Source organism: Podarcis muralis, chromosome 15, assembly GCF_964188315.1.
Source record: "Podarcis muralis chromosome 15, rPodMur119.hap1.1, whole genome shotgun sequence".
Lineage (NCBI taxonomy): Eukaryota > Metazoa > Chordata > Lepidosauria > Squamata > Lacertidae > Podarcis > Podarcis muralis.
Window position 1 is genome coordinate 22,306,362 of NC_135669.1, and position 132,146 is coordinate 22,438,507.

The 132,146-nt window shown below is 42.8% G+C and overlaps 3 protein-coding genes across 7 annotated transcripts in view; all 3 read left to right on the top strand.

Moving 5' to 3' along the window:
- LOC114585920 (TLC domain-containing protein 5-like) overlaps window positions 1-8,265 on the top strand; it is a 9,316-nt gene extending 1,051 nt beyond the window's left edge. The window contains exon 2 of the mRNA XM_028708799.2: window positions 4,181-8,265. Within this exon, the coding sequence (XP_028564632.2) occupies window positions 4,181-4,719 (539 nt within the window). The 3' untranslated portion in view covers window positions 4,720-8,265. The remainder of the gene's footprint in view (window positions 1-4,180) is intronic.
- A 6,444-nt stretch (window positions 8,266-14,709) lies between these two features.
- Window positions 14,710-20,930, top strand: LOC114585641 (TLC domain-containing protein 5-like). Of its 2 annotated transcripts, none has more exons than XM_028708475.2 (3): window positions 14,710-14,823; window positions 17,193-17,392; window positions 19,115-20,930. In XM_028708475.2, the coding sequence occupies exons 2-3, from the start codon at window positions 17,194-17,196 to the stop codon at window positions 19,651-19,653; spliced, it is 738 nt and encodes a 245-aa protein (XP_028564308.2). In that variant the 5' UTR covers window positions 14,710-14,823; window position 17,193; the 3' UTR covers window positions 19,654-20,930. The 2 variants fall into 2 exon arrangements, with proteins under 2 accessions (XP_028564308.2, XP_028564306.2); XM_028708473.2 differs by lacking the exon at window positions 14,710-14,823 and adding an exon at window positions 14,833-15,300.
- A 14,557-nt stretch (window positions 20,931-35,487) lies between these two features.
- On the top strand, window positions 35,488-121,008 carry ARHGEF12 (Rho guanine nucleotide exchange factor 12). 4 transcript variants are annotated; one of them, XM_077919491.1, is made up of 41 exons: window positions 35,488-37,479; window positions 66,343-66,366; window positions 67,689-67,777; window positions 70,052-70,108; window positions 77,127-77,225; window positions 78,688-78,737; window positions 79,613-79,670; window positions 80,538-80,716; window positions 81,253-81,330; window positions 82,395-82,514; window positions 83,001-83,135; window positions 85,943-86,014; window positions 88,477-88,569; window positions 89,466-89,576; window positions 89,834-89,932; window positions 90,636-90,678; window positions 90,965-91,070; window positions 91,893-92,030; window positions 92,309-92,341; window positions 93,786-93,897; window positions 94,301-94,403; window positions 94,544-94,750; window positions 95,005-95,137; window positions 95,419-95,454; window positions 96,058-96,212; window positions 96,846-96,992; window positions 97,471-97,556; window positions 98,748-98,873; window positions 99,750-99,864; window positions 100,772-100,872; window positions 101,086-101,163; window positions 103,133-103,208; window positions 103,563-103,730; window positions 104,797-104,884; window positions 109,932-110,021; window positions 110,243-110,319; window positions 110,713-110,943; window positions 112,055-112,516; window positions 113,184-113,494; window positions 115,173-115,245; window positions 115,960-121,008. In XM_077919491.1, the coding sequence occupies exons 1-41, from the start codon at window positions 37,448-37,450 to the stop codon at window positions 115,968-115,970; spliced, it is 4,602 nt and encodes a 1,533-aa protein (XP_077775617.1). In that variant the 5' UTR covers window positions 35,488-37,447; the 3' UTR covers window positions 115,971-121,008. The 4 variants fall into 4 exon arrangements, with proteins under 4 accessions (XP_077775617.1, XP_077775616.1, XP_077775618.1 ...); XM_077919490.1 differs by having other exon boundaries at window positions 35,491-37,479; window positions 94,541-94,750; XM_077919493.1 differs by lacking the exon at window positions 35,488-37,479 and adding an exon at window positions 68,891-69,016 and having other exon boundaries at window positions 94,541-94,750.
- The last annotated feature ends 11,138 nt before the right edge of the window (window positions 121,009-132,146 follow it).

Consider the following 132,146-nt stretch of genomic DNA (forward strand, 5'->3'; position numbering starts at 1 on the left):
CCCTGGAGACAATACTGAGCCACATGGATGAACAGTCTGACTCGGAATAAGTCATTCTCTGTGTTGAGAGCAGTGGCTTGGCTAAGACATTCCAACTAGCATCTTCCTGATTTGTAGCTCCGACCCTTGACTCCCATTTGTCCTTGCTTCCCCTAACCCAGGTTCCCACCATTCTGATCTCCACCTGATGTCTTACTACTGCACTTTATGGTCTGATCCCGGCTCCATCCACTTCGCCGCTTCCATTCCCACCTCGCCTTCCATCCAGCTCACTTGAGTCTTCTTGCCTCGCTCCTCTACCGTGCCATCATTGTTCTTTCCTCTGGTACACATAAACTTCCCAGTTTCGCCCCTCTGTCCCGGATTAGCCGATTGAAGGAGAACAGGAGACCACATTCCTAGACACCAGCTTTCTGCAACCTGGTAGCCTCCTCCAACTCTTTTGGTCTAGAACTCCCATCAGCACCAGCCAGCGCGACTGTGCCAACTTGGACTGGTGAGAGTTGTAGTCCAAAACATCTGGAAGGCACCTGGTTGTGGAAAGCTGATGGCCTGGGAGGAAACTTCATTGAACTTGTTGGGCCTTACTTCTGAGTAGATGTGCCGAAGACTGGCCTGTAAATTCTGCAAAATTAACAAATGCATCATCCCATTTAAAGTTGCAGATTGCGGCAGTGCCCACCCACCCACCCCCTGAAGAATTTCTGCTTCCTACAACTCTCAGCTTTTGTTGCTGGGTTTTATCTACCTCTTCTTCTTTTTAACAGCAAGATTCTAGTCCTTTTGAAATGATGTTTGAAATTATATAAATAATATCTCCATAGAATGTGGGTTTGATCAGTGCAGATGTTTTCCCCTTATCCGTTTCAAGCAGAGAGTCCATGTTGCTGGATAGGGTCCATTATTTCATTCTCCGTGCCCACAATGATTTTCTACGCTCCATTACACAGCTAAAAATGTACACTGGATTTATTTTGAACTATGACTTGCTAGCGCTCATCTTCAGAACTTGTCACAAGTGCTAGAATATGGAAGCGAATGAAAAAAGGAAGTACCTCTGGCCATGTGCAGAGGGTCCCATCTTAGCACTGAGCCCCTCCACTTCTCTGAATATCTGGGGAAAGGGGGTCAGCGTTTCCAGGTTGGAAGCCTTGGTATACAGGTAAACTGTAACCTTCTAACATCTTCCTTTGAAAACAAAACATTATTATGCCCCTACTTTTACTTTTTCAGTCATTTGTTGTCCTTTATACATTAATTGCATGTCATTCCCATTCTCTCTGTTTTCCGCTCACAATAATCCTATGAGGTCAGACTGAGTGATAATGACTGACCCAAGATTCAGTTAAGCAGGGACCTGAACGCGGGTCTCTGCTAAAATCCAGCAAACTGCTTGCTACCCTGCATGGCCACTGGTTACGCAGATTGATTACCATAATGTCTGCATGGTCTGGGAACAAATCAGACTTGCCCTGTAATGACATCACAATCTCTGCAATTTCCGAAGCGTGGGTCCTGATGGCAGTTCCTAAGATGCTTCAGGAAAGGTCAACTGTTATCTGAGACCTCCAGTTTATTTTTGCTGGAGGTTCAGTGGCCAAAAAAAAGGGTGAATTGCTAGCGTCAGAAATTATTATTATTATTATTAAGACAGACATACAGACAGACAGACAGAAAGACAGACAGACAGACAGACAGACAGACAGACAGACAGACAGATAATAAGCCAGTACAACAATGCCCAAAAACCTTATGAGGTATTATACCTGAAGGAGCGTCTCCATCCCCATCATTCTGCCCAGACACTGAGGTCCAGCTCCGAGGGCCTTCTGGCGGTTCCCTCACTGAGAGAAGTAAGGCTACAGGGAACTATGCAGAGGGTCTTCTCGGTAGTGGCGCCCACCCTGTGGTACGCCCTCCTATCAGATGTTGAGGAAATAAACAACTATCTGACTTTTAGAAGACACCTGAAGGCAGCCCTGTTTAGGGAAGTTTTTAATGTCTGATGTTTTATCGTGTTATTAATGTTCTGTTGAGAACCGCCCAGAGTGGTTTGGGAAACCCAGCCAGATGGGTGGGGTATAAATATATTATTATTATTATTATTATTATTATTATTATTATTATTATTATTATTTAGATATCATATCCTTGGTGGTGGTTGCAATTGCTTACTAGTCCTGAGCATGTTAGTGCACACTGCCAACATGATTTCAAGCTTTCATCCATAACAATGAGGACTAGAACTTTAACAGTGACCCCCAAATGGTGGTGCTTCCGCTACCCTGCTGTCAGATGACCCACCATCTTTTGCCACTTTCCTTCTTTGCCCTTGCCTTTCGCTCCTCTGTTTCACTTGGAACAAATTCACGCCTGCCGCTCTGAATGTCATCTCCCCTTGCTGTGTCCTCGCAAGCCCTCGCTTGCATTTAGTTCAGCTCCTGATCGCCAGGATTAGGTCTTTATAACTGTTTCACGAGGCACCTGTCGTCCTTGTGGGAGTATCTAAAAACTCCTCAGAGCCTGCTCTTACTCTAAGCCATTTGGCCAAATGACATCTGAGCTACTGACACCAGCTGCAAATCCCCTTTTCTCCACTTGTGTAATTACTGCTAGGGTGATCAGGGGGCCCAGGGCACCATCTGGGCAAAGGCACAAAATGGGCATCAAATATACTACAGTGGTACCTCAGAAGTAAAACGGAATCCGTTCCGGAAGTCCGTTCAACTTCCAAGATGTTTGGAAACCAAGGTGCAGCTTCTGATTGGCTGCAGGAATTCCTGCAGCTAATCAGAAGCTGTGGAAGCCCCATTGGACGTTCGAGTTCCAAAGAACGTTCACAAACCGGAACACTCACTTCCGGGTTTGTGGCTTTCGGGAGCCAAAACGTTTGACACACAAGTCATTTGGGATCCAAGGTACGACTGTGTTGTATAATAATGCTAACTGTGTTGATTTTTCAGTGTAGCATAACCAGGCATGCTTTTGTAGCTGATGAAAAACCAGACATCAGCTTATTCCAAGGCTTAGTTTGAGCAGCAGGCCAAGCCAGAAGGGCAATGATGCAGCTTCTTATTAGTTCCCTGCCTACGGCGTAATGCTGAAAGCTGCCAAGGCTGTAGTGGAGAATTAAATGAAGGGTGCGCAGCATCAGGAGCTGCACCACCAGCAGACTTCCTGCAGAAGAGCTTCCATGCAGGAGCAGTCTATCTGAGTGATGGGAATTCTCAGTTTGAGTGGCCTTGAAAACCCACAGACATTTTTTATTTGCCCCAATGCCACTTCACAGGAACTTAGGAAACTGCTTCCCACATATCTTTTGGTCCATCCTGTATTATCTATTCTGATTGGCAGCAGCTCTCCAAGAATTCAGACTCAGGGGTCTCTCTCAGCCTGACCTGGAGATGCCACTGAATTATGACTTTTCCCCCAGAGCATATGGGAGAGATGCTATTAAAAACTTGGAAGTTGTTCTGGGAATACTTATGGAGCATCTCACAGAACCAAGGCCTGAGTTTTGCATGCATGCAACACACACACACACACACACACACACACACACACACACACTTCAAAACCATATTTCCTGTTTTAGAATCTGACCTTTGGATGCATAAACATGATATTTGATATCATTCCCAAATACTCTTTTCAGAGTAAGTTTCTCTTTTGAGAGCTTGCTCAAATTTTGGTGATGGAGAGGATTGAGTTCAAAAAAGCAGGGGAATAGGTCTGGGACATCAAATGGCAAAAGCACTGGATTTTCAGTGTGTAAAATGTGTTTTTTGTTACAGTCGTACCTCAGAAGTCGAACAGAATTTGTTCCAGAAATCTGTTCGACTTCCAAAACGTCGAGAAACCAAAGCTCGGCTTCTGATTGGCTGTAGGAAGCTCCTGCAGCGCATCAGAAGCCACGGAAGCCTGTTGGCCGTTCAGCTTCCAAAGAACGTTTGCAAACCAGAACACTCACTTCTGGGTTTGCGGCGTTCGGGAGCCAAAAAAACGTCGTTCGACAACCAAGGTACAACTGTATTTTAAAGAGCAGTTTGGAAACCTATAAAGTGCAAGGGTCCTCATTTCAAGCAATGTTAGATTTGCACTCTATGGTCCCTTCCAACTCTGCAATTCTGAGATTCTAGGATGGCAAACTCAGTCAACCCTTTTTTTCTCGTCTTTCCAGGCTACCCCAACACGGCTCTCCAGGTCTGCCTGATGTGCTTGTCGCTGGGATATTTCCTCTTCGACTTGAGCTGGTGCATTTATTTCAAGAGCGAGGGCAACCTGATGCTCTCCCACCACATGCTCAGTGTCAGTGGCCTGGCTTTCGTGCTGATGATTGGCAAGTCTGCCACCGAGATCAACGCCGTCGTCTTCGTGAGCGAGATCACCAACCCTCTGCTGCAGCTACGCTGGTTCCTGCGGGAGATGGGGCGCTATCACAACCTCCTGGGGGATGTGGTGGATTACCTTTTCGTATTTCTCTTCCTGGGGCTGCGCATTGCCGGCGGAGCATGGATTGTACAGTCGGTGATGACTTCGCCCAACACCATCTGGATGCTGAGGGGTGGCGTCCTGGCAATGTATGTGGTCTCCTGGGCATTTATGCTTGATATCCTCAGTTTTGCCAGGAGGAAAACAACGAAGAAATATTTTGCTTGGAAGAACGAAAAAACGAAAGGAAAGCTTCCCAGTGAAAATGGACATCTGCCAAAATGCTGACTTTGACTTCCCAGTGGGCTGTTGTGCAATAATCGAGCAATAAGCAAACGGAACCTGGATAGCTCAGTTGGTTAGAGCGTGGTGCCCATAACGCCAAGGTTGCAGGTTCGATCCCCATATGGGACAGCTGCATTGCAGGGGGTTGGACTAAATGACCCTTGGGTTCCCACTCAACTCTACAATTCTATGCTCTTATGAAGTAGGAAGCATCTTTTATGGACAGGAAACTGTCAAGGTGCTTCACATAAGAAAAACTGGATTGGGAGGAACCAAGGAACCGCTGACCTCCAGAGCTCGTTCCAAAGATGAGGGATCTTTAGGGCCAGACATGAATCATGTTTGGAAAGATGGGTGGATATTCACCTCGAAGGAAACTGGGCAGAAAATGCCAGTGCTGGAGGAAGGACTAAACCACAAAGCCTGCAGGCCAGTGGCCTGTAGGGGAAACAGGGCATTGCCCAGCCAACCTCAATCTGACCTCAGCCAGTCCTCACTTGTCCTGCCTTTTTTCTTACAACCAGTGCGGGAGCTGGCACTGGCTATGGGTTCTTCCTCCTGCGTCTCATTGGTGCCTTTGCAGAACTTATCAAAGAAGAAGATGGAGACAAAACCTGAATTACCTCTGCCTCTTACTGGCTTCAACTCTGCCTGTCACTGACCTCCACGCCAAGGATGGTTGCAGACTCTCTGAAGCAAGGATCTGGCTTCTTCCAGCTGCTCCACACTGCCAAAGCCCATCCAGCTGGATTTCACAGTCTACAACGTCCTTTAGATTGAGATACTGGAGGGTTCTCCCTGGCTCCACCAACAAGATCTCCATACATGCTCCAAGCCTATGGATCCTGACTGCCATGCAAGCCTCTGACAGTCTCTTGACTCGGCGGCCTAGGCTATCTCAAGAGGAAATGGCAGGCATCAAATCTTGGACCACCTTGCAGTGGTGTAACATGGGTTGCCAGCACCCGGGGCCGTGTGGAAGGGTGGGAGGGAGGGAAACAGATGGAGTACATATGTTCATTCAACTACTTAACAGTGTCCACGTCACCTAAGAGATTGCAGCCACAGACTTAAGAAAAGAAGAGTTGTTCCAATGTCTGGAGAGGTCGCTTCCTGGTTCAACAGAGCCCAGTGATGGAAGTATGCACCTGTATTGAGGCAGCACCAGGTGTTAAAATTTTGTGCTCCTAACAATTTTGCACCCGGGGCAACTGCCCCATGGTCCTCCCATGCTATGCCACTGCCATTGTGCTGCTCTTGGCAATCAGACTGGGTTTTTTAAAGCCTGCCAGCTTGATTACCAGAGATTTACCAGGAATCTTTAGCTGTGATCTATGCTAGAATGGACGAGGCCAGCATTGAAGCAGGAATAATTTGAAATTTGCCTGCATCTGAAAAAATGCCCATTTGCAGCTGAACTTATTTCCAAACCCAGAAGCAGCTCTTCCCTTCCCCTTGAAGCAGATATTCCCTTGTTGTAGTGCACTCAAAGTGGCCATGGCAGATGTTTTCTCTTGGCAATACAAACCTAAGAGCTGTGACAATTGTGCGGACTCCTTGCTCCCGTTCCTAAACAGGCATCAGCATGGGGTCGGAAGAGACTGCTCCAGCTGTCACAAGTGTTATTTTTTGCACCGCAGTTAAAAGCTGCTGCTGCTCCCTCCCTGCGATGTCAAGGCAAACGCTGGTGCTTCTCATCACGGAAGTCACTTGGGAATCTCCAAGCAACGATTTTCAGAAAGAACAGATAAAGAGGTTACAGGTTGCTCTGTCGGTTTCCACATGGTGCTTTTCACAGGAAGGGTTTTTATACCATGCCGTGTCCTGGTTCTGCCATCCAGAACTCTCTCCGGTGCTCAGGGGGATAATTTGTGCTAATCTTCCTGTGCTCCAGAAAACTGCCCTTGATCTCCCAGGGGCGGCGGCGTCTCTCTGGCTACACAGGAGACTTGCCTGCAGATCAGACTTCGGTGTGGCTATGAAGCCTACTCACTTCTCAAGAATGCCTGCTTTGGGTTTGTGAAATGGAGACACACACACACACCTGAAAAGCTGCTGGCATTTCCCCTTCACTCCGGCAGTCCAAGTGTGTATGCACACATATGCATTCATGTGTATATAGAGAGAAGGCAAAAAGTTGCAGTCTTATGGCGGCTTAGCTGTAAGTGGAGATGAGGGATAAGTCCAATTCTGTTTGCAACAACATGTCAAGCAAATCACAACCATTCTTCGAAATTTGGACTTGTCTGAACTTTGCAATGTAGCCTAGCTAAGTAAACTATATACCCCAAAAATGCATATACTGGGATAAAGTGTGCATCAGAACGCTTCTATTGGTGAAAATAGCATACAGCATTGAACTATGTCGGGGGAAATGGTATTGCAAAAATGTGTCAATTAGGCAAAATTGCATACAAAAGTTTGAATATTCGGAGAACTCTGCACTAAAAATGCTGCCAAATTTTTGTGATTACTCTTTTTTTTTTATGTAAGCTGATATGGAAATGTGGAGGACTGAACTTAGGAATGGAAAAATGAGAAACTGCAACTGACATATTTGCCCATCCCTACTAATAAGTAAGCTCTACTGAACTGAATATGGGACTTCCTTCTGCATAGACATTATAGAATTGCGTCGTAAGGAAATATCTACCTTGCCCTACAGGAGATTTACAGCACAAGGATATGCACGTCTACACAAAGTAAACAACACCTAGTTTAATGGGACTTACTCCTAAGTGAGCAGGAACAGGATTGCAGCCATAAACTGCATTAATCAACATATTTATGTGCTTATTTGATTACCTCCTATCCGCCCCGCCCCCCATTTGACACCTCTGGATTGACACCACCATCAATAAACCATTTGGGTACAGTGAAGAGATCTCATATACTGAAAAGTCTTCAAATTGTTGATTCAGACAGGCCATAAGGTTGAATCAACACTTGAATTCTTCAAAAAAAATAAAATCAGGAGAAACTATACCGCTAGTCAAACCCAACAAACACATATACCACCACCAAATCATCCCAAAGGAAATATATTTAGGTGTAATGCTGAAAGCTGCTTAGCTGCCTCATAGCTAACCTAAAAAATAAATGGCGGCTTATATAGAATGCCACAACTCCCAGTCATGAGAACAGAGGACAATCTCAGCTTTCTTGAGTCCTGTCTTCCACCTCTTAGCTCCAGCAGGGCTGGATCTGATTCCTGGCTGGTGTGTTAGTTACAAGCAACTATATAAGGAAACATTCCCCAGCCAGGGAGGGGTGGCCTCTAGGTGTTCTGGACTACAATTCCCATCAGCCCCAGGATCATCATACAGCCATGTTGGCTGGTAGGAATTGTCGTCTTGAAATCTGGACAGCACCAAGTTGGAGAAGGCTGATACAGTATCTCCATTTTTATCCAACAATCAAATTTTTCATCTTGTCCCAAATATCCCATTCAAGCGAATGAGTCTTCAGCTCAGTTTCACCACGTGGATGGCAGTAGTACTTGCCGACAATAGAAAATTATTTAGAGGGGGGTGGATCAGAACACTTTATATACTTGGACAATCCTGTAAAGTAGGCCAGTATTATAATTCCCAAATTGCAGGTGGAGACTGAGAGGGCAATGTGGAGACTGAGAGAGACCCAAAAATGACCATGGGGGTGGGGCTTTCCTAGTTCATAGCTCTCGAGCTGTGATTCTGAGCACACTTCCATGGGATAAAACAAGCCAAGGAGCTGACCGAAATGTGACCTTCTTCATTGAGAGCAGTGTCTCTCTCGCGATGTACAAATCAATGTTCTTTTTTTGTATTTATTTATTTATTTTCGGAAAAAAAATAAAATTTATTGGATTTTTACATGCAATAATAAATGAGCAGTGCAACGCCTCCACCCCCCAAGCCTAATACAGAGATCAAGTTGTACATTGACATGAGCAATTCTTATCGATTCATGTCAGTTATTCAAATGGCCGGTATCGTAATGTCTCAGGGACAGCACAAACATTGTTTTATCTGTTACAGGCAGTTGTTCCCCAGGAAAAATACTGCTTTGGAGAGTGTATCTTTAAGACCTAGTTTCATCTGTGTATTGAATAAACGGCCACGCTACTGCATAAAATTTGTCCGGTATGTATTACCGGGAGCATGGCGATAGAACTCCCTCCTAGCTGAAATTAGAGACGCCTTCTCTCTCCCGAGCTTCAGATCTTTCCTTTTCAGCAGACATTTTAGGATTTGTTTCCCTCATTTTTATTATTAGTTCTCTCTGATTTTAACCTTCATACGCTTTTCGTCATTTTTGTGTACTCCGCTGATAGAGATGTCAGCAATTAAGCACCAGGACTTGCTGATCAGAAGGTCGGCAGTTCGAATCCCCGCGACGGGGTGAGCTCCCGTTGCTCTGTCCCAGCTCCTGCCAACCTAGCAGTTCAAAAGCACGTCAAAGTGCAAGTAGATAAATAGGTACCGCTCTGGCGGGAAGGTAAACGGCGTTTACATGCGCTGCTCTGGTTTGCCAGAAGTGGCTTAGTCATGTTGACCATATGACCCAGAAGCTGCATGCCAGCTCCCTTGGCCAATAAAGCGAGATGAGCGCCCCAACCCGAGTTGGCCATGACTGGACCTAATGGTCAGGGGTCCCTTTACCTTTAACGACCTTCAATCAATGAATCAATCCCTTTTGAGTTATCAGTTATTTTCTCAGCAATAGCCCACAAATGGTGCTTCATAGAATTGTAGAGTTGGAAGGGACCACGAGAGTCATCTAGTCCAACCCCCTGCAATGCAGGAATCTTTTGCCCAATGTAGGACTTGAACCCACCACCCTGAAGTTACTAAAAGAATAGTCAATAAATCCTTAGTCCTCATATCAACATCTAGGCCTTTGAAAAGGGACAGTGAAAACAACTGGGGTGAGATATCTATGGTCCCTTGAATTGTTTTGGATACTTCAGGGGACACCAGTCCCCCAAATGCCTTTAGTAATGCTAAAAAATGCATTTATTGATCTTTTTCTGCTTAAAGCTATTTTACAAATGATGGCTGCTCACTTGAAGCAGTCTCCTCCTATACATGCCTACTCAGGTGTATGTTAGTCATGCAGAATTCCGTGGGAGTTGCTCCCAGTTAACATTTTATTTATCTGTTTCATTTGGGAGCATTTAATAAGCATTGCACAATGTAAAAACCAAAACAGTATCATTAAAATACCAGCAAAACTGTAGTATAAAAGCAGAGGGAAACAAGTAAAACAGGATTTCTAAAACATAAAACAGGGTCCTTGATCTCCCCATCCCCAATAATTCTTTACTGAAACTTTTCCATCATACAATACAATAAAACACAAACTAATCTAAATAAAAACAAAAAAGAGTGAAGTAAATGCAAAGCCCTCTCTCAAAGGTATATCTTAATCCTTGTCTCACCTGGAAGCTTCCCTTCCTTCTCCCAACCTCCCACCCTGGGAGATCTTTTCTTCCCAGCCTCTCATACAGGGTCCTTGATCTTATGGGTCAAGGAAAGCCTAGGCGAAAAGAGAAGTCTTCACAAGACCAGTTGCTGGAGACCGCAGGAGGGAAGAGTGCTCTTGTGTTCGAATCCTACCTGTGGGTTTCCTATAGGTATCTGGTTGGCCACTGTGAGAACAGGATGCCAGACTAGGTGGAGAAGCAGGGCTCTTCTTAAGACATCTGAAACCACTGATGGTTGCAGCCTCACCTGTACAGCCTCACAGTACAGGGGCAAGTGAATAATAATAATAATAATAATAATAATAATAATAATAATAATAATTTATTTATACCTTGCCCTCCCCAGCCAGAGCTGGGCTCAGTGTGGCTAACACCAGTTAAATAAATAAATAAATAAATAAATAAATAAATAAATAAATAAATAATAAACCAATTTAAAATACAGGTTAAAATATAATTTAAAATGCAGCTTCATTTTAATAGTAGCCCATAGATCAAAACCATAAGGGGAGGGAAACATAAGGGTCAGACTGAGTCCAAACCAAAGGCCAGGCAGAACAGCTCTGTCTTGCAGGCCCTGTGGAAAGATGTCAAGTCCCGCAGGGCCCTGGTCTCTTGTGACAGAGCGTTCCACCAAGTCGGGGCCAGTACTGAAAAGGCCCTGGCCCTAGTTGAGACCAATCTAACCACCTTGTGACTTGGGACCACCAAGGAGTTGTCATAGGTCCTCTGTGGGGCATACCAGGAGAGGCAGTCCCGTAGGTACGTGCACATTTTGAGGTCACGCAGCTATTAGATTTGACAGTGTGTGGTGTCATGAGCAGAATACAGTTGATTCTTCATGTCTATACTGACGGGCAGTGAATGTGCTTAGATGTGCAGCCTCAGGAGGTGCGTCACACTTTTTTAAAGAATGTTCCTTGCTGCTTCTGGAAAACACCTTTACCTGCTCACTTTCCTCGCACTGAGTTCCACATGGAGCTCTGTTGCCCACCAGAACTCGACAGAAAACAGGACTGAACTCCTTGCTGATGCATGGGAAGCTCAGTCCAAATTGCTCACTGCCTCCCGCCCCCGTGGGTTGGCTTTGACAGGTGGATGGGCTGCCCAGCTGTCAATCACCTGGCATTATTATTGTGTCATATGATTGGCATGCATGCGACAGTGTTCGAAACTCCCGTTGTTCTAGGCGCATTTTGAGACAGGGAATTTCATTAGCACGAGCAGTTTCTGAGCTCTGGGCGCAGTACTGCACCTATGATTTTCGATTAAAACTGCCAAGTGAAAGGAAAGGAGGACCTTTTTCTGCCTCCTCACTTCCAGCTACTCTCTGAAGACTGGAGAAGAGGCCCTCTTAAGAGTATTAGGGGGTGGGCAGGGGAAGGACAAGACCATGTGAAAAACGAACACAATATTTTAGCTGCAGTTCATTCATTTTCAGCTTTGTATTTTTGTTCTAAAAAAAGAGCGCCTAGACATTCTGTTGTTGCACCCATAACCTAGGGTCAAAGTTGGCGTGCGGGGTGGGGAGGAGATAAATATTTTGTGGGGAAATGCCATATCTGGAAATTAGTGAGGAAGAGGGAGAAAGGGGAGAAAGGCCCAAATCACTCCCCTACTCCAAATGGCAAAGAGTGATATTTCTTGCAGCAAGCAATTAGCCATTCACTAAGTATGTAAAGGAACACGGGTGGCACTGTAGGTTAAACCACAGAGCCTTGGGCTTGCCGATCAGAAGGTCGGCGGTTCAAATCCCCGCAATGGGGTGAGCTCCCGTTGCTCGGTCCCAGCTCCTGCCAACCTAGCAGTTCGAAAGCACGTCAAGGTGCAAGTAGGTAAATAGGTACCACTCTGGGGGGAAGGTAAACTGTGTTTCCGTGTGCTGCTCTGGTTCGCCAGAAGCGGCTTAGTCATGCTGGCCACATGACCTGGAAGCTGTACGCCAGCTCCCTCGGCCAATAAAGTGAGATGAGCGCCACAACCCCAGAGTCGGTCACAACTGGACCTAATGGTCAGGGGTCCCTTTACCTTTAAGTATGTAAATCTGCAAATACAGAGGCAGATCAAATTTTAGTGATTTGTCATGATTCATGGGTGGCTTAAACAACAGGAAGTCCTTGATGATATGCCTTAAGGGCATTAATTGACAGCAAAGTAAACAATAGAGGTACTCTTAAAATCAATGGCAATTAGGGGTTCACAAAACTGGAATGGCAAAGCTAGCAACAGCAACGACAATCCAAGGTTACCACTGTTGCAAAGGCTGTGAGTAAACACAGTGTTTATCGCTAGTTAAGCTACATGAGGGGACGTCACTTTTGTTGTAGGATATAATATGTATCTCCTAAGAGGAGTGCTGCTATTCAGGATTTCAGCCACACACACACACACATCCCACTTTCCCCGCAATCAACCAACACTTTCAGGAAAGGCTCAAGTGGAAGAAAGCGATGCTTGTTTGCTTTGTTGGATGTACAAAACAATCATGCACAAAATGGCTTAATTTATTTGTGTTCAGAAGGGCAATTGGTCATGTCAAAGTTATGCATGACTGGGCTGTCAGGACTGGAGAGATCATCATCCGACCTGACTCACGGTGTGATAATTACTAGACTAGGCAGAGCCATAAGCAAACATGTAATCAACACTGGCCTTTTAATGAAAGCATAGAATTCAGAGGTCCATGGAACCAAAATGTTGTGTTTGATCGAAGAGCCTTCTGGGGCCATCAGCCCAGAAAGGTCCTCCCCACCTCAATTACCCTGTAGCTTTGTTCCTAAATGACTTGCTATGGGCTGCTTCATACAGCATCAGAAGATTTTCTTAACTACCTACCCACCCACTTTTTTACCAGTATTTTCCACTCTGTAGGTGGAAAATGTGGCATGGCAGTGTGGGAGAGAGACGCTTGTAGGCTGCATAAACACTATAAGTATAACTTTAAATTTATTTACTTATTTATTTGATTTATATCCCACCTTTCCCCCAGAAAACATACATGGCTTTTCCTGTCTCCCCACTTTATCCTCACAACAACCCTGTGAGGTAGGTTAGGTGAAGAGACACAGCTGAGTGGGGATTTGAACCCTGGTCTCCCAGATCCTAGTCTGGCACTCTAACCACTACACCACACTGACGTATCTGTTGGTCCACCCCTTGTGGCTGGTGCTGATGGGAGTTGTAGACACCAGATTGAGGAAGGATGCCTGAGGTCCGAGCATGGGAACTTGTGACCCTCCTGATGTTTTGGACTCCAATTCCCATCAGCCTCAGCCAAAAAGGCAAATTGTCAGGGATTATGGGAGCTGCAGTCCAGCAACTTCAGAAAGTCCACAGATTCCCCACTCCTGTTCCCAGGTTCTATCTAGGCCAAGCATAGGCAAACTCTAGCCCTCCAGATGTTTCGGGCTACAATTCCCATCATTCGTAGCTAACAGGACCAGTGGTCAGGGATGATGGGAATTGTAGTCCCAAACATCTGGAGGGCCGGAGTTTGCCTATGCCTGATCTAGGCCAATACTCCAACCATGAAACCACTTAAGCACCTTCAACACACTTTCTCTCAAAGGATTCTGGGCACTGTAGTATGCAAAGCGTTCCTAGGAACTCTAAGCAGTAAAGCACAGTGCTCATAATTCTTTGAGGGGAACAATGTGCTTTAAAGGTGTGGTCTGTACCTAGCCTTGGTCATTGATCGCCTTCTCCTCCGTGAATTTCTCAGTGATTCTGAAACAACCCGCTGTCAAAATGACGTTTTCAGCACAAAACGAAGGCGCAGCCTGGACGGCGCTTCCGCCCCCTATCCCACCCCGACCTACTGGAAACCTTCCTTGACGTATGTGCAAAGTCCCTCCTTGCTTAGGGAGGATTGGATAAGTCTTTCGAAGGGGTCACGTCCAGCTCACCAGAGTGATCAGCTGCGCAACAGATTTTACTTGTTCCTCGCCGGGGCTCTCTCTTCCTGGAAGACCTGGCAAGAGGCACGGAAGCGTCTCTCTACACCTCCCGCCCACTGAAATTATTGATCAGACACCCGCTCATTTCCTTTCTTAACACACGCGCACCTGCCAATTCCGATCGCGCCAGGAAACGGGTGGGGTGGGTGTGTTCCCAGTTAAGATCTGCTAAGAGTAAACCGCTTGAAATGAATGAAGTGGCTCGTGTCCATTGACTTCAAGGGCCTACTCTGAGCAGAACTGACATTGGTTGACTGACAACTGATAACCCTGACAACCATGGGTTAGGCGCTCTTGTGGGGTTGACGCTCAGCTCGTCTGGAAACGACCTTTGGAGAGGGTTTGTCGCTCGCTACCTTCCATCCTTTTCCTTCCCTTTCTCTCTCCTCCTTCCCCCGAATACGCCGAGGGGGTGGGCTGCTTCAGGCTCTCCCCTCCTTCCCGGGCCGGCCCCTTGTCCCCACCCTGTCCTCGGCGCTGCGATCTCTCCTCCCCACCAGCAGGTGACCCTAAGCCGGCTCCTCTCCGCCTCCCTCCCTGCCTGCCTTTCTGCCGCCGCCGCCGCCGTTGTTGCCGCCTCCGGCTCGGCGATCATCTTAACGCGGAGACGCCTCGCCTGCCCTGGGGGCGGAGGAGCCGCGGGAGGGGGCGCGGCGCGGTGGCCCCGTCGGCGCTCCGAGCCAGGTAACCTCTCCAAGGAGCGCGCGGGGGTTCCCCTAAGCGGGCGCACGAGCCTGCTGAGCTCTGCAGGGCAGGAGAAGGTATTTGGGGCCGGAGGGAAGAGACGGGGGGCGGATTCCCAGGCTGGGGACCTCCTGTTGCGCTCCATCGAGGCGGCGGAAGCCTCTTTAAGGGAGGGTATGGAGAGAGCGCGCGGCGCTTCCCAGGCATGAAGACGGGATTCCCAACGGGGTTTTAACCCCGGATCTTCTTTCCAACGCCAGGGATGCCTCGGCCCTGAAGACGGACGAGGCATCCAATAAGAGAAGCTCGAAGCACGTGCAAAGGGTCTCGCGCCTCCTCCCCACCGATCTGGAGGAAAGGGGGAAAGGAAGGGACTTAACAGCTCAGCTGCAAGGAGCTCGGTTTTCCTTTAAGAAATTGCTGAAATGAAAAGCCCCCCCCCCCCCAACCTGTTGCACCTCCACTGAAATGGCTCAGGTAGGAGGTGGTGTGGGGGGAAATCTCAGTGCATCACCTTCCCGATTTTAGGCAGCATTTGCTGATCCAAAGGCTGTAAGTGGGGGGGGGGGTTGTTCCCAACCTCACATTTTTAACCCATGTACCTGTAATTTTTGTTTTTACCCATCACCTGTAATTTCTTCTCCCATTTTCATTTCACGCTTAACTTGTACTTTAACTGCCCTCCCCAAACTGCCAGTTTCTTTCATCCCTCCCTTTACATTTTATTCTTCCTCCCATAACCCTTCTTTCCCTCTTCCTTTCTATTTCGAATTTATCTGTTGTCATTCCAATAATAATAATAATAATATACAGTGGTACCTCGGTTTAAGAACAGCCCTGTTTATGAGCTATTCGGTATAAGAACTCCGCAAAACCAGAAGTAGTGTTCCAGTTAGCAAACTTTACCTTGGTCTATGAATGGAAGCCAAAAGGTGGAAGGGCACCGGTGGCAGGACTCATTAGGGAAAGCACACCTCAGTTTAAGAACAGCTTTGGTTTAAGAATGGACTTCCAGAATGGATTAAGTTCATAAACTGAGGTACCACTGTATGTATATTTTAAAATACTAACCTTTGATGTCACTTTGTAATTTCCTTCTACACTTCTTCTGGCCCTGCAACGGAGAGAGAGCTTTATTCTTTTCTCCCTTCTGAATTTCTCTGTCTCCCGGCCACCTTTATTCACCATGCAACAATTTAGTCCATTGCAAGAGGCTATGGTGAGGCTAGGGGTTGGGGCAGGCAAGTGAGGACAGTGGCGTAGCGTGGGTTGTCAGCACCCGGGGCAAGGCAAGTAATTTGCGCCCCCTAACCCGTGGATTTGCGCCCCCTAACCTGTGGATTTGCCCTAACCCCAGATGTTGCGCCCGGTGCGGCCAGCCCCCCCTGCACCCCCCACGCTACGCCACTGAGTGAGGAGGCACTGGGCAAGCTGTGGCATGTGAAAGTGCCCCCTCCCAAAGCTCACTGGTAGGTCTCAGTCCACTATCTAAGAAACACTGCTAGTGGAAACAGATGCAACTGGTTAACCCTCCATTTAAAAACCTAGTAAATTTCCAGTCCTCACAGAAGCTGCACAGTGTGCGATCAGAATAGACGACACCTTGCCTGCCTGCCTGCCTTTCTGCCGCCGCCGGGCTAATTTCTAACTAGCAGAGGGTTTAAAAAAAACAAAGGATACAGAGTACTGCTTAACACTTAGTGAAAAGTTATTGGAAATAAATAATTTGTGGAAATAAATAATTGGAAATAACTTGACCAGCATTTCAGGCTCTTTGTGCTTTGCTAACCTTGGGGTTTTCCCAGAGAATGCTGGCACCCCCCATTTCTCAAAAGCTTCCCTCGCCTCTTTTTGACAACACCCATCACCCAAGATTGCTATTAGAAGCAGTGTTATAGAAACTAAGATATGGCCCTCTCGAACCTAGGTTCAAATGAACCTGGGTTATGGTCGCCACAATGGAATGTCTATTCACCAGGTGGTTGGACTAGATGAGCACTGGAGTCTCTTCCAATGCTACAGCTTTATGATTCTGTGATCTTAACTACATTGCTTGACTGTAGCTTGCTCTTACAACAATTCACTTGCCCCAGTATGCAAGAAGGAAAAAAACACACAGTGGAAATGGAATTAACCATGGACTAAGGCAGAGGTTTTTGAACAGTGGTTGTCAACCTGGCGCCCAGAAATCGCAGTTGGCTCCAAACCAGTAGCAAAAAGCACCTGGCGCCTGGCTAATTTCTAACTAGCAGGAGTGATTGTTGGCAAGTGATCCCACATCTTGTGAGGGGCAGGGGGGTTTCTGGTTAGTTGCAAGAACTGAGGGATTTAACTTCATCCTCTTCTTTCTCCCCTCTATCCCACCACAGGATGGTGGCTACCATGGTCCTCCGGGTGGCCTTCAGCCTGATTGGCTGGTTCTCCCTCTACACGTGGTCTTGCCATTGGTTCAAAGGCCGCACCTACGAGTGGAGCTGCAGGCTGGTCACTCTGACTCACGGGGTCCTTGCCACTTGCCTCTCTGGCTACATCAGCTTCATCGATGGCCCGTGGCCTATGTCTTACCCAGGTACGCTGCAATCGCCTCACCTTAGATCGGATGTTGGCTCCATACTGCCTGAAAAGCAATGTGGGGACAGCAGCAAAGTAGACATAAGGGGCTATTGGAAAGGGAATTGAAAATAGTTCAGATGGTTCAGGGTTCAACGTGATGCGCACGTGTGCAGTTGTGTACATGTCGCACATGCCTAAAACGGTCACTGCCTGAGCAGGTATCCTCCCCCACTTAATGTGCAATCGACTTGTGTGCAACTATGTACACACGCAGCACAGGGAAATAAATAAATGAATGAATTCCTACTCAGAAATGGCAGGAGTTGGAGAGTCCTTATGGCTCATGTGGAGACCCTCCCTGGAGCCCAAAGAGGATGTCACTGAGGGTGGAGGAAGCCCTGCAGAGACTGGAGATGCAGCAGGTCTTTGTGTAGGCTGCTCAGCCTCCCTGCCTAACAGCTGATGTGCAGGGTAGCACAGCAGCAGCCAGTTTCCCGCACATCCTCCAGTCTTCTGCCAGCCCCAGAGCTTCAGTTCTAGTTGTGGATATTTTTGGATACAGCTTTTTTTTTTTTGCAAGGATTGAAAAGAGAGTGGAAGAGATGGTGTTTAAAGGGTGCTCCCCACCTTATGCAATTTCGCTTATGTGCATGGTGGGCTGGAACATAACCCCAGCATAAGTGGGGGTGGGTGGGACGCCTGTGTTGTATAAACTTAGAGAGCTGTATAATCTTAGAAGGCTGTGAGTATCATGAAGACTTTTGAATTTGTCACTACACTACTGGCTAGGTGGACCGATAGCCCGGCTTAATATAAAACAGCTTCTTACAAGCTGGATGCAGTCTGACCTAGGGGGTGGGTGATATCTGGTTTTCAACATTGTGATATACCAATACAGAACTACCTTGGTTCTCGAACTCAATCCGTTCTGGAAGTCTGTTCGACTTTAAAACGTTTGCAAAGCAAGGCATAACTTCTGATTGGCTGCTTGGCCCCAGAAACAATGCCGACATTCAGCTTCCAAAATAAATTTGCAAACCGGAACACTTCTGGGTTTGTGGCATTCGGGAACCGATTTGTTCGTCAACTAATCCATTTGGGAACCAAGGTACCACTGTATATCACAGCATCTGAAATAAGGATGGCCCTATTTAGAGGCACAGGGGACGCGGGTGGCGCTGTGAGTTAAACCACAGAGCCTAGGACTTGCCGATCAGAAGGTCGGCGGTTTGAATCCTCGTGACGGGGTGAGCTCCCGTTGCTTGGTCCCTGCTCCTGCCAACCTAGCAGTTCGAAAGCACGTCAAAGTGCAAGTAGATAGATAGGTACCGCTCCAGCGGGAAGGTAAACGGCGTTTCCTTGCGCTGCTCTGGTTCGCCAGAAGTGGCTTAGTCTTGCTGGCCACATGACCCGGAAGCTGTATGCCGGCTCCCTCAGCCAATAAAGTGAGATGAGCGCCACAACCCCAGAGTCGGTCACGACTGGACCTAATGGTCAGGGGTCCCTTTACCTTTTTATGTAGAGGCATTCGCTGGCTTCATGGTTTTCCCCACATTGTGATTTTTGCATAGCACACATACACACATACATCAATACATACATACACACATTTCACAATACGTTGCCAGGTCAAAAATTATGAAACTGATATAAGAGTGTGGACTTCAAACCGGTTTTGGATGATATATTGATATATCGCCCAGCCTTAGTGTGACCTTCTTTTTGCCTTTCCTTTCAGGGTCACCTAACACCACCCTACAGGTCCATGCGCTCTGCATGAGCTTGGGTTATTTCCTCTTCGACCTTGGTTGGTGCGTCTACTTCCAGGCAGAAGGAGCTCTGATGCTGGCCCATCACACCGTCAGCATCCTGGGCATCACCGTCTCCCTCGCCCTGGGCGAGTCGGCCGCGGAGGTCAACGGGGTCATCTTTGGCAGCGAGATCACCAACCCGCTGCTGCAGGCCCGTTGGTTCCTCCGGGAGAAGGGGCTCTACCACACTCTTACGGGGGACGTGGTGGACTTCTTCTTTGTGGTGCTCTTCACAGGGGTGAGGATCGGGGTCGGGGCGTGGCTGATGTACTGCGTGTTGATGTCGCCCAAGCCCAAATGGTTCATCAAGGTCGGCGGGGTGATCATGTACACCGTGTCTTGGGTCTTCATGGTCAGCATCTGCCGGTTCGCCCGGAGGAAGAGCATGAAGAAGTACCATGCCTGGAGGAGCCGGTGGAGCAAAGAGATGAACTTGAATACCAACGGGCACCTGAAGGACCATTGACACCCAATCTGGGTCTGTGTTCATGATCTGGTTAGCATGGGGCAGGGGGAAGTTTCCAAAGGTCTGGTGCACAAGGCCATGTGTGCAAGGCAGGTCATATTGGAAATGAATACCCCGGGCTGCCTAGTAGATATGTAGAGTGCTGGATTAAGACTGGGTGAACTTTGCCAGCAACTTTCCTCTAAGCCCAACATACCTCACAGGGATTTTATGAGGAAAATAGGATAACTCCTGCCCTGGGTGTTTTGGAGGAAGGGCGGGATACAATCATGATCAGTTGATAGACCTACGTCATGCTGGAGTAGGCTGGAATAGGTGTCAGCTCCAGGGAAATTTGCACTATGGAAACATTGGCGTATCGTGCTGCAGACGAGGTGCATTCAATGAGACAAAAACACTTGTGTACAACAGAAAACCTGTTTGCACTCCCAAGGCTGTGAGCACTTGGAATGCAATTAACCACAACCTCCTCCAGCAACGTCACCACTGTACATGAGAGCAGAGGGTGCTCCTTTTATCTTGAGTGGCCCATGTCTAGACTGTACACTAACTGGCAGCTGATCCCTAGTTTTTTCAGGCAAGCAATGTTCTAGTCCCAACCCTATCTATATGCCAGAGGACTTGCTAAGCAGCACCAGTTCGTTTTTATGACGCATTTTCCCAACATGCCATTCAGGGATCAGGCTAGCTTGTCGTTTATAGCATCCAAAGACTCAGAGAAGTGGCACAGGAAGAGAAAGATTCCTATTGCTGCCACTTTTTGAATGCGTAATACGATGCCGAATCGGAACAAAGATTCACCCAGCCAGTATTTGTTTCTGACAGGAAAGCCAGATGTCAAGCATGAAGGTGGCAGCAGCCCTTCCATTCTGCCACCACTATGAACTTTGGGGGTATTCTGCCTCTGAGCGTGGCAGTTTCACTTAGCAATCATACTTAAGGGGATGCTTCCACTTTCTCTGAAGACCAGGCTTGAAAATGGGAGGTTGGGATATATCAACCAATCTTGTGGTGGAAACCAGGTAGACAAAATCATCTACCACCTCCTGCCCCAGCTGCAACAAATCCTGTCTCTCCAGTATCATTCTCTACAGCCACAACAGGTGCTGTACCTCTCCAGTGGTTTGACTTCACTCTCAAAGGCACACCCCTCCATTGTCTCCCGAGACAGATGGATGCCAACCATCCACCCATCTTCTTAAACCACACACAAACGTGTCTTTCAGGAATCGTTGCTCCAGTACGCCTGGGACTTCCCTGAACAGTAAATCGACGTTACATTGTTACATTGCCCAGTGTTAATGAAACCATTGATTATTGTTGGTTTGAAGATAATGCCCGAAAGCACATTTTAGAATTCAGGGGGGAGAGGGGGCTAATCCTTAAAGTGGTTCTTCTTTTCTGATAGCTTGCTGTTTTCTCTTAGGCACACTCTTCTGTATTTTGAGTGCTAATAAGCAGAAGAACTAAAATCAGTGTTGTGGCACTGTTGGGGTGAGAGATGTTTGGGTTTGGCTCCCCTGAAGTCAGTGCTGAGGTTCTCTTGTTCAGCCAGAGCTGCAACAAAAGTCCTATTGGTATATTTGGGACGGTCTGAACAGTGTCACGCTCGCGCGGCTGGAGTGAAAGTTTGTATGTATAGTTTCTAGCTGTTTCCTGGGCTGTGTGGTCTGGATGTTGGTATAGTGAGTCAAGAGTCCCAGGTAGGCATTATATGCCAGGGTTGAAGTATAGAGGCACCTGACAGCTTCCATAATAGGAGCTACAATGTGGCTGGGATTTATTTTTATATGTACCTGGGATACTGGTTAAGCTGGCCCTAGGAGTTTGAACGAACTGATTCCCTCCCTACCCCTTGGGGTTGTGGAGGAAGAAGATGTCGTCTCTTGCTCTTATGCCTCAGGAACATAGGAAACTGCCTTGTAATGGGTCAGAACTTGGGTTCCTGTAACTCAATACTGTCTACACTGATTGTGGATCTCCAGTGTTCAGGCACAGGTCACTCCCAGACCTGCAAAAGCCAGAGATTGAACCTGGAACTTTCTGCATGCAAGGCTAATGTACTACTGAGCAATGGTCCTCTCCATTGTGTGTGTGTTTTATCAAAAATACATACCACTGTTCATAAAATCAGAGTGGTTTGCAGGCAGCCATTTTGCATGGGGGGGTTTCCCAGCCCCCGTGTCCATTGGCTGAGTGTGCATAAATATGCCCCACCCCCGTTCTGCCCTCTTCCGGGTCCAAAAGGGCCTGCGTGTTGCCAATCGCACATCAATTGGACATGCCTAAAATGATTGCTGCCTGTACAACAATCCATACAATAAAAACCATATAGAAAATTTTGAACTCAGAAATCAGCTCACTGTTATGGAAAGGTGGATTCTTAATTTCCTGCATAAGCCTTGCAGAATAGTTTTCAGCAGGTGTTTAGAAGATGATAGATGACAGTAGGTGATTGCTGAATCTCCATCGACAGAGTACAGTGGTACCTTGGGTTACATACGCTTCAGGTGACAGACTCTGCTAACCCAGAAATAGTGCTTCAGGTAAAGAACTTTGCTTCAGGATAAGTACAGAAATCGGGCTCCGGCGGCGCGGCAGCAGTGGGAGGCCCCATTAGCTAAAGTGGTGCTTCAGGTTAAGAACAGTTTCAGGTTAAGAACAGACCTCCGGAACGAATTAAGTACTTAACCCGAGGTACCACTGTATTCCACAAGACCGAACCGACGGCACTAAAAGCTAGGTTCCTTGTTGCTCTCAAAGGAGCCCCACCAACTAGAGGAACAACTGGTGATGCCCTTGCAGATAATTCCTGTGATCAATCTGGGGTATAAGGATTCATGGTGTCCCTAAGGTCTCTCAGACCTAAGTCGTTCAAGGCCTTGTAAATTAATAAAAGGGCCTTGAACCTGGCTTGGTACTAGATGGACAGCCAGTGCAGGTGTTTTAACAATGCTGACTCCATCAGCAGTCTGCACCAGCTAGAGCTTCTGAACCAAGGGCAGCCCCACCAAAAGCACATTGCAGTAATCCAGCCTTGGTGTTGTGCTTGGGCAGCATGCCTGCCATTCTTCGCTGGATCTTGGAATCTATATGGCTTTGATAATATAATAGAGCACATAATATATATCCTCTGAGGATATATATTTATCCTCTGAGGATAAATCTGGTAGCTTCTGCTTCCTAAAAAATAAAACTGAAAGGAGCAAGTTCCTTAGTCTGGGTTGTTGTGGACTTGTCCATTCACTAGTTTATCATTGTGGCGGAAAGCTGGGGAACAGGGGCTACTTAGCATCTCAGCTTCAATCTTTGGCATCTCTAGGTAGGGCTGGGAGAGTCAATACTGACCTGGGTGGACCAAGGAAGTTTCCTTTGTTCCTAGGCTTGGGAGCCCTGGACTACCCATTAATAATGTCCCTGCAGGGATCTCTATAATGGCACTGATGCTGCTGGGCCTAATTTTATATATGTACATGAAACTCTCCCCTTTTGCCTGGTCAGTGGGATCTCTGTGCATTAGAGGCGTGCAGGATGGAGACCGACCTGTGCAAGAAAGAAAGCTGAGCCGAGTGCTTAACTTGGCATAATCGCCTTATCCCCTGGATAAGGAAGGTCACTCAAGCCACCCTGATGCTTTGGAGTGGCATCTGTGACGTACGGGAGCAACCACTTCCTTGATAAGGTAGTCCAAGTATGGGCAGGTGCAAGAAACCGATCTTGCAAAAATCAGGGAAGCTGCGTTCGCTGCCATTGTTCTCTGAAGGGCAGGCAGGCTCCGAATACAACACAAGAGTGTGGCCACGTGTCACAATAACCAAACCTAGGATTAATGGGAGCTGAAATGTATGTGATCAGCAGGCTCATATCATAAAAAAGGGGCTCAGCAATTCCTCCAGTATTTCCTGCATAAGCCTTGCAGAATAGTTTCCAGCAGGTGTTTAGAAGATGACAGATTATCCAGGCTCTGGACCCTAGAAGAATATGATCAAACACTAAATGATTATATATGCAAATAAATGAACGACCAGATACAGGCTTAGCACTGTTTAATTAAACATTTCTGCTTCTTCCTTCCTCAGTAGCAATTCTTGAGGCTTCAAATGAATGCTGGGAACCAAACTAAGGCAGCGGTTTTAAGAGCACTCAAGGTGGACGGAGTTTGGCGTATGAAAGATAGTTTTGTTTTGTTTCTAAAGGAAACTTAAGCCCCACATAGAAATGAAGAGTTGCAAGTGGGATCAGCAACAAAATGTTACAGTGCAGAATGTTCCTGTTCAGGTTGCCAGCCATGCCCTTTTTCATTATATTCCATTCCATACCTGCCCTTGCAGTTTTCTGTCCCTCCCCGTCACAATAGGTAACCAGCATTCTGTGGGTATTAAACATTCTCCGTCTTCATTGGGCTGTTCTTGTGTTTCACCCATTTCCCCCCTAAGCACTTTTTGTACTTCTCCCATGTCTTCAGATATCTCTAACTTGTCTGTGGGTGGTGCTGTTTTGGCTACATAGGGACCTATACTCAGAAAAATGAGTTTCCCTTACTATATAAGAAGAATATAGGATTACCCAGATAAGAGTTGATCAGGTGTTAGATACAGCAGTTCCCCTTTAATGTTTCTGGATTTGATTATTGCTCTGTGTTGGGGACCACAGCTCCCATCATCCCTGACCATTGGTCATGGTGGCTGGGGCTGATGCAGTCTAACAGCATTTGGGGGGGGGGGCACAGGTTTCCCTTTCCTGCTCTGTAAGTAACATTTCCAAGTCAGAGTGACCATCAGAATTAAAATGTTTCGAAGGAGGTTGATTGAGCTTTGCCAAGATTGCTGATGTGTGATTCCTCCAAAACCCATTTACGAAGTCTGTTCTTGTGCTTGCATTCAGTAACGTAGATTACATTGTTAGACATGCGGGTGACATTCTATTAATTTAACAAATAGGTCTTATCGCTTGTTCTGCTTTTAAAATATTTTTGCAAGGTAAGTGCAGGTGACTGGGTTCACCTGTCTGTAGCATTTCAGAGAGAAGGCTGGATTCAAACACTACCTTGACATGCTAGATTTCCACAGGCAAAGACGTTTCTTTGATATGGAAGAGTGTTCAAATATTTGATCTCCCACTGCTTCCAGCACCTGCATTCTGAAGTGGTACAGCTCAACACCAGGTGTGTCATGCCTTGATATTGTATCTCGGCTCCTACTGACTCATGAAAGGCTCTAGAATCAAGGATGGGTCCCCTTTTAAAGGGATGTGCAATGCTTAAAATAATTTGTGATTTCACTATTCAGAAGGGTTAGCCCAAGGTGTCCTGACCCCGTGCGTACAGCATAAAAATACTAGCATAAAAGCACCATGTTTTGAATTACTGTGTAATAATTATTTAATGTTCCACCAGTGATGGGTGTAGCAACTTTGTATTATATTTTATAAAAATAAAAGAGATTTTATTTATGAAAGGCTTGCCATAAAATGTGCATTCCTCTCCTTTTTCCTCAGGGACACAGACGAAAAGGAAACTCAGTCAAGTTACTCTGTTCAAACTTCCTGGGGAGGCTATTCTGTAGATGAGGTGCTACTACCAAAAAGGCTCTGTCCTTGGAAGGCACCCATCTAATTTCACTTAGCATGGGTTGCTGGAGAACCTTAAGGGTCAGTTAAACATATGCAGGAGGGAGCATTCCTTCAGGAAACATGGTCCCCAGTGGGGTACTGGTCCCAGTTTGGCAAGAGGAATGGGGGGTAGGGTGGGGCTTCCTCTTGATCAGTCTCCCCATGTGCAAACTGGGTGTTGATGACTGAACACACACAGATCCCCCAGTCTTGCTCCCATAACCAGCACCCAGTGTTGTATAATTGGTGTTGTTGTTGTTTAGTTACTTAGTCATGTCCGACTCTTCGTGACTCCATGGACCAGAGCACGCCGGGCACTCCTGTCTTCCACTGCCTCCCGCAGTTTGGTCAAACTCATATTGGTAGCTTCGATAACACTGTCCAACCATCTCATCCTCTGTCGTCCCCTTCTCCTTGTGCCCTCAATCTTTCCCAACATCAGGATCTTTTCCAGGGAGTCTTCTCTTTTCATAAGGTGGCCAAAGTATTGGAGCCTCAGCTGTATAATTGGTAAGATGCAGTAGATGGTTATACGTACTTTTAAGAACTCACATTCTGCCATAAATTAACTTCCACCAATCTTCCTTTTTGCCCCTCTCCTTTTGACAGGGTCTTTTGCATATCTGTATTTTGTTTATATACTTCCAGGCTGTAAAGTTCAGAGGTTTCTTCTGAGTGGTTAAGAAACAGAGCTTCAGGTCTGGGCTATCTCGCGGAAAGCCAGCACCGTAAGCAAATCCGTTCCTTGGATCCAGAGATGAGAGGAGAACGTTTAAAAGTCTCATGAAAGCTCCAAACATGCTTAGGCAGCTCCTAGCTTTTGCATTGCTTGGTTTGGGGTTGGGGTGAAAGGCTGAAGAAAGCTTTCATTTCCAAAGAACTCCTCATTCAAACGCCAAAACAGTTTTCAGCAGACGTTTTTCATTTCTTTAAACCGTGTCACTTTGATCTTTTCTGCCCAGACTGAAACGGATGTTTTGTCTCTCTCTGTGTGTGTATCTGTGTGTGTAAGAGATTCGGAGAGACTGCTCATTGGAATTAATCTGCTGGATAATGATCATTTGTGGGGACCCATGGTGCCATCTGGGTAGGACTTTGGGGCAAATGTCCAGGGACCCACTCAGCAGAATTAGCAGGGTGGACCCCAAATGCACCAAGGATTGCTTGTCCCATTTTAAAGAAAAGTTGTGCACATTACTATCTAAAGGAGGAGGCGGCCCGGTGCACCATTAATTCCAGAGTCTAAAAACTGATGGGTACAGGAATAATTTGGCTTGTGGGTCTTCCCCTATTTTGCGGGGTAGGGAGGGACTGGCAATATTTTGCACTCTTAAGCTTGATGCTATTATCTGATATTGCGATGTTGTGAACTGCTTTGAGATCTATGGATCTATTAATAATAATAGAGTTCCACTGGTTAATTATGTGAAACGAGAAGAAGTACCTCTTTTGTCTGTCCAGAATCTACTGCCCAGTGGGTGACTCCAAGGTCTACTTTCCTCAGCATTTGGAGTATTTGTGAATATTCCATGGTATCACAGCAGTTTGGAAAATTTGGGTGGAAGGCTAGGAGAACCTCTGTGTGTTTATATATTACAGTGGTACCTCGGGTTAAGTACTTAATTCGTTCCGGAGGTCCGTTCTTAACCCGAAACTGTTCTTAACCTGAAGCACCACTTTAGCTAATGGGGCCTCCTGCTGCTGCCGCGCCGCCAGAGCACGATTTCTGTTCTCATCCTGAAGCAAAGTTCTTAACCTAAAGCACTATTTCTGGGTTAGCCGAGTCTGTAACCTGAAGCGTATGTAACCTGAAGCATATGTAACCTGAGGTACCACTGTATGTAGGTTGCCAGCTTAGACTAGTGCTGTGAATTAAGGAGAACTCCATTTTTGGCAGCCATTGCTTAACCATGATAGATTTCCTGCATTACAGAATGAAAAAAGGGAGGCTGCCAATGGATTTTCTGGCAAGCTGAAATAAATGGACGAACCTCCCTTCCCAAACAGTTCCTGCTTCAGCCAATTAAGGCGCTTTCCCCTGGAGATGCTAGATTCAGAGAGATGCTGAAAAACTCAATAAAAAGAACATTTGAATTCCTTTTATCCTAAGTAGGTTCCAATCCATTTATCAGGCTGTGTGTGTTGAATACTGCATTGTAGTTCAGCTATTCTTCTCTCCTATGTCAATAAATTGAGTCCCACCTCCCCACCCCACATTTTGTTAAGTATACAAGGATTAGTTCCACCACACCCACACCCCCAATCATGCACTGTCTTTGTGTCAGAAACTAATAAGTCCAAACTGTTTCCAAGAGTTGATTGTTTTGGCACACTCTTTCATTTTAAAATGCATCTCCCGTTGATTCACTGCCCTCTATCCATGAAATATACTCGGAGTCGAGAGTGGATTTCATGCTCTTTATTCAGCTCATAGTGCTGAGGAGGAATGGAAGTTCCCCCCAGAATAATGTCTGCTTTATATACATTATTTACACAATGGGCCCCACATGATTGGCTAATTCCGGGATTCTCCTGTAGGCCAATCAGGTTGTCGATTCACTTCCACCTGGAACTGGATTGGGTGGCTCCTGTGGACCAATCAGACTGCTACATTCTGGATCCTATTGCTCTAGGACCAATTAGACTGCTGCATTCTGGATCCTATTCAACTCAGTACATAACAATCCAGATAACCATAATAATATAATTTATTGGTTTGCTCATCTATCTGTCTTTACAAGGCAGCAATGGGGGATATCCTCCCAATGCAAACAGCACACCTGGAAGAGAGATTTTCCTCCAACCACAGCAGGGCATGAAATTGGGGGTCGATTTTCCACTCCACACCTGCTGTGATCTTGGTAATAATCACCCTTGTGACCCAGTTGCAGGAGTGGGAAACTTTTGGGGGAGCACATGTCAGTGGTGGGTGCAACCAGATACAAAAGTGGGTAGGGTTGCCATATCTCCCCCCCCCCCAAAAAAAAGTTACGGGTCTTTGTTTTATCATTCATTCATTCATTCATTTATTTATTTTTAAATACCTCCCTTGCCATACACCTGGGGAAACCAGGCATTTTGCTGATTTTGCGAAAATCCACCCAGACGTCATTAGTCATTATGCTGCCCGATTCCAGGACATGTCCGGGAAAATCTGGACGTATGGCAGGCCTAAAATTGGGTAGAGCAATGCTTGTGATCCTTATCTTTGCAGAGCACTTAGGCTATATTATACTGCTGTGCAGAGGTTTCTGAGGGGCTCAAGGATTTATCTATTTTATTTAAATTTTATTTATTGACTTTATATACCGCCCTCTACCTGCAGGTCTCAGGGCAGTTCACAGGATAAAATCAGAAAATAAAAGCACAAAGTACCTACATAATCAAAATAAAAACAACAACCCAATTCTTATTTTTTGGTGATCACTTGTAGCTAAGGAGGATTATCTTCCATGAACACAGTCTTAACAGTGACTGTGGAGGCCAATTCTGGATCCACACGTCCTTCCGCAGTAGAGACATAGGTTTCCAGGTGGGAGTTGATCATGGTGAGAGTTTGCCAAATGTGCCTTCCTCTTAGCTTGTTTCTCCCTTTTGTCCTGAGTTTGAGTGTCTTCAAAGTCCACAACACCTTTGGTAAAGGCTGTTCTCCAATTGGAGCGCTAGCAGGCCAGTGTTTCCCAATTGTCAGAGTTTATGCTACATTAAAAAAAAAAAAAAAAAAAGCCTTGAGAGAGTCTTTAAACTTCTTTTGTTGATCACCAGCATTATGCTTTCCATTTTAAAGTTTGGAATAGAGTAGTTGCTTTGGAAGGCAATAATCAGGCATCCAAACAATATGACCGGTCCAACAATGCTGATGTTGAAGAATCATTGCTTCGACACTCATTATCTTTGCTTCTTCCAGTACACTGGCATTAGTTCGCCAGTCTTCCCAAGTGATATGTAAATTTCCCCCCAGAGAAACCATTGTTGGAATCTTTAGAGCAGTTGGAGATGATGTTTATAAGTGGTCCATGTTTCACAAGCATACAGTAAGGTTGGTAGTACAATAGCTTTGTAAACAAGCATGTTGGTCTTCCTGCAAATGTCCTGGTCCTCAAACACTCTGCACTTCAATCAGAAGAAAGCTGCACTCGCCAAGCTCAAGCAATGCTGGATTTCGGCATCAGTGTTGGCCCTTGTGGAAAGGTAACTGCCCAGGTAGGAGAAGTGATTGACACTTTCCAACATTACATCATTGAGTTGGATTTGTGGCACTGCAGAGGGGTTCTTTTGTGCTTGTTGGTGCAGCACTTTGTTTTTTGGATGCTGAGCGATAGGCCAAGCTTTCTGTAGGCTTCTGCAAAGATATTTAGGATGGTTTGGAGGTCATCCTCTGAGTGTACACACACTACGTTGTCATTAGCATACTGAAGCTCTATGATGGAAGTTATGGTAACCTTATTCTTTGCTTTCAGCCTACTCAAATTAAAGAGCTTTCCATCTGTTCAATATATGATTTCTACCCTGGTGGGGGGTTTCCCTTCGACAATATGTAGGATCATGGCAAAGAAAATAATAAATAGAGTTGGGGCAATAACACAACCCTGTTTAACACTTGTTTGGACTGTGATTGGTTCACTTTGAGAGCCATTGTTATCTGTGATTGTTGCTGTCATCTGTATTATCATGGAGGAGCAGAATGATGTTCACAAATTTATCTAGGCAGCTGATTTTCAGAAGGACAGTCCACAGAGCATTATGATTTACAGTGTTGAAGGCCTTAGTCAGGTCGATAAACACTATATACAGAGATTGGTTTTGCTCTCTACATTTTTCTTGAAGCTGTCGAGCAGTGAACGCATATCCACTGTCCCCCTAGATGGTTGAAAACCATTTTGGGATTCAGGAAGGGTAGCCTCAGATATAGTTAGGAGATGGTTTGCTAAGATCCTTGCAAGAATTTTGCAGCCTGCAGCTAATAAAGAGATGCAGTCCATTCTATCTCCTTTTTTAAAAAAGGTTGATAATTTTAGCATCCCTTAATTCTGCTGGGATCTCCTCTCTCTCCCAGATTTTCGATGAGCTTGTGAAGTTGTTGTGTAAGTTCAATTCCACCCACTTGAAGATTTCGGCAGGTATCCCTGGCTTTGTTGTTTTTCATTTAGTTAATAGCTGTATTAACCAAACTTCCCCAGATTTTGAGATATATCTCCAACCCAATAACCTCCCTCTACCAACACATTTTAAAAGGGCACAGGATGTCAATCAAATCAACCAAAGGCCTGCTTAAAGAGGGATGTTTTTGCCTGGCACCTAAAGGTGTATAACAGGGGTCAGCAAACTTTTTCAGCAGGGGGCTGGTCCACTGTCCCTCAGACCTTGTGGGGGGCCAGACTATATTTTGAAGGGAAAAAATGAATGAATTCCTATGCTCCACAAATAACCCAGAGATGCATTTCAAATAAAAGGACACATTCTACTCATGTAAAAACATGCTGATTCCTGGACCATCCACGGGCTGGATTTAGAAGGCAATTGGGCTGGATGCGGCCCCTGGGCCTTAGTTTGCCTACCCATGGTGTATAATGAAGGCACCAAACGAACCTCCCTGGGGAAAGCTGGGAAGGCCTGGAAAGAGGGTTGGGGAAAGTGCTGAGGGTCAGATGCACAGGCCCCAAGTGCAGCATTTGCCCCTGGGCCTGAAGCTTCTCACTCTTGCTCTACAGTCTACTCTGCGCTATTCAAAGTGGAGGCAAGCACGGTTTCTTTAGGAGGACTGGCCTCTGTCTCTCTATGTCTGCTATGCAGATAGTGATAATGGAAATTTGCAGTACTAAGATCTTCCAGTAGATGGCAACATGTTGTAGAATGCACCCAGTCACTTCTGGTTTTCTTCAGAGGTGGGCAAATTGCACCCAACCGTTCTGCAAAACTCTATTTTTATGCTTCCTGGTGGTTCAGTATGCAAAACTGCTTGCTGTGTGCACTATTAAACAGGATTTCTTTCTTTCTAATTTTACCTTAAGCTTTGCAGTTATGGCTTCCACCGTTTAACTCCAAGGGAACAAAGGCAGATGAGCCAAAACAGTGCTCAAAGATGGCCACTTGCCCAGATCGTTCACCTGGGCTACCATCTGGTACACTAGCCCAGGCATAGAAACATCATTGACTTTTTAAAAGGGTGACTTTCAGAACTCTCTGCCTATCAGGATTTCCTGCTTGAATCATTAACATTTCCTCTGTTGGGTGAGCTGGAGGACTGTACTTCAGGGCTGGCACACTCATGGGGCAAGGTGAGTGCCTCAGGTGGCAGGATCCGCAGGGGCAGCAGACCCAACCTCCAAGGAAGTGCACTAGAATATCTGCACAGTGTCGGATTAAGACATGCTGAGGCCCTAAACCATAACAGCGTTCACACTATACCTTTGGAGCATATTCAAGGTACAATCTTTTTCTTAAAGAACTCTGGGCACTGTCGTTGGTTAAAGGTTGTTGGGAACTGTCACTGTTTGAATTCTTTGGGGGAAAGAACGGGCTTGGAATGTGCTTTTCAGGTATAGTGTGTACACAGCCTGTCAGGTTTAAGAAGCTCCACAGCATTATGGGGAGGGGAAAATCTATAAATACAGTATGCAGGGCTGGATTTAGGTTTGATGAGGCCCTAAGCTACTGAAGGTAATGGGGCCCTTTAGATGCCCAGCTGTCCTTTGTCAACAACAAATTGTCACTTTTTTGTGTTGAATATATGCCATATGGTTATTTATGGACCTAATAAGTATCTAAAGCCATTTGCCACCTTTGCTGTATGTATTTCTTTATTTTAATTTTTTTTATCTTATATTTTGGAAATGTACATCCAGTTTTTTTCTTTAATTTTTTTTGAGGGCCCCCAAGAGGGTGGGGCCCTAAGCTATAGCTTGTTTAGCTTATACGTAAATCCGGCACTGACAGTATGACAAATAATTGCCCAGACATTTAGTATCTTTTCATCACATCAAGCAATAAGGTCTGATATAGAGACTGTTTTCCCTATTTCCTTTATTATGTAAAACACAAAATAAAGTGGTTTTTTGTTTTTTTGTTTAGTATTTAGAAACACTTCATAATCAGAGGCCCTAAGCTGTAGCCTACTTCGTTTGTGTGTTAATCTGCCACTGAATCTGCACCCTTCTCAGAGATTTAACTGTGAGGGAAATGAAACAGTACACAGGGCTGAACCCTGGTGAAGGAAAACTTGAGCAACTTACCTTAACAGCATTTTAATACGGCAAAAACTGGGACAGAGATTGAACAAAGCTGGGTACCAGAAAATAAGGACACTTGTATACTATGATACCAATGATAAATGCAAAATAACTAGTATAGATCCCACAAGCCTGAAGACTGCCCACTCCTGCACAGGAAGCAGGCAGCTTTCTGCAAGATTGAGGCCACATTCACACCATACATTCAAAGCAGTATCCTACTGCTTTCAATAGTTATGGGTTCCCTCAAAGGATTCTGGGAACTGCCGTTTGTTAAGGGTGCTGAGAGTGGCTATTGCCCTCCCAGAGTGGTTTAACAATCAATCTGTCTTCCCAGGGAACTCTGGGAATTGTAGTTCTGTAAGGGGAATAAGGGTCTCCTAACTACTCTCGACACTCTTAACAAACTACAGCTCCCAGAATTCTTTGGAGGAAGCCAGGACTGTTGAAAATGGTGTCGTGGTGCTTTGCAAATCATAGTGCAATGGTGTGACTGTGACCTGAATGGCAAAAATGGCTATCTGCTGGAATCAAGGGTACCACAAGTGGCTTAGCATGGTGGAAAAGGGACAACATGCACTTAATATTAACGGGCTAGTTCAGTTGATAGAGTATGAGGCTCTTAATCTCAGAGTCGTGGGTTAGAGCCCCACATTGGGTGAAAGATTCCTGCATTGCAGGGAGTTAGACTAGATGATCCCCACGGTCCTTTCCAACTCTACAGTTCCATGACTCCATGGCAGAATCTAGACGCATATAAAAAACTTTGTGAAAAATATGTTTTTAAAAAATACATTGGATTTGCCATAGCTCACCATCGCCATCTAGTGTCACATTTGTATCATGCACTTTACAACACACTTAAAAGTTTTATTTTCAGCTGTATAGCTGATTTCTATGAACTGGCTTTAGTCCATGGATGGGATAACCCTGAGCACTGTGGTTAGCCCAGGAATATATTTTTTACATCGTAGCATACCCTCCAACATTTCTCTGATGAAAATAGGGACGTCCAATTGTTAATAATAATTAACAATTTTACTATTTATACCCTGCCCATCTGACTGGATTGTCGCAGTCACTCTGGGTGGTTTCCAACATATATGAAAACATAAAACATTTTAAATACTTCTCTATACAGGGCTGCCTTCAGATGGCTCAGGGGTCGGATAACTCCATACCCTCCTACAGTTCTCTTATGAAAATAGGGACATCCTAAGGAAAAGCGGGACATTCTAGGATCAAATCAGAAACTAGGACGACTTCTATAAATTTGGGGTGGTCCCTGGAAAATAGGGACACTTGGAGGGTCTGCGGTAGCAAACTGAGCTCGCAGTTGTTCCGTACAAAAATGGGACTACAATAGGCCAGGGGAGTTAGTTTTCAGTGACTAAGTTTGGGCTGTCAAGTAGTATACATGTGTAATAAAACCAAATCTCTTAAAGACATCACAGTCTCCACTGGCCTTCATTCCAAGGGAAATGAACCCCTGCATGAACATTGCAGCCCATGCAGACCCCTGCCACTTGGGAGGTTGGCATGCATGCAACAACATTTTAATGCAAGTAACAGCACAGTGCTACTCTAGAGTTCAATGGGGATTACTCCTAAGCAAGTTATGGTAAGCAAACCCATAAGGCTGTGTACACACTATAACCATTAAAGTCATGGTAATAAAGCCATAATAAGGCTGTGTGCACACTATACATTTAAAATTATGGTAAGGAAAGCTGTAATAAGGCTGTGTACACACTATACCTTTGAAGCACATCTGAAAGACATTATTTCCCACCCTGCTCAAAGAATTCTGGGCACTGTAGTTTGCTAAGAGTTGCTGGGAATTCTAACTCTGCCAGAAGCAAACTACAGTGCTCAGAATTCTTCGAGGGAAATAATGTCCTTCAGATGTGCTTCAAAGGTGCCCCAAAGCTCACCTAATCCTGTTCTCCCAGTGGCAAGCTTGCAAGCAGGACTGGAGTGCAAGAGCCCTCTCCCCTCCTGTGGTTTCCAGCAACTGGTATTCAGAAGCATTATTGCCTCCAGTCATGGCAGATAGTAGCCACTGACAGGCAAATGCCTGGAGGATAAGTCCTGTCTGAAAGCCATCCAAGCTGGCGACCATCAATGTCTCCTGTGGGCATGAGTTCCATAGTTTAAACATGCACAGCGTGAAGAAGTACAGTGGTACCTCGGGTTACAGATGCTTCAGGTTACAGACGCTTCAGGTTACAGACTCCCCTAACCCAGAAATAGTACCTTGGGTTAAGAACTTTGCTTCAGGATGAGAACAGAAATTGTGTGGTGGCGGCAGCAGGAGGCCCCATTAGCTACAGTGGTACCTCAGCTTAAGAACAGTTTCATGTTAAGAATGGACCTCCAGAACGAATTAAGTTCTTAACCCGAGGTACCACTGTACTTTGTCTGCCCTCAATCTTCCCATATGCAGCTTCATTGGATGTCAAGGAGTGACAGAACAGCAGCCAAACTTCCAAACTTAGCATCAGGCAAAACAAAAGAACTTGGGAGTGCAGGTGGGTCACAGAAAGAGAGGAATAAATTGGCTGCTGTTTAATCCTGGGACGCGAGACTGCGTTTTGGGCAGTTCACACCACCCATTTCAAGCATCTTCAACTGCACATGACTTCTCCCTACGAATCCTGGGAATTGTAGTTTTGTTAGGGCTCTGAGAAGGGAAACTATGGTTCTCGGGATTACTTGGGGGGAAAGTCATGTGCTTCAAATGGATACATATTGCTGCCGCTCTGCCCGAATAAGTCACCTTCTGGTGACAAGAGGGACGTGAGCGACGGCAGCGGCAGGAGGGCCAAAGGAAGACCTGCTAGGTGTGGCCTCGAACGGACTCCTTTCCTTCTCTCTCACTCCTCCCTCACCCCCCACCCTCCCGCCGCGGACTGCGGAGGCGGCGCGCTATGTTGGGCCGAAGAGCCGCGACGACGGAGATTCCAAAACGACGTGTGACGCGTCCCGGCGGAAGGATTCGAGGAATGGAGCGCCGGGAGAAGGAGAAGGAGGAGGAGACGAAGAGCGAGGCGGCTCCCTGAAGTGAAGTGCTGTGTGTGTGTTGGTGGGGGAAGAATGCATTAAAGAAGTGGCGAGGGGAGGGGGGAAGAGGAGGAGGGGGAACAAAATAGTCCCGGAACCGCCGGAAGAGGCCGAACGGAGCCGAGTGGAGTCGAACCTGGGCCTGCCCCAGCGAAGCCGGCGGGGAACGTCGGCCTGAGGAGAATCTAGCCCGAGCGAGCGAGCGCCGGCGGGAGCGGCGAAGCCGAGTCGGGCCCTCAGACGGCGGCGGCGGCGAGAGGAGGAGGAGGAGACGCGGCCTGTGGAAAGGAGCCCACATTTCTTCCCCTCCCGCTCCGCTTTCTCCCCCTCACATTCCGGACTCGGCGGCGGGAAGGAGCCTCTCCGGGAACGGCTGTTGTTTTAATCTTCTTCTTCTTCTTCTTCCACTCCTCGTCCCAGCCGTCGACGGGAAAGGCTCGGGTGGGTTGCCTCCACCGGCGAAGCCTCGGCGGCGAAGCGGGCCCCCAAACCGGACTCGAACCGGAGTCAAGCCGGTTCGACGCGGAGGGGCGAAAAGAAGTCGCCTCATCTCTCCTCACACACCTCCACCCCGCGGCCGCCGCAACTGCTGCTACGACGACTTCGGGGCGTCCGACCTCCTCACCCCCACCCCGGACCCATCGACGAACTTAGTCCTGTCAGGAAGAAGATGATGCTCTTCGGGGCCTAGAAGAAGAGAGAGACAGAGGCCGAGATAGAAGAAAAGGGCGGGGGGCGCGTCGAGAGAGGACCCCCCCCCCCGGCCTGGCTCGTGTGTGTTTTCATACTCCCAACCCCCACCAAAGTAGGGAATATTATGCACCCTTCCCTGAGGGGAGGCTCCGAGCTGCGACCTCAGTTCATGCAAGACTAATTTTCTCTCTCCCTTTAATCAGCCCCAGAGCCTAATTTGGGGCTGGGGTGCGTGTAGATCTCATTTCCCCACCCCTTCTTAGAGGAGGGGGGCTGGTTTACTCTGCTGTTTTTTTGCCCTCCTAAAAGGCAGAGTTTCTCTTTACCCAAGGGAGAAAGAGGAGGTTCTGCTCAGTTCTCCATAGAAGGGCTAAGGGGGTTTCCTGTCCTCCTAACATCCCCCCCACCCCTCCTTGGTGGAAACAGCTCAAAAGTGGGACACCCCTACCAGCTTTTCTTGACAATCCTACAGAGAAAGGTCAGCAGGGCCATAAGGGCTAGTGCTGCAAAAGGGGTTTCCCCACCCCCCTCAGAAAGGAAAAAGAAAATCAAGTGCAGGAGAGAAGTGCCACCCCACACAGTCCCATAGAAGGTCATCAAAAGGTTCTTCAGTTTACAAAGTGGTGGAGCCCAGAGAAGCAACTTTCAGCAGTGGGGAATTGACCCAAAGTGTATTAGATGAGGCGTTCCTGCCCTCCCATGGGGTAGTAAGGGTGGGAGGAGGTTAGTTGCTCCCCCACAAGGTCCCCTCACCCCTTTCTTTGGACAGGGATTGCTACGCTATTTGATTTCTTGTTGGTTTGCTGTGGCCTAATGACTTGAGAAGAGTTCTGGAACTGTGATGCCTGGACACAAGGCTTGGGAATAACTTGAAGCAGATGTGTCTGTGTCTGACAGTTACCATCTTGAGGCAACAGCAGGATTTTCAGAGTATTGAATCATGACTTTGAAGGCCTTCTCCCATACTACTTGGAGGATTTGGGGCAGAAAAGTTGCTTTGTGGCTTTTCCTGAGCGTACTCTGATATGGATCTTTTGGGCAATCGTGAAGAACTGCATTGCTGTTGTTTTTAACTGACTTCACTAGTACTTCTCTGGAGCAAAGCTGGTGTGTGTATGGGAAATTGACAGTAATGTACTTAAATTATAACTAGTACAATGCAGATTGGCTAAAAAGTCGTCTCCTTGCCAAGGGCTCCAATGAGTGGCACACAGTCTGCAATCACGGACAGGTCAGTATGAATAGTGTTTCTGTGCACCTTCTACATTGACTGCTTGGAGTTTGGTTGGATTTTAAGTTTTAATATTGCAACAGTGGGAAAGGTGCAAAGGTTGACAGCCTTGAGTAAATGAGGTTGGAATTTACTTTTTGAGTTGGCAAGCCCAGCTTTGATCTGATGATGATCAAATCATCTGGGTTAGGTTCTAAATGGATTCAGATAATAGGGTTTTCAAGGCTGCTAGTCACTTGGTCCAGATGTGCGTTCTGGTATACTGTCGTAATAGGGTTACTTCTTGAAAGTATTTCCTAACTTCAGTGAAGGGGCTGTATAGAAGATTGCTCCATCTTGGGGGTGCAGATGTTTAGTGGGCAGGTTGTTCTGAGTGGAGCTGGAGCACAGTACGTAATAACCTAACCTATTTCCCAGTTGGCAGGGTGGCATTCTTCAATCTCATAGTTCCTGGCACCCACGGTATTTATTTGGAGCATTGTATTGTGTTTGGACTTACATTTTGTTCTTCAAAATGGGATGCTGAAGTGTCTGTCTTTACAGTAGATCTGTAGTTGGCACATGGAAGCCTGTGCTCTCCCCTCTTCCTCTCCTCCATCCCCTCTGACTCATGTTACTTTCCCTCGCTTCTCTTTACATCCTATTAAACTGCAACCCCACCCCATTTCCTCCCAGCAATTGGTACTTAATGATACTGACAGTTCTGGAACCTAGGATATGCCCTCTTCATCTGCAGGGAAGTCCTGGTTATCTGGAACATGCAGTATGTTGGGTTTAGATAAGAGGTTTCATATTGTGCTTTTATTATTAAAGTCTGCTTCCTCCTCATTAAGTACTAAATTAAAAAACAAAACCTTGGAAACAGCCATCACTTCGTATTTTGGAGTTTGGATGCATAATCATAAAGAAAAGGATGCGGGGAATGAACTTGACAGCGGCTTTTTCTTTGGCAAGTATCTGTTACTCTTCTGGATAGGAATAGTGTTAGTTTGTACTTCATCACCCAATAACATAGGCATTACAAGAAGTGAAGTTTGGTCCAAATGTTTGGCCTTGTGACTGCTGCAGCAGTCCTGAAGAGTTTATTTTGTAGATGAGTCATGGAGTCAACAGGCACATAATCCAGCTCTGTTGATTATCTCAGACAATTTTCTGGGTTCCAGAGCTGGCTACAGAACTGCTAAACATGCTGCTTATTTATGCTTCTAAAATGCTGAACCCTTTCTTTAAAAGCAGCAGCAGACTCAGTTTAAATGCATAATTGGATTTTGAATGCACTTTCTTCCAGAAAAATGGGAAGAATGCTTTGGATTTTCTTGTACAGAGCATGTGCTTCAAGCTCTAATTATCTTCCTACAAATCTTTTTCAAGCTTAAAAAATAAGAGTGTAAGTGTTTTGTTTTGGTAGCTTACTGGAAGTTCTGTTAGGCCATTCATTTATTTCATGTTATCAAACAGGTTTTAGTCAGCTAGTAACTGATCTGAATAGCAGAAAAATAGGCTGCAGTTGAGCAGTTATAGTGGAGATGGTTGGTTGCTGAAACAAGGTATTCTTTTTATCATTGTACAGTGGTACCTCGGGTTACATACACTTCAGGTTACATACGCTTCAGGTTACAGACTCCGCTAACCCAGAAATAGTAACTCGGGTTAAGAACTTTGCTTCAGGATGAGAACAGAAATTGTGCTCTGGCGGTGCGGCGGCAGTGGGAAGCCCCATTAGCTAAAGTGGTGCTTCAGGTTAAGAACAGTTTCAGGTTAAGAATGGACCTCCGGAATGAATTAAGTACTTAACCCAAGGTTCTACTGTATTAAAATAACCATTATAAAAATTGACACATTGTCTTTTTATATTCCTTGTCTTTTTAATTTACACATTCAACTTTCAGTATTAGCAACTACTTGCTAATGGTGGTGAAAGCTAGCTTTCTGTCTTCAGCCTAGGTGTGCTGTATGACAGGAATCTTGGACTTTTTATGCCACCCTGCTTGACCTCTGTCCTTGAGCAACTTTTTTTCTAATGGTGATAAGGTAATTGTTTTCACGATCCCACATTCACTTTCCTAAGCTTTGACTCTGAACATGATTCTGCATGAATATATGTCTGCTCAGTAGTTTCCTCTGCTCAGAAAACACCAGATAAATAATGACTTGGTGACTGTCCTATGCTTTATTTTGGTAGGAGACAGATAAATGATTCTCTCCCCCCAGCTTTTTTATTATTATTTAAGAAAAAGAAATGAACAGTTCTGTTATTCCTTAAAGCCACCTTCAAGCATGGTGCTTTGCAGTGTTGTTTACTTGCAATGTATTCAACCTGGCCTTGGTTTGTCATGGACATCAGTCTTCACTCATAGGCTGATTTCTTACCAATTACCGGTACTCTTGAAGTTCTAGAGATGAACTGGCAAGAGAGGGCTAATTCCCCCATGTTTTGTTTATGGACTTCCTATAAGAAACTGGTTGGCCACTGTGGAAAAAGGATCCTGGAATAGATGGACTTTTGGCCTGAACTAGGAGGACTCATTCTCTTTGAAATTTATTTCTTACATAGTGCTTGGATTAAGCAGGATATAGCTTTTCTCTCTGCTTTTTTAAAAAACAGAGGTTATGCTTGCAGGACAGGTTGAAGATCAAGGTCTAGATCTGTATGTCAACAGTAACTTTTATTTCCTATTGGCTTCAGATCTGATTACCAGTGTTGATGCTCTTGTGACCAGAACTGAACCTGCCCATTCTTCTACTTGCAGCTTTTCTTGTTAATCTCATTTATGGTGATGATTTTTGCCTTATAATGATCATGCTTCCTATATGCTAAGATCATCCAAAGAGACTTTGCTTAGGTCAGGTTTTTTGGGTGTGTGTATGTGAAGCCGGGTAATCAGGACTTTCATTGAAGTAACACTTTTTTCAGAATTCTGGCTCTAGGACTAGTTTTGTCATCATCTTCTGGAAAGTAGTTAAAAGAGTAAGACATTTTTATTTCAGCAATATATTGGAAGGTGAAACCAATACAATTTAGTCAAGTTGGGAATTAAACTACCCACAGGTTGTTTTTTTAATGTATAGCTTTATGGCTCTTTTTAAAAAATGTATACCTTTACAGGTTCTGTTTTGATTAACTGAATTATTGTTGTTAAATCTTTGTGTTAATATTTATATAATTTAGCTGCCTCAAGGGCCTTCTTAAAACTGCAGTATATGGCAGGGTTTGAAAAGTGTGTGTGTGTGTGTGTGTGTGTGTGTGTGTGTGTGTGTATCTATATTTATCTCCACCTAATAGTAGGGAGACTCATGGCAAATCTGTTCTCTTTGCCCTTTTATTTTATATATAGTAAAGAAACTTGGGGGTAGGGGTTGAACTGTTTAGAATGTGTTTTGGAACTGACTGCTTCACATTTTCAGTTTTCAAATACTGTATCTGTTTAGAGCTTAGTCATTATTTTTTATCACAATATATCTTCCGTCCATATACTGAACTATATTATTCCTCTGTTTTGTTCATCTTTGTAGTATGTTTCTTTAAAGGGAGTTTAACACCTCTCCTTATCTGTTACAGAAGACTATTCTGTAGTTTAAATCTTTCATTGTAATTTAATCTGACTGTATCATGAGTTATATTTAACAAATTTTGTTTACCCTGTTCCTCAAGAGTGTGAAATCAGCACATCTATTACCCTCAGTGAATATCACTGTAATCTTTTCTTACTCATGCACAAAACTTGCTCCTTTTTAATTTTTTCACCTTTTTTTAAAAGTCATACCAAATAAATGCAAAGTCTTAATGACTTCTGGGGCCATTCTTGGTTTCCACTAAGTTAACAGTCAACATACAGATTTTCATGGCCATTGTCTTTGCAGTTACATAACAAAGATAGAAAACAATATTTTTGGGTTCCTCTGTCTGAAAGCAGGCAAGCGTTGGCTTTGAACATCCTCTGTTTTGCCATTTGTGGCAGGCGATACATGGCTGAGTGGGATAAAGTGTGTTTTTCCTTCATTGCTGAGCAATTTGAAAATGTTTAAGATGATCATGATGACTCGAGTGTATTGTGTTGCTACAACCAAGAAACGTCAGGATGTGCCTGCTTCCCTTTTTTGTCAATCTAATTAACTGCATTTATTTTCATAAATAATAAATACTGTTTGAAGCTACGAACATGAGTTTGACCAAGCTGCGTTAGGCAGTGGAAGACAGGAGTGCCTGGTGTGCTGTGGTCCATGGGGTCACGAAGAGTCGGACACGACTAAATGACTAAACAACAACAATTTTCATATAGCATTGCCAGTCATTGCCTCACACATTGTGTGCATTTTTTGTGTGTCCTTAGAAGGTAGTGTGTCCCATGTTTAGCAATTGATATCTTTTCTTCCAGCATGTTTTTGTTAAATTGAATTCTTATAATAGCATCTAAAATCCCTGCTACCATGAGTGAAATAAGTGTTTGTGGAGAATTTACACAATTACTTAAACAAGATTTCTTAATTGTTGTTTTCCTTCATCACTAGATGCTAAAATTGACTCTTTCTAATTTGCCTCGTATTTCAGCGTATGCCTGCATAATAATAGTGACATCTAAATGGGTGGAAAATAAGAATTGTTCTGCTAAGCACAACCATTTTCTATGAAATTCTTATCCTTTGTTGCAGTTGCTTAACTGAAAAGTTGTAGTTATATAAAAGTTGTGCATACTTCTCATTTTGCTAATTTGTAGTGCTCAGACATTTAAACTATATTTGTAGCAGTCTTTTTAGTCAAACATTTCCAGTCATCGTTTTATCTTACTTTTTTTTTAAAACTTGTGTTGCCTATCACTGTAAAGTATCTATTCCCAAGTTATCTGGAAACACATTAAATGATGGTATGTATATACATTAGAATATAAAGAAAGATATTCTGTTTCAGTGTTCAGTGATAATTCAGACTGTTAGTGGCACTGATTTTCTCTGAGAAGAAGAGACAAGCTATGCCTTTTTGTCCTCCCACCTAGAACATTCTTATGCTGCTTTTTTAAGCACCACAGCCCACTGTGTCAAATAGCAAGCTGGGTTTTTGATCCATTGTCAGAAAGAGGTCTAAAGACTGCCATTTCAAGAGGCAACCTCTCATGCTTCCCAGACAGAGGGTCTGGCCAGTTCTGTTCCAACATTTGTGTCAAACAGTACAGAATGTGAGTATTTCATTAATGAGATACTCCCTTTCCCTCAGCTGGAAGTGAAGCAACCAGTTGTTCCACCCATGAAATGATACAAATGATACAAACTGCACTAGCTGGTATGACCATATACTTAGAATGAGCTTTCCTTTAGTTATTATTTTCCCCCTTCAAGTTGGAAATTTTGATCATTGTTGTTGGTTAGAACTAGACAGTTTCTTCAGGCTTTTATTCTATCTCTAGCAAAAATTGGAGCTTGCTTTTCTGGTTTTGAAGAAAGCTATGGGTGCCAAGGTAATTGCTTGGGTGGAGGCGGGATACTGCTGGCCAAATGCATGTAATCCTTTGGTTGCACTGAACTTACTATGACATAAATTAATAATGCTGAAAGGTTCAAGGCGGTAATGGATACCAAGTTATTTTCATTCCATCCAGTACGTCATATTTAAATCCTGCCAAAGTCTGAAAGAAGCCAATTAGGAGTACCTTATATTTCAAATTGGATAACAGTCGGAATGGGGATAAATGAGAACTTCACAATGATGGCCAATACACTGGAGGGACAAATATTTCTACCATTTCTTGTATGTGAGAACTGCTTCATTTCATCAGAATTCAGCTAATGCCTGTGGTGTTCCATGCAGAATTCTCTAAAGTGTGACTATTGATTCATATTGATTTATACACCAACTAACAACCTTGCATAGACAGTCAAACTTAGTCAAACTTCAACTCCTTTCTATATTTTTATCATCAAAATTTGTTGTGGATCTGATGTTGAAACCAACTAGATGGGCAGTGGTGATTCTTTTGTTTAAACTGTGAGACACACTTTTTGTATAATCAAAACCTATAACTTGTACTAAAAAGTAAAGGTACCCTTGCCCGTACGGGCCAGTCGTGTCCGACTCTAGGGTTGCGTGCTCATCTCGCTCTAGAGGCCGTGAGCCGGCGCCATCCGAGGACACTTCCAGGTCACGTGGCCAGCGTGATGAAGCTGCTCTGGCGAGCCAGCACCAGCGCAGCGCACGGAAACGCTGTTACCTTCCCGCTAGAAAGCAGTACCTATTTATCTACTTGCACTTAAGAGTGCTTTCGAACTGCTAGGTGGGCAGGAGCTGGGACCGAACGACGGGAGCTCACCCCGCCGCGGGGATTCGAACCGCCGACCATACGATCGGCAAGTCCTAGGCACTGAGGTTTTACCCACAGCGCCACCCACGTCCCTTATAACTTGTACTGCATGGGTATATATATGTGAATGCTGCACTAAAAAGTATTGATGCTTTTTCGTATATGCGCCATATTTTAACAGTACAACCTGAAGCGTATGTAACCTGAAGTGTATGTAACCTGAGGTACCACTGTACTAGAAGAACTCAATGGGATACAATTTTCTAATGCAACCAAGGTGCTGGTTTTAACCTTTAAAGCAGTACACTGGGGCAGCCAGTTGGTGCTTTCCAGATATTGTGGACTTCAGTTTCCATTATTCTTGGCCATTAACTGCATGGCCATAGACTAAGCCTGATGGAAGTTGGAATCTACAGCATCTGCAGAGCACCACACAAAGGAAACATTCCCTCTTGCTTTGTGAGGAATTGTGTGTGTAAACAGACAAGCAATTGCGCATTTGTCACTTGTTTTGGAATAATGAGCTCTGGATAAGGAAGGTGGAGATGCAAAGTTAAAAACAAAGCCCCACAACAAAACCTTTAAGATATTGCTTAATGTTATAAAAGAAGAAATGAAATTTATATGAGGGCACCCTGTTTAAAATTCAGCATTTCCATAGTGTGTGTTATGAATCCAAAGGTATAACAAATGAAGATGGGAAATGGAAGTCTGTCTGATCTTAAGACATGCTTATTTTATTTTGCTTCCTTAGGGAACATCTAGTAAGTTTCTGGCACCATGTAAATAAATGAAATTTGTTCCAAAACATTTTAACTCTTGAGCCACATGCATCTACCCTTTACTTGGTGCCATTTTCAGAGACACTTCATTTATATATTGTTAGTGAACTCAGTTTTAGAGATGTGTGTGTGTTTTAATTAATTTGCAGCCTACCTGATCTCAGAGGTTATGGAGAAAAAATGAGCCACTTTACAATCCTGATTTCTAGCCAGCAGAAACATGTATTGCATATGTTTAGAAATTAGAAAGCTAAGCAGCTACCATTTCTTGGCAAACACTTGCCTATTTCCTATCCCAATGCTTGATTGGACTTTCCACTCCCCCAATCTGTAGCTTTGTGTTCTGTAGAGCAACAAGAACTTCTACAATTAACTCAAAGCAGTAAATAAGCATAGAAATGCTTCCCAATGGATGGAATAGTTGTGTAAACATTTCAAATTCCCAATCTGTGCAGTTCATTCAAGTTCATACCTAGTTTCTGTGTACTTAATTTGCGTAAATCATCATCATGTTTGTCAGGTGCCCTTCAGCTACTAATGGCCAAAGTATTGCTGTCTCTGTTAGAAACACATTGTCCTCTTTAGGATTGCAACAGGATATACTTACTGACTCGGAAGATGCACTTTAAGCTTCTAAACTTGTTTAAACAGCTCAGTGAAATTATGGCTTCTCTGTTAATGATCTCATTGGGGGATGTAGCATGAAGTGCAAGGTGTGAATTAACCAGAAGGGCCTCTCAGTGTGGATAAAGAAATGGCATGTATAAACTGCCAAAGGGAGAACTGCCTATCTTTCTGCCTGTACTCACATGAATGAGGTGTGGCTTTACAAGGGCAGCACACTTGGAACAGTTTGTTGCACTCCTGAACTAAATGTGTGATGCAAATAAATTTGACTTATTCAAGCAGTTTTTATTGTAGCGATGTGTCCTGGTCTGGCCAAATAGTTCCTGTTTGTGTAGGAAACTGATCTCAGACCCTCTCTATTCATAGTCTTGGTTTATCATGTCACATGGCATAGTGTTTGGATAGCTTCCAATGTTGAAAAATTAAAGCTGATGGTAATCTGTGAGCAGTTTAGGCATGTTTTTTGTGGAATTTCGAATGAGCCAGTATTCAAAGGTGCCTGGAGGAAGTGTTATTGGAATCTGGAGGCATGAAGAAGGGTCATTTGATTTTTGGCACCAGATGCAGGCAAAGGAGGGGGGATACAAGTTTGGAAAGACTATATATAAAAATTGAAAGAAATTGCAGGATTGCAAATTCATTCATGTTTGGCTGTCAAAATTAAAACAAGCAGTAGGTCTTGGGAGCATACAGATTTCTTTATACTCTGGTTGTGGTGCTAGGGACCAACTTATGCTCCCTGCATGTAGAAAAATAATGCCAGAGAGAAGGTTTTGACATATCTTTTTCACTGGTACATATTCATTTTCTGTACATGAGTATACAGTATACAAGCGTTCCCACTGCAACTGAAGTGGTACTTTACCACTTGATGATACTGATTCTATAAATTGCCACTCCATTTATTATAGCTATTATGCACATTTTATCCTATTCAAGACTCTTTGTATATGAGAGGGAGAGGAAGACTGAGGATGGGTATCCTAAGCTTATTCCAAGTATTTATTTGCTGCTGTTTAGATATTTATCAACTCATTTACGCTCTGTTTTTGCAAGGTAGGATACTGATGAACCAGAAACTTGGAAAGGGTGATATTAGCCATTAACAATCCAACTGCATACAAGAAGTGATGAATAAGATACAGAAGGCTACAGAACTTGTAAATAGTCAGAAATAAGGATTATTATTATTATTGATTAAATTTGTATACTTTCCTATACCTGCAGAATGGCTTCAGCTGCAGAATTTTTATGGTTTTTCTGTCTGGGTAATGTCATTGATCACTACAGAACAGCTGAATAGGAACAGAATAGTAAACCTCAAGTTTGTATTACAGGACAGTGGGCGGAAGAGAGATGGAGTTATCTTCATATTGAAAAGTGCTATATAACATTTTGAGTCAATTTGATTTGTCGCATAAAATGAACAATAATAGATCCATAAAATGAAGTGTAAAGGGAATTGATCTGCCTACTTCCTGGAAATAAGCATGAATTCTGGGATAGAGGACAAAGGAATCTCCTTGGATCTTATCACAGATAGCTACACATTTCAAACTGGGAACCCACTGTAAGCTTCTGGGGAAAAAAAGCTGTGGTTTGCCTTCTGCTGTGGTTTTTTGTGGTTTTAAAAGCGGAAGTGGCTCTTGTGGGTAATGATCTTATCGCATTTTGTACCACATGTTTTATTTCTGTTTCTATTGGCTGGTTGAGTAACCATTACCCCAGGGTGGCTTTTATAGACTTGAGATGTTTTTCAGTCCATGTAGAATTGAGGCATTAAAGTATCCAGAGTTTTGTCAATGAAGCTGAATTTGTTGCTGAAGTCATACACGCTACAATTAAATGTCACAGTCCTGAGTAGACATGAGAGTGCTTGGATGAGATACAGAAAGTCGTGTAGGGTTCTGGCATAAAAGGAAAATGTTTTATTTTTGCCTTGTTGTAACAGCAGCAAAGGGTAAGTTAACAAAATCTTGAGATTGCAACCTTTACATCTTTACAATATAACATGGAGGTAAAAATGCCTCTCTGTACACATAAAATTACTTTAGTGTGGAAGCCAATACTCTGGTGTGAACACTGATTTTTAGGAACATATTATAAGAGCTGCCCCCTCCCTCACCCCTACATGGTGTAAGCCTTATTTGCCATAATAAAATTTTGTCTTGGTTTACCTGTTTCAGGGGCTACCATATCCCTTGCAAGTTACTCTCCTGCACTCCATTCCCTGCTTTTATTGTTGGGGATAACAAGCATTTTATAGTGGTACCTCGGGTTAAGAACTTAATTCGTTCCGGAGGTCCGTTCTTAACATGAAACTGTTCTTAACCTGAAGAGTACTTTAGCTAATGGGGCCTCCCGCTGCTGCCGCGCCACCGGAGCACGATTTCTGTTCTCATCCTGAAGCAAAGTTCTTAACCCGAGGTACTATTTCTGGGTTAGCGGAGTCTGTAACCTGAAGCGTATGTAACCTGAAGCGTATATAACCTGAGGTACCACTGTACTTGTAGCAAGATCTTATTCCCATGGAACTCTCAGAAAATCTTGTTCAGTAGAGGAGTTTTTGCCTGGCTTTGAAAAGTAAGTTCACAAAAGTTATTAGGCCATTTTAAATTTGTTTTATTAGGTAGCCCATACTCTTTGTGATACTGAGTAGCCTGCTGAAAACATCAAGAAAAATATCTCCCAAGTTTTAGCTATAGATAATAAGTTCTAAGTATGTTCCTTTCTCTCATACTTGAGGGTTATCAGTTAATAAGGAAACATACCTACTTGATGATTTCCCTATATGGTCTTTCACATCCCCTGAAATTCTATGTGCTCTTTGGGTAAATCGGAAAACAATATCTCAACTTTTGGGGCTAGGAAGCTGGCAAAATATAGAGGAGCTTCCAGCTGTGGTGACTCAGGTCTCCCATTGAGTGTGGAAAGCTTTTTGGAGCTCTTTGTCCTTTCTGCAGGCTGACATCCTTTAGCAGTTGTGCTTAGTGGATAGGTGTTGGACAAAGGTGCAGAAATAGATATGATGTGAAAATGTCCCTTCTAGAAGTATTCCTTATTCACTAATAAAATAGTAGATAATTAAGCTTTGAGGATGAAAACTAACCTTGCAACAAGTTGCTGGGAGTCACAAGCAGTTTGATGTCCTCTGCTGTAATCTGGAATGCAGCCAGTTGACAAGAATCCCATTTTTTACATCAATTGTTCCATAGCTGCTGGAAGTTCTTTGTTTATTTACTCCTTTGACAAGAACATCAGGATGACTGAGACATACTTCTAAAATCTTCCCTCTCCCTATCATTTGTTTGCATTGCAGGGAAATGGTTCCTTCTGATCTGCGCTGTGTTTCCTGAGATACTGAAACAGTGCTTAGTCTCCAGGCCAGCTGCTGAGTGAATTGTACTGGAAGTTCGTAGAAGCTTACATCAATGTAAAAACATGCCTTTTGCCTGCCTGTCCTGGCAGTGTAGAGCAGGCAGCTTTTGTAGAAACCCTTCTTGCTTCATCTTAGTATTGAGGATTTATTCTGAATTCCATTACTGAACGAGGTAGATTTCTTTAAATCACCACTTGGATCAAATTAATCAGAAATAAGCAAGCAAGAAAAACAGCAAAGCTAGCTGTTAGTGAGGTAAAATGACCAGAGAGATGACTGGGCTTCTGGTGTTTGTCGTCAAAGCAGGACTGTTCTTTTCAGGGATTTTCCTAGGTAGAAGTCTGCTCCCAATTTGTTGTAAAGGCCACTAATGGGACCAATAGTTAGTCATTTTCATTTTGCTGGGAGATGCATAGCGACAGAATCTGTCTATAATAATACCATTGGCAGCTGGAATTTCCCAGAGTTGGTTGTATGTCTGTATCAATCCATATACTGGATTGTGTGTGCCTGAGTGCACATTGGGATGGTGGTGGTATTGTTGTAACTGTTAAGCAGATTGGTAGGGAAAGGTGGAGATAATGGTAATGTACAGTTTCTTTGTCTTGTTGAGCTCTCCCAGGGACGTTGCACTGACTTGGTCTTTTGAAGAGAATTGTGTTGCATTAGTAGTCTCCTTACATTTTTTTCTTTGCCAAACATTGATCGTGTGCAAAAAGCATAATAGACCAAAAGACCCCTTGGTTACCATCTCATGGGTGAAGAAAAGGTTTCACCAGTATGTGAACAATTATTTATGTTGAACTAAATTGACACATTGGTAATAATCATTCTTCTCTCCTTTTGAAATAATTTAATGTTTGGCATTTTGATTAAAATTATTTAAAAATTCAAATCTGTGCTGAACAGATCTTGCCTACAAAATATTTCTCCAGATCTGAATTAACTGGTTCTGAATGCTTACTGGTGTGGTGACAGTTCATTTAAGATTAACCATGTGGATTGCACTCACAATTAAAAAATGCTTTGGATTTTCCCCATTAATACTGGGTGTTTTTTAAAAAAACAATTATATTTATATATAAATATATATGTCTCCTGTTTTTCAAGATGCACATCCTTCCAAGGTGGCTGAAATGGTAACCTTAAATAACACTTTTAGAAAACACAATAAACAGTATTAACAGTACTGTATAAAGTAATGAGAATCCTTCACACAGGACAGGTGGTGGTTGGAAGGCCCAGAGAGATAGTCCTGCTAGAGCAGGTTCTTAGGTGGTCTTGTCCTCCCTCTCCTGTAGATCAGTATATTCATATATTTATAACATACATACAAGTACGTTACAGGAAAGTGGAAATTTATAATTGATCAGTATATGTTCAAGATGAGAACACTGCAGACATTGGGGATAGTGAGGAGACGACTGTGTAAATGACTATTTATCCAGGTACTCTTTGGTCTAAATCAGCAGTATGTCAGGCTGATTTGGTTATTGGTAGAAATGCATGACCTTTCTCCCGAGGCTCACATGAGAGTGACTTGGAAACTAAGCCAAGCGAGTTTCACTCCGTTTTCTTTATGGAAGAGTTACCCTGTGGAGGAGAGCTTCAGCTACGGGAAAAATAGGAAGAGGGAGATGTGTTCTTTTTCTCTTCCTCCCTTTTCTTTCTTTCTTTCTTCCTCTCCAGTAAGTGGAGGAAGGCAGACCCTGGTGGACCTTGCAAAACCTATTGCAGAGGTGGATTTAGGGCAGTGCGACTGGTTCCCCTGCACAGGGTGCTGAGCTGAGAGAGTACCTTCCTGCCTCCTTCCCAAAGCCTAGTAAGTGCTGGGCTTTGGGAAGGAGATGTGAGGACTCTGCAAGGTCCTAGAATCTTCCTTACTCCTTCGTAAAGCTTAGTTAGCGCTTGCCCAGCTTTTGGAAGGAGATGGGAGGGCTCTAGGACCCTGTCAGAGCCTCATGCCTCCTTCACAAAGCCTGGTGCCTTGCTTAGCCAGCTTTGGGAAGGGGATGTGTTGGCTGGGGGTGGGGAGCAAATGTTGGCCTCACACAGGACACCATATTACCAATGTCCGTGCCTGGCGGTGGGTGCCAGGACCTGTCTTCCTGTTGTGTTCCAGCTGCACTAGAAAGGGTACAAGGGCACAGGGATTGATTCTCCCTGTTTTCACAGCTTTTTGCCCTTGCTACTGTTGCTAGATGCCTTTTTTTTTAAGGGGTGGGAGGGGCTCTAGTCTGGACTAGAGAAGGACTAGAATAGTCCATAGATCTTAGAGGTTGTTGTTTTAATTGAGTAAGTGTTATGCACATTTTGTTAAGTAGGGTAGTGCAGATGCACAGCCCATCTTTGACTGCAACAGTATAATCTGTTTTAGAAATCTCCAGGAGAGGGGAAACATTCACAGATTCATAAACTGATTGCTGATTTGAAGATCAACATGGTGGCTTAAAAAAAAGTTTCACTATTTTTGTACACATGGCAGTAAGGTGTATGTTCACATGGTGATCTATGGTGTGTAGTTAACACTTTTCAGCTCTTCACATCAAAAGAATTCCAAGAATTAATTTTTAAATTATAACCAGCCGATCAGAGTTCAGTGGCAGGGAATTGCTGAATTTTCATTGTTTATCCTCTGGACTATGCAGGTTCTTGGTTCCATTATTAGGTAAGCAATCAGACTAAATTCAAGAGTCTCTGTGAAAACATATTTAAAAGAAAAAATGGAGTAATGACAAAAAGTTAACCGCTATGATTGTTCAAACTCCCCCCTCCCCACATTTGCAAAGCATTGTTTTGAGTAGCAGTGCATGTTACTGTTAAACATAAATTTGGGAAGCGACACCAGAAGGCCTGGAAAAAAAAGTCTATTGATCATTTATTGGCTTGGAGGGGAAGGGAGTGCAATTATCAGTGTGGAAAAAAGTCAATAGCTTTATCAGTGACAAAAAAAAAAAAAAAAGATTAATGTGTGGCGAGTGGAAATCAGAAGGTCTGTTGTGAGCCTCATATACTTTCTGGGCTTAAATTTGCTCATTGGTCTCCAACATTGAGATATGAGCATCTGAAGCTGTTTTAGGCAATGGATCTCTGTGTATTCAGAGGCTGGGAGAATGAAAATAGGTACTGTTGTTTTTTATTCTGTATCCATCCTATTGCTTTCTGATATTGGGTGTGTGCAGTTCTAGACTTATAAGTACCCAGATGTTTAGATTTCAAATAGATTTAGGCATGTTAGTCCATATAGTAGTGACCTGCAGTGTTCTGGGCTGTTGCTGAAGATAGCATGGGATTGCATGTGGGACTTCTAAAATGTTTTTTGCCAGTGCAGATATCACCTGCCAATTGTTCCAGAACTATTGGTAAGTACTGAATGAATAAATACTTTACAAGTACCTTGATCTAGGTAGGTGCAATAGATGATTTAATTCCTGCCATTATAATCATCTTGCAACTTGTTCTTTTGTTGTTGCCTTAATAGTTAGCTCTTTTTTGTAGTTTTTAAGTGGTACTCACAAAAAGCCTGTACTGGAGTTGCCTCTAAGATTCATCACGTTATTCGAGTTGCTGCCTTTTTTCTTTCTTTCTTATATCTACAGTTTCTCTCTATTAATACTATACAGAGATCATGAACAACATATGATGTGTACATTCTCAGGTGGTTTAATAAATGAAAAAGAAAACCATAGCACTGTATGATAACTTGAAGTGAATGTTAGAATGCTTCAAGTAGCAAGTACAGCATGGTTTTATAATGTGCAACAGTCTAGACTGGATTAATATCACTTAGTTCAATATTCAAACTTGAAAATTGCTGAGAGTCTAAGTGGGCCGCTTAATAAACTTTTCCTCACTTTTACTAATCGAAGCATATACATTGTGTATATAATAATAGAAATTTTTTTTGAACACTGGCTTCTTCCAGCACAACTGGTGTTTTAATTGTAAAATTAGTAGATTTTAATATGAAAATCAAAGGCTCTAAGCCAGGGCCTTTGGCCTTGTGGCCTTGTGTGGAAACAACTTGACATGAAGGACTGAAACAACTGTAACACCATGCTTCCCAGCCCCTTTCTAACCTGCTGATTCAGGAAGATACTGTGGTCAATGGTATTGATTTCCCAAGCATCTCTTGATGGTGTTCAGCAGGGTCACATTCATTTCATTACCAGACACAACCAGAAGGAAGTTTGGAATTGTTCTAAATCAGGGGTAGCTTGCGTTGTACCTTCCAGATTTTTTGGACTACAACTCTACTGGCTTGGGTTGATGGAAATTATAGTCCAAAATATTTGGTAGCCATCCAGTTGGCTACCCCAGTTCTAAATAATCCGCTCCAAAAAAGGTGATTCATGTTTATTCCTCTCATCAATGTCAAAAGACCCATAGATTCAAATTCTGAACTTTTTTTACATTGAACATTATGGGTTTTGAAAGCTTGCATGAATTAAAAGAAACTCTTCAACTTTTTCACATGTTCATTTATTCTGTGACAGATGTTTCCTTTTTTTTAATGCAGAAGTTGGAGGAATCTGAGGCTAGTGAGAAGCAAGAGAAGTTGAAGGCTGTGTTGTATAAAATAGCTTGCCATTGCTTGGTAGACACCTAGCTTGGCCAAAATATATCTTAAGATGCTCTGCATTCTACAACGTTTGAAATTACTCTTCTCAAATGAAATGTGAGAGTTTCTAGTTTAGTAATCTAGACTGATGTAGTAGCAGTTCTCTCTTGAGCTTTGCAGATTCTCTCCCCTCCTCCAATTTTATTTTTAAAAACTGGAGAAAATTGAGAGGCAGAGAAACTCCTCCAACCCCCACAAACACACACACACACACACACACACACACACACACACACACACACGGCCTTCTTGCCTTTACTCTTAAGATGCAGGAAGTGGCTGATATGAACATCTATATATTTTCTCTTCTTGCTAGCCCTTTCCACCTCAGTCTGTTGGACTGATTGCTGATGTTTAGACTCTTATTCTTAAACTTTTATTCAAGTGTTACTGCTGACACCTTGTCTTGGTCTGATGTGTTGAGACGCTGAACTTATCCAAGACTGCTTGACAATCTGTGGCTGTGCATACTGTTGAACTGATACAAATCTTTGCAGAAGGGAAACCAGAGACTTTTTAGTATGACCCAGGACTGTAGTCACTGCACTTCATCTTCCATTGGTGATAAAGCTTCCGTTCCTCGGGGACTCCTCCATATCCGCTGTGTAGAGTTCTGGGAAGCTGCTCATTTCCCATGCCTGGCTCCTTATTTGGGGTAAAGGTCTGTGAATTCTGCGTAAATATTTACCATATCTTGTTCTGAGCAGCAGGAGAGCTTCTTGTGTTGTTTTTTTCAAGAAGCTCCAATTTGCTTGGTTTGTTCTTGCACAGGATCATGCCTCTAGTAATCTAAAACAGGAAGGAGTTTCTTTATTAGCAAACAGGGTGTGAAGAAAAGCAAAGGCCAAATTGAAAATGAAAAGACCTTATAACAGAAATAGCAGAAAGATAAGCAAAGTATAAGTCTGATTTTTAATGATATTTCCCAAGATGAGACGTTGATTTAACTTATGTCCCCTAAGACCAGTGCTTTTAGTATAGTGGAACCTTTTCTTTGGAATGCATTCCCGATTCAGTGTTTGTCAGACAGACATCTACAGTATAGCACTTAAATACCTGTGTAGAACTAATATTTTCACCCTTGCTTTCCCTGAGGGCATGATTCAGTTATGTTTTAACCTGATCTACTGATCAGGGACACGGGTGGCACTGTAGGTTAAACCACAGAGCCTAGGGCTTGCCAATCAGAAGGTCGGCGGTTTGAATCCTTGCGACGGGGTGAGCTCCCGTTCCTTGGTCCCTGCTCCTGCCAATTTAGCAGTTCGAAAGCACATAAAAGTGCAAGTAGATAAATAGGTACCGCTCCGGCAGAAAGGTAAATGGTATTTCCGTGCGTTGCTCTGGTTCACCAGAAGCGGCTTAGTCATGCCGGCTTCCTTGGCCAATAAAGTGAGATGAGCGCCGCAACCCCAGAGTCATCTGCGGCTGGACCAAATGGTCAGGGGTCCCTTTACCTTTACTGATTAGTTATGTATTTTGTAGTAGTTTTATAAATGTAATTTTATTGTTTATTTTATCCTGTTTGCCATGATAATTATTTCTTAATGTTGGCAGTATATAAATATTTGCTGAATAAATATTCCAGGAAAGCAGTCTTATTTTAAGGCAACTTATGCTGCATGAAAGAAGAGGCATTTAAAGAATTTAAGCCACTTACACACTTCTTTTGATCTGACAATCCATATGTAATCTATTTTTAACTTGCTAAATTGCAAATGTATACCAAATAAAATACAGCCTTTTCCGTCTGAGTAAAGTATCATAAAACACAAAACAATGCTATCTTTGTCATGTATGTTTTCCCTGTCAGTATTTCCCTCTTAATAGGCCTACCTTTCCTCTCTCTTAGCTGTGTGAACAATTTTTTTGGGGAATGATCATATATCTGCAATGTTTCTCCTTACAGTGTGGTAAATGTCTTTGTTCTTTTACTTGTGCTGAAAATCACATTCTCACAATGCCTTACAGAGCTGTTGCAACCTTCATGTACCCCACCCCACCCCCCACCCCCAGTGAAATGGCTGTATTCATTCATGCAGTTTTTTCTGTTTGTTCGGTTTTTAGTCACTGCGGCTATTATGCATGCTCATAAGTATTTATTATTCATAATGTTTGGAGGTGCCAGGGATTGAGCATGGGGCCCTGTGAATGCAACACATGTACTGTACCACTGAATTACAGCCCTTCTGATATATGTTGATAGCAGATATAGTAGGGTCAGCATTTCATAGGATCTGAAACTGCAGTAATGAATCTGTAAAATCTTTTAAAATAACTTGTCACTGGGATTGTTTATTCCCAGCTAATGATGATTTGATGGTTCAGTTAGTGGTGTTTTGAGAGCTTTTCACTTTGCTGAAGGATATTTTTAAAAGCACTGCTTGCTTTACACCTTTCTGCATTATAAGGTAAAGGTAAAGGTACCCCTGCCCGTACGGGCCAGTCTTGACAGACTCTAGGGTTGTGCGCCCATCTCACTCTAGAGGCCGGGGGCCAGCACTGTCCAGAGACACTTCCGGGTCACGTGGCCAGCGTGACATCGCTGCTCTGGCAAGCCAGAGCCGCACACGGAAACGCTGTTTACCTTCCCGCTGGTAAGCGGTCCCTATTTATCTACTTGCACCCGGGGGTGCTTTCGAACTGCTAGGTTGGCAGGCGCTGGGACCGAGCAGCGGGAGCGCACCCCGCACCGGGGATTCGAACCACCGACCTTTCGATCGGCAAGCCCTAGGCGCTGAGGCTTTTACCCACAGCGCCACCCGCGTCCCACTTCTGCATTATAACCTTGCACAAATCGTGACAACTGGAACATTAACCTAAAATAACAATAATCGTAAAAAAACCCCCAACAACAACAAATCAGTTAATACCAGTGGTTTAACAGAGAGCTTGATGATATATGAGTGTCTAGGTGGGCTTTTTATTTGATTTGTCCTTTAATGCTGACTTTGATGTTTTAATTACTTGCCATACTGCCTCTTTCTCTGGCTTTAAATTGTTTTAGTTGTTTGGTGGTGCATTTTTGAGGATGTTAGCTACCTTGGACATTATTAAGGCAATATATCATTTATCTTAATACATAATAAATATGGATTTTTTTACATCACCAAAAATCAAGACACACTAATACTGGCAAGAGTTCCATTTAATCCTCAGATTGAACAAAAGTAAGTAACATTATACCTGTTTACAGCTAAGGGAACTGGAGCGATCTAGTTACTCAGTACATGAGAGTAAAAGAATGAGGAACAGAATTGGTTTAATTTTTTGTTCCTCATGACAGTATCTGTGTCATATATGAGATTATGCATGAAGTATGGACAGTTGAAAGTTCTAGGAATGAGGAAGTTTCAACCTCCTGTCAGCCGTGTGCTGAGGATACCACTTAATGAAGTCCTCAAAGGCAGCCTGATAGAGGCTTAGTGAGAGAGGCTGTGTCCCAGGGCATCTGGTTTACAATTGAACTGTCATTTAAACCCAAGTTTCCTAGATCAGATTTCCTACACTATATAAAAAAGTGATATTGGTTATACAGAGAGATGTCTGCATTTTCAGTGTATCCAGGGCAGTGTTGGAGCAGTAGCTGAGCAAGTGAGCTGGACATTTAAGCAGCCCGGTATAGAGCTTTTAATCCAGTAAAAGTCCAGAGGAGACAGAGACATATTAAGACTGTTAGCCTCTCCTCTTCCTGGTCATCTGCTTGGTGTTTGAGGCTGATTCTTCTCTCTCCTCTGAAATAAACCATTTTTCCTGAGGAGTCCCCTGGTGACAGAGCGTTTGAGGCCCATGGGGCAAAAGGGGAGAATCAGGGATCAAGGCAGGGCTTGCGATGTTGCCATTGATGTAGTGGGGGCAGTAGAGCCACCAATGAAGTGGGGGAGCTTCAGGCTCTCTTCTGACTTCAGGTTCCTCTGGGTTCTCAGTTGCACTGTGCTTCTCTATGAGGTCTCAAGATAATCTCAGAAAAAAATCTCCCTGGGGTCTGGGCAGTGTCAGGTCTTGACACCATGGTAACTGGACAAAATTTGGACTCTTTGGCTTAGCACCTACTTTTTTGACCAAATCCTAGGAGTCTGCATCAAACTCCTATGTAGAATAGTAAATGTTTCTAATTTTGCATGTGAGGGGTTTTTTTTGAGGAATTTTTGCTAAACTCTTCAGTCTTTTATCTTGGTTGGGACTCGTGTGTTGTCTGTAGTGTGGAAATCAATGACTTTGCTGTACAGTGGTACCTCGGATTAAGTACTTAATTCATTCCGGAGGTCTGTTCTTAACCTGAAACTGTTCTTAACCTGAAGCACCACTTTAGCTAATGGGGCCTCCTGCTGCTGCTGCGCCGCCGGAGCACGATTTCTGTTCTCATCCTGAAGCAAAGTTCTTAACCCGAGGTAATATTTCTGGGTTAGCGGAGTCTGTAACCTGAAGCGTATGTAACCTGAAGCGTATGTAACCCGAGGTACCACTGTATATCATCACAGCAGTTTGTGTTTTTAAATCTTAAATTGATCCAGACTGCAGATGATATGATGCCTGTCTTGTAAGCTACAGGAAAAGTGTAAAGAAATGCTATAGCTTCCTTTTCAGATTTGTTATTCCACGCAGTTCTCTGGTTTCCAACCCTGGTAATGTGAGAATAAAGTGATATCACAGACAGTAGATGATTTTAGGGGAAATTCTTGAGGATTCCCCCCTGCTACTACCACCTTTGTGTTTTCTATCTGTTGTATTCAGCTGCATGGATGCTTGTTAACAGAGCTTCAGCCATCATGTTGCCTGAGGCATGGTTAGTGCCTTGGGAAGATTTACATTAATCAAACACAAACAGACAGTGTAGCGTGAAGAAATTTCTCTCCCGCCAGCACTGCTCACAATCCTAATTATGTTTATTGGGGCAGAAAAAGAAAACAGCCCTTCCATCCTTGCCCTCCTTCCCCTGGGCTGAATTGGTTATGTCTCCGGAAGAGCAGTGAGCTGACTGCTCTCTGCACTGACCTGCTGACCTCCATTCTCCCTTGTGGGAGGAAGGGATAGGATTCCTGAATGTTGGTGCTATTTTTATAGTTGCCAGGTGTAAACTTCTGGAAGTCCTCGCAGGATTAGAACTCTAATGAGCAAATGAATTCTGCATATAAGATGTGTTCTGGACTGGTGCACCACATAAAAGTTGCCAACATGTCTATATGAGAGAGAAGTGCCAAAGAAAGACAGGATTTAGAACCAGTAAAACCATCTAGTTGAACACAAAGTAGAATTGGAAGTGTGGCCAAAATTGACCAGGCATAAAGGGCAGGGATTGGACAGTGAGCTGGACTGGTAGGCAAGCTAGGAGATTTATTGGCATAGTTGCATGGGGGAGTCCTAAAAAGAGTTGGCCAGAGGTCTTCTTGCAAACAGAATAAACTCCTTGATTGGTGGAAAATCTGCACATTTAGGTTTTTTTTGGGAAGGTACAACTTCTTGGAACCGAGGGTGCGGATTCAAGGCATTTTTTTCTCCCTTGCCCCTCATTCCTCCAAGGTGCACTTCTCTGCTTAAAGCACTGAGAGTCAAGATTGCCTTGGGTGGGGGATCTCTAGTACTTGACTTTGTCTTCTAGTTGCCGTTCTTACTCCTACACAGTTACAAGCTCACCAGGTATCATTTTTAACTACATGCACCCTTTTTTGAGCAAGGGCATAGCTCAGTAGCACAACAGCTGCTGTATACATAAGATCTCAAATTCAATCCCCAGCATATCCAGCTACGGATGAAAATGCTCTGTCTGTAAATGGGAGAGCCACTGCCAGTTAGTGTAGGTAGGAAGTACGAGCTAGATCAGGGGTTGTCAACCTGGTTGCTACCGCCCACTAGTGGGCTTTTCAGGATTCTAGGTGGGCGGTAGGGGGTTCTATGGCACAAGCTGAATCCTCCTTACATCAAGCACTGGTGGGCAGTAAGGAAATTTTACCATCAAGAAACATGCATTAGGGGGCGGTAGGTATAAAAAGGTTGACTATCCCTGAGCTAGATGGACCAGTGATATGACTTTGCACAGCCTGTGTGTTCCTATGTTTATATTACCAAATTACCAAAGTAATTTGCTGGCAGACCTAAAGAAATGATGGCAGTTAGATATTAAATTGTAATATATAGATACAATTTATTATATGAAGAGATTAGAATAGACCTATATATTGAGATGTGAACACCACAAAAAAGAACTCTGACCCAATTTGTGGCTGTAGTATCAGTGATTTTTTTTACTCCCCTTACACTGCTATTATAATTATATTTTAAAAAAATTTTTGGTCTCTAAGATAGCTAAACACTCAGACCTAAGCTGTCCTTCCTTTTACTGGCTGAAGTCCTTTCCCGAAGATGTACGTAGATGCTGTTTTCTTCCTCTCCATTAGCAGTCTTCACTGAGATAATAGCTAGGAGGGAGGTATGAAGAAACTCCACCTCTTTTTGCCTACCCCAAGTGGACTGACCAAATGCATTTTCAAGAATATCAGATGAGCATTTTTAAGGAGCCACCAAAATCAGATGGGGTGGCTGGGTTTCTTAAGCAATTTGACCTTCATCAGAAATAGTATTGCTGCCTAATTTCTCTGGTCCCTTTCAATCCAGGTAATCTCTGTAAGTCTTTGTTTCCTTGTTCTGGTGTGTGATGTGGGAAGAGGGATAGAAAACAGCTTTTCTTGGTGCAGAATAATAAAAGGTGAAACATTCTTCTTTATGGAAAACAATGTTTTAACAGAGAAGAGAATATTGTACACAACTGTGTTGTGTTTTGTGGTCTAGCTCCTACTTTTAAAAAAGCATATTTCAAAAAATCTGAGCTCAGCCTCGGTTTGAGAACAAAGGTTTGACAGCCAGGAAAAATGTCTCACACAGAAGAGGCAGACAGCAACACTGTCTCCGCTATGCAGAATCCTCAGCTGAATCCTTATGCTACTTTGCTGGAACCACTCAACCCGCTTTTGTGATTTACCTGTAGGTTAATCTGTTTCATATTCAATTAGTAGTTACTGTTAGGTGTATGCTAGATCATCTCTTATCTCTGTAGCAGTCCTGAATATAGCATATCTCATTCTTATTCTTACCAGAAAAAAGCAAAAAGACTGCTTTTTAACCAAGGGATGTAAATTGATAGGAGTAAATGCTAAGGAGCTGTATTTATTTCCCCTTCATTTTTAAGGTCTATGGTTCATTTAATAAATTTGACATATGCTTCTAAAGCAGACCAATAGATCTTTGTCATAAGACACTGCTGGCAGGATCTCTGTGCTGAATTACTATTGCTTTTTTAAAAAATAGAATGAGGGAGTTAAATTGGTAGTTTGTTTTCTGCAGAACATTGCTGAATAACAAACAGAAAACATTCTGAAGATTCGGTTGTATTATCAGCAATACGCCATGTGTGGTGAAGCGGCTGTGTGGGTTTCTGACAGCACGGAGAGTGTTATGGTATCCATCATGCCTATTAATGCATGGATGTTAGATTAGATGTGATGGGCGGAGGATGTTGTGAAACCATTTCCTTGAGGGGAAACTCCTTCAAAGGAAGCAGTATTTTTTCATAGGAGGCAGTGTTCTAGTTACTCCTGTTCTAGGGCACAGCTGTGTAAAAAGGGATGTGCTTGACTAGACAAGGCATTGTGAGCTTTCACCTTTCTCTGAACTTAGTGAGAATTGACAACTCTTTGTGCTGAATAGAATTGGACATTTTAGTTTTCAGAGCTGGTTTTGTCAGCAACGGTTCAGCAGAAATATATGGAAGGGAAGGCTTTGGATTACAGTATTTGCATGTCTTTTGTCTAACCCTAGTGATCTCTCTGTCTCTCAGTCTCAGTCTCGTCTTTAAATGGGCAAGTTTTGTGAAGATGATCCAGGACAGATGGAGAAGGGTTGAAGCTTAGTGGTAGGGCACATGTTTTCCATGCAGTTCAGTCCTTGGCATCTTGAGGTAGGAGTGGGTGCAACTCTTGACTGAAAATCTGAATAGCCATTGCCACTTAGTGTAGACAACACTGAGATTTGATGTTTTGCATGTTCCTAGATAATATGCAGAATAGTGTTCCTGTTCATACTGTACTTCTATTAAATATCTTGCAGTATCGTTCTGCTTTTATTTTTTAAAGAGGTGTGCCTCATCTATTCTCTATAAAAAATATCTTCCTTTTAAATATTATTTGCGCACACAATAGCCAATTCAATATATGTGATAAAATATAACAGTAAACTGAGAGGAGAACAGGGTAAATCCATTTACATACAACTTACTTCCCAGGCAGTTTGCAAGGCTATCTTTTTTTTTTTTTTTTTTAGTTATTGTTTGGGGTAGCCAAAGCAGCATTTTAATCAAATAGGATTCAACTTTTCCTTAAATTGTCACTTTTGATGATGCAGCTAAATAATAGACTAGACCGAATTTCTTTACCTAAAAATACATACATACTCCAGGCAGAAGAAAATAACTTGCATAACAGAAGAAAATAACTTGCATAACTTATAATTTTAATTATTTATTTCATAAGATGTATATATCACTTGATTGTAAAAATCCTCAAAGTGGTTTACAAAAAGATAAAACAAGAAACTAAAAAAAAAAAAATATTCACAACCATACTTTAAAACATACAGCAGTTAAAATACTGAAATAGATTAAAATTACCTCATTGCTAAGCATCAAGCAACATATATATACCCTTTGGCTCACAGGTATTTTGGGACAATGGTCAGATGATTTCTAGGGAAGCATAGTTTGGAATCTCACTAATGTATAGGTTCTGTCTGGTGAGAAGAATACCAGAATGCTCAGATTTATGAGATCTTAATAAAACTGCTGTGTTATGGGCAGTCTATGAAATCTATTCTAGTTTACTAACCAGCCTTCCTGTTTAGGCACTTATGTTGTGTAACTTACTGAGGAAGAATGATTTCACTTTCTCCTTAGATCCCCCCCCCTCCCCAATTTTGGAGATCTAGTAGCTCTTCCCAACATGCCTGTTGGAATCGTCACTATGTTAGATCCCAGAGTTGTGCAGGATGTGGCATCAATGCACTCCACTAGGACCGCTGAGCATATATATGGAAAGAGTTGCTACTTAAACCTCAAAACCAAATGCTTTGTGTAAGTGTGGAATATGCATGATGAGTTGTGTAGGGTGGAATTTATACCAGGTTTGGAGTATCCTGATTCCAATCTTCTCCCAATATGCTTAAATTAAGGGATGACTTCCTTCATTTTAATTCCCATTGGTAGTGTCAGACGACGGCTGTATTTCTGTGCAGTGAAAATATGGTCTTTAGAAACCTTTGAGATGGGAAAATTTGGTGTCACAGCACATAACAATACTGTCTTGTGAGTACCTTGCCAAATGTAAACTAGTTTTGTTCCACAGGTTCAGTGGGCCTAAAACACTTAGAGTCTTAGATGTAGAATGAACTGCCCCGTGGGAAGTACAGTATTCAGGGCTGGAAATGTTTGATTGTAAAACACCCTTCTTTCTAAACAGGCATAATTTCTGCAGCAGCTAAAACCAATCTGCAAGGCTCTGCTCTGGCTGCAGCTACAGAGCAGCACAATGACCACATTGAGAGTAGCTGGGGAAGCCCTCCTTCCTTGCTGGCTCTGTAAATGCAGCTCTTTCTCTGTGAAAAGCCCTGACATCAGCTACTGGAAAAAATCAGAGGACTTGTGTCATGGAACAGTGCTGAGGAACTTGCTTGAGCAGGGTCTGAATGGCTGGACTGTGGCTGAAACTTAAGTAGCAAGACTTTTACACTTCCACCCCCTCTATCTTCAGCCTTTCTCTAACCCTCTTGCTGAGACAGATATTAATCTATATGCTTGAAGCCTGGCTTGGAACAAGAGCAGCACTGTACTTTGTTGCTGGCAATATATGTAAAATAAAAATGCACCTTGCTGTTTGAGGCTGCTGAGAAGCTTTGGAATCTCTTAAGTGTTTGAGTGGGTTGCAGAGAAATTGGGTGAGAATGTGAGAAGCAGACTTTGAACACAGCATCTAGGGTTGCACCATGGTGGCTCTGGCTTTTAGTTTTTCCTGAAGGGGTACAGTCTCATCATGGTATGCACATATAGGGCAGAAACAGTAGCCTGATGCACTGATTTCCCAATCGAGCTTAAAGCCCATACTTAGATTTAGTGGGCACAGCAACCTCTTAAAACAATGGCTACTCTTAACTTTCTCTATCAATCTTAGATATTGCATTTCGCCAATAAGCCCACAGGGCAGTTGGATCAACAAATTAAAATACAATGAAAACAATTTCATAACTCTAAGGTACATTAGGAAAAAGCAGCATTAAATTATTTTTCACTTCCGTATGCATCCCAACAGTGTGAGATCAGCTATCAAATCTTTACCCTACCCCTCCTCCGAAAGCCTGCAAAAAGCAATTTTTATTAACCAGTTTTCTGAAAAATATATATAATGAAGAGGCTGGGTACATCTCAGTGGGGAGGAAGTTGCACAGATGTGGAACCACCACAAAAAATGTCTTTTTCTAGGGGCCTGTACTATGTACTTTGTACTGTGCAGGGACTACTAGGTCAGTCTCTTCTGCAGATCCAAAGGCACAGGCAGGTTATATGGTTAGATATTTGGGCCCAGGCTTTTAAGGGATTTATGCAAGTGTAAGCACCTTGAATTGGACCCAGAACACAATTGGCAACCAACAGAGCTGCTGTAAAATGTGGTTTATGTGTGTTTGACCTGCTGTCACCATCATGATCCTAGCTGCCACATATTAGCATCCTTGCATTTTCTGGATTGTTTCCATGGGCTACCCCATGTACAGTGGTACCTTGGGTTAAGTAGTTAATTCGTTCCGGAGGTCCGTTCTTAACCTGAAACTGTTCTTAACCTGAAGACCACTTTAGCTAATGGGGCCTCCTGCTGCTGCCATGCCACCGTAGCATGATTTCTGTTCTCATCCTGAGGCAAAGTTCTTAACCCGAGGTACTATTTCTGGGTTAGCGGAGTCTGTAACCTGAAGCGTATGTAACCCGAGGTACCACTGTACTGCATATTACAACAGTTCAACCTGGAGTTAACAGAGCATGGTGACTAGCCAAGCTGTCCTGTGCAGAAATTTTCACTGTAGCATATAGTTGGAAAAAATATTATGAACTGGTTGGTTGTCTGCCTGTTCCCATAGTATCTAGTTGTTTATTTTAAAAACTAAGTCACATTGGCCACATGTCTCTTGGTATTTAAATTAAAAATGAATAGTACATACAAAAAAATTCTTAACACATTTACTGTATTTATATTTAGACATGCCTACTACTGAATTTGATAACACTGTGAAATCTGAAATTGGATGTTATAACTTGCCTCAAGTTCTGAGTTCCTTATATCATGAAGTTTAATGTTATTGCATTGAAGGTGGAGACTAGAAGTGTTTGTAGAACAGCCAGAAATCTAAAGCAAATAATACCGTGCATCATTTTCTCATGAGTCACTTTTTGGCTGTGTCTGTTGTCCTATTCTTCTACTAAAAATGTTTTTGTTGGTTTATGTACATGGAATTTGGGAGCAACTCTGGCAGTGTATATCAGCTGGTCATTCTCCTAGGCCAGAGCTTTTCAAACTTTGCATGTTGGTGACACAATTTTTTAACATGCATCATTTTGTGACACATTAAATCAGTTTTACTAGTAAACCAGAGGTTGAACTAACCCATTTCCAGCCCCAGGAGGAGAGCAGGGAGCGTTCACTTGACACACCTACACACTGCAGCCGACACACTAATGTGTCGCGACATAATTTGGAAAGCTCTGTCCTACGCTGACAGGTTTTCTCCAGTCTGTGTCATACAAATCCTGTTGTCATTATTGGAACTGTAGTATAGCGGTTTCTTTAAGAATTGTGTTTCTCTCACCTAAACCCAAAGCAATGCTTTAGTGAGAGCAAGAAGTATGAAACTGACTAGCTGCTTTATATGTAGTATCTGGAGAAACAGCAGAGGTGTAATCACTGGATGTGAATGTAAATCTAAAAAAACTCAAACCTAAATTGAATCTCATTGCTGTAGTTTGCACCAGTACTAAACACAGTTCTGCCTGAATCATCCATATGGGGTTGATATATTAGTAAAAATGATTGTCTTCAGCAGACTTGCATGTGCTGTGAATGTTATATAAGTGGACTGAGAAGAAGAAACTCTTTGCATAACTAAATCTTTCTATTTTGTTTAATGGACATATTAAAATCATATTTGGTTTAATATGCGTTGTTCTGTGTTTTGTGGAATATCTCAGAGATTACTGAATTATCCTTTTTAAGGAAGGTGGTCAGGGTCTAGCTTGACTATTTTCATTAAGTGAGCACTAAATAAAAGAATTTTATACTGGAAGGTATAAATGAGGCATTATTAGATTCTACTTTTCAGTGAATGAGCTGAATATGTGAAGGATTGTGTGAGGTTTCCCTGTGATCAAGACTTGCTGGCTGCCTTGCTTCCATATCCCTTCTCTCTCTCTCTCTCTCTCTCTCTCTCTCTCTCTCTGTGTGTGTGTGTGTGTGTGTGTGTGTGTAGAACGAGAGACTGGGAAAGCTGGCCTGCAGCCCAGGAGCTTCCGGGAATCTATCACAGAATCCCTTTGGAACAGTTCTCCCCTTGACATATGCAACATTGTTTGGTGACTGGCATTCTCATGTAAGAAAGACTGAGGCTATGGGAGATAAGCTTGGAGTTTATTCTCCCAGAACTGCATTTTGGAGTGTTTACGTCCTCAGGCTTCTGAACAAATCTGCCCTGGTTAACGGCAGATGCTTTGCTGCAGCATGGGGGTGGGGATATTATAGAGAAATGTCAATGGTTTAAAACAGCTGCTTCGCTGTGCAGTAATGTTGTATAGCTTGAACCACCTTCATGAAGGTAGATGTATATAGAATGAAGTGAGTTGCCCTACAGATTTACTTGGTGTGCAACAAGTACTTACACACCTTTCTAATTGGTGTTTTTAATAGTAGTAGTCAAAATATGTAGTTGCTAAAAGTAATTACGCCAAGCTCTGTGAGGTTACTTTGAGGTTTGTGTGTGGAGAGAAGCAACAGAGGAATGATAGAGCTATGCTAGAATTCTTATTCGTGTGATTCTTAAATGTCTAACTATTCTACGCTAATTTTTATTTTATTTTTTATATTTCAGGTTTCCCCTCAAAAAACCTACAAGGTGAGTGTTTGAGAATTTGACTACTTACATACTACCTACAATATTCTCTTCATAATCAAGATAATATTGGCAGACTACCATACTTGCGCAGACAAGTGAGCTCTTGGATCCAGCTCGGTGCTTGTGTGTGCTTAAGAGTTCCAAGGGTTATTTACGTATCAGAGATGGATCTGCAACTGCATGAAGTTGGCTTTTCTTAGGCACACATTGCCTCCCTATGTACAGGCAACTCCCCATTTTTGTGCAGTCTACTTGCATGTGACCGTGCACACACATGATGTTGGGGACCTGAAAATGGGGAGCATCCAAGAGAGTCCTAGTGACTTGCAAGAAGTCCCTCACCAGAACCCGAAGAGGATGTTCTGTTTGGTCTCCTTGTGAGCTGGAAGCACAGCAGGGATTTATTTAGGGTGCTAAGCCTTCCCACCTAACAGCTGATATGTGGGGTAGCGCAGTGGCCACTACTGTTTCCCTGCACATTAGCTGAGAAAGCCCCGCTGCCCCTCTGGTTTATGCAGGGGTGTGTGTCTCTGCATGAGCTGGAGGGGCAGCAGGGCTTTGTTGAGCTGTTAGGTGGAAATGTTGAATAGCCTCAGCAGATCCCCACTACCCCTCCAGCTTGCCAGGAGACCTTCCCTGGAGCCCAAAGAGGACATCCTCTTTGGGCTTGGGGGGGGTGTCTCCTCACAAGCTACTAGGATTCTCCAGGGTGTTCCCCATTTATGCACATTTCACCGATCTGTGTGGAAGCACGCAACGTACCCCCAGCATAAATGGAGAGTTCGTTGTATCAATAATGTGGAAAGCCCAGCACTTGTTAGTGTAGGGCTAGGAATCAATCAGAGTTTTTCCATGCAGAAAACTTCGGCACAAAATTGACACTCTCCCCCACCCCGCCCCAGTTTATCTTTGGGTTTGTGTCTCCTGTGACGTCTTGCACTGGAAGGCAGGAATTAGGCACGTCTTCCCTGTCTTCAGGTGCTGTAGAACAAAATGGCTGAGATTACCATAGCTGTGACCATTTACAGAAGACAAAACTTGAAGGTAAATAGAGTGTGGTCAACTTCATACCCTCAGTTGGGTATTGCAACTTCACAACTTCAGCTCAGCTTTATATAAAACCTTTAATTTTAAAAAATAATATTCTCTGCAGATTTAGACAGCAGAATAGAAGTAGCAGCAAAATTTTACTCCTCTACTAGATACATGTGAGGAGCTGTGCAGATTTCTTAAATTCTGCAGGGTCATTTGGTGTTTATGATTTTATAGTATCTGTTGTCTTGGTTGATCCTCCATCTTTGCTTCTTTTTGTTTTGCTTCAGACATGGCAGCATTCTGAGCAGAGAGTCTCCAGCAGACAAGAAGCAGAAGGTTGAACGCTGCGTCAGTGCCCAGGACTTCGACCCTACAGGTAGATTCCTCATAGCCTCCCACACAACTCATTGCTTCACAACAAAGAGCTTTTAGAGTGAAAAAGTGACCTAACTTTTTCCATAGTGTAACATTAAGAAGCCACTGCTGCCTTTCTTTTTCACAGTGATTGCATAATTTTAGATATCCCCTTTTCACAAGTTGAATTCCCCAATGTTATTAACTGTTGTGTTCTTCAGTTATGTAGATAACGACTCCAGTAGTGATAGGTGGGTGAGTGGTGGTGGCAGAATCTTTGGCCAAAGCAAATATGATGGACTTCTGTTGTTACCTGTTCTGTTTGATTTGATTTCTTTTATTTTAAGCCTATTTGGAGAGAAAGGGCTATTGGTGGAGCACACATATTCTAGTGGAAGAGGTGTTTTGAAACCTTGGAACCAAGCTATTTGAACTATGTGTTGAATCTCCAAATATTTCAGCTTTTGAATAAGTCTTCTGTGGCTGCATTTTTTTAATTGGACCAGTGGTCTGCTCCAGCACTCCTTCTATACTCAAAATTGTGGTTGCGTTTTGGAAACACTAGAAGATCCAGTTGTACATCCTATGTCATTTATCCCTAAGGCTTTAGGAAACAATTATTTAAAGCAGCTGCAGCCCGTAACTATGCAGGTGCCAGTCTTGCTGATTTGGCACAACTGCAAGCTGCATGGGGATTATGCTGATCTGCGTGCATATTTCTGCAATGCAAAGGAGAAGACCATATAACTAGCAGTCATCGCCAAAATGGGTATTACTGAGGGTTTTGTTGTACAAAATCCTGCACAACTTTGCATCTCTTATTCCACTTAACCTATTTTTAGGACAACATTATTAAACCACCAGTATTTGGGGACCTCCCTTTGGTAGGTTTTATAGCTATTTTTTAATAATCTAAAGCTGACTGCAGCACATGACTGGTCTAGATAAATTATTGGTTACACTTAAGGCTATTCTTTGTCTGTGGAGCGAATTTTAAACATCATCACTTGGCTTTGTGACCTGAAGAACTTCTTTTCAGTCTCCTGAGTGAAGTTGTACTTTCTCATTTTGTATTTTTATAAACCTTTAACTGGACATGGCTATTCACTTTCTTTCTTTTTCCCTATACTTGTAGACCATCTATGTTGCATTCAGAGTCTATTGCTGTCTTGGAAATTAGTCTGCATGTGGAGGTTCCACCCACCCCAACCTACTAACCCAGTGACTGCTGTGTGCTCCTAACTGTATGACTGGCTTGCGGGTGAGCCTCTTGGCCCCATGTGTTGTGTTGCTTCTTGTCTGTGCACCATACTGTTTAGCCTGTTATTTCCCCAAATCATGCAGCAGGTAAGAGGTGACTCTGAAGGTTGCAGAATGTGATATGCAAAGATAGGTCAATCATCTTCATGCTGGCTGGGTTCAAGCATGTTGGGCTTGAATTTTGGAGAGCAGGATTCATTGTCTAGTTAAGCTGTGGTCTATGCTGGGTTGCTATAATTGTAAATATAATCATTATATATATATTTATTTATATAATAACTTATTTCCCCTTTTGTAAAATTGAAACAGTTGTAACCTATTTCACTGTTTGTTTACGAGGGTGAGTGAAAATAGAAATATCTATCCATTACTTCATTTGCCCTGCTTAAAACTACTTACTTGTCACAGGAAGGATGTACTGCCCATTTTTATGTTACAAGTTCATCCCATTTCTAAGAGTGTGGGCTGGTACCAGTTCTTTTTTGTGAAAGTATAACATGTAAATTTGCATCCACAACATTCTGATTGTAGGTGTTCAGGATTCTTTCACCTTTGTATCCTAAGTTGTAGTGACGATCTGTTCCGACTGCCATGAAACATTATGTGATTCTAGCTTAAATAGGGAACTTGGGTAGCAGGGCTGGAACAAAAATATTTCACAGACAGTTAGATTCAAAACTTGATGCCATTCCCCAGAGTGGTGGGAGCAGCCCGTTTATTATATGGTGTTTTTATAGAGTAGGGCCTGGATGTTGATCATATTAAATACAATTCAGTAGTTGATATAGAAAAGAGAGAGCTGGATTGTGTTAACATTTTCTTCCTTACAAGAACCTTACAGTGTGATGTTACCTGTATTGTTCAAACCTCTGGTATTCACATTCTGATTTCAAAATGTTATCACCTCTGTGTTGCTCATACCTTGTTTGTGTTTTGCATGCATTAACCCAATTATACAAATCATTCTGACTTTTATGAATTTTTTTTCATGTTGGTCTCCATATTTCCTATATCTTTTTCTCCTGCTTTCGTGCAGATAGCTCCTCCAGGAAGACAAAGTGTAGCTCGGAGGAGAGTAGATCCGAGACGTATGGTAAGCTGAAGCAGCCACTGCAGCCTTGTGCCTTTGTTCAGTGTGCTCTGTGCTGTTGTTCTGTGTGCCCAAGGCCTCTGCCCTTTACCTGCCATGCATGGCTTATTCTGCAGCAGGGAAAAGGACTGAGCTTTTTAATGTGGCTGCTGTGTGCAAGCTTTTGGCAGATGGACACTAACTCGCGTAGTAAAAGCCAGATGTCTTTTATTTTGTCTTCATTTCCTAATAGGAATCCTTTTTAGGGGTTGGAATATTTAGGAATCAGTGTCAGCTAATAGCAGCTTAGGGACGTGGGTGGCACTGTGGTCTAAACCACTGAGCCTTCGGCTTGCTGAATTCCTGCAACGGGGTGAGCTCCTGTTGCTCGGCGCCAGCTCCTGCCAACCTAGCAGTTCAAAAGCACCCCAAAAGTGCAAGTAGATTAATAGGTACCGCTCCAGCGGGAAGGTAAACTGCATCTCTGTGCGCTGCTCTGGTGTTGGTGTTCCGTTGCACCAGAAGCGGCTTAGTCATGCTGGCCACATGACCCGGAAAAACTGTGGAGCGGAAAAACACCAGCTCCCTCGGCCTGTAAAGCGAGATGGGCACTGCAACCCCAAAGTCATTCGCAACTGGACTTAACTGTCAGGGGTCCCTTTACCTTTACCTAATAGCAGCTTAAAGGTTTGTGAATAGGTTGAGTTACAGACCATACAGGATATGGTACTGATATGGATGTATTTGCATTTTGTTTGAAGGAAATTACAGTCATTTCACTTTCCAACTGTTTGGGCATCTCTTGCTGAATTTTCCTTAGAGAAATGGATATTCTTACCATACCTAAGATTGACAGCTAATTGCATAGAACCATTAGAACAGCATGGGTAGTTTTGTAACTGAAAATATTAAAACTTCAGTTAACCTTATAATAGGCATGCTCCACATCAGGTATAATTTCTACCCCTTAATTTCTGTTCTGCTACTTGTCTTGTGAATGATCAGACCTTTTAGAAATGGGTAAATCCAAAACTGTTAAGATTCTTTAATATCAGTGTTCCTACCTCTTTCCTTGCCTAGATTCCACCACCTCCTTATATGTATGTTGGCACAAAACCTTCTGATAATGATCTCAACTTGAACTCTGTATAATCACTTGTTACCCTGTGTCACTGTTGTTTTTTTAGCACTTGAATTCTTTTCAAAGCCATTTCTTTCTAGATAAGTTGTTTCAGTTTCTAGCTTTAATGCACTTTGGAAGAAACCTAATGCTTTCTCTAGAAAAATAACAAATTAAAGGGTCCAGTCTTGTTATGATTTATGTACTGGTTTGCTGAACTAATTGTTCCCTGCTGCAGAATTGTCCTCATCAGTTTTGCTATGCTGAACTGCTCTGTGGGATGGAATGGACAGTGAGGCATGGTTTTTGTTATTCGTTCCAAACAATGCATATGCAAACTCTCCACAGCTAATTTATTCTTGTGTGGTTCCTTATAAAGGAATTTAAGTAGCATCCATAGTGGTAGCTGCTGAACCCTCTAAAGCAGTGGTTCCCAGTTTGCTATGTACTGTGGACCCCCTGTTTTTCAAAATCCAAGCCAAGGACTCCCTACTTTTGAAAATTCTCATATCTCTATGGTAGCTTTTGTTATGTGAATGATACCACAGACCCCTTGGGTAGATTGTGCAGACCCCCTGGGTTCACAGACCCCCATTTGGAAACTACTGCTCTAAAGCAACCTTGGCCAACCTGGTGCCCTCCAGAGTTTTGGACTGCAATTTGCGTTGTCCTTATCCAACATGGCCCTAACAAATAGCTTGTACAGTGGTGCCCCGCAAGACGGAAAACCCGCTAGACGAAAGGGTTTTCTGTTTTGGAGGCGCTTCGCAAAACAAATTTCCCTATGGGCTTCCTTCGCAAGACTAAAGCCCATAGGGAAATCTCCGGGACAGCGGGAAAGCGCAGCGCGTCTTCCCCACTGTCCTCGGACCTCCTCCGAAGGCTGGCGGCAGGGCGGAGAGACCTCCTCCCGCCGCCAGCCTTCGTTTCTCCGCTATTTTGAAGGCAGGCGGGGGGGAGCAAAGACTTTCGCCCCCCGCCGGCCTTCAGAAGAGGTCCAGGACCTCTTCTGAAGGCCGGCGGGGGGCGAAAGTCTTTGCTCCCTCCTGCCTGCCTTCCCGGGAGAGCGGAGAAACGCAGCGTGTTTCTCCACTGTCCCGGACGGCTTTTGAAGGCAGGCGGGGGGGGGGGGAGCAAAGACTTTTGCACCCCGCCCGCCTTCAGAAGAGGTCCTGGACCTCTTCTGAAGGCTGGCGAGGGGCAAAAGTCTTTGTCCCCCCTGCCTGCCTTCCCGGGGGCTTTTAAATCGCCCCGGGACAGTGGAGAAGTCCCCCGCTGTCCCGGGGCTTTTTAAAATGCTGGCGGGCGGCAGCGGAGGCTTCGCTCCCGCCCGCCAGCATTTTAAGATCGCCCCGGACAGCGGAGAAGTCCCCCGCTGTCCCGGGGTTTTTTAAAATGCTGGGGGTGGGAAGAAAAGCCCTTGGTCCCCCCCCCCAGCCTTCAGAAGAGGTCGGGGGACAGACTGTCCCCGGACCTGGTCTGAAGTCAGTTTCCATATGAACGCATTAATTGATTTTCAATGCATTCCTATGGGAAACCGTGCTTCACAAGACGAAAAACTCGCAAGAAGAAAAAACTTGCGGAACGAATTAATTTCGTCTTGCGAGGCACCACTGTACTTCTCTTTGAAGTACTGTAGAAGAGCTGACTATATTGATGTAATCTCCTTTGGGAGAGGTTTTCCCCCTCCCCTGCAGCTATTTGCATATCCTTCTGCTATGTACAAAAAGGAGGAATAACAATATTGCTACCTTAGAGGTCAGAAGAAATCCCAGTGCTAGTTGTATTGAATACTGGTCTAAGTATCATTCAAAACTTCAGTAGTGGAAACTTTCCACTGCCATCAGTTTTTCTGTGAAGTAACCAATTAATCTGTCTTGATTACAGGAAATGTGTTGCCTTTTGGGATCCATCTTAAATTTAGTTTCCCCTGCCTTTACTGTGTGCCTTGGCTTTTCATGAATGTATAGTGAAACATGATTTCCTAACCCAAACCTTTCTGCTTCCTCTCATACTTCCTGCAGAAACTCTGTCTTTGGTTAGGATTTATCTGTGTGGCTCCCATTCCTTTCCTTTATTTTGCTGTGCTGGCTCTCTTCCTCCCCTCCCCCCTCTTCCTACTGGTGGTGTAATTTGTGTGGAAAAGTTTGCAATATTTGTTTTGGATGGGGTCAAGCTATTTAAGAGCCTGCAAGTGGAGAATGCTATGCTTTATACGACTGCAGCCTCTTTTGCTTGTCTTTGGATATTACTGAGGAAATGTCTTGAACAGGTAAAATTGATTAGAGGTGTTGCAGTTACCCTTTTAAGGTGAGAGCTGTTGAGATGCCTGTTTTGAATGAGAGATAAGTTCACAATCCTTGATTGCTTATGAAATGAGATATAACATAAAACATAAACAGGGACTGTGGTTTTAAACTCCTGGATAATACAATATGTGTTTTGCATTCTACTTTTTAAATATCACCAGTTTCTCATATATTCAGCTGATAAAGACTAAACATTATTTTTTTCTATTTTGGAGAAATAGCTCCATAGCAGAGTTTGGTACCTTCACATTGAATCTCTGTGTTGTGGTGACTATTGCTGTGGTCTGTTTCTCAATACCGGTAATTTCAGACATTTAAGAGGTTCAAGGAATGAGTATTGATATCAGGTTCTTTGCATAAATTGTAGTTTTTGTTCCAGGAAAGCTTAGCCAACTCATGTTCATGGCAGATAATTTGGGGGTCGAGGATGACTCAATTAGACTTTGTTGACCCTCCCCTGAACAATATTCTCTGTTCAGCTTTATGAATTTTTGCAAAACATTTGTGCTACATAAAACTAAATCTGAGATTCTTAGTCCTAAAATCTTTTTCTATATTTTTTGGGGGGATGGGGAGCTTACATGTCTATATTTTATAATGCCAATTTTTTTCCTGTGGCCTAAATGGATGCTAAAGGAGTCTATATATATTGTACTGCTCCTTTCCCTCATTTTATGCCTTCTACATCCTTGCAGTTGTAGTAAGAACAAGGAGCAAAAATGATCATGGATGCTGCCAGCTGTGTTACATCCATAACAGTAACTTGAGCATAATAACAGCAGGGCTGACTGCTCAATGCCCAAAAACTGATGATAGCTGTTACTAAAGTGGGGGATGGAGTGGCGGAATAGGTGAATTTTGTACCAGATACCATAAGTAAAGGAGTGCTGTGTTGATTTTTTAAAAAATTACTGTGTCATCATTGGAAGAGAAGTTTAAGCGAATGCGCACAGGGTATGGATTTGTCTGACCTCTGCAATGGAATGTTAAAATTTGTAATTGGGAAGAGTTTTACTAGGAAAGTAAAAACCAAAAAATCTGTCATGCAATTTTTGAATGAAGTGGCACGTCCTGTAAATCCTGCTCTTTCCTTCCCTTTGGCATTGTATTTTGAAATGCGACTTAAGAGATACTAATCATATTAAAGAATTGGAGATGAGGAGAAGAAAGTGGTATCTTGTGCCATAAATGCAGGATACCACCTCTCTTTCAGTTGTGTCCTGGGAAACTTCACATATTACCTTGGCAGTGTGGTTGGACCAATGACTCAAACCACATCAGCATGCCTCCAGGCAATTGCCTCTTAGGTAAAACAATGCATAAGTTTGAACCTTTTTTTTATAATCCTCAGAATTTTTGTGGGAGGCTTTTTTTTTGCATTATCAAAATGGGACCAAACCTCATGGATGCCACTTCGCTCACCTGTACGGTGAGGTCCCTATACTGTTTGCTTCATAGAATAATGACAATAGCTTAATAGATGTTTGAAGCAAGTCCTATACCTATTGTATGTATGTATGTATGAATAAATAAATAAGTTGAGCACTGGAAAAATGGAATTGATTGAGTTCTACAAGTAGTGTGTGAGCTATTGCTACTGTAATAATAAGCTCAGAATGCTTGACATATTTCTACTGAAATAATTAGATGAGAATGCTGTAATACTGTTGAGTTGTTGCTTCTATACAGGGCTATGATTTTGGTTTTGCTTCTTCTCACCTATCCCATGTGTCATTGTCCAAATAGCTCGTTGTACTGATAGAAATGCTGGTATTCTTTTACCGAACGCTTGAATTTTGATTTATTGTTACATGATTCTTATGTCAAGCCAGTTGGCCAATTACCTGAAACAGAATTTTACCTCAGGATTTTTACTCCCCCAACCCCCGCTGCAAGGAAACAGCTGGACTAATAGCCTGACTTGGTTATAGGGCTGCTTCCTACATGTACTGCAGCATTTAAAAGACAAGCAACAAATATCCAAGGAAAAAGCAATCTGTAAAAACAGTACTTAAATAAAATATTTATCATTTTCATTTATATACATTACAATTATTCAACAAACATTCTAACATTTCAAACTTTGACTCCCTTCCCCCTCTTTCTGTGGTTCTTTGCATTTATTTTCATCATTTCCTGCATATCTTAACTTACTCTTTTATTCATCTATCCTCATAAATATCTCATAAACATTTTTGAAACTGCAGGTTGTAAAAACAGTATTTAAGAGAAGTTGGGAAGATGAATTAAGGATTTTCTATGAGGCAAAGCTTTAATGTTGCTTGCTACTTGCTTGTGCAATCTACTTTTGATTGAAAAGCAATGGCAAACTCTCAGCTGATTCTGATAAATCTGGATTGCATCCAGTATGATTAAAGTTTTATACTGAACTTCAGATGTATAACCAGAAAGATAAAAATCTGTGTGCCTAGAGAATGTGTTGCCAGCCCATTCATTTACTTGCATGGAATTCCAAGTCACCTATGGAGTTCAGGTGAATCGTGAAATACAATACTATATTCAGTGCCACCACTTGACAGACATTCATTCTGGCCTTCATTTGTCAAACTGTTTGGCAGAAGGCGGTTTTTAAAACTGGTTTGCTATGAGGCCAGTAGCCTGTGTTTTCTGTTGGCTAGAGAAGAGGGGAACCTCTCCCCACCCTCTGCAATCAGCCTAGAAATGGAGACTAATTACAGATAGGCCAGTCAGTGAGTTCTGTGGCTTTATTTAAAAGGTTAATTTTACATTACAGCTTTTAATGCTTTACCAGGCTATTTGTGTTTAAAAAAGGTACGCTTTTAGTGTGTGGTTTGTTCAGCCCATCTGAATATCTGGAGTGGGGTTATCCATTCTGCTTTTCTCCAGATGTTGTGAATTGCAGATCCCATCAGCCTAAACCAGCATGGCCAACGGTCAAGGTTGTTGAGAGTCGCATCCTCCATATGTTTTGGACTACCATTCCCACTTTGTATCAAATTTGGTAGCTTTTTGGTGGCCATTTCCCTGATATTGGGATGCTCTCCTTGAAATGTACAAACCTGAGGATGGTGAGCCTGTGCACATCTTTAGCAAGTGAAGCAGTTTTTATGGCAACTGTAGGTGCTATATAGAAAACATTGGAAAGAGAACAAGTGTGCAGAATCATTAAGTAGCCTGTTAACTTGGAAATGCAGGAAAAAAACAGTATAAATGTAAGAAACTGCAGAAAGAGGGGAGGGGAGTTAAAATATGATGTGGAATAATTCAAATTTATGTTTTGTGTTTGTTGTAAAATGAAAAGTATAATTTATTTATTTTCATAAAAAGAATCATTAAGTAGCCCTGTTCTCTAAAGATTATTGTTAGTTGACGATGTGGCTGATGTGCCAGTGTACTTTACCTTTCTTTACTATACCTCTGTGTCATGCAATCAATGTTGTAAGCATGGCCAACCTGCTGTAGTAATTACCTTGCTTATGACCTGCTCTCCCATTGTTGGTTTTTTCCTCCTTCCATGCCCACCCTGCAGCTTCCCTTTTGCACACATTTTGTAGGTTGCAATTATCGCTTACCAAAATGAGGTTCTGGCTTGATGCCTATATTGTGTCTCTCTCATTTTTTTCTTATGCAGGTCTTGTCCAGCGTTGTGTTATTATCCAGCGAGATGAAAACGGATTTGGGCTGACTGTCAGTGGAGACAATCCTGTCTTTGTGCAGTCCGTCAAAGAAGGTGACGATGCTTGTTCAGGGCAATTCCATGTATTACAGTTGTAGTGAACACATGTGTGTCTACTTGTACCAGGCATAGGCAAACTCCGGCCCTCCAGATGTTTGGGACTACAATTCCCATCATCCCTGACCACTGGTCCTGTTAGCTAGGGATGATGGGAATTGTAGTCTCAAACATCTGGAGGGCCGGAGTTTGCCTATGCCTGGCTTTTACCTTGTAGTGTGAAACATGAATATGCATGTTTCACATTACAGTGCATTCAGAAACATGGCAAAGAGAGCTTCCATTGACCCTTGTTATTAGCAGTTTATTTTTGTAGTGTACAGGTAAAATGAACATGATTGTTTTGTTTCACATTACAGATGTGCAAATAGGTCAAATATTGTAATGTGTATCCACTAAAATTCTAACATGCAAAAGGGCACTAAGTTTTCATATGAATTTTTGTGTTTGAGGAACAATACTCATGTAGAAAATAGCGTTCTCTGTATTTCGGTTGTGAATTCTGTATATGTGTGTGTGTGTATGTGTGTGTATAAAAAGGGCAAGCATAGAAAAAGAGGATGTTCCACATTCAACATGCAGTATATAGAATTTGTATTTGGGTATTCTGCCAAGTATATAAATCTCTTATGAAGTGATCATAAGTATGCTAGAGACAAAAATACAGTCCAGTAGCTAGTCTGTAGTCGATAGAGGCCTACATGAGGATAAAGCCTTGCTTTTTTGCATATTGGGAGACTAGTGCAACTCTAGAGACTGAATTGAAAGAAGTGCTTTATTGTCTTTGCTATGAAGGAAAGGAAGGATTGGTTGCTCTACTTGCAACCAATCACATTAGTTTCCTAGAATATATAGGCTCTTGGAATGGTAGGTTGCAAAGGCAGAATAAAGGCAGAATAAAGACTTGGATGCAGCTGCATGGTAACCTCCCACATTGTATATTTTGGCCCAAAACAGAAGCAGGTAGGGAGGGAGGTAGACAAGTGGACTGTCCTTTTCCTCCTTATGAAATCCAGCAAAGCAGGTTTTGTGGCTCATGCTGATGATGGTTTGGCATGGTCTGCAGTAGGGGACAACATGTGCCATTGGAACAGCATACATCAGGCATGTCCAAAGTCCATTTCGGGGGCCTAATCCGGCCCTCCAGTCGTTTAAATCCAGCCCCTGCGGCAGTTTATTTCCTGGGGTAAAATCCTAAAAAAACCTCAACAACTCCAATCATAAAAGAAGCTCAACAACTCCAACCCTTAAAAAAGCTCAACAACTTTGGTTGGCCCTTTGGTCGGCCCTCATGGCCCTTCACTTCATCAAATCTGGCCCTCTTTGAAAAAAGTTTCGACACCACTGGCATACATAGTCTTTACAGAAAGGGAAAGGTGTGTTTGGCTTGGACACTAGAGTAGAAGAACACTGGGAACAAAAATGTGTTGAGTTCTAAATGGCTGATTTTTCCCTTTAGATGGAGCAGCCATGCGGGCTGGGGTTCAAACTGGTGACCGAATTATTAAGGTGAGAACATTTAGTGTCATTAGAAGAGTAAATTGCTGCTGGAGAGTGACAAGAATGCTTCCGTGGTCGTCATCACAGTGTTTTGCCAAAATCTACCTCCCAGGAACATTTGAGACACTGTGTGTTTTTCTATATTTAGAATTGGCAATGAGCAAGAGGTATTTTTTTGCCAGATGCTTTTTTTTTTGTACAGCACTCTAGTTTCATAACCTTGCTTTATAAGCTGATGTACATTACACAAGGCTTCAATTTCATGTCTACAAAAAGGTCTTTAAGCATAGAGTTGGTGTTTGCATGTGTGTGTAGAGGAGGGCAGAGCCAGAATTCACTTCAGTTTCTCATACAGTCCTCCATCAAAATCACAAGCAAGTTTGGATTTGGATTTGATATCCCGCTTTATCACTACTCAAAGGAGTCTCAAAGCGGCCAACAATCTCCTTTCCCTTCCTCCCGCACAACAAACACTCTGTGAGGTGAGTGGGGCTGAGAGACTTCAAAGGAAGTGTGACTAGCCCAAGGTCACCCAGCAGCTGCATGTGGAGGAGCGGAGACACGAACCCGGTTCCCCATATTATGAGTCTACCACTCTTAACCACTACACCACACTGGCTAAGTGAATATTTGGCTCTAAAACAATCTAAGAGTATGACTCCAAAGGTTTTATCTGTTGTTAAATTGTATGTCTGATGCCTGTGATGAAAATCTTCTACTGTTTTAGTTCGATATTTCAGGGCATTCTTGTCTATCATGCTGTTGGAGCATAGTTCCTGTTAAAAGGCATGAAGGAAGTGAAATCAGTTTAGCTTTGTAGCATGGAAGACCCATGTCATGTACAATTGAAAACGCAAATTCACACAGCTATTACCTCTTCCTAGGTGAATGGGACTCTGGTAACTCACTCAAACCATTTGGAGGTGGTGAAGCTGATAAAGTGTGAGTAAACTAAGGACAAACTGCTATTGTTCTCCCTGGGCTGAATCATGGAGGTTGAACTGTCCGAGTTGAGCCAGGGGACAGTTTGTAATGGGATTCTAGCCATGATACTGCTTTATTACTGTCAGAAGGCATTGGGGTGCATTTCAGGATCATAGTATTAAATAGAATCTGGCATAATTTGGAAAACTATGAACCTGTGGGTATGAACCTTAAGACCTGCGGGTATAGGGCGGTATAAATTTTTTAATATATAATAATAAATATTTTTTTAAAACTCTCACAGTCTATGAGACAGTTAAACCTATTTGACTAGCAGGTGACTTCCGCTGCTTGTTTTGTTAAAAGCTAGGGGAGAAATTGCTTATCTGATAGTCCTTCACATTTAATTCTTCATCTTGTCAACATTATTCAGTTGATATTAAACCTGTGCTTGTCATGCTTAGTTGTCTTGATTCTCTGCACTATAGCTGAAGCAGGTGGAATGATCATATGACCAACTTCTTTAAACAGGGATTATTTGGCCCAGGACAACTCTGTGCTTCCTTGGCTCCTGTGGTACTGCACACATTGTTGGTGCTCCAGTGCCATAAGTATACATGTGGTGGGTGCTTGAGAAAACAGAAGGAATCTGCTTCCTCTGTTGCACCTTTTCTAATGTACACAATACCCTGACAAGCATCACACTTTAGGAATCCTGGGTCGATACTTAATGGCTAAAGTGGGTTTTGCTTGCTTGCATGTGTTCTCTCAGTTAGTAGTCTTGGCAGGTATCTTAGCATGAGAAGTTGGTTTTCTGAATGGATAGACTTTTTCCTCTCGGATCACAAGACCAAAAATAAATGGGATTTTGTCCTGTCTCTGCAGCGGGCTCCTATGTAGCACTCACTGTGCAAGGGCGCCCACCTGGGTCGCCCCAGATTCCACTGGCTGATTCTGAGATGGATCCAGTAGCATTTGGACATATGTCTCCCATCATGACATCTCCACACTCGCCTGGAACATCTGGAAACACAGAGAGAATTACCAGCCCGGTGTTGATGGGGGTAAGATCTAGCAGGTTTCGGGAGAAGTGGGTTAGACTATGTGGTATGAAAATGTCCTTTGTCCTGCCCCAACCACTCTAATGGTAATAAAGTCTTAAGTCCTGCGATGCATCTGATTAGTCTGCTACAATATATATGTCTCTACCTAGCCATATTGCCACAGAACTCAAATTGTTGTATTTATATGGAGGCATGAGAAAGAGGCAGAATTGGGATAGCAGTGGGTGGCACTGCTGTTGATCTGTTATGCTGCTGCTTGAAATAGTATTTTATCCAGCCCATCTGTCATCCATAAATTTGATTCTCTGCTGAAGGCAAGGAGAGAGGATCACATGATAATGAAAATGCAACAAACATGTCCCTGCTAAGAAATAAAATTAACCCAGTGATTGTGCTGTCTTAAATACAAAAATAAGTATGGATAACTTATAATGTGTTTTAACATACTGTGAGCAATTCAGAATACTTTGTAGAAGATCTATTTGAGAACAGTTGAACTTGCCTTGTAATTATGTTTTGCCTTCTCTTCCTATCAGGAGGAAAATAATATTGTTCATAGCCAGAAGGTGGATATTTTGAGGAAGATGCTTCAGAAGGAGCAGGAGAGGCTACAGGTACCAAAGAGGAATCTTTTGGAGAGAAAAAAGAATGCTGCTTCCTAAATCGGCCATTTAACCTGGTTTAACACCTGAATCCCAAGCACAGTGCAGGAATGATTGTACATTTGAAAGCTCTAAGATTAAGTCTGCATTGAATGTTTCTCAGGGAGGCATCTTCATGTTCCCTTAGAGCAGGGGTCAGCAACCTGAGGCCCATGGGCCAAAAGCGGCCCACAGGGTCATTTAATGGGCCCATGAGCCGCCCCCGAACCGAGCTGACTGCTTGGCGAGTCCCCGCACGCTGTTCTGAAGAGGCACAGCGCAGCTTGGGAACTCACTTCCGCGGTGCTGAAAATCGCATTGACGCAGACGCCGGAAATTGCGGGGGCATGTGCACAGACGATCTGGCCCACACAGGGATCTCCACTGGAGTGAACTGGTCCAGGCAGGGTAAACCTTGCTGACCCCTGCCTTAGAGAAACAAAAAGTCACAGAACCTCTGGAAGTGAATATTAGTGCAGTTTATTATTCTTAGGCAATGTTTCAAGTTAATTTATTTTCAGATTTGGGAGGCACATTGCCTCCTTATCCCAGCCATTACATTAACTTGAATCATTGGTTGCTAACATGGAGGGAAAGGGGACAAATGGCTATAGAAACCTGTATAGAGTTGTTTTTAGTCTTCAGTGTAATTGCAGAACTATGTGTGTATATATACAGTTTTTAGTAATTTTATGTCTGCCACATTTTTGTATACTACAGAGCACTTCACCAATTCAAACTAATTTATCTTTACAAGGCTATGGAGTCCTTGTCTGTGGCCTCCCAGTGACCTTCAGCCCTTTTTGTCTCCGACATTCTCTCACTGAACTGACTTCATTAGTAGGAATAGTATTTATTTATTTTTATTTCTTACAATTTAACATTCAATATTAAAAAACAGTGTAAAACAAATTACAGTCACAAGAATAAGGTGGGTGCTGAAAACGTGGCTTAATTAGTATTTGAAACTTGGCCTGTAAATAAAACCAGGGGATCATAATGATGGAATGATTCTCCAAATCTTTAAATTGTTTTAGTCCTTGCAAGAAGATTACGGCCGCACTCCCACTCCAAAACTGCTCAAGGAGATCCAGGAAGCCAAGAAGCACATCCCTCAGCTGCAGGAACAGTTGTCCAAGGCAACAGGCTCTATTCAGGTAATGGGAATGCTTGCAGTCTTGATCAGACTATCCTAGAAGGGAATGTTGTGTGGGAGGAGGAAACTGTTCCCAGCTCTGTCTGTGCCGGTTTGCACAAGCTTGCAGTGTTCTCTGAGTGCAGTAAATTAAAGTACACACAAGTTAAAGCTTGGTCTCATTTCTGATTGAGCTCATAGAAACTGATGATTGATGAGGAGATCATTATGCAGAGGATTTAAAGCCTTTTTATGAGTAATTACACACATACCTTGTTCAAATTGTTTAGTAGGGTTAAATATAGCTGTATGCAGATGCCTGGCCCTTTTGTAAAGTTTTGAGGATCCCTTAAATTAGAGGCCATGATGTGTTTTGCATAGTTCTCATCAGGGACCTGCAAAATTTTACATGTCCCTCTTCTGATATAGCTCACTCTTTTAAAATTTTTGTTAAAGCACCACTATATGGGGTGCTTGGTGTTTCTTACCCTTGTCTGTCTATTTACAGGATGGAGTTTTATCTTCCAAGTCTGTGGCAGAGTCTTTGCAGATCAGCGAGGTAGAGACTGAGAGCGGGGATGGGCTGAACAAAGGAGACTGCAGTTTTGGTGATGGCTCCCAGTTAAATAGTGACACAGCTGAGGTGAGCACTTTGCTTGAAGTAACATGTGACTTGATTAGTGAGTTTTGTCTTGGCCAGTATCTTGTATTTGGAAGGCAACCAATCCTCTTCTGATAGAAGCAAGTGAGACCCAGTTTGAAAGAGTTGTGGTGGTTTTAGTGTCCATGTCACTTGACATCTTCCTTAAAAATTGCTGTTTCTATCCTGTTTCTCCTGCCTTCCTCCAAAGAGTGCCAGGTGGCTTTATGTGCAATCTTATGAGGTGAGTTTGACTGACTTAGTGACTTGACCAAGATGACCCTGTGAGCCTCCTGGCCTAGCAGGAATTTGAACCCACCTTTTCAAGCCCAGTTTTGATCCCACAAATAATTCCTGCTTCTGTATTCTTCCTGTTGCCTCTCCTACCTTTCAGATGCTTAAGCTGTTAGTCTGCATACTTAGAAAGAAAGGTGTGAGGACAGAATCCAGTGTTGTGTGGAAGCCTGCTGTGTGAGTCTTCATTGGCAGCCTGGAGAAGGAGTGCCATATTTTTCAAGCCCGGGGTTTCCTGGCACGCACCCAGTTGCTGTGCAGAGAACAGCAGTGCTGGCCTCTCCTAGAGAACCAAGGGGAATAACAGTACCTTTCAGAACATGTTAGAAGCCATTTTGTGGTTAGAATGACTCAAACTTTTAGGGGCAATTTGCCATTAAAGGGAAGGGGCAGGAGCTTGATTCCTACCACAGACATCTCAGTCCCTTTCCAACTGTTTTTTTGTGAATTGAAATATTTGGGTAGGGCTCAGGGCAACCTAAACCATTGCATGCTAGCCTAGATTAATATATTTCCAGGTTTAAAGCAAGAGAACTAAATGCTATTTTCTCTTTTGGGTAGTGACTGTCTTACATTACATCACATCACTCCCCTCCCCTCCATCACCTAATTTTTTAAATAGTGACTTTTAAAAATCTGTGACACTATTGTAAACTTGATAGTTTTAATTACTGGCATATGTTTATGAATGGTGCCGCACAGATGTGAACACTAGATTCCTAACCTGGCAGAAGCAAGTACTTTGAAGCTGTATACTTGGAATGCTTTCAGACAGGAGTTTTTTGTGGAGTTGCTGCTGAATTGCTGCTGTTTGTACACCCAGTCCCACCCCCAGCATTCTTACAATGCCATCATCACAGTACAACCCCCTTTAAGCTTCAATCCAGATTTCCCTTTTCTGCAGAGAATCTGATAAGCAAAAATAGCCCTAATCATCTGCAGTCATTGCTGCTGTGGAAGTTCATTAGTGCATTGCGGGGGCAGTGGATTGCTTGCCACGTTTGTGGAATTTCAGTGGGTGGTCTCTTACCACCACACCTCTCTTTCATTTTTTTCCTCACCTGAGCAGAACAGAATGATTTTTTTCCTGACACCCCACTGCCAAGCAAAATACACTTATTACGATTGATTGCTGCATGCTGTGAAGGCACACAGCAACCCATTTTGAATGAGCTATTCCCTCAAGATCTCCATACTGTAAATGTAGAGGATTGTCTCTGAGGCAGCAATCAAAGTACATACATCAGACTTTAACAAATGCAGAGGTTTTAAAATTATTTTTGTAAATGCATTATTATACATTTATATAAAAAGGACAATACTTGAGATACACACAAATACACTTTTCATGTTAGGCTATACGTACATTATTCTGCCATGATTTTCTTTATTAAAACAAGTTGTACATGTTACAAATAGGAAATGCTATTTATATGACTTCTACAAAGTTCATAAGCAGGGAGTAATTGATGGGGAGGGGGAGTCTAAAGCTTATAATTCTGTACCGGCTGTTTTGGGGAGGAGGCTGATGTTCCCTTTCCATTTACTTTTGAAACATGATTGCTATTAAGTGACGTTTTGGTAGCCTTTGGTATCACTGGGCATTTTCAGGTTGAATGAAAGAAGACTCTCAATTTAGGCCCATAATCCAGCTTTAAAAATGACTGCAATTTGGAATTTATCAGAAATGGAGGCTCTTCTCTTTACTCTAAGAAAGTAGTTGAACAGTTATTTACCTAAACTTTCAAGTAAGTGTGTGTGCATGTGCATGCACACCATTTTAGTAAATATAATTTTGAGAGAAAAATGAGGATTTAATATAAAGTGGGATGGGGATCCTAGGCATAAAAACCCCCAAAACCACAGTATATCTTTCCTCCAAAGGAGGCAAAATTCTTAGAGAGATTTGCATAAAATTTCTTGTAGGCTTCTCATGGTTAAGATGAAGTATTAGCATTGTATAAACAATTACAGTTAAATAGTGGATCATTTAGCCACTTTGATTATCTTTTTAATACTGAGGTGCATTTTCTGCCACAATCCTATACTTGCTGGGAATAAGTCCAGCAAAACTAGGTGGATCTTACATCTTGGTAGACTTGTGCAAGATTGTGTTGCCAGCTGTGTTTTTTTGAAAACAGTGTTTAAAAAGAGGAGCAAGCCAGAAATCATGAAGGCTCTATGTCTAAAATTAAGTTTGTTTCTCTTTCATGTCCCAATGAGATTTTAAGGCCAAATGATTTTGAGATAACAGTATCTCGGGGAGGATACTATACCATTCTTTTAACATCCTCAGTATGCTGCGTTAACAAGTTTTGCTTTATTGCAGAAGAATATAGAACTTGGTTACTCATATACACTATATGATGTTGGTGGTGCCCATTAATGTTGTTTTAGCTCTAATGTATACTTTACAAATGTATGAGTTCAGGAGTCATGGGATCGTCCTTTCCTGTTTGTTCTCATTTTTTGATACGGCAAGCACTGAGAAAACTTTCTCTCTTTGTTCTTCCCAGAGTCCCCGGGGTGGCCTGAAGGAACGAATCTATCTGGACGAGAGCCCAGAGAAGAGTGAGACGCAAGATACTGTGAGTGTATGATAAAGATTTTGGGTGTATGAGGTGTTAGGGGAGGGGTAGTATCTCTAGTGTGGGACATGTATGGCTCCTTCTGGGGTTGTTTGTCCACCTTTGGTTCCCACCCTGCACTCAGCTTTCACCAGTGGCTCCTAGAAACTGTCAGCATGTGACAGTGGCCACACCCTGGGAAAATGCTATGACTGGCCAGCTAAATCAGGTGAGGGTAGCTGATGGGTCTCAAACTCTCAGTGAGCTAGGAACTTCTGTTACATGCAAAGACAGGCAGTGGTGGATTGAGTCGATGAGACCAATAGTGGGTCCAACAGTCAAGAAGGTTTTTGCATGTGCTGTAGAAGGAAGTGAGGGGCAGGTGGGGCTCGTCAACTTGGGAAAGTAGCCTATCTAGGAGAAGGAAAAGTCTTATCCTAAACCTCTGCTGCCTTGCGGGATATATTCAAGAGAAGAAAAGGCTGAGGAGTAAACTCTATGCAAATCCAGAGCAGAGTCCCTAAGCCGGTTGGATGGCACCTTGGTTGCCTCCTTCTGGCAGCTCCTGCAACAGGACTGGTGCCAGATGTATTGATCTGCTTTCCTTTGGACCACATTAGTGATGACAGGAGAGAGGTCTTGTCATCTGGGCAGTCCAGGACCTCCATACACACTACCGAAGCTTGACCCCAAGGAGATCCCTTTGGTGTTGCTAATGCAGCGGTTTGACTTCACCCCTGGAGGTGCACTGCATTGTCTCTCAAGACAGAGGAATGGCAACAACAACCTCCACAGCAACCATGAAGATTTAGATAGCAACTTCTGGTATAGCCTTACTGTCAAGAGTCCCTGTTCTAGATGTGAATTGGTTCCAGCCTTTTCAGATGACACTTTAATCTTGAATTCATTTTGTTGTAGAAATTCATCTTTATAAAAATCAAGGCTGTTGAGAAATTTGTGTTAAGAAACAAGAGATTTCATTCGTTTATTTTATTGTCTTTTGTTGAATGCTTCCTAATGTGCCAGCCAGGATTTTGTATTTATCAGAGCAACTCCCTTGTTGTAATCAATTGAGAATTGCCACTCAACGCAAGGCTGAAGGGAGGGGCTGATAGGTCTGTGCCAGAGCTCAGGCAGACATTCCTAGGTTCAGTCCTCAGCATTTTCAGTTAAAAGGATATGAGAAAGCAGGGCTTCCTCATGAGAGCAGCTGCCAGTTCATTGATAGTGCTGGGTTAGATAGATTAATAGGCTGACTCAGCTATTGGTTTGTGCATTGAACAGCAGCTATGGGCCCATGTGGATGTCTTCTGTGTACTTAGTTAGAAGGATTATATAACTTAATGAGCAAGGATTGCAGCATGTGGGTTTGAAGTGTTTTGTCCTTTTCTTTGAGTGCCCTTGAACTTGAGGGGCAAACTAGCAGTGCTTGGGTTAGTTCTGCCTTGCTATTAAGGAAGATAATTTGTGTTTTCCCTCTATGTTTATACCCCACTTTTTTTACTGCAATCCGCAAAGTGGTTGACAACATTTTATAAACATACTACTCATTCATTCATTTATATCGCAACCGTTTATATAGTGCTTAACAACATAGTATCTAAGCAGTGGTATAAGGCTGCAAAAGAGATACTATATAGCTGAAACCAGTTAAAATTAGACAAACTTGGTTTACTTGAAATAGTCACTGAAATAAAAATAAACAATAACAAAAGTTCTTCATCAAACACCAGAAGTTCAGCAGTGAGGGGGGTCTGATCTGAGCCAGGATGGAGTTACTGAGCTGGTAGATAGATGTTGGCTGGTAGCACCACACATTGAAGTCATAGGCCACTAGCAGTGACTTCTCCAAAGACTTTTGTGATTGGGCAAGGATGTAAGGCATATCATTACATCAAGAACAGCTCACTTAAAATGAAAACAAAACAAATCCTGCAAACAACCAGCTCTGCTGAAGCAAGAATTAGCATGTTCTGTTCTGATCCGTTGGGCAGATGATGTAAGACACCCTATTGGTTTGAGAGGAGTCAATCCAGAGGGAACAGAAGCAGGATCCTGATGATGTCTTGATCTCTCACACATATTTCCCGTATATTCCACTGTAGTTGTTTACAATGGTCTATAATTCTCCATGTAAGCACATATACAGTGCTTGCTACACATATAAATATGGGTAATGGCTCAAATACCTTTTTTTGAAGATAAATTATACACAACGTCATTTTCCATAACTGTGCTACATAATTCTGACTGCTGAATTTCAGTGGATTCACTGCAGTGTAATTTTAGAAAGACCCTTGCAGCATACATGATGTGGATAAATTAAGTAGTGTTATTATAACAAACAAACATCACCGGTTCTTGTTTTTATCCCAAACTAATCAGCTGAATAAAAATACTAAACAGAACGCCCTTGTTTTATCCCATTCGTCAAAAGAGCAGTTCCTTGGATTATTATTTGTTTCTTCCTTTGTCAATGCTAGGACTCTCAATCCAGTATCGGAAGTCCCTCCAGTCGTATTGCACCTCCAATCATAGGAGCAGAAGATGATGACTTTGATGGTGAACAGGAGCAGGTGAAGTTTTAACTGTTCTCTTCTTAATGTAAAAGGCTGGTTGTGGTGTGATTGCTTCTCTATGGTTATGTGACAGGTTTGTTCATGCAGAATTTTGTTTTGGTGGTGGTAGGAGCCCCCTTGGGAAAATTCTATTAAACTTGTTAGAGGAGTCATTGATAGCCAGCAGTAATTTATTGGGATTTTTTGTTTTAAAAGGTATGGGCTGGGAGCCATTTTTTCTATCCTAATTTGTAAATATGCTTAAGTTAGTAGCTTTACTGGATTTTCTAGTCCTGGTACAGAAGAGGGGCGGGACTTGGGGTTATCATTTCTAACCCTGCTTCCCTTCTGTAGGAAAGTGGCCTTTGATTTTCCCGGTCATCAGGACCTTGATAATAATAAAAAATATACTATTGCTTTGCAGAAGCTACCAGTTATAATGGTCTACACCTTTAGAACAAAACCGGCAGTAAAGCAAAATAATCCTTTGGCCCTGTTGGAGAGTGCCTTAAACGGAGGAGGATATTCTCCCCCCCTCCTTTTTTTGTTTCCTTGTTCTGGCTGCTTTAGTTCCTGAAATTATATATTTGGATGTTTCTGCTGTTGATATTTATTGATTTCAATTGTTTTATGAATAATGTGAACCACATTAATATTTGTAATCATATGAATGAAAAGTAGCATTTATATTAAAATAAATAAATAAGCCCATCTCTTCCAAAGTATTTTGACTGACTGGAGATTTATAAGGAGGTTAAATGTGTGTGTTTAGAAACTGTGTTAAAATGCAGGGTGGTGTGAAAGGAAAAGGAAGCAAGCTTATGCCAAGTTTTTCTGAATCAACAAAATGAGGGAGGGAAGAGGCAGATATCTTGGAGATGCTGGTTCTGATATTGTCTCATCTGTATGTACAGATCAATGGGCAGTGTAGCTGTTTCCAGAATATAGAGCTGTTGAAATCTCGCCCTGCTCACCTGTCTGTCTTCCTGCATCATGTCGTGTCCCAGTTTGACCCTGCTTCATTGGTAAGATGCCATTCTAGATGTAGTATCATGTTGTGGATCTAATGGATTTTGAATTTCTATTTAACCTATTTCCATGCAGTTATAGCCTTTTGGGTTCAGGAAGAAAAACCCTTATTTATTTTCAGATTTTAAATTTAGTTCAGAAATGAAGTTAATGCTCAAAGCAACTCAGCTGCTGGTGTTGGTCTTGTGTTTCTCGAAGGAAATTGTAACTCCATTAGAATATCCTTTAAAAAAATCCTTTTCTTTCCTCATAGCTTTGCTATCTTTTTGCGGACCTGTACAAACAAACAAACTCCAAAGAGACTCGGCGTGTCTTTAGTGAGTTTAACCAGTTCTTCTTGGATCGAGCTGCAGTAAGTTCCAAAGCACGCATACCATTCTTCCTATATGTATTACTAATTGCAACTAATTTTGCTTTACTGATCTTTGATTTGATGGTCTCAGGGAGCAAGTTTTAACTTTAAATCATCATAATTGCTCTGTAACCAAATGTTCACATTGAGGCAGAGTAGGCAGAGTCCCTTATATTTCCAAGGCAGATTAATATTTAGATGTAGTTCTTAGACTAACTAATTAATTTTTAGGTGTGGATCTTTGCTCAGCTTACATATCACATTAAACCAAAGTTTAAAACACACTATGGGTTACTGTGAACAAGTTTCCACGGTGCTCCCCTTCTTCTCCTGCAGCTGCCATGCCACAGATGAAATGTGTCGGAATCTGGCTTGTTGTTTATTTGGAAAATGCAGAACTTGGTTTGTAGAAGTAGTAGAAGCAGTAGAAGGGAAGGCACATCACAATAACGGCTTATTCACATTAAGCCATAGTTTAATGTGAATCTAAAACTAATGTGACACGTGAACCAGTTCATAACAGTCTCGATCAAGGGACCCAACACAGTAAAAGGTTGTATGCCTCATGCTTTGTGTGTGCGCGCATGTGTGCGTGCATACATGCATGTACACACCCTGAGATGATGTGCAGTCGGAGGACTTCTCTGAGGATGTGAAGGTGCCTAGACTGATGGATTGCACTTTTACCTTTTTATTGTTGCAGAATCTGAAAGTCCCAGTCCCAGAAGAAATTTCTGCAGATCTAGGTAAGATTATTTTAAATCTTGCATTGAGAATGCTTTCTGATAAGCACCTATACTGAAGGGGTTTTGTGTCCTCACAAGACTCCCTGTAATATCACAGAGCTGAATTTGGGAGACAGAAAGAAATTGCATTGGTGTTTATGTAATGCAGACCTGCTGTGGGCTGCTAAATCCTTTGGTAACTGGGCAGGAAGATAATCCATGCTTCAGGACCCAAGAAAAAAATATATCACAGAGAAGTCTTTCATTCTGAGTGAAACAGATTGACATTTCTTCCTTTTACCTGCAGAAAAGAGAAGGCTAGACTTGATTCCTGAAGAATTGCACCGCCACTATATTCAAACTATGCAAGATAAAGTTTTTCCTGAAGTCCAGAGGCACCTTGAAGATTTTAGGTATATATTGATTCTGTGTGGCTTTCTGCTGGCTTCAGAGAGTAATTCTGCATCTTCTTTCTGACTTTCTGGCATGGTCCCAGTATGGGATGACTAGAGCATAGGCCAAAGCATTGAAGCCTTTTGGAGAGGGTTTGGCTTCTGCCCTTTCACAGCAGCAGAAGGAGCAGTAGGAAGGGTTGCGGCCTCAGCCTTTCCTGTTTAGCTCTTTTCAGCTGCCCTGCCAAGCAGCTGACCTCCATAGAGTCAGTCCTTCCTGGGAAGAGAAAGTCTCTGCTTTTCAGTGAAATTGATCACTGTAAAATAATTATTATTTTAAAAATATTCCTCTTCAAAATTCAGAACTTCTTTTTGCCGAGATAAATTCTCTGTGTGGGAAACTTCCAGAGTCCAAGAAACTCATTTCTGTGACATTAAAGAAAGATAGGCAGTTATTGTTGCTGTTTCATGAGCAGGTCTTCTAGCCTGGTATTAATATTCTGTGCATGCCTGACAGGACTTCACAGTGACCCAGCAGTTCCTGTGCTCAGCATAGATTGTTTACACCAGTACTTGCTGGTCACTGTGTGTAAAAATCAGTGCTTCATGTTAAGGTTGCTGCACTGCAAGCTTACAACTTTGAAGTACTTGTTAGCTTCACCTTGTGCAGTGTGAAGTACAGTCTGTTGGAAGCAAATTGCTCAAGGGTACAAGCTTGATAGTGGCATGACTGGCTACGATGCCCTGAGGGCACATGTTAGCTGCCCTGAGTGATGGGTGTACATTTCTTCCGTTCTGCTTCCCAGTAATTTTATTCAGGCTGCTGTTCCCCTATGTATTCAGACAGAAACGCAGCATGGGGCTGACCATGGCAGAAGGAGAGCTAGCCAAGCTGGATGCAGAACGTTTTCGTGACCGGAGCACACTGGAGAAGGAGAGAGCATGTGCAGAGCAGATCATTACCAAAATTGAAGAAGTGCTGTAAGTGTGCATGTGTTGGATGTGGTATCTCGGGATTCCATAAGCAGAGAAGGGAATTTGATGGTGATGTCTATCACAGCTGCATTTTGTTGTAATAAGGCTCATATCTAGTCCTAACTAAGACTCAGTTTTTCAAAGGACCTTTTTGAATGGTATTCAAAAAGAATACCATTCTGTAAAAGTTTGGTCTGATAGGTAATTCAGAATTTGTCAGGCAGAATTAGAACAGGATGATGATGCGACTGCTAATTGGCTTCTTCTGCCACTTTCCTTTGCAGGATGACGTCTCAACCCATTGAAGAAGAGAAGAGGTAAGCAAATAGTTTTGTAGCTGCTGTATTTAGTAGTGCCTTTGTCACAATCCTGCTCAGTGTTGTCTGTGTCGTGACCAGGCAGAGAGAGCCCTCTGCTGGCTGTGTGGGCCTATTTAACTTCTAAGTTCTAAGCAGTACACAGTAAACTCAGTACTCTAAGTGCTATGACTCCTATCTTTCTCTAGCGTGAAAAGCTCCCCAGCCCTTTGTTTCTTTTTACTTTCTGGCAGCAATCAGTAAATTTGCAAATCAGGTATATTTTGCTTTCAATAACTTCTAGTTCACTTTCTACATGATTATGTAAACTTCTCCATAGCTTAGCAGTAGAGTACATGCTTTGCATGCAAAAGGTCCTAGGTTCAGTGCCCAGCATTTTCATGTAGGGCTTGGAATGTCCCCTCTCTGCAACCCCAGTGAGCTGCCGTCAGTCAGTGTGGGCAATACTGATCTAGCTGGACCAATGGTCTTACTCAGTGTATGGCAGCTTCCTGTGTTCTTTCAATTTCCAGCTGCATAAACAGGTTTTAATACAGTATTGGCCCGAATATAAGCCGCACCTGCATATAAGCCGCACCCTTAAAATTCAAGGCTTATTTGCGAGTGCGGCCACCAAGCCAGTGCTGACACTTGGTGCCCCGCTTCTCAAGCTGGCACCAGCTTGAGGAGCTGGGTGCCTGCCTCCCAGCTGGTTGGTGGTGCGCTCACTCCCTAGCTGCTTGGGGCGGGGGGGGGGGGGAAGCATGCACAGGCCAACCAGCTAGGGAGCATGCGCACCGCCAACCAACCAGGAGGCTGCATGCACTCCCTAGCTGCTTGGCAGTGTGTGTGGGGGGAGCGGTGTGCCTGCCTCCCAGCTGGTTGGCGGTGTGCACACTCCCATGGTGCTTGGCGATGGGGGAGAGCGGTGTGCCCGTTTCCCAGCTAGTTGGTGGTGTGCACGCTGCCTAGCTGGTTGGCCTGTGCATGCTCCCCCCCACCGCCAACCAGCTGGGAGGTGGGCACAACACTCCCCTCAACCGCCAAGTAGTTAGGGAGCACTCTCCACCAACCAGCTGGGAGGCAGGCGTGCTGCTCCCCCCACCCCCACCGCCAAGCAGCTTTCAGCAGCATATGGTAAAAAGTCACAAATATAAGCCACACCTTAACTTTTCAGGGTCTTAAATTGGAAAAAAAAGTGTGGCTTATATTTGGGCCAATGCGGTTGTAGTCATCAGGCTTATTATTTCTTTACAAGCAGAATAGATATGCTGGCCATTAATAAGGGTATCAATGTGTGGTGCAGAAGCAGTACAAACTGATGCTCCGATGCCGGACAAGTCCTTAAGTGAAGAGAAAAAAATTTGCTACTCTCTCATTTCCCCATTGCTTAATTCAAGCAACCTGATACTACTTTTTATGTGGCTTAAATATATTTTATATTTCTGTTTGACCTTACCTACAGTTCAAGCATACAGTATGTGGTTCTCACCTACATGAAACATCTTGGTGTGAGAGTCAAAGAGCCCCGGGGGCTAGATCAGAAGCGACGGATTGGGTTCCTGCCAAAAATAAAGGTAATAGTGGCAGATCTTTGGTTAGAATTTCTATCCAGCTAAGTTTGGCGGGCAGACAGACTAATGAAAAACAGTAGTTGACCTTAATAGAACCTTGGTCTTAACTGTTACTAAATACTTCCGCTATCTCCTAGAGCATACTGCATTAGAAGCTACTTGCACTTCTTGATTGCCAATATAGGATCTAATTGAGAACACAGAAATCCTCTTTAGCCTGCAAAGGCATTTTGCCTCACTGGAAATCAGTTGCACAGTGGAAAATAATTCTGAACTAACAAGGATGTTGCAAGACAATTCACCTGTGTCCATGGTTCCGAACATCTAATGAAAAATTCTTTTTAACTGGGTTCATGTGGGAAGGCTGCCTCAATGAATACTCTCTTTGACTTCCTTTCAACAACAGCAGAGTATAAAGAAAGAGAAGGAAGGAGATGAAAAGAAGAGGAGAGTCTTCCCCAATATTCTGGGACCCCCAAGGAGGCCAAGCCGCCATGACAGCTATGCAAGTATGTAAGATGAAGAAATATATTATTTTTCTAGCCTCCTGACTGGATTGTCCCAAAGCTGAGCATTGCTAGTGTGGGGTGGATTATTTGAGTGAAAACACAATCTCTCTGCAGCTGATTGCTTCTTGTCTATCCAGTAGGCAGAGCCATGGAAATGCAAAAGCAGCGCCATCCAAAGCACTTATCCACACCTTCCTCCGTCAGTCCAGAGCCACAAGACTCTGTCAAGATGCGCCAGAGTGGGTCCAGCGATGGCACAGATACAGCCTACCCACCTGCTAACCTCATGTCTCCACAAGCTGCTGGAACGTTTCTTTCCCAGGAAGGGAGCAAGGATAGCGAAACAGGTGAAAAGAAAATAAGATTAAAAACTATGTGCTTTATGCACTCTTCCCAGAATGTTAAACTGCCACCAGAATTTCACCAACATGTAGGCTGCAGTCCTTTTGGGATTGTTGTAGGTCCCTAACTGCTGAAGACTCAGTTACTTCTTGCTTGGTGATGGCAGTGCAGAGAAATGAGGTGGAGACAAGAAGCAATTTTTGAAATGGATGTGATTGATCAAATTTTGAGAGAGAAAACCCTTATTTTATTTTTTTAGGGTCGAAGCAAGTTGGAGAAACTCCATCATCTAGTGACTCTCTGGATGGTACGCCTCGTACACCTAATACCGTCTTTGATTTCCCATCTCCACCACTTGACCATTTGCAGGAAGAGGAAGGAGAGTTTGACAGGCAAGTCTTAGCTTTGAGGATAAGTCATCATTGCCCAGCCTTTGTTCTGGGTGTGGGTGAGAGGAAAATGGGGCACCAATCTATGTAGAAACCTAGAAAGGCAATGGTGTTCTAAATTTCTAACCTGTTATCTAACTCTATATGTAGCATAACACACTCCTAGATGGTATGGAACATTTATGCACAACCTAGAACTTTTGTTTTAGACCATGCTATAAGATTTGTGACTGGCTGCCTTTCTCCATCAATCAGTGTTTGATAAATAATTATTTCCCTTCTAGGTTAGCAGAATCAGGAACACCAAAATCTTTCCGCAAGTGAGTACAAATGTGAAAGCAGATTTTGTCACTGACACCTGAATTAGGCAGAGTTCGCTAGAATAAATATCTGCTTGTGCTGCCTTCAGATTAGGGAGGGCTTCAGGTATTTAGAGGTGTTTTTAATATTCTGTTGGGAGCTGCCCAGAGTGGCTGGGGAAACCCAGCCAGATGGGTGGGGTATAATTTTATTTTATTTTATATATTTATTATTATTATTATTTTTCAGATTCAAATACATTAATATAAAGTTCTGTTTGGATACCTAGGCACAATGCAGGACTGTTTGATATAAGGATAAGGTGTCAATAAAAAATGCATCTTGAAAACTTGCAGATTTTAATACAGTACCGGAATGTTTTCAGGAGAGATTTCCACCCCTTTGCATTAATCTACAATGTTGCTTTAGTTAAATCACTTAGTTTCTGGCTGCAGCTTTTATCTGCAGAGGGCATCTACACATTCCATTTCTCTAACCACAAGACAGGCTTTTTGATCAAGTCTCTGGGGTGTTTTATTATTAGCTTACATTTCTTATTCTTCCCATCCCATAAAGTCCGTTCCTAAAATTAAAATATTTCACTGAAACTTCCCTTCTCACAGGATGGACAGTGTGGGTGCTGTGGATAATCAGAGTGAAGATGAGCTCTTTGATTTTGACATGGAGACAGACCCACCCAACTGGCAGCAGCTTGTGAGCCGTGAGGTGCTGCTTGGCCTGAAACCCTCTGAGATTAAACGGCAGGAAGTGATTAATGGTAAGTTTTTATTTTGCATTGATCAGATTTACTTTAGATTGCCCAACCCTCCACATGCCAGTACCACCTCTGTCTTCATTAGATTGCTCTGAGTAGGAATTGATCTTTTTCACAAACTTCAGCTTCAGAAATCCAGGTACACAGATGTTGAAGGATGGATGGAGGCTATCCTGGTTCAGCTTCTAAGGTCAAGATCTAGCCGAGATAGATTGAAAGGTGGTGGAACAGCTCAAAGGGCAGCCTGAAGGCTTTTCAGACTTCTACAAAAGGCAGTCTAATATTTTTGAAAGGCATGATCTGAACATAAATCCAGAGCTTTCTGGAATATTTCTTAATCTCAGTGCATGCAAATCTATAGTCTTTTTGTCCAAAAGGAGCTAATACACTACTTGGGACCAAATGCAATCATTAACACATCTTCTTTTTTTGCATATTCAGTTTTCCCTCTTGGGAGCCCTCAAAAACAAGTAGAGTTTCCCCATAGATTAAAGCTGCTGACTATGCAAGATGATCTGTTTCCTGAAATTGTCTAAATCTGATTCTCCAGCTCCAGATTTTAATCTGTTTAATTTCTTCCCATCCTTTTTGGTTTTTCCATGCAAAGGCCATTTCACCTCTCTTGTCTATTTCTAGAGTTATTTTACACCGAGCGTGCTCATGTCCGAACACTGAAGGTTCTTGATCAGGTCTTCTATCAGCGTGTGTCCCGTGAAGGGATCTTACCTCACTCTGACTTGCGGAAAATATTTTCAAATGTGGAAGATATCCTCCAGCTCCATGGTTAGTGAGGGCATCTAACTGCTTTCAACTCTCCTTTAAAACAGTAGTGGCAATATGCACAGGCTCCTAATGCGTCTGTGTTGAAGTAAGAGCAACCCTGAGGTAACAGACGACTGTGTGCAACTTACCCAACAGGGAGACCTTACAGAACAGTAATTGGATATGCAATATTTACAAAATACTGTTCTTGGGTTTCCAATGATCTATAATATCTGAATCCTTTCTTTCTTGATACGAAGCTCCATAAGTTTCTGGTGTGCATTTGGCTTTCTGACACAAGCAAGGACTTTTGACTCACCTCACATGGAAGGGGCAGCACAGTGAGGGTTACCTCTGAACTGGTTGGCCAATGTTTGCCTAAACATGGAAGCTCTTTATTGCTCTCAAGCACATCAGGCGTCATTGGATTGGAGCAATTGCATCAGTAGTTTGAAATTGGTTGGTAATTTCCTCTCTCTTCTTTTTCTTGGTTATTTAGCTGGATTGAATGAGCAGATGAAAGCAGTGAGGAAAAGGAACGAAACGTCAGTTATTGATCAAATTGGAGAGGACTTGTTAACTTGGGTAAACTGAATTCTGTTTGCTTCTCGCCCCCTTTCCTTCTGAAAACTGAAATGTTTTGAGAAACCAAAGATTGAAGTAGCAAATAGAGCCCACAGGTCAACATTGGCAATTTGTCTAGTCTGAGAACCCATTATCAGGAATTCTTCATTTCTGAAAGAATAGCATTGATCTGGGGGAGTCAAGAGTTGTGCAAGATGAAGGGAGTTCAGTATGGTGTACGTGTTTCATTTCTCTTACAGTGTATCCATCTATCTGAGCACTTCTTTTATTCAATTAACAATAAATGAATGAGTCATTTAGCTTAAAGGTGACCTACAAAACGGGGGAGGACTTGTTTATCTCTCTAAAAGTTGTCTGTGAAGTTCAGATAGCATAAAATTTGAATGTGATACTGGAAATGAACCACTGTAGAAATGTTCAAGTTATAAATTCCTTCATCAGTTTTGTAGATTAACCCCCCTTTTATTCCAAGAAGAATCAAGATCTTATATGGCTTATTAAAACTATTGTCAGACTACATTCCTGAGACAAGACTTTTATCATAGAAATTCTAGGTAGGCATGTGCTAGTAATGGCATTCAGCAAGCTATAGTTACCCTAACCCCACCATGATACCACCCAAAAATAAGTAGCACCCATATCTACTTGGCATTAAATTACTTTTTATATCACCATTTATTAAGTTTTACATGGGCCATTCTTCACAGGAATTCGAAACTTAAACCATAACATGAATTCCTTCTTCCAATTTTTTATTTGAAAAGATGGACCAATGGTGAGAACTGGGAATAGGGGCTATAGAAGGCTGTTCTTCTGAGGTACAGTGGTACCTCAGGTTACAGACGCTTCAGGTTACAGACTCTGCTAACCCAGAAATAATACCTCAGGTTTAAAACTTTGCTTCAGGATGAGAACAGAAATAGTGCTCCGGTGGCGCAGCAGCAGCAGGAGGCCCCATTAGCTAAAGTGGTGCTTCAGGTTAAGAACAGTTTCAGGTTAAGAACAGACCTCTGGAACGAATTAAGTACTTAACCCGAGGTACCACTGTACTACTCGGCCGTATTTTGGATACATTTTTGACAACATCTCCTTTGTTAACAGAATAACAGGGCATGCTAGTCTTGATGTCATTATATGACCTTTCTTGCTTTGTGCTTTGCTACATTTGGTTCCCTTGGTTTCTTGTCTCAGTTCAGTGGAGCAGGGGAGGAGAAAATGAAACAAGCCACTGGCACTTTCTGTAGCAACCAGCCCTTTGCTCTGGAGGTGATCAAGTCACGGCAGAAAAAGGACTCTCGCTTCCAGACTTTTGTCCAGGTAATTTTGATTGTTATAAATCTAGCTTATACCTGCTAGAGGACCGGTACACGTAGATTAGGATAAACCAATGTGGATTGGTTTTTTTACTGCCATCTTTGGTAGAAGAATCTTAATCCTAAATGCTGTGCGGAATACGTCAATCTCTGATTTCAGACCAAATGGGAGTTGGTCTATACAGTACAGTGAACTAGAAGATATCCAAGACATTCCTTTGGTGAGCTTAGCAAGTCAGAGGATGCACAGAGCTTGCACTGCTCTACGTCAAGCGTGTGAGATGGCAGGACCCATTTAGATGGACTTGAAGACTGTCCAACACATCTAGTTTGCAGGCACTTAAGTTCTCAGTTCCCAAAGTAGGACTTCACAAGAAGCTCTTAGAAGTGTGAAATGTTAGTTATCTTAAACTAGAGTAAGCGTAGCACTCCTTGTTGAGCAATGAGGGGAGATGTGGTGGGGTTTATGCCATCCGTTACTGAGGAAAAGCCTTTTCACATTGGTTGGAATGTCTGGCAATTTGGAAGCAGTGGGAGTTCTGAAAAATGTGTAGTGCATTTTCTCCATGGCACTAAAGACTAAGACGGCTCCTCTTTAAGTAGGTGACTGAGATTGATTGCTGATGATATCAGGTCCATATGAAGTAATGAGGGAAGGAAGCCACCGCCAGTTTTTGTGATGAGCCTTTCCTCTATATAATTGCCCAGTACAACAGGGCTGTGTTGTCTGTCTGATAAATCTTAGCGTTCCTTGACTTGTATTTAATTGCCAAAAATGTGAGCCAGCAAGACATTTATATGATGAATAGACAGTACACATTCAGGTAATTATGGCCTTAATAAAAATGACAAATGCTGTTATTATGCTGTTTAAATTTAGGATGCTGAGAGCAATCCACTCTGTCGCCGACTGCAGCTGAAAGATATAATTCCCACTGAGATGCAGAGGCTGACCAAATATCCCCTTCTGCTGGATAACATTGCAAAGTACACAGGTACCATATAGCTCTTTCAATTAGTGAGTGGTTGGGACTTCAGCAGCTGCAAAAGAACAATTTGGGTTTCAAAAGGAACCTGACATTCATGACTCACTCTATTCAGTACCGTCAGTCCTTGCGTATTGTCACGTTTCCTCTTTCAAGTGCCAAATGTCTTTCTCTGAATTGGGGAGGTAAACTACTTTCCCTTGGTCAATAAAAATGTAATTCAAAAATTATTAAATTCTGCTGAAATAATTGTAAAGCATCCCTGTGAGTTTACTCGGGATGGAAGAACTATGAGTGCTTTGTTTTGTCATTGCTATTGCTGCCTTTCTATATTCTTAATTGCTGTAGCATGCATGAAACAGAACCTTGCTAAATTTTGGTTAAAAGTGCATCTGTGTAATACTATGTAATACTTTTATGGGGGCTCATCAACCTGTAAAGGTAGCCCATCTTAGGAAAAGGAAAACTGATCCTAAACCTCTGCTACCTTGCAGCTATACTCATTCATGAGAGAGGCTTCAGAACTTAACATTTGACTTCACACCCAGAGATGCACTCCTTTTCTCATGTCAATAACAGATGATGTGTGTTGTTCACAGCTTGTCCTAATAGCAGGGTTGAGATTCTTGAGAGTGAGCTATACAGTATACAGCTCTCATTTGACGCCAACAATGTACATGACGTGTGCTAATGATATGTTAGGAAACACAGCAGTGACTTTTTGTCACGCTTCTAGATCTTTTAAGTTGTAACATGAGAAGGAGGCATAGTAATCAGAGAATATTATATACACACTCAGCATAATGCTCTCTTTTTTGTATTGCTAATTGAGTCAAGTAGAATGTGACAACTTCTAAATGTACTTTTGTGGGCTATTCTCTGGAGACAACTGTCTTGATCACTGTTTCATTTCTAGAACAACCTGGGGAGAAAGAGAAAGTGAAGAAAGCAGCAGATCACTGTCGGCAGATCCTCAATTATGTGAACCAAGCTGTCAAAGAAGCAGAAAATAAGCAGGTGAGAGGAAGGGGGAGGTCCATGGGTCTGGATCTGGAGAAGCTAAGGGAGGGGTGCTGCCGTGGTGTGTAACATCCATAGCAAGAGGATGGAGACAACATATGTGCAACTGTCCTCCTAAAGGGATCCCAAATTGAGATCAAGTGCTGTTGCCTGGATGCAGCCATTTAGTCACGCCAATGTAATTGGCTTAATTTTCTCTTTCATGTATAGCATTTGGAAGACTACCAGCGCCGTCTTGATTTGTCCTACTTGAAGCAGTTGGAGGGCCCTATGCTGGATGAATTCAGGGTGAGTGGAAACATTGTGAGGCGAGCCCTGTCAATTTCATCAGATTTTAATATATTCTTAGATCCTTTTGCCACCAGCTCCACCTCCAGAGTCACCACATACAATATTTGTAGCCTATGGAATGTACTGGTGGTGGTGCTTGCATCTTGCATGAAGCTGCATATTCCCTGGAGTTATTACTTACTATTGTTTTTCTCCTGTAAAATCTTTAGACTTTCAGCTTCTTGCTGCTCCTCATTTTGTAAGCTCTATTAGACTCCCATATTTTATTTCATTATTTTATTTTTTTAATTATTTATTATTAAATTTCTAACCCACCTTTCTTTCCAAATGAGCATAGAGTTTTCGTGTTAGCTGACAATAGTTGGTTTTTTACATTTATTACCTGCCCACAGTGGCGTAGCGTGGGGGGTGCAGGGGGGGCCGGCCGCACTGGGCGCAACATCTGGGATTACGGCAAATCCACAGGTTAGGGGGCGCAAATCCATGGGTTAGGGGGCGCAAATTACTTGCCTTGCCCCGGGTGCTGACAACCCACGCTACGCCACTGCCTGCCCAATATGGAATCTCTTAGTGAGGAGTAGGGAAGGGGATGATTTAATATCAGTCAATGCTACAAGGCCCACCAGCTAAAGCACAGAGATCTGTTAGGTTTTGCTATGCATTGTATTGACAAAAATAAAGGCATGAAGTTTCATCTGATCAAGTGCCTTTTTCTAACCCATAAAAGACCAGCAGCACTTTAATGAATTAAGTAACTTTTAAGCCAGTCAGCTGACTTACACTGTGGGATATACATGTGCAGGCATGTTATAAAAATTCCTATAAGTACTCTCCAGGAATATGTTTCTTTAATTGTGCATTTCTAAGAATCTCGGAATTACTTAGGTTCATGCATGTTCTGAAATTCAGTCTATCATTCAGTAGCTTGTAATACCATGAAGTTTAAAATTCTACCAGAAAAGTACTACAAACTGTAAACTGTGATATAAAGAATTCAAGGTGATCATGAAATGTTAAGTTTGTGATGGCAGGGCTTGAAAGGTCAGAAAGGAAGGGCTCATAAAAATTCTATTTTACATGCATAACGTCTCAGTATTGGAAACTTTCAGGTGCGTGACAGGCATTGAGAACTTGCATGACCTTGCAAGTACCTATATATTTGTAACCCCTGTTGGTTCATTTTCGTGCTTTTGATTTATAGGCTGTCATATTCATAGGACCAAGGGTGGGCTATGGAAGTTTGGTGAATCAGCAGTTTAATTTGCAGATTTGTGATATGACGAAAGATGATAGGGACCCAAATAGATGGTTCTACTGACTGTCCTTTGTTTGTTATGAAAATGACTAGAGCAGAGCCTTGGGTTCATGTCCTACCCTCCCCTCTTTGGGCATAAAGGGAGAAGATTAGAAACTTATACAATACTTCTAGTTTATGACAAACCATAGTTTGCTGCATCTGGCAAAAGAACAAATTATGGTTTTCCATAAGCTAGAAGCAAAAGCTCCCTTCATGTAATGTAGTGGAAGGAGGAAATGTGGAAGCCCAGTGGTTGCAGCTGCTTCTGTAACTGAAAGTCATGGTTTGTCATTTTTTGTGAATGGAGCCTTTGTACAGACTAAGGAAACCTTTCCACTCCAGTCGTTATACTAGAATTTGATAGGTAGGCATAGGAATTCTAAATGTTAACTATCTGATATCAAAATATTCAAGAAGTCCTGCATCTGGCAAAGTGAACTCTAGCTCATGAAGGCTCTTGTTACAATTTATCTGAATAGTCTTTGAGGTGCCCCAGGTTTTGAGTTGCTTGGGGCTATACTCCAGCCTTTTAACTGGGTACTGCTTTTCGTTTTCACACTATTAATGTTCAACTGTCATAGTCTGAAAGATTCCCACTATGGAGTCCTCCAGTCAGTATTGGTGAACCTCCTGTGAATGGTGCTTTTTTGCTCTGTATTATGTTGACAGAATTTGGATTTAACCAAGAAGAAGATGATCCATGAAGGGCCTCTGACGTGGAAGGTGAATCGGGACAAGACAATTGGTAATCATGTATATCATGTTGACAGGCTTTTTGTGTGATTTTTAAGTAGAAGGGGAAAATTAGGAGGTGCACCTGCACAAGTTAGCTACTAACAATAATGTATGTAGGCTTCTTGAAGCTGATTAAGCTATTTCTGGGCATTTTGGAATGGGTTGGAGGATCATTAAGATTATGCAAGGACACAGCAGTGATATGCAAGATGATTCAGTCCCCTCTGTAGTTCCAAGGTGAATTATTTGCATGCCTTGCTGAGAGAGCACACTGCTGATTATTGTCTCTGCGTGGGTTTGCCGTCTATGTGCCACAGAGAGTGATCAGTAACCCATTCCTGACTGCCCTTATAACCCACTGCAGATCTCTACACGCTGCTGTTGGAGGATATTCTGGTGCTTTTACAGAAGCAAGATGATAGACTGGTGCTGAGATGTCACAGCAAGATCCTGGCTTCTGCTGCAGAGTGCAAGCATATATTCAGCCCTGTCATCAAACTGAATACGGTGCTGGTTCGCCAGGTGGCCACAGGTTAGTGCAGCTCGGAGGGCCAGATGGTGGCAGAAGAAAGATGGTTTCAGGAAGATAGTTTTGTCTAACAGAGCCATTGCTCAGGTGGAAAAAATGAGTCTACACTGAACTAGAGCTGCAGATCTGATTACAGTCTGCTTATGCATCCTTGTAACTGGATCAAGCCTGAACAGCACAGGGAAATTGTATGAGAACATTTCCCCCCTCTCCGTGTTCCCCACAATCAGTGCCTTGAAGCAAGGTTGTGTCTGTTGGGATGAGCCTAATGTTATCTCATTCTGCTTTTGAAACTTTGCTGAAGTATGCCTGCCTAAGCTTGGAACAACTTTGCTGTTAGCTACATCTACTGTGTTGTATCATTTAGGTAGCTCCGACATTTACTTCCCAAAGCACTCCTTTAGTTTTCTGTCCTCACAGTAATGATGTGAGTAGGTCACTGGTATTCCCTGTTTATTATTTTCCAAGGCCACATAATGAATCCATGGTAAATATCAGACTTGAAGCTCATTCTTCCAGGTGCAAGCCCAACTTTCTGTCCAGTTTACCATACTTTCTAGAAACTTGACACCCCTGGGTCCTAGATTTGCTTGTTAATTGCATTAATTTAGGGTGCATGACTGCAACTTATATGTGCTTATTATTGTTCATCAGTTGGTTTAGAGTGTGTCTGCTTTGTTCATACCAGGAGGAACAGTCTCTGTTCAAATGTATTGTTTCGGACAGTATGGCCAGACAACACTATGGTCTTATTGTTTTTGTTGGAAATAACATAGCTGGATTAAACACCAGTGTGCACTCAGTGTATAACTACCCTGCAGATTTGAACAGAGCAGACACTCCAGTAATATTTCTTCTTGGGAATTCAAGAAGTCAATATAGGGAGCAGTAACATTGCTCTGCCATCAAATTTTGAGCACTAGAAATGAAATCCCATCCTGTATTCATGCAGTTTTTTGTGTGAGTTCTCCTCCCGAGCCCTAGCTACAGTACATGCCTCCTGATTTCTAGGTAAAACAAAGCAAGACAAGATGCCATCAGATTTAACTTGTTCTGTATTTCCCCCCAGATAACAAAGCCTTCTTTGTCATCTCCATGTCAGAGAATGGAGCCCAGATATATGAATTGGTGGCACAGACGGTTTCTGAAAAGACTGTGTAAGTGAGCTTGGCAGTCATCACCAATGCAGTGTACTTATCATTTTCTAAGGAGGGAGATAATCTTGTGTTCAAGATCTATGAAGCAGCTTCCCACTCAAAGTAGTATAGTTGTTTTTAGAATTCCTGATTTCCCCCTCTTTACAGCCTCTGGGTTAATGCTCTAAACTCCTCTCCAGCTAGGAAGAATGGGGCATATACTTAGAGGGATTCAACTGGTCTACAGCATTGGAGCCTACATAGCTTACCCATCTGTAGAGCTGGCCTTGGTTGTAAGCTTAAGTCAGCAACACCTCCAAACTTAGATGGTTGAATACCTTGTATCTGGTTACATTTAGTAATGATTCAAATAGAGAGATATGATGCTTGCTTTCAGTGAGATATAATGTTGGACAACCTGTTTCTTTTTTCCTAAAATAAATGAGCTAGTATAAATGCCATCTTCTTGCTTTGTGGTCTTCTAGGACTTCTGTCTCAATTGACTCAAAAGCAGGGTGCAGGGTACAATCTTCAAGCTAGAAGTCTTGATGAAACTGCCTGATTTGCTGTTTCTGCTGCATTTTGTGCCCTGCAGTAAATTATGCAAGGTTAAAAGGAACAGCTTTTTTCTTGGCAAAAGTGGTCTAGGCTGCTTATAGAAATTTTGAAGTCTTGGCATGTCCCCACCTTTTCTTTAAAACTGCTACAGCTAAGAGAGAGAAGGGAGACTCTTAGAAAATTTGTCAGCTCTAGGGAATTGGCAGTGATCCAAACCTCTTGCTGTTTGTTTTAATAGTCCTCAAGTCTTGTATAGCAGAAAATTGTCATTTCCTCTTTCTGCATGGTGTTTTAATTAAGAGTTTGTTTAGAAGGTCAGGGATTCCAGAAGTGACTATGCCATACTGATTTAAATACATACATACATACATACATACATACATACATACTATCTTAAGACATGGGGAAATTGAGGGCATCTCATAAATTTTGCTCCTCGTCTTTGGTAATTCCCTGGTCGTTGTTTGCTTTCATTGAATTATATACTCTCTCCTTTTTTCACTGTAATCTTCTCAGAAGAATCCATTATATTACAGTACAATTTTACAAGATCATATCTATATGCATTTAAAAAGCCTAACTCTGTTATTATCAAATATATTTCCTGAAGCAAATTTAAGTAGCTGAAATCACCACCATGTGTTGAATGCTGTGCCAATTATGTTTCATCCGCCTAACAGTACCATACAATGCAGCCTATAATGTGGTTGGGGTGGGTGAGTGGGAGGTTTCTGCCAGCTTCTCTAATTGAATACTTTCTCATACTTTCTGTTTCTGAACTCACCTCTATGTAGCATGAGAGATGATAGCTCGGCTGTTATTTACAAGGCTCCTTTCTCCTGACTCAAATCCTGTTTTCACAGAGGACTGCTCTTTCAGCCACTAATTAACACCTTTGAAGCAAATCCCAAAGGTGGAGGGGGAACTAACATTGCAGAACAGTTATGTCAACAGGCCACAGCTTTGCTTTCAGAATTTCCTTTCCCATGTTACTTGTTTTATTATTATTTCTTTGATTTTTATCCTGCCCTTCCTCCTGGACAAGCCCAGGGCAGCAGAAGCAGCAATGGCAAAACATTACAAAAAACAAAACCCTGCTACTAAACACAATTTAAAAACATTTGTAAAAACATTCTTAACCAGTGATCTCATGGGTGCCAAGGACAGTGTGTTTCAGCTGCCAAAGAGGAATATTTTAAATTTTCTCCTGAAAGTCAGTAATGAAGGAAACAGACACATCTCACTAGGGAGGGCATTCTACAAGTGGGGAACTGCTGCTAATAAGTTCCTCTCAGGGGTACTGCCAACTGAGTAACCCACCAACAAAGCCTCGCATGCTGAGTCCAAGATGATGGTTAGTACTTTCCCCAATATTTTAGGCATTTTGCAGTGTTCGAAACTCCCATTGTTCTAGGCACGTTTTGCGACAGGGGATTTCATTAATGTGAGTAGTTTCTGCGCTCTGGATGCAGTACTGCACCTAAGATTTCAGATTAAAACTGCCACTGCTGGAAGAAAAGGAGGACCTTTCTCAGTTTCCCGACTTCCAGCCACTCTCTGAAGACTGGAGAAGGGATCATCATAATAATATTATTAGGGGGGCGGCAGGAGAAGTATCGCTTTATTTATTTATTTTTTTCAGTCTTCAGATGAGGACTAGACCATGTGAAAAATGAACATAAGATTTTAGCTGCAGCTCATTGATTTTCAGCTTTGTATTCTTGTTATAAAAAAGTGTGCCCAGACACTCTGTTGCAGTGGCCATAATCTAAGTTTAATGTGCCATTTAGCTCCTAGCTTTCATATCTCTGTTTCTAACACTGGTACTTTGGTCCCCAGCCATTTTGGGATTTATATGCTAGGAATAACATATTGAATTTGGCCCACTTGTAGCTCACTTGTAGCCAGTGCAGAACTTTCAGAACTGGTGACACATCATCCATCAGGCTACCCACTTACCAGCCTAGTAGCTGCATTCTAAACTTGCTGCTCCCATTGGATTGTCTTCAAGGGCAGCCCCACACACAGCTGTTTACTGTAGTCCAAGTGGGAAGGCACCAGAGAATGGACAACGGAGGGCAAGTTATCCAGATCTAGGGAAAGCTGCAGCTGGCAAATACGTCTAAGCTTTCCTAGCCACAGAAGGCACTTGAGTGACAAACGACAAGTTGGAATCCAGGGCTACTGCCAGGCTATGAAGCTCTTCCTTCAGGGGGAGTGTATCTTGTCTCAGGACAGGCTGTACACCTAATTCCCAGACACGGGAACCACCCACCTACATCACATCCATCTTACCAGAATTCAGCCTCAGTTTATAAGCTTCCATCCAGCCATTCACTACCTTCAGACCTTGGTCCAACACCTGCACAGCCTTTCCTAATTCAGATAGGATAATAATAATAATAATAATAATAATAATAATAATAATAATAATAATAATAATAATTATTATTATTATTATTATTATTATTATTATTATTATTATTATTTATTATTTATTATATTATTTTTATTATATTATTTTTTATTATTATTATTGTTGTTGTTGTTATTATTATTATTATTATTATTATTATTATTATTATTATTATTATTATTATATTATTATAGATAGGATGGAGAGAGAGAGCTGTGTGTCATCTGCATACCAATCGCATTGTGCTCCAAATCCCCAGATGACAACTTTCAGTGGTTTCATATAGATGCTAAATAGCATAGGACACAGAATGGACCCATGTGGATTCCCATAGCCCAAAAGCCATGAAGCCAAGCAACAATCTCCTAGTACCACTTTCTCTTAGTGACCCTGCATGAAGGAGTGGTAGAACCACTATAATTAAGTACCTCCAACTCCTGCCTTCCTGAGTCATTCCAGACGAATACAATGAGCAGTGGCATCAAAAATTGTCGAGCTGCCAAGGAGACCAGCGGGGTTGCACTCCCCCATCTCTCCTGATAGAGGTCATACAGGTTATGCCGGAGATTAAAATTATTCATGCAAGAGGCCCAAATGGGCCTTTTGTGTTGCATGTCTTGGGATGTGCCTTGAATTTCTTTCCCTAATTGATAATGTTTCTTCCCACTCAATAGTTAATCCTGAATGGCATATTTAGTGGTTGCTCTTGCACACTAGACATATTTGGTGACTGTAACAGAGGATTTAGAGTTTAAAAGGCATCTTCTGCAGCATCTTCCTGTGCACACTGCAAATGTTTTGAAAAGGCGTGAGGAGCATTAATTATAAATTTGAAAAGTTTGCTGCAGAAAGAGAAATCTGCAAGTCTGTCTTTCCTACAGGCAATGTGCAATTAAAATGACTTCTGTGTACCTAAAGATCTCAGCAGCTTGACAAGTTTTTTCTGTGTGTTTTTATTCACCTCCTTGGAATCTCAAATGGGTTATTAAGTTCTAAGTGCAGGAGTTAGAGGTGTATGTTTGGGGATAGTTTCTGCAGTGATTCCCTGCATATTTAATAGGTTGCAATGTTTTCTGGTGTTCAGCATAAACTCTTTATTCATCAGTTGCCAAATAATCTGACTAGTTTTTCTCAGTAAAATGTTACATTGCTGGAAGTAGTTTGCATTTTCCAAGCAGACTGCAGATTGTGGAGCTTTTCTTTAGCCCGCATGGAAGCAGTGGTTGTTAGTTTCTTAGCAGATTATTTTTTTAAAAAAAAATGTAAATGGGATGCTGAAGGTGGGAGAGAACAACTTATTTCTCCTTTGCCAGGGGTTGCCTTTCCTGACTTCTCTTAACCTCTTTCTTTCTTTCTTTCTTTCTTTCTTTCTTTTTCTTTCTCCCATTGCTGCATTTATACATTTCTTAGGGCTTTGGTGTTTGGTTTCTGAGTGTCCACTGATAGATGTGGCAGGATCAGTTAGTTTTTATGCATTTTTTGTCATTGTGTGTACCATAAACATTTAGGGAAACCAGAATAGCTACATGCTGTGCTTTGTCACCAATTTCCCCCTTTTCAGTGCTCTGCTGCTGGGATTTCTCACATCAGCTTCCCTCCCTGCTCTGGGTCCCTTCAGCCCTCATCCAGTAGCCACTTTTTTTCTTTTTGACAACTGAGTACATGTACAGCAAAGCAGCATGTGCTCCAGGAATAAAGAATTTCCTTTCGTGGGTTTGTGTGATTGTGACGGAGACCCTGTGCAATCTTAGCTACTTGGCCATCACAGAGACAAGTCTTCTTGTTTCTAAGCTGTTTTCCCCTCTCTCCATACTGAACAGTCATTTATTGCTTCTGCTCACACACCAACCCTAAGAGAAGGAAAGAAATGTATGCAAGGAACTGGCAAAGGTAAATTTAGGCCGACAGGGGCAAACTGAAATGATAGGTTGAAAGAGTTGTGAGCAGCACTGAAACCTCTTGTCCCTGTGTATGAGAAAGATGTGAGGAAGAAGTGCAGGAAGAATCAGTTAGCAGTTTTGCTAAAACTCGGCACACTTCTTTTTCTTGGGCATCATGTTTTACACTAGTTCTTTTTTTTTTACTTATCTACAGGTGGCAGGACCTCATAGCACGGATGGCAGGAACAGTGAAAGTTGGACGAGGTAGAAGCGTAATTCCATTTCCGCCGTCTGGGCCATGCGAGTAAGTTGTGTGTTTGCTTGTGTACATACACACAGGCACATACACTCTGGTTTTAGTATTGCTTTTCAGATTCCATACATTATAACCGGGCAGGTTCTAAAAGAAAGAAAGAAAGAAAGAAAGAAAGAAAGAAAGAAAGAAAGAAAGAAAGAAAGAAAGAAGTTGTGGATGGTGATACCACTTTTTATGTGATTGATTTGTTTTCTCTCTTTGGTTTGCAGGGAAGATCATGAGGAGGAAGACCAGCAGAAATTAAAGGAAGAACAAGCTACTCCTGATAGCAGCATGCAGAGTCCAGGTAAAAGTTACATGCTTGGTACTGGGTCCCACCACTGTGGCGTGAGTTACCTTTATACCTTTAATGGTTTATGGCAAATCCAAGGTTTTCTTTATTGTGAATTGTGTTTCAAGTGTTAGATGTGCACATGGCACAAAAGTCACTTTTGAGCCATGGTCCATTTATTCCTTCCAGGTTTGTGTCTCTTAATAGCCCAATGTACTGTATCTATACTTTACTGTCTTCTGTCCCCATCTCCAGGACTAGAAGCATGCGTGCATTTAGCATGTTTAATAGCAATGTTTGTATTTTGTTATAGCCTTCCTAAAGCTATAGGCTAAGAGAGATAGAAATTTAAATAAGGTATTTTAAGCAGTTTTGAGTTTGCATTGATTTTGGTGGTTTGTTTGTTAGATAAAGATATGGGACTGGAGTCTCCTCTGATGGCGAAGGTTCAGTCTCCTTCAGCAGCAATGTCTGAGAAGCTGGAAGAGGAGGAGCTCCTGGAGGCAGACAGGCAGTTTGGAGAAAAACCAGCAGCAGAGTTGTTGATCAAAGAGTCCTCTGAGCACTACAGCCACACAAGTCCAGAGCACTTGTTCCAAAGTTCAGAAGAGCGATGGGCACTGGATGCACTAAGAAATTGTAAGTAGATGAGGATGTGTGGGGCCCAAGAGTAAGTGAATGGTGGATTTGATGGTACTCAACTGCTGTCCATTGCCTCTTGAGCTAAATGAGCATCACCTACCCTTTTTGGGAGAGAGAGAGAGCCAAATATGACAGAAAAGAGCTAGGTGCTGGCTGGTTGTGTGTTTTGGTAAAATACCTTTTAAAATGAAATGGTTATTTGGTACCATCATTAGGTTGGTGAATTGGTGGTATAATATAATAAATATAATATAATATAATATAATATAATATAATATAATATAATATAATATAATATAATATAATATAATATAATATAATATATAATAATATAATATATAATAATATAATAATATAATATAAACAAATATTATAATATAATAACAAATATTATACTATATTATAAATACAGTTTGTCTTACAGCATGTCTAAAAACATAATGAAAACATCAAGTGTTAAAAACCTGATACTGGGCTGCCTTCAGATCTCTTCTAAAAGTTGTGTAATTTTTTATCTCCTTGGGATCTGAAGGGAGGGCATTCCACAGGGATGCCCTGTTAAAAAAACTTTGTATTCTTTAAAAGCACCAGATAATTTTCTCCACTTCCTAGATTGCCAGTTGGTCAACACACAGGGATAAACGATGGGTTGATAAAATCTTTTGCCTACTCAACCATGCCTTATGTCTTTGAGAGGTGTCAGGAAGGTGAGGCTCAACCACCAAAATGTGCTTTCTGATTAAACCAGGCCTAGAGCATGAGAACAAATGAAAGGCAAGGGATATGGCTGCTGTGCTCCAGGTGTCTCAGAAAAGTACCACTCTACCTAGGCTGGGAAATGGGATGAGATTTGTGGAGGAGCTGGCAGCTGTTGCCTTGACATAGAGATGCACATGGCTGCATTCAGATAACATGCCAGTCTTTGGATTATTGTCTCCTGACATGTCTTACATCTTTCACCTTCTCTAAAAAGAGAAAAGGAGCTGGCTGCTGAGTTCGTGCCTTCTCAAGAGCACCAGTCTTTAACATTATCATTTATGTGCACAGGTTAATTTCAGTCGCAGGAGATGACCTGCAAGATCTGTGATGATTTTATGTTCCCTTTCAGTGGGCTTATTGAAGAAATTGCTAATGGAGCAGCTGGGCATGTCTGAGAAGGAGTCTCCCGAAGGCTGGCAGCGTATTGCCAGGCATAGGACAATTTGTCAGAGGACCCAAGTGGAGAGTTGTGTCCAGAGAGGACTACAGTACTCGGACAATGACAAGACATCCCTTTCCGGGGCCAGTAGGACACCCTCTGGCATGGGAACAAATAATTTTGGACCTTGTTGCAGTCATCGGACTTCAAGTGAATTCATGCAACCAGGGGACACTGTGTCAAACAGCAGTCAGTTAATGGACCCCTTGAGCACAAACCCAGATACCCCAACCACCGAGCCTGAAGTGATAGGTTCTGAGGATGGTGGAGAGCACTTTTTTGATGCTCGGGAAGCCCACAGCGATGAGAACCAATCAGAGGGTGAAGTGGCGGAAAGGAAGGAGGAAGAAGAGGTGCAGTTGCGGATCTCAGGTAAATAAATCCCACAGATGTGTAAGGCTGAAATGAAATATTGGGCAGAACTCTTAAAATGTCAGTTCTGATGGCACATATCATTGTGAAGGAAGATGTGTGCATCCACTGTATCTCACTGGTTGTGAGAATGCATATAACCTTAACCTAAAAACTCTGTGGGAAGATACCTCCCAGTACATCAATTCTTTTTTTGGGGGGTGGCAGGGGGCCCACATCATCAACCATTCAAGGGCAGTGTTCCATGGAAGAAATTTGTAAGGTGGCAAGTGTGTGAGCACCTTTATCTACCTTCACAAAACTTAAAATGATGTGTTCTTGGCTGCAAATACTGACTTTGGCAGAAGAATTCTGCAGAGGGTTCATATTCACAAATCCAGGTTCATGTCAGGAGCCACAGGAGAGATGGGGTAGCTTTCTTACCATGAATTCCTGTTTCATCACAGTTTAACCCAAAGCACCTGAGATTAGGGAGAAGAACCTCCAGAGAGGTTTGAGTCCAGTCACGTACTAAATGCATCTTGACATTTTTTGCTGAGGTTACACCAATTTCATACTTGCATGGCACGCACAGGTGTTAGGGGCAGGCACATACAGTATTGTTGCTGCCATCTTAGATGAGCTGCTCTTATCTGGAAGCATTAGTGTTAAGATGTTGTCTTCACAGGAAATTATTTGATCCTTGACGGATATGGCACAGTACAGGAGAGCTCCACAGATGAGGAGGTAACTTCGCTGGTTCTACAGTGCACTGCAGGCAACAGCACAATGGACTCTGCCCACCAACCACCACCATCTCTGCAAGACACCCGGACAGATGGAGGAAACTTGGCATTTGCAGAGGAATTAATGGCCTCCCACTGGGAAGCTGCTAAGGAATCCGGCTCAGGTGTACTAAGGCCTCCCTTCTCTGTGGAGTCTTGTGCCCTGATAATGCATTACATCCAGAAGATAGAAGCCAACCTTGAACACTTAAAGGTACAGTGTGTTCTTGTGTAAATTTGGCTGCATTTCTTTTTTCTAAAAACATGCTTAGAAAGTGGGGAATTGGGAACAAAAAAGCTTCCTGGGGAACAAGGCATGCTGAGGATTTGTATGTGTTTTATTTTCTTCACTGATTTTCACTGTAGCTTTTCAAATTGAGATTGGTGGTGAATTTTGTTCCACGACCAGGAGAGTTCAGTTCAGTTGAGTTTTTCAAAGGGAAAGAAATGAAAACCTTAAGGTAATCCTGGAGAAAGAGAAGGCTTCATGTGGGGAATGTGAATGAAGGGAAAGAGTGATTTTAGGATCCAGTATTGTGAGGTATCATTCAAAATCTCAGGCAGCAAGGAGGCAGGGGGTGGAGCAGAAAATCTAGAGGCTAAGATCAGTTTCCATTTACTGAAATGAGTGTGTCAAAAGCCACAGTTTCAGGTGAGAACTTCTCTGTATCTTAGAGGCTCAAAGAGAGACAGGGACACTTTAGATCTAAAGTTGGCAAGCTAGGGATTTGGCCACAGTGAAATGAAAGTACAGGAATCAAAGTAGGGGGAAAGATGTGAAGACAATGCAGCACCTTGGGAAGAAGGGCTGGTTGTTACATGACGGAACCAGGACTAGGGCAATGCTGTCAGAGGCAGTCCAGTTCCTTACAACCAACTGGATGGCTCTTGCAACTTTTTAACTGTCCCAAGAAACCAAAGAGTATTGTGCATCATGTGCGAGTTCAATATGAAGCACATGTTTCTTTGTAAATCGTGTTGATTTTTTTAAATAATCAAGCGGTGTACACATATTATGAAATAAGTGAAATAAGGGCCTATTCTCTACAATCTGTTTTTTATCGTGGCACCAACCTGAATAAAGACAAAACATTGCAAGATAGAGTCCAGTGATGAGGGAATTCAGCCTTTGCTTCATCACACTTAGGCTTGGCTTCCTGCTGCACCACAGATGGATAAGGTGGAGCAATTAATATGTTTCATTTTTCTAGTCACATGATTGCTCCTGTGAGTGATGCCATGGGCATAGGCCTAGGATGTACACTTATATTTATAAGTTAGACTTCCTTCCTTGTCAGCTTTGCACTGTGGCTCAGAGATACTCTGCTCACAGATTACTAGGGATGTGGTCCTTCTGAATAAGACAGGAATTTTCATGGAGCGTGAGGTTGACATGTGAAAATGCAACATGGGATTTGACTTGAGAGTCTTCCTGTGTCTCTTCTCCATCTGGAAAATGTGCTCAATGACTTTTCACTTTCAAGATGCTAGAAAGTGCAGAGTTTTGCTAGCACAGTAATGATTGTGTGAGAGTTGCTTTAGGAAGATATACAGAAAGCAGACAGGCCAAAGCCAAAGAGATGCTAAATTGGGATGAGTGGTGTTCCTGTGGTGTAAAAATGGCATTGCTCGCTTCTGAGGCATTGCCCTTCTGTCCTTGATGGTCTGCTGTTTTCAGCTGCTGCCAAACCTGCAAGACCTTTTCCATATCTGGAGAGAAAACAAGTAATAGCTTGAAAGAATAGGAGAGGTTCTCTCATCACTGGAGTTCTCAGTGATGGAGGACTGAATCTGTTCCACAACTTGGGCAGACACAGTTTCAGTGAGTCTGATCTGATTGCCTGTCTGCAAGTGAGCCACAGATCAAATGTGTGTTGGGTTGTATCTTCCAGGAAGTGGAGGAGAACTATGCTACTCTTCTTCAACAAAGGCTGGCTGGAACAGCCCCCACAGATGAGCACTCAGGTATGCCTTCCCCATTCCCTGGGCACCTTCTAAACAGAAATACAAGGGGCAACAGTTGTTAATCTTTCTTGCAAAAGTTTTTAGAGCTTTCACTGCAGCTCCTGAATTTTCAGGAAAAGTTGCTGGCTATAAAACATTCTAATTCAATACCCGGGTTTGCTGACATTGTGCACCTTTCTCTTAGTGGATTATATGGTATAGGAGGTGCTCCCTTCCTTGCTGCTCAGCACTCAGTCCACTGATAACGTGATAGTTCTAAGGGCCCAACAGAAGATAAGCTGATAGCTTATTTCAGAGTTATTTTTCCATGTTCCAATGGTCATAATTTCCAAGCTGACCTGCCCCACCCAGTGTAATATGTTCATTCTTATGACATTTTTGTAGCCTCCTATTTGTAGATATGAGATCTCTTAAGAAGCGTACAATTCTATGGGCACTTTTACCCCTCTCCTGCATTAGCGTTAGTTAATACAGTGTATGTATCTTCCATCTCAACACCTCATGTTCTTTTTGCAGCCTCAGGGAGCAGACAAATGGAAATAATTGTTTGTGTTTTGTCTTCGGCTCACATATAACTGTTTAGTGCAGAGATGCATTAAAGCACCAGAGCATGAATTGTGCACCTGCGATAGAAACACCTGTGCATAAGATCCATAGTGCTTAGCTGCTACTTTATAATACTGTATTCTACTTCTTTCTTTTCTTTCTCTTTAGATAAAAGTTAGTCAAGCTTCTCGAAGGTTGGATGGAAGCATCGGCCTCGCATTGGCACCTGTCGGCTTCTGCCTGGACTCTTGCAGCATGAGGGCTCTTTCCGTGGACCATCCAAGTGCAGCAGAGTGGGAACTGGGGGGGTTGGGGTGGAGGATGGTTTCCTTTTAGGCCTCTGCACTAGCTTGTCAGGGAGAGGTGGTGATTTTTTTTCTCCTCCTTTGCTACCAGTAATTCTTTTTGATTCCAAACAAGAGGAAAGAGAGGAACAAAAAGAAGAAACCAAATGTATAAAGCTTTGGGTGTAGGATATATAAAAATGTATTTAGACATATACAAAAAAAAAAAATCAATGTATTTATTTGACTTCATTCCATGTACTGAAAGCACACTTTAATTTGTATTTTATTAGGCCCCAACATCCCTATGCTCCTGGACCCACATTCAGGGCTGCTTGTGTGTGAGAGCGTGTCTTGACTTTTCACTGGATTGGATTCTGCCAGCAACCAGTCCACTGCTCAAAAGAGCTTCGCCTGCAATGGTCCCCCGCCCCCTGTGCAGTGATGGTATGCCATGCTGTACACAACCAGGCACTTGAAAGGTTGGCAGCCTTTGGGCTCTCCTTGCAATGGCACCTGGTGCTTTGACAAGGAGATGAAAGGCTTGGGATTTTTACTTTGGCTTTGAATTCTCTTTGAAAGCAGTGAGGTGGGGCAAAGAATGTGCCTGCTAAGTCACTCCTGGTTTGAGTATCTTCTACCACTGGAGTTAGCCACAGGTACTCCTGAGTAAAATCCCAGGTATGTTCGACACCCAGAGGTGTGCTTTGTTGGCCATTGCATGTGCAGGGAGAATGGGATTGGTTTGGGGTGGTGGGGTTTTGTTTTGTTTTTTGCACTGTTTGTGCCAAAGTGCTCTGAAATCACACTGGTTAGCTCAGAAGCCTCCATGGGAGCAGCTCTGCAGTATTTTTCCTAATAGGAATTCTGACATCCTTGTGTTTTGAAACTGAACCCTGTCTAAGAATGGAAATTGAAAGCTCACAGCACATACGTAAAAACACTGGACATTCCAGACTGATTACCAGAAGTGGTACAAGGCTGGGTGCTACCTCCATGAGACAGACCGTTCAGGATGCAGCTTCTTCCTTTCATTGCAAGTGGCTGGTCTTTTTTTTTCTTTTTTCCCCGCACCAGGTTCCCAAATCCTGGCCTTTTTTTTTTTTTTGGAACAACTCAGATCTAAATGTGCCGAACTCTAGAAATCCCCGTAACTTGTGTTCCTCATGTTGAATGTGCTGCGAAGTGTGGAGAATTTTTCTTTTTCTTTTGTTTTCTCCCCCTCCTTCCAGCGTGAAGGTCATACTGCCTGCTCCATTAACACAGAGACACATTTTCCCTGTAGCTATAATGACAGAGAATCAAAACGCTTGTTGTTTCCCAGTCATGCGAAACACAAACCTCTTCTTCCCTTAGCAGGAGGAATAGTAGTACTAAAAATGGGCAGGCTGTGCAAGGACAAATTTTAAAAACCTCCCCTTCCCTCCAACCGCCAACATTTTGAAACCATGAACTGATGTCTGTCAAGATGGGGAGATAAGATTTTCCAGAAGCAAGTTGTACGGATTGCCATTCCTCGTCAGTGGCAGAAAGTGCCCCAAAACCAAAGGGTCTCCTTCCATATCTGCATGAGCTTCCTTTTATCAGTGCCGTTCTGAGTGCCTCGTGGATCTGCTTGTTCCCATTTCATAACTGCTTGATTCTATAATTTCACGTTGTTTTCCATGTAAAACTTCTATTTTGCCACCTCTTGGCATTAGGAAAACTTGGTGTGCCTGAGTATGGAAGATAAACACGGACCTTTTCAGATTTTAAATAGCCCCTCTTTTTTACCTCTTAGCTATGTAACATCACGCTAGCAACACTTTTACATTCCCTTTCCACAGCCCATGTCTAGGACGATCAAGAAATCACGCTCACAACATGGACCTCTCCCTAGCATGAGTAGCTTTTGAGCAGTGGAGAGTTCAGATTTCCACTGCAGATTGTTGTTGCCGGTCTCTTCGCTGCATTCTGTGGCAGGAGTCCCAAGATCATTGTCTGCTGTAGCACTTCCACTATAGATGTGACCTGCAGAGGTGTCTGGCAAGATATTGCTTCAGCATCTTTACAGTATGCCTCTGTGTCAGGTTGCCAAAATCTGAGGATCAACCTGAGAAAGGAGGGCATGCAAGGCGAATGCAGGTTTTGTGGCAAAGCCTGAAGAGTTCTTAGCCATCCTTAGAGGATGTGACCATCTCTTTCCCCCCACCCCGGGAAGTGAAACAGTACTGTGCTCCTGTCCTTTTGGTGGTGTTTGGTTTTGTGTGTTTTTCAGGCTTGTTCTTCTGCCATGTTATGCAATCTCCTGTTAAGGGCATTATTCAGCTTATAAGAAAGAGAAGGTGGTGAGAAATGGGGATTGCCCATTGCTCCCAACACAGTATCCTAAAATCACTGGGGATGTCTTAACTCCCTAGCGTGTCTACTGTACAACAGACCCCAGGCACAGATCCGTTTTTGTGAAGAGGGTCAACACTAAAATGCACTTTGCGGGGATTCCCATTGGTTTTGGGTGTGTGTGGTCCCCCCCCCTTTTTTTAAATGTACTAGAATAGCCATGAAAAATTCCAACCAAAGAATCCTTTCCTGTCCTTCATATCTGGCTGTGAACATTCCCTTCTTTAGACTGGACAGTAGTATGGAACAGCCTTTTCTCTCTCCTTTCCTCCTCCCTTGCAAAATGAAAAACAAAACAAAACCACAGGCTGAAAAAAGAAGTAATGGAATATTTCATGGACAAGATAACATTATGTTGGCTCCACTGTACTTTTTTGTGTTTAACCTGGATTTATAGAAGAAGATTATTGCAGGGGGTGGGGGATTCAAAAGGCAAAGGCCTCGATCCTGATGTCAACTTCCTGCACAGCCTGCTTTTGCATCATTTGGACCTGGTCTACACATGAAGCAGAATGAGTTGGTAGAATGCCAATAGTGGTAGACTGGACTGTTCTTTCTTTTCTTTGGGTTTATTTTCTTTCTTCTGGGCTGTCTGAGAGCACAAGCAGCGCAAAGCTTTAGATGAAAGTTGGGATTTCTTTATATAGCACTCAAATTTTCCAGTAAAAACAGAAGGGCCAAAGCAGTCGTCTCTGTTTGCAGTGCTTTTGCTTTTATCTGCTTTTAGTAACATTAACTCCAATTCTTGTGATAAATCAACTCTTAACTGCCACATCTGAGGGCCTGGTAGACAGTCCCCCCCCCCCGTGTGTTGATATTTTTAATGTTTTCTCCGAGGCACTACCTATGCCTGTACCTTGTTGAGTTTATTTTTTAAAACTTGCAGACCATTCTTTCTTTGCACTGTAGGTGGGTGGAATATTGTAAAATATGGTCCCTGGTCCAATTTGGCACTTTGTCTGCAGCAATACAGATGATGATTATGATGAAGAAGAAGAGTTTGGATTTGATATCCTGCTTTATCACTACCCTAAGGAGTCTCAAAGCGGCTAACATACTCCTTTCCCTTCCTCCCCCACAACAACCACTCTGTGAGGTGAGTGAGGCTGAGAGACTCAAAGAAGTGCAACTAGCCCAAGGTCACCCAGCAGCTGCATGTGGAGGAGTGGAGACATGAACCTGGGTCTCCAGATTACAAGTCTACCACTCTTAACCACTATACCACACAGGCTCTCCTAGTTGGGAAGCAATCACTCTGATTACAATACAGTTAATAATTTGGCTTTTAATAATTTGCAGTTAATAATTTGTAAAGATATAAACTGAAACTGTGTCTTTTAACTCATTGTGACAAGCAAGATGGTATTCTTGCCTTGGACTTCAGCAAGAAGATACATTCACATATTCATTTTTTTAAAATACTTTCTGCCAGAGTTGAGAATGATTTGTGAGCGGTGGGATAGATAAATAATCCTTTGGTCCCTGGGAAGGAGCAGGAGGGCTACTCACATCCCAGGGCTCTGCTTCTTCATCCTCCCCTCATTCTGCTTGGTGTGTAGATCAAACCTAACTGTGTAAATGCTGTAGTAAGGGAGGAGGAAACAGTACTGAGTCTTCTGTGCAGAGTTTTTAGCATGGCGGTCCTGGGCCCAGTCGCCTGGTTTGACGCTGCCACCTGCTGTTAACCTACCATATAAACGTGCAAGGAATGGGGTTGCTAGGTGGCACTTGCAGACATCGGGCATACAGTACTTGTGTGACCAATTCCTGGAGTGGGCAGAGGTAATTCCTGGGCAATAGGGATCCTTGATTCTTGACAACCAAAGCTTGAGAACAGCTGAGACCCTGTCTTCTTAGACTCTTCCGTGGTTGTCTAAGCATAAATGTTCCAACTTGATAGAAAGCTCCCTTTGAGGTAGAAGAAGTTGTTGGTGTTTGCTCTTTGTGTTGTTCTCATCTGGAATATTGGTGCATCTTGCATCTGATGGATGGATTTGACCCCTTGCTGTCCCCATTTCAAAGAGATCCTCCGGTCCTCCTCCTCCCTCCGCCCCCAGATGCCAGCATATAAGCCAATGGTCTCCAAAAGGGATACTGCAGCCAGAACACTACACTGCTCTTTAAGGATTAAAAAAACAAAAAAAGAGTTGTTGTTTTGAAACTTCCTTCCTACTAAAAATGTATTTTATTTGTTCACTATACAATCATGTACTCCTTTTAACCGGTTTTATTTTTAAGGAACACAGGAACAATCTGGAATTTGAAAAGCAAAATGCAAAAGAAAAGAAAAAAAAATCCTCTTAATACCTTGTATTTTTAACTGATCATGTTTGAATGTTTAAGAAAAAAAGAATTTATTGTTCTAATTATCCAGATGTATTGTATGTTTGTAAAATAGCTCTTATTAATTAGCTGATAAGGTGGTATGTTTCTGGAACAAAATATTGCTCATTTTAAAAAAGAGGTTTTGTTGGGTTTGTTTGTTTTTTTGGAATCTGGGAAATAGAAAATTAAAGCATTCAAATGCCAGTAAATAAGCTTAAAGGAACCCAAACATTTGACTATGGTATTTTGTTGAATCCAGCAGATTCAAGTTCACACTCCTGGAGTAGACTAATAGCCTAGTGGACCAGTGATCTTGTCTGTCTGCACTGATTTGGCAATTCCATGATAAAGAACCTCCCTTTCTGACATCTGAGGCTATCAGATCTATTCTCAGCTTATAGAGAGCACGCAACAGTCACAAAAGAATGCAACCTTTCTGACTTGTCTTTTGCTTCTCAGGCACAGAACACTCCACCCCTGCAAACAGAGGACTCTTCTGCCAGTTTCATGAGATTCAGTGTAATCCTTCAAACTAGGAGAGTTTCAGCACAAAACTGTTCATGCTGAACTGTAAAAGTGAACTGTAAAATTCGTTCAGTTTATATATCATCCTTTTTCTAAAGATCCCAGGGCAGTGTACAACATTAAAAATATAGTTTACTACTGCTACTGCTAATAGTAGTAGTAGTAGTAGTAGTAATAATAATAATAATAATAATAATAATAATAATAATAAACATTCACAGAAAAATAATCACAATTATCTCTTGCTTTGAGAAGGGAGCATGAAAACCCTAGTTGAAATGTCAGAGGAGAAAGCTGGATAGGGTCTTTATTGGCTCTGAATTTTTCACTTCTGGCTATTGTTGCATATTTAATTGTTTTTTCCCCAACTTCCCCTTCCATGATGAGTTCAAATGTGACTGAATAAAGTGCCACATGTTTCATGGCCAGCATCTGTGCCAGGCATTGTGCCTGTCCCCCCTGACAAACGGTAGTTTGAAGTTCTTGTGCCTAGTTTATCCTCTTCACTCCAACTATGGATTTATATATTTCTGTTTTGTGGATTGCTTGCCTCTACACCCAAATCTCTGGGACTGTTGAAGGAATTGAAACCTTCCTGCATTTCCCAGCCGCCACACAACATCCATACAAAACTCTGCTATTTACTTGCATTGTAATTGCTAATTGGAGCTCAGTTATGCTTTTATAGCGATGCGTTTTTCTGGATTCTGTTGTCTTGGGAGATTGTGCACTGCATTTTTCTCCTGACTACACAGTTGTAATGACATTTTACTTAAGATAAACTGATGCAGATGCTGCCATCTGGGTCTTCCTGAAGCCGGGCTTCCTAAACTAAGACAGGATCGCTTTGAAGAAAAGCTTAACTTGTTAATTTGGAGGTTATCTTGTCACAGGGTGACCTTGCTTCCTATTCAGGGCCCCTTCCTGGATGCTCAGGAAAGAGGACATGTGGTGGTGGGGAGTCAATGGATTATCTAGTATCGAATACTTCAAATGGATTTGTATTTTTTCTCTATTAAGACTCAACTTGGCTGGTGCTCAGACCGTGGGGCATTGGCTAGCGAAGAGTCTGTGCACTGCAGATACACTTTGGGTGGTGGAGCTTCCATAAGAAGAAGCAAACACTTGAGAAGTTTGGACAAGGACTAAAGAGCAGAGGGGTAGGAGGGAACGGGGAAGATAGCTTGGTTCTGAAAATCATGCACATGTTAGGAAGCATAGATGGGCAGGAAAGCTGGGAGATAGAAGAAGTGAAAGATGACAGACTCAAAAGGCAGTGAACTGAGAAGCGAGACCCGCAGGGGAAAATTGCATTTGGACAGCTGGAATAATACTTGGGATTCTAAACAGTTTATGCTCAGTACCTTTTAAAGGGCAACTTGTATTCTCAAAGCTATGCAAAAGCTATTCTTTGTAACATTCTCCGACCCAGCTATATCGGTTTCAAAACTGGTAATTTGTAATGCAGTTAAAGAGCACAGGTGTGGAGCTATATTTCTCTGTTTTCCCATGTTCCCAGCATTATTTTGTGTTATGCGGAGTACAGATATCTCTATCTTCTCATGCTTGAGGTGCTGAAAAATGAATTGCTTTATTGGATTTTGTCCTTAGTATAAGGGGACACTGGGAAGGTCCAGTAACTTGTTACATTGCCTTAGAAGCAGATAATTTCAAGATAGCTGTCATTCATGGCAGCTAGTGAGTTTTCTGGGCCAGTCTTGCTGCCGGTGAAACCACATGCTTCCAACTTTATAAAGAAATTGACAGCATTTTTTAAAATGTTGAGGGCCTGTCTGCAGTTCCCCAGAATGACAAATGACTTTCCTTAAATATTAATGATAGTTACTCAGCAGTAAATGCAGGCTGGTGCTTGATAGGGGATAGAGCAAGCTGCTCTGAGTTGATTTTTCTTTTCTCTTTTTATTACGTTTTCATTTTTCAGTTATTTGTTTAGGTAAGCGGATGCCTCATTGAAGAAACAGATCCAGCTTTGAGTGTCCTAAATTTTTTAAATGCTAATAAATAGTTATACAAACTGTCCAAATGAATAAAGAATAGAGGGAGGGGAGGCATCCACAACTCTTCATTTTGATGTTGGCAGACTTGAGGCTTCAGCAGTGGATGGAAAACAGAGGAGACTGATAAATACTTATTGAGTTACTCAGTTATTATTATTTTAATTTATTAATTTATTTGGTTTCTTACCCTGCCCTTCACCCTAAGGTCCCAGGATGATTTACAGAGACTTAAAATTCAATATTAGAAGCAGTGTAAAACAAATTGCCTTTTCGGGGATATGGTAGATCTTGAAAACATGTGTTTCCACTACAGATGGCCCAGGTACAGTGGTGTATCTTCAGAATACAATGAAAAGTATGGGTTGTATCTAATGTCTGCTCAGAGTTGAGCTGTTGAAACTGGTGGACCTAGGTTAGGCGTGCCTAATGATTTAAAGGGGACGCGGGTGGCGCTGTAGGGGGGACGTGGGTGGCGCTGTAGGTAAAACCTCAGCGCCTAGGACTTGCCGATTGCGTGGTCGGCGGTTCGAATCCCCGCGGTGGGGTGCGCTCCCGTTGCTCGGTCCCAGCACCTGCCAACCTAGCAGTTCGAAAGCACCCCCGGGTGCAAGTAGATAAATAGGGACCGCTTACTAGCGGGAAGGTAAACGGCGTTTCCGTGTGCGGCTCTGGCTCGCCAGAGCAGCTTCATCATGCTGGCCACGTGACCCGGAAGTGTCTGCGGACAGCGCTGGCTCCCGGCCTATAGAGTGAGATGAGCGCACAACCCTAGAGTCTGTCAAGACTGGCCCGTATGGGCAGGGGTACCTTTACCTTTACCTTTAATGATTTCAGCGTGCCTATTCTGAGTAGGAGTAGGAGACGATTCTATATAATCAAGGCGCCAGACACACCTCTGTGAAAAGGGAATTCCACATTGTAGGAACTGCCACACAGAATGCAGTCTCCTGGATCACCACCACCCCAAACTCCTGAGGGTGGTGGAACTACCAAGAGTTTTCCTGTTGGCAAGCTTCTCTGGTCCTTCAGACTCACTGGTCCAGACCCATTTTTGCTCTGGAACCGGCAACCTCCAACAGCACAGTTGCGCTGTCTGTGAAGTTACAATTGTACGTAACAAAACTTGCACACAGTTCTCTTGAAACTGAAGGACCTTGTGTTTTCAGTGTTCTTAAATGCTTGGTTTTGGAGCACACAGAACAACTCCATCTCTGTGTTCTTCTCACAAGCTTTCTGCAGAGTGATCCTAAGTGCCAATCCGCACAAAAGGTGAGAAGACTTCCCAGTGGCTCAAAAGCTTCCCTTTCCACCCTGCCGCAGAAATACTAATGGGCCTTTGACCCACCCACCCACTGTGAGATATTTGCAATGCAGTCAAACCAACAATGCGTGTTTGCTAGATAAGCGCATGATAGGAGCTGAAGCTCAAAGAGCTTTCTTGTTAAATTTGCTAGAGAGAACTCTTGAGAGCCATTCCCACTGTGTCCTGTCCTGTATCCATACATATAATCGCTTCACCTGGCTGAGCACTTCCTCTTTGACATTTGACCTCATTCCAGCAATGTGAGAACACCTGCATGCCTGAGCTCCAAACTCAGGCTACATTTTAAGCTAGACTTGAGTATGCCTTTGTAACTCATTTGCCATTTTAAGCCTGCCTGAACAAAGTTGCTGCATCTGTTACTTTTCAACAAGTATTCTGAGTGAGTAAATGTTATTTTTACCTTTTACAAGATTGCATGGAGGAAAGGGGGGGGAAGCCAGGAGAAGCCACTCTGCCTTAATGCATCCTGGATTACTTAACACTAAAAGGCTAAAACTAGCTTGCGATTTAAGCTGCACTCTGCTGAACTCACAAACGTGGGGAAGGAAGGGTAATATCTAATATATCCTCTCCGAGCATCTATACACATCCCTATACCCACTGCCCCCACACCTGAACCACTACACAATTACCATTGTAGCATTTCTGAGCCATGGAGAAATCAAGTGTTAAAATAAGCCAGCAAATGGGCACAAGGCCAGTTTTGAAGTTCTCACCTCTTCCATTTCCAAATGATCTTGAAATGCCCAGAGAGTCCCTTTTTGGAGACCTGTGAAATACCATGCCTGTTCCTGGTCCTACTCCTGACCTGTACCTAATGGAGCCGGGCTTTGTCGTTGGCCTCTTGTACTGCATCGTTAAAATGAAGCAATAAACAGTCTGTCTCCCTCTCTTCCAGCCCAAGAGCTTCTGTTTAGCTCTCCTCCCCTCCAGCCCCAAGCAGCTGGGATTTTTACAGCTGCAAATCATCAGCCATGCTTTCGGATATATAAAGCACTCCTAAAACCTCTCCAATGGTTTCTCTTTTTTTGCTAGTTTGTTTGTTTCCAGATGCCTGCAGTTTATTCAGTATAAAGTATTTCTCCTCTCCACCACCTCATCAATGTTTTAAGCAAATATCAACAAGGAAGTTAAGCAGGTCTCCCTGGAGCAGGGTGCAAATCTACATTTCTGTCAGCTGCTGGGATGGCTATCAGATAATTCATATCTGAGGGTGTTTCTCGGGTCAGTGCTAAGAAAGATGGGCAGTATTTTTCCTTTCACTAGCATATATTTTGCTTGCCAAAAGCGTGGTCTATTTGTCAAAACTACATGCATACAAAAATGTCTTTACATTATGAGTAATTAGCACTAAAAAAGTTGATGAATTTTCATGAGGATTTATTATTATTATTAATTGCACAGTGCTTCAGAAATGTGAACAACTTAATTTAAGTTTGGAAAAATGAGAAACTGGGAGAACCAGAACTGTCAGATCCATTCATCCCTGCCTATAACTCAAATGAAGCACATGCAGCCCAAACAGCTGCACATTCTTTCCCTGTTTGCCCCTTCATCTCTTAGAATCATAGAATCATAGAGTTGGAAGAGACCACAAGGGCCATCGAGTCCAACCCCCTGCCAAGCTGGAAACACCATCAGAGCACTCCTGACATATGGTTGTCAAGCCTCTGCTTAAAGACCTCCAAAGACGGAGACTCCACCACACTCCTTGACAGCAAATTCCACTGTCGAACAGCTCTTACTGTCAGGAAGTTCTTCCTAATGTTTAGGTGGAATCTTCTTTCTTGTAGTTTGGATCCATTGCTCCGTGTCCACTTCTCTGGAGCAGCAGAAAACAACCTTTCTCCCTCCTCTATGTGACATCCTTTTATATATTTGAACATGGCTATCATATCACCCCTTAACCTCCTCTTCTTGTTCCCCTGTGCCAAATTTTAGATTGGAGGCTCCTCTGGGCAGGGACCTGTGCTCTTGTACTTTTGTGATAGGAATTTTAAGGTCTTAGATATATGGTAATGTTCATAACTGCACGTACATAGATCAGCACAGGAAGACCGACCTGAAGCCATTTTGATTCCTAAACTGAGCAAATGTTTTCTCTGCAAGCTCAAAGTGGAAAAGCCTCCCCATTGTCTTTTCCTTCACAAATCCTGTCTATGTTTGAATAGGGTGTGAGCCTGTGACCTGGCCCAGGAACTAAGTATTGTATCATTACAAAAGATTGGCCAGGCTCCCCAGGCAATCCAATCAAGTAACCTGCCAGACAGTAGATAAACAAGGACAGGAGAAAAACAACATTCAAATTTCTGTTTAGACCGCCTTTTTTGTGATGTAGGTATGATGTATCTGAGGGGTGGTCTTAGGTTACACCCCTTCTGTGATGTATGTATGATGTTTCTGGGGGTGGTCTTGATCTACAGGGTGGCAATTTCAAAAGTCTTTATAAGGCCTTGCACACCATTTTTCTGGGTCCCTCCTCTCTCCTGTGGGTGAGGGGAGCACCCTGTTGCAACAGATCAATAAAGGTCAAGCCTACAGGCTGCTGTTTTGCTCCAAGTTATCCTGGTTGGTCTCTTTGTTTTTGTCCAAGGGAGCCCTCAGATTTTTCCATTAACACTTTGAAAAGTGCTAAGCACACTGATGCCACTATCTGAATAAAATTGTAGTTATCCTAAATTGTATGCTGCACATGAAAATGCTCCAGTTTTCAAGAACAGCTGAATAGCTCAGCTGGTTGAGCATGAGACTCATAATCTCAGGATTGTGGGTTTGAGCCCCAGGTTGGGTGAAAGATACCTGCATTGCAGGGGGATGGACTAGATGATCCTTAAGGTCCCTTCCAACTCTACAATTCTATGGAAAGGTTAAGGTCCTCCTCTACACTTCAACAAATTGGTTTGTGTGTGAAAACTGTATCAGGCTAGCTAACTCAAGGCTGCATTGTGCAAGCAGTATAAATTATACTAATTCATGCCTACTGCATAATTTAGCTCCTGCTGAACATGAGGAATGGACAGAGAGTTATAGGCACCAAATAATGCTTGTCTCCAGCACAATGGAAATATTCATAAACCATCTTGGACAAAATCCTATTGCAAGTGAACTTTTCAAGGCACAATTTACACAGAAGTAGATGCGGGTGGCGCTGTGGGTTAAACCACAGAGCCTAGGACTTGCTGATCAGAAGGTCGGCGGAGGAGAATCAGGACCATTGGAATGAGAAGGATGGTTGGAATGTAATCTTGACCTGACAGAGCCTCCTGATATACTTGGCAAGTCTGAGAAAATTAAAGGACAGACCGAAGATTATTTTTTTTATGGAAGCGTGGAATAGCGGCTGTCCCTGAGCGATATGATTTTTGGAGAGTACAAAACCCACACAGAGGATGCCTGTTTCCAATCTGCTTGTGAAAATTATCAGGGATTGCAAAGAAAGGAATATACGATAACAACAAGAAGATGAAGAAAGTAATAAAGGACTATCTGGATTGAACTGGATAGAACTGTTTAATTAAAGCAGCAATATAAGTGATGTTTGGACTCGTTCGGAGCTTGATGTATGGGTACCCCCAACAAAATTTAAAATTTGGCTGTATAATTTGGAACTAATGTGATTTGGATAATGTGATGTGATTGGCCTGTTAATAAAAATTATTTTTTTAAAAAAGAAGGTCGGCGGTTCAAATCCCCACGACGGAGTGAGCTCCTGTTGCTCAGTCCCTGCTCCTGCCAACCTAGCAGTTCGAAAGCACGTCAAAGTGCAAGTAGATAAATAGGTACCTCTCTGGCGGGAAGGTTAACGGCATTTCCGTGCACTGCTCTGGTTCGCCAGAAGCAGCTTAGTCATGCTGGCCACATGACCCGGAAGCAGTACGCCGGCTCCCTCGGCCAATAAAGCGAGATGAGCGCCACAACCCCAGAGTCAGCCACGACTTGACCTAATGGTCAGGGGCCCCTTTACCTTTCTTTACCTTTTAAACTGATAGCATTGTATAGGGGTCGGCAAGGTTTACCTTGTCTGGGCTGGTTCACTCCAGCGGAGCTCCCTCTGTGGGCCAGATTGCACGTGCACGATTTCTGGTGTCTGTATCTGTGCAGGTGCGATTTCCGGGGTCTGCACATGTTCAGACTCGATTTCCGGTGCCACGGAAGCGAGTCCCGGTTCTGCACTGGTTTAGTGCAGCGCACGGGGGCTTGCCAAGTATGCGGCTCGGTTCGGGGGCGGCTTGTGGGCCCGTCAAACGACCCCGGGGGCGGCTTGTGGCCCATGGGCCTTAGGTTGCTGACCCCTGGCGTAGTCCATCTATTCTAGAGCATCATCAACTGCACAATGTACCCCAGTTTCAGCCAGCTACTGTTTACAACTTTCTTTCTACAAACAAAAAGCACCCAGGACATCCACTATTCCAATAAATTTATTGGTTCTGCCATTTTAGGTTGTTTTTTTGTCCCAACCAAGGTAGCATCTTAAGGTAAACAAAAAAACCAAATAAAAAAACCAAATAAAAAACAAATAAAAAACAACTGAAGCTTGTCTAGGGAAGCAGATGGAAGGACCTGAATAGAGTTTTCTTTCTAAAAATGAATAAGAGCTCTGGACTTAAAATATCAGAAGAGAAATCTCTTGATTTTTGCCATTTTGGGGTGATTTTTTTGTTCTGGTCAAATGAAAATGTTTTTAGAAGGGGGCAGTGGCGTAGCGTGGGTTGTCAGCACCCGGGGCAAGGCAAGTAATTTGAGCCCCCTAACCCGTGGATTTTGCGCCCCCTAACCCGTGGAGCGCCCCCCCCCAGATGTTGCGCCCGGTGCGGCCGCCCCCCTGCACCCCCCACGCTACGCCACTGGAAGGGGGAGTCTCACATTCTCCCCCCCCCAAAAAAAACGACCTGATACGAGAAAGCAGACTTAAAAGACATCACATGCATGGACTTGTTTGGGGAGATTTCACTTTAAATCAGCTTTTGGTTTAGGGCAGTACAATACCTCCCCCCCCCCAAAAAAAAGAACAGTTGTGCAAGTTTTTCTTTGTGCCTGTTAAATTCTCCAGCTTCTGATATTTTACTTCAGGTTTCACCCCCCCCCCCCTACAAAACCCTTTTTCGCACTTAATGCATTGAAAACTGATGCCAAACTCTGCATCCCACCCAAATTATCTGCTTTCACAGAGCTGTAAAATGCCTTTTTGTAAACTGTTTTTGCTTTGTTTCTCTGTACATTTGTTCGCACACACACGCAATTTCTTGTGTGCATTTCAAAGAGGCTTTTAAAAATGACAGTTTTTATTTCTTCTCATTACATAAACGAGGCAGACAGAAGTAAACATCTTTTGATGAGAGTAATTACAAGGCCGCCAGCACCAAAATCAGAAAGATTTGTACAGATGTCAGCTGGAGGGGGGGGGGGGAGATACATTGCAGCCAGAGAGAGAGAGAGAGAGAGAGAGAGAGAGAGAGAAACTTTGCCTAGACTCTTATGGATCTTCAAACTGTGTTAAAAGCCTGGAGCCTCGACCGCTGATTTCCTCTGTGATTTTAGGTAGTCCCTTAATAGCTCCGTATCAATTTCTTGGCTGTAGGTGGGAGATGTTAAAGTTTAATCACCTTGTTCTCTCCCTCCCCACCCCCCTGTGCAGAGGTGGTAAATTGTTCCTAGACTGTACAACTTCAGGTTGTAGGCACGAGAGTCCCACAGTCGCACAAATCTAAAAGCACTCCCTATACATACAGCCCTACAGTGGATAGGAGCCTCTTGCACTGATAGGAAAATAGGGTTGTCACCTTTGGTTGGGCAAAATACGGGTCAGGGTGGGGATTGGGGGGGGGGCGCACAGACTCTCATGACACCAAATCCTCTCCCACTTTGTGGAGGGGGGTTCCTTGCATTTGCCCTCCCACCTCCCTCACCACCCTGGTCCCACTCTTCCCCTCAACTCAAGTTGATGGAACAGGGGCCCAGGTATAGATGGTCGTCTCCCATGGGCAGCTTGAGCCACAATGCCAGCCCCTTGCCCAGATGTCAGCAAACTTTTTCAGCGGGGGCCGGTCCACTATCCCTCAGACCTTGTGGGGGGCGATGAACAAATTCCTATGCCCCATAAGTAACCCAGAGATGCATTTTAAATAAAAGGACACATTCTACTCATGTAAAAACATGCTGATTCCCAGACCGTCCGTGGGCAGGATTGAGAAGGCGGTTGGGCTGGATCCGGCCCCTGGGCCTTAGTTTGCCTACCCATGCTCTTGCCTATGCTGGTGCTGGAAGAGACTCGAGGGAAGAGGAAGAGGAGGGAGGAGACCTCCAGCAAGGGAGAACCTGAAATCCCTCTACTTAGTTAATTTCATTGTCCCAATTATTTATATTGCTACGTTTCTGAAATTTACCCTTCAGTAACTTGAAGACTGTTAGACCTAGTCTTGCTTTCTGGAGTGGCAAACGACAACTCTGCTCTCTTCTCTGTGATAGCCCTGCAGGCAGAAAGCTAGCAGGTAAGGAGGGGACACTGTATTCTGCTATTTTCATTGTGAAATGAGCTTTTAATATCTTTGTACAAAGAAATAGGGAGCAACATTAGAGTAGGGGAAAGAGGCTGTTCAGAAAACTGGAGGTGTCCTACTTTATCTGTCTTAACCCGAACACAGACCCTTCCAAGCAAGCTGAGTTGCCCCTCAACTTTCCAACACCCTTTTGGATTTGTTTTTCTATTATTTTATTTGATTGGCTGTATTTCTGCAACCCTCAGGGTTTTTCAGAGCATGCTGATACCATGGCTGAATATGCAATGACACTCACCTCTGAACTTTAGAAATAGAGGGAACAACTTTTTTTAAAAAAAAAAAATCTGTCTGATTTCTTTAGGTGTACTTTTTAAAGTAACTATTAAAAAAAATCCAATTGATTAATCTGTTAAATATCACAACACTAGAAATAACGAGTTGTGTTAACATCCAGAGCAGCTAGCGAGGGCCCCAAGCAGAGCTGAGTTCTAGTGCAGGTTTGGGAGATTAAAAGCCCGCCCACATCTCCTTTGATAGCCGTAAAAAAGAAAAGTGTACAAGCCTACAGCAGTTCTTTGTATCATCCCAGACTTGCCTATTTTTGCCATGGTTTACAGGTCATGTGGCCAGCATGACTAAGCGGCTTCTGGCAAACCAGAGCAGTGCACGGAAACGCCGTTTACCTTCCCGCCGAAGTGGTACCTATTTATCTACTTGCACTTTTGATGTGCTTTTGAACTGCTAGGTTGGCAGGAGCAGGGACCGAACAACAGGAGCTCACCCTGTTGCGGGGATTCGAACCGCCGACCTTCTGATCAGCAAGCCCTAGGCTCTGTGGTTTAACCCACAGAGCTACAATTCCCATCATCCCTGACATTGGCTAGGGTAAGCAAAGCTGATAGGAGTCACAGAATCATACAATCTTAGAGTTGGAAGGGACCCCAAGGGACATCTAGTCCAACCCCCTGCAATGCAAGAATCTCAGCTAAAGCATCCATGACAG

Coding starts and splice junctions, on each gene's coding strand:
- ARHGEF12 (XM_077919490.1), top strand. CDS start 37,448: ATGAGTGGCACACAGTCTGCAATCACGGACAG. Junction 94,404..94,540: donor CCGCCATGACAGCTATGCAA/GTATGTAAGATG, acceptor TTGTCTATCCAG/TAGGCAGAGCCATGGAAATG. Junction 96,213..96,845: donor ACGGCAGGAAGTGATTAATG/GTAAGTTTTTAT, acceptor GTCTATTTCTAG/AGTTATTTTACACCGAGCGT.
- LOC114585641 (XM_028708475.2), top strand. CDS start 17,194: ATGGTGGCTACCATGGTCCTCCGGGTGGCCTTCAGCCTGATTGGCTGG. Junction 17,393..19,114: donor GTGGCCTATGTCTTACCCAG/GTACGCTGCAAT, acceptor CTTTCCTTTCAG/GGTCACCTAACACCACCCTA.